The sequence below is a fragment of the Palaemon carinicauda genome, chromosome 21 (assembly GCF_036898095.1).
Source record: "Palaemon carinicauda isolate YSFRI2023 chromosome 21, ASM3689809v2, whole genome shotgun sequence".
Lineage (NCBI taxonomy): Eukaryota > Metazoa > Arthropoda > Malacostraca > Decapoda > Palaemonidae > Palaemon > Palaemon carinicauda.
In genome coordinates this window covers 697,502-841,680 of record NC_090745.1, presented here as the reverse complement: position 1 = coordinate 841,680, position 144,179 = coordinate 697,502, and the positions used below count along the sequence as shown (strand labels likewise).

The 144,179-nt window shown below is 43.5% G+C and overlaps 3 protein-coding genes across 4 annotated transcripts in view; 1 reads left to right on the top strand and 2 right to left on the bottom strand.

The window, feature by feature from the left end:
- The window catches only part of LOC137615139 (serine-rich adhesin for platelets-like), a 23,871-nt gene extending 9,628 nt beyond the window's left edge, over positions 1-14,243 (top strand). The window contains exons 2-4 of the mRNA XM_068344773.1: positions 8,951-9,078; positions 9,246-11,694; positions 12,905-14,243. Of these exons, the coding sequence (XP_068200874.1) occupies positions 8,951-9,078; positions 9,246-11,694; positions 12,905-13,197 (2,870 nt within the window). The 3' untranslated portion in view covers positions 13,198-14,243. The remainder of the gene's footprint in view (positions 1-8,950; positions 9,079-9,245; positions 11,695-12,904) is intronic.
- Positions 14,244-27,857: 13,614 nt separating this feature from the next.
- Positions 27,858-103,481, bottom strand: Hpr1 (THO complex 1-like protein Hpr1). Its single transcript, XM_068344772.1, has 14 exons — positions 103,310-103,481; positions 92,783-92,888; positions 92,251-92,443; positions 70,902-71,078; positions 70,335-70,468; positions 69,901-70,038; positions 64,578-64,714; positions 61,242-61,365; positions 61,036-61,125; positions 46,288-46,391; positions 44,364-44,513; positions 33,634-33,781; positions 30,266-30,511; positions 27,858-28,481 (listed from the first exon to the last, which is right to left on the bottom strand). Exons 1-14 carry the CDS (start codon positions 103,426-103,428, stop codon positions 28,311-28,313), a joined length of 2,037 nt encoding a protein of 678 aa, XP_068200873.1. The 5' UTR covers positions 103,429-103,481; the 3' UTR covers positions 27,858-28,310.
- A 13,467-nt stretch (positions 103,482-116,948) lies between these two features.
- LOC137615137 (uncharacterized) overlaps positions 116,949-144,179 on the bottom strand; it is a 42,810-nt gene continuing 15,579 nt past the window's right edge. Inside the window, exons 2-6 of one of the 2 annotated variants that reach the window (XM_068344770.1) lie at positions 142,865-143,051; positions 133,405-134,037; positions 123,100-123,747; positions 119,528-120,166; positions 116,949-118,813 (exon numbers count right to left, since the gene is read on the bottom strand). In XM_068344770.1, the coding sequence (XP_068200871.1) occupies positions 116,963-118,813; positions 119,528-120,166; positions 123,100-123,747; positions 133,405-134,037; positions 142,865-142,900 (3,807 nt within the window). In that variant the 5' untranslated portion in view covers positions 142,901-143,051 and the 3' untranslated portion in view covers positions 116,949-116,962. The remainder of the gene's footprint in view (positions 118,814-119,527; positions 120,167-123,099; positions 123,748-133,404; positions 134,038-142,864; positions 143,052-144,179) is intronic. The other variant, XM_068344771.1, reaches the window with a different exon arrangement.

Sequence of the window (144,179 nt, the reverse complement as noted above, 5' to 3'; positions counted from 1 at the left end):
TTATAGCTAATTCTTGTCATACATATGGAACTGTTATATGTGCGTTTCCTATTGAAGAACAATGTTCCATGTAATCTTAGTGTATATGTAGTTAAATTTCTCGAAATGTATTGTGCAGAAAATTTTAGAAGCTGTTTTAAAAAAAATTGCTGTTTCAAGCCAATTTTTCCACAAGCAAATTGTCGGACAGGCGAGAATCTATGATGCTAGAGAGACTTATCTTAGTGATGCTAGGAACTATCAACTAATCTTTGTTATACAAATTATTTTCCTTCTTGGACGGTTAACTAATGCGGCGAGATTTGATTAAAATCATTCAGGTGTGATTTTGAAATAAGCTACTTGAGGTAGTCTCGACTATTTTTCTCCATGTATTCCATTGAGGTTATATTAAAGATAACTTGTGGAATTATTTAGTTATAGCTTTTTTATCTTTAATTTTCATAATATGGTATAATAAATACTGTTTATGGCCGCAGTAATTGTTAGGGATTGTCTGAGAACCGGTTTTAAATCTTGGCTGAATTTTGCTGTCTTTCCTAACAGTAAGATAGTTATCAAGTTCCACTTAAGGTTAATGATCTGTCTTGTCTTGGACGAATAGTTTCACGAGAATTTCAGATTAGTATGGCCATGACGGTGGTAGTCTTAGCGGGACTGGAGCAAAGCAGGTGGCTTCCAGATAATCTCTCTCTCTCTCTCTCTCTCTCTCTCTCTCTCTCTCTCTCTCTCTCTCTCTCTCTCTCTCTCTCTCTCTCTCTCTCTCTCTCTCTCTTTTTCATGTTCATCCATGCTTGGATGTATTAAATGTAGTGCCTTTGTTTTTTCCATGTAATGTAATAGTTTTTTTTAAAGCTGTTACTTAAGTAATTAAATTAGACTGCCGGGTGTAAACTCCTTGGATTTGTTTGGAATATCAGTGTTGATCCTAGACGTAAAATATGTTTACACTTATATATGTATATATATATATATATATATATATATATATATATATATATATATATATATATATATATATATAATATATACAATAGATAGATAGATATATATATATATTTAGATATATATAGATTATATATATATATATATATAGATTATATATATATATATATAGATAGATATATATATATATAATAGATATATATATAATGATAGATAGATAGATAGTATAGATGTATATATATGTATAGATGTATATATATGTATAGATATGTAGATATATAGATAGAGATGTGTATAGAGAGAGATATATAGATGTATACATATAAATTATAATGCGAGCATGGGTCCTACGACATTGTTGATGCTTGTCGCTGATATAAATGCGACCTTGCCGGACTATGTGGGCTCCCGAGGGCGGTTGGTTTAGTGAGAGCAGCACGAGGAAGCAGTAGGAGTGACAAGGGCGAAATGGCGAGAATTGTACGACTAGGCAACAAAGAGTTACATAACGCAGACTAAAAACTTTTCCCGCCAGTCTTGGCTACTCCCGATCTATAAGGTTCCCTCATTGCTTGCATGCAGCGTTTGCTATGCAGGTTTTATTAAAATTTGAACTGTTATATCAAAACGAGAAATTAGTAATGGCTTTGTATTCTTTTTTTTTTCTTCTTCTTTACTGTCTCTGCCGTGGTATTACGTAAGCAAAGAAGATTGCCGAAGTCCGTATGGTAGAAGCGAGACAGCAGCGCGCATGTCCTATGTGGAGGCTGGCGGGGGTTGGGGACATGGGGGGGGGGGGAATTCTCTGGAGTTTGGAGAGCCCTTTGCTTGGTTTAGAGCAGCAGCAGGCAGCAAGCAAGCAGGCACAAGTGTTGCAAGAGGATCTTCCAATCGCGTTACTGGAGGTGATAAGTGGCTTTATACCTTAGCAATGTGTATGGCAAATCTTTGCAACATTGCATTGGCCATCTCAATTTGTGCAAATTAAAGAGTACAAATAAAGAGTTGGATTTTATTGAAATTTCGAGTATTGATATTCTGTAGGGACGCCGAACACATTTTGTTTGTTCGGTTGGATCGCAAAATATTTGTAAATTTCCAACAGGACTCAAGCGTTATAATGTGGTCTTAAAACTTAGTGGTGTCCTTTTATACATTAAAATATTTGCTTTTAAGTATGGCAGTGTGGTGCCGTGGTGACCAATGAACATAATTAGTTGAAGTGGGCCATGTGTGTTTTTTTTTCCAATATGCGTTCTGAAGTATCCATTTACTCTCATATATTCCCGTGAACAGTTTTATATTTTAAATTTGTGCTGCTCAGTCTAGTTTGCCTATATAGTGGTATCTCTGGCGTTATTTACCATATATTAGTCAGATTTAAATGATTACTGCTGTCCAATGAGTGTAAAAAAATTGAGAAAATGGTAAACAATTTGTATCTGCTCTTCAACATTGAGAAAGTGTTAAAAGCTATTAATATAAAAGTTAATAGAAGGCTTTTGGGTGGATGTTAATTTTAAACATGCTAATTACCTCTCTTTGCTGTTAATTTTTAAACCACCATAGATCACCTGTACGCCATTTAGTGCGAGTTGTTGTTGACCCAGACATTTTTGACTGGATTTCTCCTCATTGTCAGTGAAAGCTAGATAAGTGGTCCCCTTTTGTGCGTTCTTGTGTACGTTCTGTTGCCCAGGCTACCTTCGCTGGCTCTCTTCCGACCGGTTTTCGTCTGGGAGAGGTAGTTAGTTCTCTCTCGGATGTGTTTGCGATCAGCTGGGTTCTTGTCAGTGTGGGTCTTGGGGCTTTAACGTCCGGTCGGTGTTTGCTAATGTTAACAGACAAGCAGTTCGTGTTGAAGTTGCATTTGCGAATCCTGTCTGTTAACTACTTGGTCGTGTCTGGAGACTTGAAGGCAAGTAACTATTATTAATAGGATTCAAGATGGATGATACCTGGAAAGCCTGTGTGTTTTTTGAGAGAGTGAGAGAGAGAGAGAGAGAGCGTGCGCACTATGCTAGACTTGGAGAGTTCTCAGTGACCTGTGTAGTCTAGTTGTCAGAGGTAGACAGGCATTTCTTTTGAAATGAAATACCGGTTCATGCTTGGTATATTTTTTTTATTATGAATATAGTTGCAACACTTATTAGTAAACAGTCAAACGTACACTTAACAAGCATGTGGTTTAAGCCAATAATATCCCGCCAGGTTTACAGTTGGAATCGAAAACAGTAGTATTTTATTAATTTTCAGTTTGATATCCTTCTGTAGCCTATATTTTATATTTTTCTGAAAGTGAACATATAAATGTACGAGTGAATGTTTCAAATAACGGTCCCGTTCTGTCTTGTATAGCGGGGTTAGTTGGTTGTGGCATTGGAACTTTGCCCAAATAGTTCATTCCGTGGTTCCGGGCCCCTCCCCCGTCACTGGCTGCTTTATGGGGGCTCTTTAGCCAGTGCCATGAGGTCATGCCATCATCACCATAATTGCCATGAACTAGGGCTCGTTTCTTTCTTTTGCATATCCGGATATATCTCTTGGTGTCTTTTCAGTGTTTTCAGTTTTATTTTTTAGAAATTTTGCTAAGCATGATATGCAGAAGTCGTTAGACTAGTTATTTTATCAGAATTTTAATTATATTAATAAAAATATTCTATGTAGGACAAAGAACAACAAAAATGTCGTGATGATAATTGACTTAAATTTGCATTAATGTATATGCACTGCATGCTCGGTAAACCACCTCATTTTCAAGTGATCGTATTAATTTTGTCTTTGGTGTTATGCAACATTCGGAAGGGATGGGATATATAAAACTTTTATTCAGTATAGGTAGTGTTTGTCATTAAACCGGTCGAAAGTTAAGTTTATTTCAGCTTTATGTAATTATACCTCTTATGTAGATTATGCATTCACGTACGTGACCTAACCTAACCAAGAGAACTGGTTTGAAGATTATACACGAAAACATTGTGCTTCCCAAGGAATTTTTTTTTCTATGAGCTTTGGTCGTAAATTTTTTATGGTTATGCTGTAGGTGATGTAGCTTGAAGAGGAAATGTTACGATATCTCTATGCATAACGGTGTCTTGCATCTTAACATTCTCTCTCTCTCTCTCTCTCTCTCTCTCTCTCTCTCTCTCTCTCTCTCTCTCTCTCTCTCTCTCTCTCTCTCTCTCTCTCTCTCTCTTCTCAGCATCTTCATCCCATGACTCTCTCTCTCTCCCTCTCTCTCTCACAGCATCTTCATCCCATGACTCACCGGTCTCCCAACTCCCGTCCCCCCTATCTTATCCTGGATCATCAATGTCTCAACGGACACCTGACTTCTTTACTGTCTCGTACTTGCCATATGTAACCCGAATTCATTTTTCCTTTGGTTTTTAAGAATTGTTTAGTATAGAATTATATAGTTTATAGTCGTTGGATATCGAAAACTTATTTTTTGTCATTGTTTCAGCTCTAATAACTTTCTTCGGTCAGAAGTGTTAAGGTAGGATTAGTTTGATGTAATGTACAGTAAAATACATTATAGTTAGCGTGGACGAATTCAAAGCATTAACCTGAAAGATTGGCGTGTTGGTATGGCATCACCGCTATACTTACGAGGCAAGGCATGGTTGGTTAGTTAATCAAGTTTGCGACTCGAGATGAGAATAGTAAAGTGGTATTAAGCGGCAGTTATTTTTTTTTTTAAAGCAGATATTGCTGTCCAGTATACACAATACTTAGAATTTATGAGTGTATATTTTGACGGAAAACCATCTGTGCCAACAAATTTTGTTCTTGATTTATTTTTGTGCATTATACTTTCACTGAAAGAAAATTTATAAGTTAGTGTTAAACTGTAGCTGATATTGCAATTCATGCCTTCCTCCTGCCAGCCTTAGGTGAAAGTATTGATTTCAGTGTAGATTGACATTTTATTAAGATATTTTTATTAGGTTTGTGCATATAAAGGCTCCTAATGCATTCTAGAAGGCGTCGTCTTTGAAATATTACACCCTTTTTAATGTATGTAATTTTATTGAAATAATTTCCTTGCTGAGTAGGAAGAAATCATTAGAAATTATTCTTCCTAGTGGATTTTGATATTCTTAGCAATTTAGTCTTATGCCCTTGGGTAAGTTACAAGGTAGTTTAAAGAAATGATTTACTAATTCTAAGAGGAAAACTATTTTTGTATTTGCTCTTATGGTAATGGTTGTTAAAACCTTCTGAAGAAACTGGAGGAATACAGAAGTAACGTCAGAACATATAGAAGTAACGGTTGTTGTGGTGGTATCGCTTGACCGGCCGACCGGAGCCAGTCGGCTTAATTAAGGCTTGTTTGGGTAGTAGGCTCTTGGATAAGAGGGAGAGATCGTTGTTGTCTTTCTTACCTCAGGCTTACTTGTCGCAGATAGGTCTCCGATAGATAAGTTGCGGCCCGTGTCGCCTCTTATCTTGTAATTATGGAACGGTTAAGGTTTTATTTCGAATATCTGGGCCCATTAGTGGGGCCTAATACACAGCACACTAAAGTAAATGTACTCTTCGTACAATTTAGCACAATGTGGCCAATTGAAGTGTTGCCTATGTTTTTTTTATACCATTTCTTTGTTATTTTATCAGTGATGTAAGATGTCTAGGTACGAAAAGCTACACCATCCTGCCCTTTGGGTTTTTCTCTTAAGCCACATCCCTTAGTTTCCAGCCGGTATTTAAACCTAAGCTCCTGGCTAGAAAGTCTACTTTCTAACCATTAGATCGCTAGTAATTTTGTTTGCAGGCAAATGAACCTCACCTTGCTTTGGTAATATGTCAGTTACTGGGTGGGTTTTCTTAATGTGTTAGAGGTTTTACAAGCAAAAAGTGGGCAAGGGGCATTATGAAATTCGCCCACGCGACCTTCATGCCTTATATAGTGACCCTATGTTGTGACTCATCTTATACCCCCTCTCTCTTTCTGGTAGTTCACACAATCATTTTTGAGACTTGTTATTTAACGAACAATATAACAGATCAATCATTTGCTATTTGATTTTCTTTCATTGTAATGTAACTTGTTTACCATGTTTTCATATTTTTTTTTTATATCTGATGCGCGTAAGGACCCCGCTGACTTTATTGGAGGAGGAGTCACAGACTAGTGTAGGTGGTAAGCTGGAGGGTATGGGTGATAATAGTTCATTTTGGAGGAGCCTAGCAACAACTAGATGCGCTAGTCTTGCCTTGGATTGGAGTACCGCAACATCCTGTGTTTAGTCGTCTCACACAGTGCTTTCATGATAGCTGCTTTAGTCTGATTTCACAGTTGAATTTGCTTTCAAGAAGTGACATTGGTGCCACAAGGCCACGTTTGGAAAAAGAGGCAGTTAGTACTTACTCTAGTTTTTTCAACTGTTTTTATGAAATTATTGGACGATCACTTGAATTGACAACCTGCTTAAGACACGTGGAACTCTAAGACCAGTGATTATCATAAAGGTATTGTGTAATGAGTTGTGTAATGAATTAAACGGGAACATTGTGAAACTCAATCACAACGCATAAGGCACCGTTAAAGGTCTTGATATTTGTCACGATGGTCGGATTTCGAATTAAATTTAGTGGATAAATTGCAATATTTACTGCGTGGCTTTTAAGTGTTGAAACTTTATTTTTTCTCTCCAAGTTCAGTGATAAAGTAGTTGGTAGTTTATTTACAAAAGACATCGGTATTAACTTGACACTGCAAACCAGACATTATGGTTTAGGTGTTAGATGCAGACACTATTTGGCCACTTTCGTTCTCCTATACTTAGTTGTATATTAATTTGGAATTGCTAGAATTTAGTATAAATTAAACAGATCTTATGCAATAACAGCAGGGATTGAATAAATTCATAAATGTAGGAATTGATTAGCTTGTGAGAATTGTGTTCACCGTAAGCAAGCTGAAGTTGAATAGTGGTATACTCAATTCGTTGGAACACTTGGCGACGGTACCTCTGTAGATTACATGTAACGAAATAACTATAGGAAATGTACAGTATAAGGGCGTGGCATATTTTCTACTTCATGGCTGGGTATCACGCGGTACTATCGGTATTTAAAGCATCTGTACAACCGTGTACACTAGTAGAAATTAAGGATGTTTAATTTTTACATATGGCAACATACGTGACAGAATAGTTCTGTTGTACGTCATTGTCACGTGTGTTTTCGATCTAGAAAATCATTGTAGGAAATTGCACAGGCAGTCTACTCAGGCGGCTAGTTAAAGCCAGTGTGAAGCTAAATAGTTTAGCGAGACTTGGAAGTAATTTTGTTGCTGTTGATTTTAATTTTACACACTTAACCAATCAAAGACATCAGATTTCACTTTGTGTGTCGTATATAGCAGTGAAGGTAATTTACTGTCGGCTACTAGTGAGATTTGTCCTAAATGTTTAGGTTGTAAACTCAACGCAGGTGTTAAATTGTTGAAATTTATTTGAATTTTTTTTTTTTTTTTTATAGGAAAAGTGTTCAAATAATGGTGGTATATAGTTATTCGAATATTTGTATGTGAATTATCGAATAATGAATGTCCTGGTTACCGCTATACGAATTTTATTTTGTATTTGTAAAGGTATTGAAGTAATGTGTAAGTGTACTTATTTTGAAGTTTGCTCAATTTGCTGATTAAAAGCTGTTAACCATGAAAGTTTTTAAAGTGTACAGGAAGCCTACAAGACTAGACGAATATATATACATATGCATCAACTGTTGGTGCCTTCACCAGCAATTAGAGTATTTTGTTTAACCCAAGCCAAAGGACCATTATTTATCCATTTTTTTTTTTAAAACTTGATGGGAGTTAAAATTTCTAATTTCTGGCAGTGTTTGGAAGGTTAGGCGGTTTTGTCAGCTACAAAGGTAAAGTGTTTCGAGGGAATGATACATACAATATATGTTTAATGGAGATTTTTTTTTCCATCCTGGAAATATATAGGTCAGCTAGATACTTCTTTAAAATAGAGCATTATTTAAAATTTTGATAGAATCTAGTTTATTAAATGCATCAGACTTTACAACATTACATTGTGGAATTTTATGGCGTTTCTTTCATGTCGATAGTTTTTTTTTAAATTAATGATTTAAAGAAATAAAACTACAAAATAACCAAATCTCTGGGTACAATGGTAGCAAAGAAATAAAGAATTTTCTCAATGTTAGGGGTTAGTAGAATAACTTATAAAAAGTGCAAAACTTTATTTTGTCAGCAACGGGGGTGTTAAATATGCAATATGAAATGGTCAACAAAGTGGTTGCTTCTTTTTTATTTTAATTTAAGTTTACAACATTGCATTTTGTTGTGACAATGGTCTGTGTAATATACAGTATACATGTCTTGACATATAAAATTTACGGTATTTACACAATCTTAATCGCAAATATTTAGGACGTACCCTTTCATCCTTCGTAAAATAAAATGTTTGGCTCTTTCAATAAATTTTAGGTTTTTTAAAAAGGACGCTTGGTTAGCTACGTTGATTTGTAGAGGGATTCTATTCTATTTAGAAATATCCCTGCCTGGTGATTGCCAGAATGGGGTTAGTGCCACAAAGACAAGTTAGTTTTTATAGTGCCTGCAACCTTACTATCCTTGTTAGCTGTGGAAGGGGAGGTTGAGAGACCTATAGGTCCACCTGCCGAGTTATCAGCAGCCATTGCCTGGCTGCCAAGGACTACTCCCAGGTCCTAGCTTGGGTGTAGAGGAGGCTTGGGTGCTAATCATATGTAAATTGGGTCATTCTCGAGGCATTGTCCTGCTTGATAGGGCAGTCACTGACCCTTGCCTCTGCCATTCATGAGTGACCTTTAAAGTATAAAGGGGAAAATGACTTAACTTGAGCTACTGTCATTTGAAACCTGTTAAGTTATAATTATCCATTTTGCAGCATTGGTTAGTGTTCTAATTTATTTTGATTTGCATTTTCAGTTTATGCATAGTTGCAAGTGTTCTAATTTATATCTGCTTTGCTTTTTTCAGTTGATGCAGCGTTGGCAGAACTAGACAGCATCCCTGACGGTGTTTGCGAATCTGGCGAAGTAGAAGAGGAAGAGGAAGACGAAGAAGAGTGGTCGTACTATCGTATGGAACCACAGACACATCCACAGGTGATTACCATTTTTATTTATAAATATTTCACGGGTAAAAATTAATTTGATTACTGTCAATACTTGCAGTTTATCCACCAAATTAAGAATTTGTACCAGTAAGCTTCTAAGTACTCCTAATGTTCTGTACTGTAGCTTCTCGATATTTACTTTTTTTTTTTTTCCAGGGCGAGGACGTAATAACTAGTGGTGCCCCTGCAGCTGCCCCTACAAAACCAGCTGAGGATATTGAAATCATCCCTGAACCAGTTGATATGGTTCATGACCAAGACATAGTCCCAGCAGAAGAACCCAAGGTTAAGACAGAAGATATCTTGGTTGATCACTTGGAAGAAAGCACAGATTTGATTGAGAAGTCAGAAAACCATGATATTGTAGAAAACATTAATGAGCCAACAGTAATTGCAAGGAAAACTCCTGATATTCTTGAAAGCAATATGGATATGATTCCTAGCTTGGACGATCACCCAGAAAGGTTGATAAATTTCTCAGGACCTGGTCTTGAGAAAATGGATTTGATAGATACAGGTTTAGAACAAAATAGCCCTAATGGTTCTGGTAGTCCTAGAGCTCCAGGAAGTCCAAGGTCAGTTGAAGGCTTTGTTACTTCTGTGGAGTTGAACACAGCAGATGAAAGTTTTGCTACAAATTTTGCTGTGAACCAAGCACAGGATGGCTTTACTGGCCCAGTCATGGACCAAACATCTGGACCCTTCAGTGTTTACGTCAGTTCGTCTCCAGAACCAGCCAGTTTGGATCCACCTGCCCTGTCCTCGGTTGATTTACTCAACATGTCAGCTAGTATGACTAATGGCCAAATCGATGATGAGCATCCTGTGAATGCAACAGAAATTCGGGATGAGTCTCCTGTAGAGATTGTTCATGCCCAGTCAACAGTGGAAGTGGTTGCACCACCTTCACCTGTGGATAAAATTGGACTAGATACTCCATTTATGATGCCTGATCAGCAAGTTCCAGATTCTCCAGTCTCGGCTCACATGCCACCAACAGATATATCTTTTGTTCCTCAGCCAATTGTAGAGCCTTCTGCAGAAGTTCCAGTACCAGTTTATGTAGATGATACCCCTGTATCAGAGCCAGAGCTTATTCCTGATGTAATTGAAGAAGTAAATGCTGTGTCCAAAACCGAAATAGAAACTGAAAGCTTTACGGAAACTTTGGTTTCGAAAGTTGAATCATTTGTTGAGACTACTCAAGTTGAAGCTCATTCTTTCATGGAAACTGAAACTTCCTCCCAAATGGTTGCAGAATTTGAAACTAAAGATGAACTATTACAGTTGAACTCCTCGCCTGTACCTGCAGTATCCCCAGCTGAAGAAAAGGATGTACCTAGTAATCTTTCTCCAGAACCAATTGAAGCAAAGTCACCAGAACCGGTTGAGGCACCAGTGTTGGCCAAGTCACCTGAACCAGTGTTGGCCAAGTCACCTGAACCAGTGTTGGCCAAGTCACCTGAACCAGTGTTGGCCAAGTCACCTGAACCAGTGTTGGCCAAGTCACCTGAACCAGTGTTGGCCAAGTCACCTGAACCAGTGTTGGCAAAGTCACCTGAACCAGTTGAAGCCAAGTCGCCGGAGTTAGTTGAAGCAGCAAAGTCACCAGAGCCAGTTGAAGCAGTAAAGTCACCAGAGCCAGTTGAAGCACCAGTTGAAGAAGCAAAGTTGCCTGAACCAGTTGAAGTTAAGTCACCTGAACCAATCAAATCTCCAGAACCAGCAGTAGCTAAAACTCCAAAGGCAGCAAAAACTCCTGCAAAATCTACAGGAGAAAAAGCTGCAACCAAACCAACACCTGGAAAGGCTACTCCTGGCAGAAGCACACCTGCCAAGGCAACTCCCAAGTCAACACCATCATCTACGAGAACTCCATCCACAAGAACCCCAACCACTAAAACCCCTCTTACCAAACCCGCCGAAAAGAAGACCCCCACCAGTAAACCAGCTTCTCCTGCTGTGGCAAGTAGAACTACAGCACCAAGGCCTGCATCTGCCAGACCAGCCTCGGCAACGACCACTACAAAATCTACTGTTCCAAGAACTGCAGCTCCAAAACCATCAACAAAGCCGGCACCCGCAAAGCCTTCTACCACAAGAACATCTTTGACTGCTTCTAAACCTACTACAAAGCCAGCCGGAACCACTGTACCAAAAGCTGGAAGCACCACTAAACCTTCAACTACTCGTCCAACATCTGCCAGTACGACAGGAACCACCACTGCTGCAAGGAAACCACTAGGTGCAACCAGAAGTGCGGACAAAACAGACGGTAAACTAGTTAATGGCACTGCCCGGCCAAGCAGTAGACCTGGAACTGCTAGGCCTGCTGGTACAACAACTGCAACACGTAAACCTTTGACTTCAACTACTGCAACAAAGACTGCTTCCAAGCCAGGTGCTGAAAAGGAAACTAAGAATACTACAAATAAGATTTTATCAACACGTCCAACCAAACCCGCTACGACTACAAAATCAGCACCAACTAAAGCTTCTGCAACACATTCCACAACTAGAACCACATCCAAGGTCTCAGATAGTGCAAATGCTGCAAAAAGTAGAGTAGCCACCACAACAAAAACTATTGCATCAAAAACTACAGGTATAGTTTTATGTAATTTTGAGAGGGAAAAATCTTAAATATTGGAATTTGAAAATTTATTAGCTATCTAACATAGTAAAAGGGTCGAGCATTGAATAATAGCCAAATCTTGAGGTAGAAGTCTTGTTTTATTTTTGAATAGCTACCGTACAGTAATATCTTTGCATATCGTGAGTCACACTTGTAACACTTAAAGCTAATCTACCTGTTAATGTACACATCCTTATATATATAAATTTAAAAAAATTTAGTTGTAAACTCCGTAGTTATGATGGCCTGATGCTGACAGTTACCACACTTTTTGGTCTTGTTAAAGTAATACAGTATTTGCTGTTGTCATTACACTCGTTTGATCCTCCTTCATTTAGGATATGGTAGATTTGTTGATGGTAATGGCCAACCTACATCCGTTTAGCTTCTCTCTTCCGCTGTAGTTGTTCACTGCGAGAAACCTTAGAAGTTGCAGAATGCTTACCTGGCATTTTAGGGCCTGAAAGCAGTCTTGACTTAGCCTCATATGCAAAAAAAAATAAAACCTCGCAGCACACATGAGCAATGTACACTAGTAGATTTAAGCTGAATGGTTTGGCCTACAAAGTCATCCTGTGGTTAGACAGCCAATCTGCTTCCAAGATACTGATTAGCATGTAATGATAGTTTTTTGTTTTATAATCCCCATATACAGAAGAGAGATAGTTTCTCTCCTACAGTACACTGCGTGTTATCTTCCAAACTAAACTAAATTTGTCTTATTGCTGTAATTTTATTTTTTTATTTTTGGGCCAGAGTTTTATGACCAAATTAAAAAATGAAAAATATAAACTTACCTTCCCTTAGAACCCACAATACAATATAGTTTGTGATGCAGACATCCGGTGAACTGCAATATGGTGAGGGATTACTGAATTGGCAGTTTTGTACTATGGCGTTTACTTTTTTTTTTTAAGGTCTCGAGGTTTGATACATCGACATAATCTACTTAAAATTGCACAAACATTAATTCACATTCCAGGAAATAAACTTCCCATGAATGTTATGTATTCATATGGTGTTTGCATTAAAAGATTTTTTCATGTTGGTAACAGTTGGAGGAATATAAAATAATTTTGGGAATAAACATGACAAAGAAAATACATATACCAAGTTGATAAACTTGGATGACTTAGCATACTATGTAAGTATGGAATTAACTTTTGTATATCTGTTTTAGGTGCAGCAACCAAGAAGACATTGGTTTCAAAGTCAAAAACCTCTCAAGCTGGAACTAAGGAAACTTCCATTAAAACCAAGACTGAAGCTGAAGTAATAACTCAAGCAGAACCTCTTGTAAATGGAGAAAACAAAATTGCTGATGAAGAGACCAGTGTTGAAGTAATAGAAAAAAGTGTTGTGGAGGACATCATGCAGGCATCAAGTGAGAAGATCATAACGGAAACCATGTCATCAGAACAAATGGTGGTCACTACAGAAACGACCGAAGTTTTAGTGAACGGAGATCATTGAAGTGATAAGATAGAAAATGCAGTTGAAATTTTGTCCTGTTTTTCAGATTTGCATTTTCAGTCTTAGGGTCCAAGCGTGTCCAATAATTTACCCTTAAAAAGTTGTGCTAGTCTGATGGATTGCTCCAGTGACAGATACAATATAGTCAGGCTGTCTGAGAAAATACATGGATCCTAGCATGTGTATAGTCGCCTTATTGCTAATATTAGGAATTGATATTCTTGCTTAACTAATATGTACAGTACTTGGATCGTACAGTGATAAGGATCGTCTCACATTGGTAACCGGGCAATATAATCACATTTTAGTACTTTTCAAATTTCATAAAATATAAGTTAGGTTTTAAAAATTTAACTAATAAAGTGAATTTTTTTAAGTGATATATATTTTGCCTTGGTGCATAGTGGATGGTATTTAGACGAAATTGAGGAGGTGAATCCATTAACAGTTTATTAGATTCTTGATGAAAATAAGCTTTAAGTTGAAAATATTTGTAAATAGCTGGCAGATATTCCTGCGAGGTGCTAGTTCTCCTGTGTTGCATTCCGTATTTCCATGGCTTAAACTTTTGTACTTGCCCTCACCTTCCCTTCCGCCATTGACACCAACCCAGGCTTGTAGTAAGCAAGTCCTACATAAGCACCCCAATTTTTTATATATAATATATATTCTTAATTAAATAGTACCAGTGAGGTTTTGTAATTGTGGTTGGGAACATGGATGTGAACAGTGTGGATAAAAGGCATCAAAATAGTGCTGCAGATATTTGAAGTGCCTTGTTCCAAGACATTTTCATTCCATAAAATGCTGGACGGTAATTAAGAATGGATCATGACCCCAGGCATTATTTATTTAGTAAGTGTTAAACTTTGTACTGATTTTAAGAAATTTAATTTTCCTTCATGTCTATTAAATAAGTGTCTGCAGTACACATGAATGATTGTATATTTTGTTTAGTGTTTTGCTTCGTGTCATACTACTATGAATTCGCACAAGCCTGTGTAAAGTATTATTGTATTCAAGTAAAAATAAAGTTAAAACTATTACGGTTATGTCTTTGGAGGAGAAAACCTTTTCTTCCAGCAGTTTTGTGTTGTGTATTTTTCATGCTCCATGTCATGAAAAGTTACAGAAATTATGCATAGAAAAATTATGTACTGTAACTAGATTTGAGAGCTTGGTGACTAGTATGTCTTTTTCACGAAACCCAGAGGGGCAAACGATTTAAAAAAAAAAAAAAATCCCTTATGCATTCATCCTAAATTTGTTCCTACTCGATTACAGACCTTTGTCCTTTAGTATGGAAAAGATTCTGTGCCCAGTATCCTTTACTAGTGGTCCAGATCTGACAGCATCTAGAGCCTTTGCTCTGAATCTGACCGCCAAGTCCCAAAAACTTCATTCTCGGTGCATTCCAACCAGCCTAATTTTTTTCTATTTTTCAGAAAGTGTGAAAAAACTTGGCAGGATGCGGATGTCTCCAAGGCTGTCTGATTGACCACGTGCACTTTTATCATCTTGTCCTTTGTATTCAATGTGAAGAGGGTACCATTGAACTGGATTCACCTTTTGTGTGCAGGGTAGGGTGGTTGTCCCAAAGTGGGAGAGATTTTGGAGTAGCAGGGAGGAGAAATCCCAAAACACTTCACTTCCAGCCCTAATAAGGTAACTTTTTGAAAGGGTTAACCATCGAAGACAGACAACCTTTGGATTGAAGGGCAAGCTTCCAAGGTGCTAGATCCCCCTGCTTATCCTATAGTAACGGGGGGGGGGGGGGGGGATATCACGGCTGTTGAGCTTGTTCTGGCCGCAACGAGTTTCAGATGAGAAGTGCCCCATTATCCATCGTCCTTCAATGCTTGCGAGTATAGACTCCTGTGATAAATGCACTTGCTCAAGAGTTGGCACACTACTCCTCTGGAAGTGCCTCTGTATTTCTTTAGGTTTCGGTTCCAATACAACTTGCTACGAATCTCCCAGAAGCATGGAAGGTTAAGAAGCCACCATCATCAAAGGAGGCTCCTTGTGGTAGTGCGACAACACTGCACAAATCTCGAGCAGTGAGGCTCCATTTGCGAGTAAGAAGCATACAGGAGTGTGCAACCAAGCTGCGTGCCAGTCACGCACATTGCCTTTTGCCTCTCGCAAGAGCAGACAATCTCAAGAATTAGTATGAGCTAAGAAGAGGTGGCAGCATTTGGAGGACATGCCTCTTGAAATTCGAGAGCAAACTGCTCTGAGGGGGTATTGGCCAGTGACTAGTTTTTTTCCCCCCGAGGGTTGTGGTAGATAACAGGAGTGCACCATCCCAAGGCCTCCTCAGGGCAGCTTGTCTGTAATAGAAAGCACTAATCCAAGACCACCATAAGGTATGTCTTTCCTGTCAAGGATATAAAATAGATTTTCCAGGCCCTAACAATCTTTAACGTCCATCAGAGTTGCGCCCCTAAACGTCGAGATTGAGTGATTAGAGATTTTCTGACATCCTGACATCTAAGGTCATAAACGCCAAAACGTCGAGAAAGGGGATCCATGCCCTACAGATCTAAGACGGGCTCCCGAAGTTTACAGGTGTGTATAGCGAGCCTTCTCCTATAGATTGTTTATTGAAGAGGGTCTTGGTCAACCAGAGCCATCACCACAAGCATGGAAATTGATGAACCATCATCACAATCATGGAAATGCATGAGCTATCATCACAACAGATTCCCCCAATGAGAGAGTGCACTCCAAAAATAACGTGACCTCCCAACCCTTCTCCCTTTTCCTGCCATGAGTGTGTCAGAGGAGAAACATTGCTTCAGAAATACAAATAAACAGGCTCTACAAGACACTCGTCTTGTGAGCAAGCATCTCCAAACCTGTCAAGACTAACCATGTATAGACTGGGTCCTGTAGTGAGAACCTTGGAGTAAATATCTACTAAGTATGAAAAGGAGGCTTCTTTCCTATGGGCCATAGGAATCATCAGGAAAGTCGCTTAAAAGATGTTCCAAAAGGCTTTCAGAAGGGAAATTGTCAACTTGCTAAATGCTCCAAAGCTTACTTCTCTGGGAGGCATACCTCCGTTGACTCATTTAAAAAAAATTGTGCACCTCGAGCGAATTACATTGTTGCCATAGTAAGACAAATTGATCATCCAGAAACTAGAAGCGCAAATGATGGATAGTTCATCCTTTCCCCTCTAACCTAAAACCTTGAGGTAGCAATCCTAACTCCAGGGATGTTGGCAGAAAGGCTCTCACAACAATTATCACTTTACTCTGCCTGTGAGGCCATGAGGCAACAGCAATGTCACTTTTTACAGGCTCGCTCACTGGTTTAGTAAACTCTCAAATTTTGTGCAGTATCAAAGAATCTAATTAATTCTAAGATACGAAAGCAGTATGAGGAGAACCTTTTCTGGTACAAGGCAATGGAGTTTTAGTTCACTAGGCTGCTTACCAGAGGAGTAACTGGGTACTGAAATGTCAGACGTGGGTGTCCAACGACTTACAACGCGCCTCTGACACAGTGCCTCTCTTCCCCCAGATTAAGTAGGAGTCAAAGTGAAAAGTTTTTTTTAAGTTTTTAATGCCGTAGTTGAAAAATTTATTTATGGTTAGCATATATATGATTACCATCCTAGATGTACTTGAAAATTTGCAATAATGATGACGAAACTTGAAAATTTTTTTAAAGATATTAAATTAATCTTATTTCATAAATATGATTTAGTAGTGGAAAAAGTGGGTTGTCACATACTTGAAAATGGCTCTTGTAACTCTAAATTGATTTACATTGTAGAAAGTTTTCCCAGAAGCTTCTGGAACTGGACAAAATTATGAGTACAATAAAAATGAGCATGAAGTAAAATCCCATCTCTATGAGTAAAGGGAAAAAATGGCAGCAAAAACAGCAGAAATCTTTGTTTCTCTGCGACACCATAGTTAAGTGTTTTTATAGCTGGGAAAAATGCAATTAACTAATCCTCTAGAATAGCTCGGCTACCGCTTAACCACCTGAAAGATGGAAAAACTCGTCCCATTTAGTGGAGGGAGATACGAGATGCCACTGTTCTCTCAAACAGTACTCTTCATTCTTGTTCAAGGTGTAGTATTGATGGGACGGCCACTTCCCGTGCCCTGAGAGGGCTTGTTTGGGTTTCTTTCTTTTTTTTCCCCTTTGTGTTAGGGTGGTTTAGTTTTCATGAAGCAATCCTGGGCGACGCGGAAGTGCATTATGTGCATCTTATGCAAGGTTAATTCCCCCCAACTCGTGCATTATGCAGGGGACACCAGTGATCATGTGCACAGAATGTAAACATTGATGGGAGGATGATTGGCTCGGTACAACAGGAGGGAGACTAAGATCATTTGCCCTCCAACACCGTAATGTGTTCAGCTGACCATGTCCCATCTTCCCCTGGTAAAGTCCACGTAGCAGGTTTGTCTTGGTCTTCCTGCGTGCCCACGCTACGATCAAGGTGAGGTAACTAAAAGTATCCCGGCAGTGGCCGGTACCTCTGTCTCTCCCAAGGTCCTTCTTCACAGAGGCACCTTAGTATGTCTGGTACTCCTATGACCTCCAAGGTTTGTTGACATCCGAATCATTTCTTGACTTTATCAGGGTGGACACTACGGAGAGGATGCCATTGTCTGGAGTGGCCCACATCCAAGAAGGGGCAATTATTGGTCAAGTCTATTAGATGTTGCATGAGCTGCTTAGCCACTTAAAATTCAGGATCTCTGAATGTGCATACTACAGGTCATTAATCTCCCCAGCTAAACAAGGATTACTTTGACCGCAATTGTTTCGGTATTATCAAATGGTGCCAGCCCCCCTCCAGTCCCTCAAAGGATGTACAGGTCAAGAAGAAGAGATCCAGGGTTTTGCCTTCCTTGGATGACCAACGTGGTTGAATGCCTCCCTCCCCTCACACGTCTCGGGAAGAGAGAGTACTGCCGACCCCCCCCTCTCCCAAGAAGCTGGACTGAGAGCTGGGGGCTACAATAAGGATGCACCACCACTCCTTTGCCAGACTCCCGTGCACATCTGAGGAGTCTCACTCCAGCCTCGTTCACTCTTCATCCCCTTGCGTGTGGAAGGAATGATAATCAGATGGCCATAGGAGGGGCCATGGGGAAGGACGCTACGGACGCGAGCTGGAGCATGCCCGAACAGGAAGGAGAGGGACACCAAGGATGATTCCAGTCGTCCAACCTAAGCATCCCTCCAGGCTTGCCGGGGAGGGAGTTTGACGTATTCCAGAAGAGAGCGACCACTATTTGCAGGCAGAGGGAGGAAAGTTTCTCCCCCCTTGCCTTCAATGGAGGTTGTTGTCGTCGTCATAGTTGAGGTCAATCTGAGGAATTTCTCTCATCTGGTAGGCTCAGAAAAGGGAGTCTCCTGTAAATGCACTAAGGTTGCATCCCCAAAGAGGCATAGGTCACACTGTGAGCACCAGCTCAGGTGAACCTTCTCCAGATGTCTGCTAGTTCCTAGGCATAGGAGTCCATGGTGGAAAGTGACAGTCTTCTGACGACGTGAAGAGGATGGGCAGAAAGTCGGTCATCACTATCTGCCACCTTTGTTACTTCCTCCAAGGATATCTCAGAGTTGAAGCCCTTAGATTTGGCTCCTTCGTCTACTCAACCAAACTAATGAGAACAATAGTCAGCTTTCCAGAGGGTCATTTTCTCACCAGACCCCAGGTAAGCCAAACATTGTCAGTCTTCAAACAACCCTTTATTTTCTTCTAATTGTGAAGTTTCTCTCATATTGATATATCTATTTTTTTCCATCTTTTCCTTGGTTGCCCTACTGGTCTTCTTCCTTCAGATTCTACATACTTCCTGGGATATCTGTTCTCATCCATTCTCTTCACATGGCCATACAATCGAAACTTCAAAGTACCTAAAGAAGTTAATACCTCGTTAGATGGGCAAAGCTTACATCCAAAAGTTGCCTGGAGCCTCTGATGTAAAACGGTCTCACTAATGACAACTGACCAGTCTTTCTAGGAAGGGAGGGGAGGATTTGTGAGGCGAGGAAGGCCAACATCCTCCTCTCTCTAACAACATGACTTCACCCATGAATTTGGAGTTGATGGCTGGCCTGATTAACTCCTATAGAACGAACAGGTCATTCTAGCTGCTTAAACCCCTTTGAGACATGTCAGAGAAAGTTCTACCTCTCAAAAGGTTCAATGCCCTGGATTGGTTTGAAGAGAATCTCTCTGAGGAGACCACTGTATTTTCGACAGTGGCAACTGTCGTTACCTTGATTAGGGTGACGCCCTAGCTGGATCGTAGGTCTGGCACACTGCAGACCCTTCCATGCAGAACTTGTGTAGCCTCAGGGGGGAAAAGATCAGTCGGAATACCATCTTATTTAGCTATGAGAAACTACAGTATGCGTGGAATGAAATGACGCCTTAACCTAAGGTTCACACCTTTTTTCAAAGAGTCTTGGATCCTCATAAGTCCCCCCTAATAAGAGTGTAACGAGCCGACGTTCTCTCTGGACGTAGTGTCAACAATTAGGGAGACTTTAGCATATGCTTTGTTTACCTCAGTTGCACTTGGTTCTTTGTGGCGATCGAAATTGTTTTTTTTGTGTCCCGCTTTTTGTCCCCTTTTGGGTTTGTGTTGCCCTCCAGTTGTGCCTTATATATACCACTTACCATGCCTAAACAGACCATGGATAAGAACAAACGCATTAAAATAGTCACATTGTTCAAAACAAACCATAAATTATCGCCATGGTTGTTTAACTTGTATGTTGATGGAGTGGTGAGAGAGGTGAATGCTCGAGTGCTTGGACGAGGATTAAAACTGGTAGACGAGAATGACCATGAATGGGAGGTAAATCAGTTGTTGTTTGCGGATGATACTGTACTGGTTGCAGACACAGAAGAGAAGCTTGGATGATTAGTGACAGAATTTGGAAGTGTGTGTGAGAGAAGGAAGTTGAGAGTTAATGTGGGTAAGAGTAAGGTTATGAGATGTACGAGAAGGGAAGGTGGTGCAAGGTTGAATGTCATGTTGAATGGAGAGTTACTTGAGGAGGTGGATCAGTTTAAGTACTTGGGGTCTGTTGTTGCAGCAAATGGTGAAGTGGAAGCAGATGTACGTCAGAGAGTGAATGAAGGTTGCAAAGTGTTGGGGGCAGTTAAGGGAGTAGTAAAAAATAGAGGGCTGGGCATGAATATAAAGAGAGTTCTATATGAGAAATTGATTGTACCAACTGTGATGTATGGATCGGAGTTGTGGGGAATGAAAGTGATGGAGAGACAGAAATTGAATGTGTTTGAGATGAAGTGTCTAAGGAGTATGGTTGGTGTATCTCGAGTAGATAGGGTTAGGAACGAAGTGGTGAGGGTGAGAACGGGTGTAAGAAATGAGTTAGCAGCTAGAGTGGATATGAATGTGTTGAGGTGGTTTGGCCATGTTGAGAGAATGGAAAATGGCTGTCTGCTAAAGAAGGTGATGAATACAAGAGTTGATGGGAGAAGTACGAGAGGAAGGCCAAGGTTTGGGTGGATGGATGGAGTGAAGGAAGCTCTTGAGTGATAGGAGGATAGATGTGAGAGAGGCAAGAGAGCGTGTTAGCAATAGGAATGAATGGCGAGCGATTGTGACGCAGTTCCAGTAGGCCCTGCTGCTGCCTCCGATGCCTTAGATGACAGCGGAGGTAGCAGCAGTAGGGGATTCAGCATTATGAAGCTTCATCTGTGGTGGATAATGTGGGAGGGTGGGCTGTGGCACCCTAGCAGTACCAGCTGAACTCGGTTGAGTCCCTGTTTAAGCTGGGAGGAACGTAGAGAGTAGAGGTCCCCTTTTTGTTTTTGTTTCTTTGCTGATGTCGGCTAACCCCAAAAATTGGGGGAAGTGCCTTGGTATATGTATGTATGTACTGCCTCTCAAATGAAAAAAAAATTATCCTTAAATAAATTCACACAACAATTTCTATTGGATCCCATTAATACAGAACATAAAACCCAGCAATATTGATAAGCAAACCAAATTTTTCATCTGACACTGATCTAATTCCCTGCACCAAATATATTAATAAGGACATGGTATTTTTAGACAGGACGATTTGAAATCCTAAACCCACTAAACAAATTAACAACATAACCCCTAATATCTGCACTCTTGTCCTAATAATACTTCACAGCAAGGAACTCTTTCAGAAGAAAATGGACTAGCCTTACATTAACGCACCTATGGGCCAAGAAAAAATACACAACTTAAGATTCTAAATTGTGTCAGGCTCACAACCAATCAACGCATGAATTGTTATGAGATTTGGGCCATAGACTTTTGTTATATTTTAAATAAGCATTATGAAATATTTCTCCCCATAATAATGAAGTTCAAAGCAGACAACTAACAGCTGACAAGAGTAAGCTTTCAACTAACAGCTGAAAAAACTTCATAAGAGGAAATGCTAGAGAACAAGCTTTCTCCATACCCTACATATAAATCAAAACTGCTGTCGCCAGCCGGCTATGTTAATTTTACACAAGGCTGGGAAAAAATTGGAATCGTATTGTGATTGATTAGATCATTATGAACTACTGAAACTCGATTTGAATCAAGGGGCGAAAAAATATATATCTTATCTAAACAACAGTAGTCGAGAAACTGAAAAGGAGGGAATAATTTAAATCAACTAGTTGGTTTCCATTAATTGCCACATGGCAAGGTGGTTCCCAGAGGGGGGAGGCATTTTGCAAGAAGAGAATAGGAAATTTTTGTTTTGGGGTAGACATAAAAAAGCTCCGAGTAAAAGTAATATGAATATCGGGAGTTTCATGAAAGTGAATATTCTACATATTTTACAGTTCTATATAGGAGACCAAAGTTGTTACTGCATATTTATACCTAGCATATTTTACTTAGCAAAGAATCCTACAAAAACTATCTACCCATCTTGTGGTACCACAACCTAAAGGTTCGAGTCATGGCAGGGATTCAGAAAATGGGTTGTACAAGACATAAATCTGATAGTTACCAAAGTTACTATATCCGAGTTACCAAAATTTTGCAATTATTCATCAACAGAATCTTTTATCTAAATCTCTACATTATACCTTACTTTACTACCAAAGAAATTCATGAATTTTATAATTACAACTTCTTAGCTACCTTACCTCAACACTACTAATGTTTAACAAAAAATAAAAGAATTGAGGCAGGAGAGGTATAACTGGGGAAAAATGTCTGTTGCACCAAGGTCATTGCTCTCAAAGGAAGTACAGTACATGAAGGACTTGCTCTTATATGACATGAAAATTGAAGCAAAGTTAAATTGGTAAACTTACTTGGAAGATCTGATTGGATACAAAATAAAAAGTAAAACATGAAAGAGGCGCAAACTGAATGACGTGGGGAAAGAACTTTCTTTACATTATCATCATTACTAGCTAAGCTACACCACTAATTACGAGAGGAGGCGGCTACAAAGCCAAGGGCTCCAACAAGAAAGGCAGTCCAGTGTGAAAAGAAGCAAAGCAATAACAAATAAACAAGTCGTACCCTGCCTTGCGTCATTAATCAGTTCCAAGAGATGCAACATGTCTACTTTTTACTTAGATCAGTTTTTATCTCTTCAAAGTGACATACACTTTCTATACACGTAATATACATGAAAGAATATACAACCTGCTCTCATTCTACAAAAAGCACATACCTACTACAATAAACCTTCATAGGAAGTACATATATTGCATGTACTGTATATAATTTGAATGAAATGTGTAGTTTTGTGAGAGAGAGAGAAGAGAGAGAGAGAGAGAGAGAGATGAGAGAGAGAGAGAGAGAGAGAGACAGAGAGAGACGAGAAGAGAGAGAGAGAGAGAGAGAGAGAGAGAGAGAGAGAGAGAGAGAGAGAGAGACAGAGAGAGAGAGAGAGAGAGAGAGAGAGAGAGAGAGAGAGAGAGAGAGAGAGAGAGAGAGAATGATAGGATAAACAATGTTAAAACACAAAAAACTGTAATATCAACAATATTAGCATAATAATAAATGTCACTTTACCTTGAAGCTGGTATCTCCCCTGCTTATTGTACATGGAAAATGGTAGAGTTGGAAGTGTGGAGTTAGTCGGGGGAGGAGGAGGAGGATGACATAGCTGACGGTGAAGATGAAACTTTAAATGTGCTATTGTTGTTATGGGAGTTGATTAACCCGACATCGATGGCAGCAGTTCTTCGGCATCAAGATCTGGTGACGACTCGGCAGTTTTTGGTTTTTGATCCAGACTAAGAACAGATTCAGTTTGCCTAATGGTGGTCTCTCTTTAATCCTTAAAAATCAGCCTGTATGGCATTGTGTGTACTAAATCTTCAATACCATGTTATTTTTACAAAATGTTTGACTACAGGATCCTGGGACTCGAAGATCGACAAAAATATTGATAGATGGTAAAATCCATTACATTTCTTTGAACTTGAAATCTTTTGGTTCTGGGTGCAGGAATCTGTCCTTATTTTTGTTGCTCCTCTAACTCGATCAACTGTTCAGAATATTCCTCTTCCAACTCCATCTATAGTTCATTACTCAGTGCTACCAATTTCACAAAATGTCCTTAACTGGCTCTTCAAAGACTTTAAAACCATGCACGATTTGAGAGTAGTAGTTTCCACGCTTCGTTCATAGCCAATTGGGTCACTTCGGCCCCAGAAGTGTTTATGTTCAAGTACTTGATATATATTGTATCCCTTTCTAAAATTCCGAATATTTATCTCATCCTCTCCCGAAGTAGCATCAACTGACTGCCATAGGGTATGGCATAAATAGTAGAACTTAAATATTGGTATGATGACTTGGCCTATGAGTTTGCATTAGAGGTGGTGGAGGCAACTTTTACAGGCCGATCCATGTCATTCAGATGCGAAATGTCTGAGGGTATTGTTCAATATCATCATAGCATTGGAAGGGAGTTTCTCTGACCTTCAATATTCCTTGACTGATGTATAAAGGCTACTAAACCATTCTGTGACTGATGAATACCAGCTACTAAACCAAACTTTAAAAATGGCCAAAGACCTATGCCTTTGGATTATCCCTCCAAATCACGTCAAGCGTGTACTTCGGGAAGTTCTTGAGGGTTCGAGGATTAAGGATATGGTAGAGTAATAAAGGTTTCAGTTTAAAATCTCCAGTGATGCTTCCCTTAACATTAAAGTTAGCCTATCCTCAGGTAACTTATACCATGGCATGGTTTTCTCTTCCTAAGAAATATATGAGTAATCAGGCATTCCCTTCTAGAATAATCCCGTCTCGTTGACACTGAAGAAAAAGTTCTGGGGAAATTTGATCTTGATTTATCTAGGGATTCTGGAAATTCCTTGGCAGCCACGGTATTAGCAAAGCTTCTCCTTGGATTTTAATATTGTCTTGAGTGTTTCTTGAACCAATTAAACCATCCATGACTTCTGACAAATGGAGTTTTTTTTTTGCAAGCCCTAAAACAAAGACTTAACCTTTCCTAAATAAGCAAATGGCTTGTAGGAATTTGTTCAAGTATGTATCCGTCGTTTTATCAAAATGGTTAAGTGTTCCATTTCATCAAAGATTTTGCCTCTTTATATTAACATTAGAAGTTTTTGATGACGGAGTCTTTTCCTCCACATATTGGACAATGTGGTCTTCATCATAAATAATAGTGGACACAGTTGTCCAAAGCAGACTTAAAGCATGTGCAATGTTTATAACTTTTTCACCCTTGTTGTCAGAGATCTCCACGGCTATGGGAGAACTTGAAGTGCATGCTAGTGCGAGGCATTCACTGGGGGAATTCCACACTTCACCAAGCCTGAAAAAAATGCCAAATTCGGAGATAATTTGTATTTTTCCCTAGCTAATAAAAACCTGGAGTTATTTATGTGGATATTCTTTCAGCGGCAGCTGGAGGTAGCCACTAGAATATTAAGTGCAAGGTGGCAAACCTGCCTAACCACTTAGCAGGTACTGTAGGCAGTGGGTGGCTGGGGGGTACCTAGCTGCCTATATAATTTATATACTCTCACAGCAGTGAGAAAAGTAACTTTTTCTTTAGGCTCAGCAGTGATCGGACATGTCTGCTCTCCTCCTGACAGTCATTGGACTCCTTAATTCGTTTGCTTTCTCATTACAGGCGTACGTGTCCAGGGCGAGAGGGTGCCGCGTGCGGGACCTTTATGTTGTCGTTGGAAACCAACTGGCATTCTCTGTGCCCTGCGTGTCAAGGGCATCGTTGCGAGCATGGCTCGTCCTGCGCAGAGTGTAGGGAGTGGTCTGCCTCCCAATGGGAGAGGTTTGGAAGGGGCACGAAGAAGGCTAAGCGCGTTCGTTCTCGCTCAAGGGGAGCATTCTTCTTCTTCTGGCACCCCGAAATCGCTTTTTAAAGCTCCTTCTCGCGCACGCTCTCTCGAGGGATGCACGAGCAGGAATGCAGATCACTCACCTTCCAGGCAACCCCAGGGTACTGGGGGAGTTGTTGCTTCCCCTAGAGGAGCCCCTTTTCCTCTAGCCGCTGGCAAGCCTTTTTCCCTTGCAGATATATTACAGGTGTGTCATCCTTGGGATTTCCGGACCCCCTTCGGAGGAGCTGCAGCGTCTTCTTCAGCATGGTGCCACGAGGGAACCTTTTCCGGAGCCGTCGACATCGAGTTTGTTGAGGAGAGCAAGGGGCCATAAAGTCTGTTCAGCATAAGGCTAGGCAATCAATCGAGCAAGCATCATCTTGTGTGTTGCCAGAGAAAACTTGGCCTTCTTCTTCCTCAGAGAATAAGCCCTCCACTAAAGGGGGACATGATAATCTGCACTTGGCACATGTGGATGATTGCAACCAATCATACCCCCTACAAGAGGCATGTAGTGTGTGTGATTCTAAAGTTAGTCGTACCACGAGCCGGTTGTAGTATCCACCCTCTTACCTGAATTTACAAAATTAAATTCACTTCCATTATTGACATGACGCTAACAATCAACCATTCCTACCTTTAAAGAAAAAGTAACAATCAAAGCCTCTGGTTAGGTTGTAACAGAATGCCCATACTCATTGTACTGAAGACAAAAGTGATGTGTCTTTAACAGAATTGGGGTCTGGGCTACCATTCCGGGCTCATCACCTGTCGTTAACAAAGTCAATGACCATTCGAGCTCTGCTGAGGACATTACTTATTTTAAATGATGAAAAGTATTTTCTTATATGTGAGAACAAACAATATATTTTGTTCTTTTCTTTTGCACAAGTTTTTTTCACCATACTACTTTTATTAATCACCAAAAATATTCTACACATTAATGAATTGACTGCCAGGCCATATGCCGTTCATGTTAAGTATGGGGGCTTATCCTGACCTCCCCTGAATAAAGGGGCAAAGGCAACTGTATCACAAAGGGGTGCTGTTAAAAAAGTCCAAGAGGTGAGGATTGGAACTCTGGACATCGACAGCCCGACCGGCTGAAGCACAGTGGTTTGGTAGTTTGTTAAAGGTTTTTAAAGAAGGAGGTGGATGCAAGAAGAAGGCCAAAGTTTATATCGATAAAAAAATATAGCAATTGACATGCAGGAGAAAGAACCAAGAGAAAATTATACAGGGCAGAAAGTGGAGATCACTAAGAAACTGCAACTGAAAATAAAGGGACTTTTCCCAATTAAGGTTGAATCAGATGTTTCAACTTACCCATTTTAGGGATTTCAAACCATCACCTTTTACATGGAAAATCTGCCTTTCTATCCATTTCCAGCGAAGATTTCAACCGGAACCTCTTTAAGGAAGGCATTGAATCTATTCCTTTCCAAACGTTTGCAAATAACTTCCTAAAAAGATTTCAACGTAACCCCTTTTTAAAGGGACACCTGCATTTCTACCTTTTCCAAAGGAATTCTTCAACCTAATCTTACCTTCAACAGATACTTCCATGTCTACTTTCAAAGAAGATTCCAACCAACCCCTTTTTTTTATAAGGGGAAACAGTCACCACATGTCAAAAAGGTAAAATCTAAAGAAGAAGAGTGCTTACAGAAACACACAATATAGTAAAAGAAAAACCTTAGTTATTTGTTGGACCACTTCTTAAGAGACGTATTAACTTAGAAGTAATATCTAAGGGTACAACCTATTCCCCTGAAGTTCACAATGATTAAAGTAATCAAAACATAAATGACAATGATCATTATACCAGACATAAATGCTGAATTGATTAAAAGACATGAAAATCAGGCACTACATAAATATAAAGTACTGTATAATATAAACATGACAGCTACAAAGACATTTAAATACTGTAACTCTAAAAATACATATAAAAATGCCAAAGATGATCATTATGGTTACCTAAAAGAAAAAAAAAATTCTCATGCTATCACATTGACAAAAAAAAAAACCTACAAAATAGAGCTGTACCTTGCATAAATTTAAACATTATAACAAACATTATGTAAATTTCTTTAAATTGGTTAACACAGGCTCCTACGATGACACTTTTCAAAATCTGACTTCTTTGAAAACTAATTCCAGCTAAAGAAATGCAAATGTAGAGGACGACGACATAAGCCCTTTGTGGGTACTGTAAGGTGTGATGTGTATCAAAAAAATCGATCAGCCAGCCATCTCACTCACCTTTGTAGCAAATATAATAATACAGTAACCTTAAAATTACAATTCCCCAAACTGAAACAAAGGATTAACTTGGCTTTAAGGATTTATTGGAAAATTACCAATTTTCTCACAATTACATTTCAGTTACTGCATACATAAAACAATTACATCCACACATCTAAATAATGCATCTCTTCACTAACCAACCTACGAAAACGGCACTGAAATGGGTGTGAAGTGTAATTCAAAAACCTGAGAACATACATTTATATAACACCACAAAAAATCCATTTTTCAAGATTGGTAGCTATCACTTATTCAACTGTCAGAACTAGTCCATTCACTTGAATAAAATTTTTCATTTCATCCTCTATTTTCAAATACACAACTGAACACTGTCAGTTATATATTTACAGAAAACATTAAAATAACTAAAAAAAATAATTGTTAATTTGTATGGAAAGTAAATAATTTCCTACACTGACAAAAACTATGATAAATCTGGTTCTATCATTTCAAAGGAGAATTTAGAGAAACATCAGGTAAAGACTCCATCTGCTATTTCCGTCATCTTCAATCCACCGAGAGTGTACAGCAAGTTGTCCTTGTTTGCTTCCTCGCCTTCATTTTCCACCCAGAGATGGAACATGTACACAGCTGCACCCTCTGGAGTACCTTTCTTATTCTTCTCGGACTCCATGTACTCAATCTAGAGGAGTAAAATACTCGATAAATAGGACTTGCTTATAGTAATCAACCACACTACTGCACTCATTTCATTATTACAGACTTTTTGTAGCTAATTTTGAAGTTCTGAAGATTCCAGATTCCTGAACTATAAGGATATTCCAATGTAAAAACATACACCTCCAGTTAAAAATTACATAGCTTTTTTAACAAAATTAAGCAAAAAGAGAAGCCATGCCAAAAATAGAATTACACAGTATGATGATTAGTTCTTGCGATTAACATATCACTCATCAGAAACTACAAAAATAAGAACAGAGCAAAGTCACCAATATTGGTGTATATAGTAGGAATGGTTATCAGAAGAATGGCTATGGAAGTGACCATTGAGATTATAGACAGCAAAGATATGTGGAACCGAAGAGATTAAAAGTGAAAATGCTATGATACAATGGTGATACTTTGATTAAGGGGAAGGACAAGGTTTAAAGTCTGTAAAATATGTCTTGTATGAGGGAGAGGTTATCAACAAATAAAACTGATAGAGGGGAATAACAATGCTTAGTAAACAAGGAAGGTTGATTAAGAACTTAACCCTTTTACCCCCAATGGACGTACTGGTACGTTTCACAAAACTCATCCCTTTACCCCCATGGACGTACCAGTACGTCCTTGCAAAAAAATGCTATTTACATTTTTTGCATATTTTTGACAACTACATGGGAAACTTCAGGCATTTTCCAAAATAATGAGAACAACCTGACCTCTCTATGACAAAAATTAAGGCTGTTAGAGCAATTTAAAAAAAAATATATTGTAAAACGTGCTTGAAAAAGAAAACGGCTGGGGGTTAAGGGTTGGAAAGTTCCAAATGGCGGTGGGGGTAAAAGGGTTAATATGAAAGAGCAATGTGAGAGCTGTGCAAGTCAAGGAACAAAGCAGTTTGTAGCATAAATGGACCTCTAAAAAAACTGAGACAAAGTAGAGGAAACGGATATAGCCTATGGAACGGAATATGGTGCCAAAAGCAACTAAAAGCTATTTTGATGAAAGAAAACCCTCTGTTATGGGGACATTTGTAACAACAAGAGATCAACTAACTATGGTATACCTTCATTTATCTAGCAATAAAGTATTTGACATGAAGGAAATCAATTTGATTGACATGGGACTGCATAAATTTAGGTCTCCACACCAAGTGGAGTTCATCATATTCCTTGCTTTTACTTTTCTAAAACTGAGTCGTCATTATGAGTGCAAGAAGACAATAAACTGTTTGAGCAGGTGAAGTCAGGGATCTTTAATGTCTTTAGGCCAAAACCAAATTCCTTCTCTTACAATTTGTATCCCTTATCACTTTTGTACAATTTTGAGTTCCATAAATTCTTTCCTTTGCTTTGCTGATCTTTTCTCTTGTCTTTAAACATTGACAAATTTGTTTCTAGTTTACATTTCTTTAATTTTTTTGACCTCTTGCACCCTACTGGTATAAAATATTCTAATCTTATCTTTCTTCAAATCATGTGCCTTATTTTAGAGCACATACTGTATCTTTACTCTATGCGTCTGGAAATGTAACTCGGTAGTGTGGTTGTATTAATTACTTACAATTTTATCATAAATTTAAAAATAATTTTTAGTTTCAAAAGCAAAAACTTAAAAATGTCATGTATGAATTACTGACAAAAAACTTAAGTATATCAACATCTTGTGCTATAAAAGAGCAAAATACATACCTTCCCAGAAGAAAATAAACCACAATGCAGTACATAAATAATTTTTTATCCAAAAATACACATCAATTACCTCATCATCCTGAAATCCGAGTTTCTTAGCCAGAGCTTTCCATTTGTCACCACCTAATTTAACAAGGTTTTTGGCCAGTGCCTTCTGCTCTTCTTCATTGATGGCCCTCACATCCGGTCGATCTTCCCCACCATCGACTTCCATAGACTCCTCCTCATCCTTGACACCATCATTTTGTTCTAAAATTACCTTCTCATCTTCTTTGTCATCTTCTTCCTCTGCTTTCATGTCATCCGATAACTGGGACTGATAGAGACATTGAACAATGGGTAAATTTTGGGGAAAATATTTCATAAAAAGTAAACAATAATATTACAATTTTAAAAACAATACTTCTTAAACTGGATATCAGCCATTCATATTCACTCACCCCAATTGATATTGTAAGGATAATGAACCATCACTTGGAAATTCATTGACAATAGCCAATGAGCTAGACAGGATGAAGAAAAAGCCCAAGAGATAACCGTGAACCTCCAAACAGGAAAAATGCACTTACCAGAATGCTCTCCTTTCCAAATCTGGACAATATCGATTCAATAATTGGCAAACTTACTTGGCTAAGACAACTCATAGAGGAATGGGGAATAAAACACAGGGATTTATCTTGTTTAGCTGTATGGTAAAAAAAGTCAATTTAAGGTAAGGCCAACAAGATAGAAAGCCTTTCCACTCCCATGTAATGTAGGGACCATCCTAACCCTATAACCTGCCCCTGGCAACTGAGCAGATCTACAAGTTTAAAGGCCGCTCATGAATGGCAGAGGCAAGGGACAGTGACACTGCCCTAGCAAGCAGGACAATGCCCTAGAGACTGACCATATTACATATGATCAGCGTCCAAGCCACCTCTCCACCCAAGCTAGGACCAAGGAGGGGCAGGCAATGGCTGCTGATTACTCAAACTCACACTCCTTAGCTCACAGTGATAGTGAGGTTGCAGCGACCAAAGGAATTAACGAGTTTGAGCGAGACTCAAACCCCAGTCCTGCAACAACCAGGCAAGGACACTACCACCAGGCCACCACAACATTACTTTTACCTGTACAGTATGTGTCTGGCTAAAACGCCACGAATCGCCGCTCAGATGTGCATCTGCTATGTAAATATGCAAAGAGGCAGGATTCTTGTCCTCTTATGAGTGAAGTGGTGCAACCGACATATTCATGGTAATTAAATAGTGTTCAGCTTTAATATCAAGCGCTTCAAGGGTTGAGTACTACCTTGGATCTTGCAGAACTTCTTCAACCTTTGTCTACAAGAGAATAAATGCAGCACACCTTAAAATCTATAAAAAGAACAATAAAAATCCATCTTAATGTAAGCCTTTTCTGGCTGGAATTCTCCCAAAAATTCTCTTTAAACGATAAGAGAGCCTATGCATATTAGATGCAATTCAGAACCTTCACAAGATGACTAACTTATAATGCATTTCCCAGAACCTTCACAAGATGACTAACTTATAATGTATTTTCACCTAAGTCAAAAAGTAGTACTGGATCCTGCTACTAAATCTCCTGACCAGATGAAATAGATCAGGATAGATGGCCTGAAGAGAAGAGAGCTAACCAAGTTGTGGGAATGAGTAGCAAAGTCTGTTCCACAGCAGCTAGGAAGCTGGGGGTCCATGAGGCAGAGACCTTTATCATTTTCTATTTTCCCACTGATGAATCCTCGCTTGATAACTACATACAGCAGGGAAGAGAACAAATCTTTAGTCAATTTTGGTCTCTGGGGAGAGAGAGCCTTGTTCAACGAACTAGCAATATTCTACAGAAAGAGCCAGCGAGATAGCTCCATGCTCAATTGGCTAGCAGGAAAGGTCCCATTCCTAGTCTTCCGAAGTCCTTTGAATCATTATGGTACATACATACATACATATACCAAGGCACTTCCCCCAATTTTGGGGGGTAGCTGACATCAAACAAATGAAACAAAAAAGGGGACATCTCCTCTCTATGTTCCTCCCAGCCTGACAAGGGACTCAACCGAGTTCGGCTGCTACTGCTAGGGTGGCACAGCCCACCCTCCCACATTATCATTATGGTATATCAGACTAATTGGGCTTTTACTTTACTCAGCTGGAGATTGAATACTTTAGGCTTAATTGGTCTTCTAGGTATCTATTGAACACTATCCCTGTAACACAAATGGCCATAGGCCACCGAAGGTGGGATGCACCCGCATTACTGAAAACTTACTAGGTCAGGTTCTTTCCTAGTTTTGTTCAAGGTCTCCCTCGATGGTGAAGTTGACATCAGCTATGCCAGTGAAGGAGGAGGAATAGGAGGTAAAGCTCAAGCTGTACTAAACAGCCTCAGAACTAGGAACTAGAAGACAATGCTTATGGGACACAAAAACAATTCAGGAAGTGAAGCTAAGATGTTAACAATACAGAGTACTAAAGGAATGCACAGAGCATTGGGAAATCCTTTCATAGGTAAACAAATACTGGCTCTATAGGGAATAATGTTAAACTAATGTTGTGATTCCTGATTACTGTAACTGTAGAAATACAGTCTTACCTCAATATAGGAAAATGAATTTCTGTGACAGTCTTTTGAATAGATTTACAGAGATCTTAGTTGCACCCTTCAACTATGACTTGCACCATCCCTTAAAGAAAAGAGCTGTGAGCGATAAAGTACAGCTACCAAAAATCCATTACTAAAATTCATGGTATAAATAATCTGAAGCATCAGGATGATAACTAGCAGTTAGTGATATTGATCCATCATACGAGTGAACTAGGGCCCTCCTGGTAACTGCTAATCAACAACAAGTACATATCAAGAAATCTGACGGCAAAAGAGACAGAAGTTCTCCATCAAGAAACAGGTGACTGCAACTCATGTTGCTTTCAGACATTTTGATTGATATGGCTTTAAATCTATAAGCTTCTCTAAAGATAAGAGGGCTACATGTGCTTTTCACTAATACTTCAGCTCCCGGCTAAAACACTTTCTGTCTTTTTAAGTACGTGTATTCCATTTGGTCTCTACCTACATAGCTGTAAAACTTTACATTATCTTGACCCAATTTCAACTTCTTATCTAAAAAGAAATCCTTCTTCAGGAGAGTTATTTGACAGCATAGATAAACGATCCAAAAATCTTGTTAAACTCCTTCTTATGAACCATAAAAAAGTACGGGGAATACCGCTGGGATAACTATCGCCTGGTTAATCAACTGTACTGCACGTGTTTACACATATCACCTATTCTGGATAAACTCTTTCCTTGTTACTAATGGTATTCCTAAATAATAATAATAATAAAAAAAAAACTGGCAGAGAAAATACAACCTCAGGAATAATTTTAACATTAAGGCTAAAATAAACGCAGACACACTTATTTATGATAACATACCGGTAATTCCTTGGCTAATTTCTTGATCATAGTTGTTAGATATTCTGGTAATGTGGCAATAGGGCTGGCTGAATGAGTGAAAAAATGTGGAGATCTGTTTGCTAGTAGACGTAACCCTCGCCAACCAAAATTACTGTCGTTTACAAGCCTGTGAAAGACAGATATTAGTTGTTGCAGTAAATAGATGTTGCAAAAAAATTTTGCTAGGTAATATCAAATAAAGGAGAAGACCCAAAGGCTATTTAAAAAAAACAATCTATATAGTACATACTGTACATACATATACCATGGCACTTCCCCCAATTTTGGGGGGTAGCCGACATCAACAAATGAAACAAAAACAAAAAGGGGACCTCTACTCTCTACGTTCCTCCCAGCCTAACAAGGGACTCAACCTATATAGTGGCTAGATAAAAACAAAAAAGGATGCTTTAAAAAAATGTTTTATCATCCATTACTTGCATAAGTGACTACCATAAATCAATATAGGGAAAGCTTAGAATAAGCTTCAGTTGTATACAAACATTTAGCTACCCAATACAGTGGTTGTTAGATTTGTCTAGTACAGTACTGTAGTAGTAACATAAAAAGATAGGGGAAAAAAATTGTTTGCCTTAATCTCTTTACTGACTATACCATCCACAATGGTAAGATATATGTATTGAGTTAATTATTGCCATGTTTTTTAGCTTCAAGACCTCACTGTAATCGAGGAAGGAAGGAAGGAAGCTAATTAGAGGCTAATACAACAAATACTACTATCAATTTTAAAAACAATATGTAATTTTCCTAGCTATACAATCCTGAGTAATTTATGTGGGTTGCTACAAGTCAGTTTTCTATGACCAGACAATCAATGAAAATTGATTTCTTCATACTATACTTCATTGCTAAGCAACCATGGTTGTCTCCTTTAGAAATACAAGTGTTATTCTGCTCCATTGGATGTTAGGATTTCGTTCAGTCTAACGAATCAGACAAAGCAGTGTAATATTGTAAAAGTCCAAACTGTGTCAGGGATAGTAAAGAAGTATTGCCTATTACTGTAGCTTTTGGTTCAGGATTGATTAGCAATATACCAGGAGCTAGTAAACTGCCGGTGAGAGGTAATTACACCAAAAGATTTGGAATTTTACAAGGTTAAGTCTCATTGCTGCTAGAAGGCACAAAGGCCTTTCTACATAATTTTTGTCCCAGATTAATTTTGATAATTAGCAATGACCACTCTCCATTCGAGAATAACTTTACCGAGAGGGAGAATGTTTAGACTTGAGGTTACTTGTGTACCTCTTCTACCAGGTGGCATGGCAGGAATGAGGCTTATTTGGAAACCATAAGTTGTTACCAAGGATTTGTCTTTTCCTAGGTCTCACTGGAGTCGCATAAGACTTCCTCCACAGCTCCTTTGGCCAACAATTTGGATACTTACCCTAATAAGAGGAGGTCCTTTATTGGGCCTTTTGTATAAAACTGCTGGATGGTCAGAGTCCTGGTCAGAGGTGGCGGACAGGCTAAGAAAAAGGACTCGATATCCTGAACGGAGGACTCCAACCGTCCAAGGGTCAGCACCTTAGTGAAAAGCTTTGTCAGCATTTGCCCACTGGTCGTAAGCTTGGGGACTTGCCCTCCATAGCGTGAGCCCCTGTGACCGCACCTTTTTTGTCCGGAGAGATGATCTCTCCAACGAAAGGTAGATCTGGAGTTAGAAAGTACCACATCCAATGTGTGTCTGGGGCGTTGAGATTGTGGGAAGATCGAGTCAATAGCGCACCGTGTTAACAGTTTGCACGTGAGGGGACTCATCCAGTTCATCTAAACGACAAATGAGGCTCATAATATTAATAAAGTGTAAGGCTTCTGAGCCTGACATAGAGACCTTGAGAGGATTACATCAGCGGGGCTGGTGCTTGCATGCACAGCAAGGTTCTCCGGAGAGTCATTAATAGTATCAATGTCATTGTCAGGTTGTCTGTCATTCTCCACTTTTGGGCTGTACTATTTAAGTCATCTGGTTCTTCACTCCTCCTCGAACAGCCTTCCTTTCTCTTGTGTCATTCAGATTGTGATGGGAATATGAGGCAGAGAAGGAATGGGAGGAGTCTAGCTCACTATCGTTATATGTTGTTATAGTTTATATAGGAAATATTTATTTCAATGTTGTTACTGTTCTTAAAATCTTTTTTATTTTTTCTTGTTTCCTTTCCTCACTGGGCTATTTTCCTTGTTGGGGGCCCAGGCTTATAGCATCCTGTCTTACCAACTAGGGTTGTAGCTAAGCAAGTAATAATAATAATTCGCTTCTAGCAACAGAGTTCGAGGCAGAAGAATTGAAGTCTCTCTCAGAGCTCAATTTATGAGAGCGAATTCTCTGTAAGCTGCCAAATAGGGCGTCTACGGCGTGGGCCTCATCTAAGCATTTAACGAAAATCACCTCATCTGTGCCAGATGAAGGTGTGACCCCTGGGAAGAGGGGAAAAGCTTTTCGCCTTTAATCTGTCCTCTGGACCTGAAAAAAATGGTCCGAAACAGACTGTCGTTCCGTAGAACGAGTGACCTGGTATGACGCATTATTTACTGTACATTAGACTAGTGTGTGGCTGATCATGAAAATTAATGGGTTTGCTATTAGCATAAGACATAGGTTTACTATTAGCCTAAGTCAAGGCTTTGTCCTCGTGAGTCCTAGCGAGATATTCATAAAACTCTGAGGGAAACTTTGAAATAACAGAAGGTCAATCTACCGCGCCCTCAGGGGAGCGTTGATCGTAAACTAGCTTGTGAGGTTCTGGTAGGAACATGCTGTGTTAGCATTGTTATGTTGTGGAGGAATATTCTCAAGCATTGAAATGTTGCCATGTGATATGTGTCATTGCAGATGGACACTACTACTAGATTTGTATTGATGGCTTGCTCCATGCATGGAGAAGTTTCATCACGCGCAGAGATGGAGGTGCATGTCGTGACGTCATCACACGTAGGAATATCAGTGCAAACAGCTTCATCGGGCTGAACAACAAAAAGCAGTAGTCTGCCATTATCCTACATAACTTTCCAGCTCTCATAGGCTTGGAAGGAGATGACAGAACAAAAGAAATGGGTGGGTTTGGTAATGTTTGGGGTGTGGATGCAGCTGAAGCGGTCTGACCACCATTGTCATAAATTGTTAGAGTCCTTAAGACTATATAGAGGAGATCTGAGTTTAGGACCCCTTTAAGTATGAGGCAAGCCTAGTTGCCTAGTTTGTGAGAATAGGTTGGAGACTGAAAATAATCATCTCCTGACAAGGCAGCCTCAGGAGTGTGGGAAAAAGCCATCTCAACACTAGAGTTCCACAAACGGGAACATGAGTAGGATTCCAACTCTCGAATTAGAAAAGTTTCCGAGAGCAGAAAGGCTTTCTCTGAAAATTCATTCACATGTTCACCCTTCGTAAGCATGGTTACTAGGCTGTGACCAGGCTCATGGTACATGGATACTAAAGTCAGAGTGTTTTCTACAAGTGCCAGCTCAAGGCCCCGCCGTATATGATCAACAATATCAAGATTATTATGGGAGTCGTCTTGTGACTAAAGTCTAAGAGGACTCTCAAAGCAAAATAATAGTGGGAGGCTTTCATTGAAAGGAACCTCGGTCTCTTACTCCTCTTGGGAGAAGAGTAAGTAGGAGAGAAATCTCACTTGGTTTCCTGTGACGAGAATATCTCTCCCATTGGGAAAGTCCACTATCTACGTACTTTCGAAGCTTACCAGACATAAAGTACTCACTCCTAACTCACAGATAATGAATAGTAATGTAAGTGACTGCGAATAAAGAAAACACAATTCACAAACACTAAAAGGGTAAGCAAGCTGAATGCGAGAGTCTCGATCACCGAGAGAAAGTCAGGGTACGTCCTCTAAACTTCACAACCAGGAGTGGTGTGAAGGAAGCAACCAAACATTATGAGCAGGCTTCCTAAGCCTCACGCAATCAATTTTCTCTGATTGTCTGGTTGTAGAAAATGAGACTAGGAGTAACCCATATAAATGACTCGGAAGTTTGTATTTGCATAGGAATAAATTTATATAGGAATAAGGAAATAGGAAAATAAAAAATTTTACACAATTTTTATTTGTCCTAACATACTCACCGAGAACTACTTTTCTGTGGAGTCACTTGGTGACCTCTCAATCTCGACCAAGGTTTTCCCGCCGTTACCCCCCTACCCCGCTCTATATAGGTTTTACCCCCGCCGCCAGAGGATGCGCCCTGAGGGCAGGATTAGGGCAGGTCACTGCCTCTCTGGGTCAGCATCGCCATTAAGTTCGTCGTTTAGCCCAACTTGGCAATGGAAGGATGGCACTCGGGGACGGAAGGGAGGGCCATTACCCGAAAAGTAGTTCTCGGTGAGTATGTTAGGAAAAATAAAAATTGTTTAAAATTTTTGATTTGTTCCGACACAAATACTCACCGAGAACTACTTTTCTGTGGAGACTTATACTTTAGGAGGCGGGAGTGCCATTCTGCCACTTGGTTCGGCACATAGTGCCTAGAGGGCTAAGGAATGCGGGGCCTATCAGAGAGCGGAGAGAGGGTAACTGCGGAACCTTACGCTATTATCTAAGACTCGCCTCTTAAAATTTCTTCTGCTGAATTTCCTCCTGAAGAATTTATTCTCCGTTGGGGACATCTTCTAGCCTACCGCTACACAGATTGGAGGGCGGCGATGACTGTCCCAATGGAGAATCCATCCAAGGATTTTCTTGAATAATCCTTGAGATAGTGGGCAGTAAAGGTCACTGGTGCGACCAAGTGCCAGCTTGTAGGATCTGTCCCACCGCCATGTTTCTCTCAAAGGCCAAGGAAGTGCTCAGGCCCCTGATGTCATGGGGGCGGGGAGTGCCTGGCACTGCCATCTTATCCTCTTCATAAGTTCTAGCGATGACTTGTCTCAGCCAGAAGGAAATGGTGTTCTTGGAGACTTGCTTCTTATTAACACCTGTGGAGACGAAGAGGTTCTTGGCACCTGGTCGGAGATGAGCCGTCCTTTCCAGGTACTTCCTGAGCGTCCTTACTGGGCATAACTTCAAGTCTTCCGTATTGCCTGTCCTGGGAATGGCCGGAATTGAGAAACCTTCAAACTTCGGGTCCCAGACTGCTGGGTTGTGAGTCTTCGCCACAAAGGAGGGTATGAACCTGAAGGACACTTCCTTCCACCCTTTGAGGGTGAGGTCTTTGTCCCCGATATCTTTGAGGGGTTCAAAGGGAGGACGACTTAGCATTTTCAGGACCTTGGCCAGGTCCCATCTGGGCACTCTCCTAGCTTGAGGAGGGCAGGACTGCTCGAAACTCCTAATCAACATCGCTGTGTGTCTCGAGGTCCCCAGGTCGATGCCTTTTAGGAGGAAGACTTGGCCTAAGGCTGCCCGTACTCCTTTAATGGCTGGGATTGACATCCCTATTTCATCCCTAGGGTACACGAGAAACTCAGCTATGTCTGGGACTGAAGCTTTAAGAGGTCTTATGCGTTTCTCCGAGCACCACTTCGTAAAGGCGGCCCACTTCGCCTGGAATACCACGGTAGAGGATTTTCTTAGGTATAGGGACATCCTCTTAGCTGTGGAGGTGGAGTACCCCTCCTTCTTCAAGAGCCGCTCGATAGTCTCCAGGCATGAAGGCGAAGAGAGAGAGGGTTGTCGTGGAACTTGCGGAAGTGAGGTTGCCGCAGTAGATCTGACCTGGGGGGCAGAGGCCAAGGCGGTTGGCTTGCCAGGTCTTTTAGATCCGCGAACCACTCCCTCTCTGGCCACCAGGGCGCTACCAAAGTCATCCTTAGGTTTTGGGAGGCTCTACTCTGTTGAGTACCTGCCTTAACAGCGTGAAGGGGGGAAAAGCGTATACGTCCAAGTTGTCCCACTTGTGCTGGAAGGCGTCTTCTAGGGCTGCTCTTTGGTCTGGTACCGGGGAGCAATAGACCGGTAGCTTGAGCTTTGTTGCAAAGAGATCCATCACAGGGGAGCCCCAGCGTTGAATGATGAGTCTGGCTACTTCCGGGTGTAGGGACCACTCCGTCCCCACTATCTGACCCATTCTGCTGAGGCCGTCGGCTAGCACGTTTCTCTTCCCGGGGATGAACCTTGCTAGCAGTACCACCTGTTGCTCGTTCGCCCAATGCAGGATGTTTATGGTGAGGTCGCACAGTTCCTTCCATCTCATGCCCCCTTGCTTCTTTATGTAGGCTACCACCGTGGCGTTGTCGCACATTAAGGCCACGGTGTTTCCCCTCAACCGACTTGCAAAGTGCAGACATGCCTTCTGGACTGCTTTTAGCTCTAGGACGTTGATGTGGAGATGTCTTTCGGTCTCCGACCAGGTACCGCTTGCTGTCTCCTCCCGAAGGTGGGCTCCCCACCCTAGGCTGGAGGCGTCTGTGAACAGGAGGTACTCGGGGGGACTGGACCCGAGGGGCATCCCCTTGAGGGAGTTCGACTGGCAGTGCCACCATTCTAGGGCTGTTCTCGTGTCTGGAAGGACAGGAATCAACGCCTTCTGAGCGCCTGTCTGGGACCAGAGGCCCTTGAGGTTCCATTGCACGGGTCTGAGCCGCATCTTCCCTTGGGGAACCAGTTTCTCTAATGAGACCAGGTGACCTATTAGTCTCTGCCAGTCTTTCGCCCTCCTGGAATGTTCTGACAGGAACGGCTGAATGATGTGATTGAGGTTCCGTATCCTGTCTTCCGAGGGGAAGACCTTCCCCTGCACGGTGTCCAACGTCATACCCAAGTACCCCATTCTGTTGGATGGCGTTAAGTTCGATTTTTCCAGATTGATAATGATTCCCAGATTCCTGCAGAACTGGAGGAGGTTCCTCCCTTGCTCTTCCAAGAGGGCCTTTGAGTTGGAAAGGAGCAACCAGTCGTCTAGGTATCTGATGAGACGGATACCTCGTTCGTGAGCCCACACTGAGACCGTCGCGAAGACCCTCGTGAACACTTGAGGGGCCGTCGACAGGCCGAAGCAAAGAATCTTGAACTGCAGGATCTGGGAGCCCCATTTTACCCGGAGGAACTTCCGACTCGACGGGTGGACAGGGATCTGGAAATATGCGTCCTTGAGGTCGACTGTCATCATGTAATCTTTCTCCCTCAAGGACATCAGGACGGATTTCGGGGTGTCCATCTTGAAGTCCGTCTTCTTGACGAACTTGTTGAGGGCCGATAGGTCTATCACGGGTCTCCACCCCCCCCGTTGCTTTCTCTACCAGGAACAGGTGGCTGTAGAAGCCTGGGCCTGGGAGAAGGACTTCTTCCATGGCTCCCTTCTCTAACATGGAGGAAACCTCTCCTTGAAGGGTGGCCCTTTTCAACGGGTCCCTGGGAGCCAACCATTCTGTCTGGGTGGCTGGAATAAGAGGGGGTGGGTCCGCTATGAAGGGGAGCCTGTAGCCTTCTTTCAGGACAGACACCGTCCAAGTATCTGCCCCTTGTGTTTTCCATGCTTGCCAATGAGGTCCGAGGCATCCCCCAACCCGAGGCTTGGGCGGGAGTAGGGGGCCTCTCCCTCTACCTTCTCCTAGAGGGGCGGCCTGATCTGCCTCTCTTCGAGGCGGAGTAACCCGACCTGAAGGAGCTGGCAGAAGCTGGTGCTCCCCTGCGGGAGGGCTGCGGAGTTGTTGTCCAGGAGGAGGAAGGGGCGTCCCTCCTCGAAGAGCTGGGGGCGGAATGAGGAGTCACGGCGCTATCCGAGACTGATCTCCTGTATGGCGGCCTTCTGGAAGATGTTTGTCTGGGGACGTTGGTCTCTCTCCTCTTGGACACCTTCTCCATTAGAACTTCCAGTTCCTTCAAAGGGAACAGAGACTCACCCCCTAAGGGTAGGCTACGCACAACTCGGGCTTCCCTGTCCGGGATCCTCCTTGACAACTTAGAGAGCACTGTGTCACGTTTCCTAAGCACCCAGTTGGCCGTCAAGGCGAGTGCTTGGTAAGCCAGAAACTTGAGGGTTTTCCCCCCGGAGGTGAGAAGGTCTGTCAGGAGACTCTGTTGCTCTGGATCTTCGGGGTCTATGGAGGCTTGCACGTTCACCAACGTGGAGGCCCACCAGTCCAGCCATGAGGAGACGTTCACCAGGTCCCTTGACATCTCCTCCATCATGGCGGCTTCCGTGGGCGAGAAGGAAACAGGGGCTGAAGAGGCCCTTTCGTCCGAGCCGCCTTGTCCCAGGATGTCTAAGGCCGGGTCCACTTTACAGGGGCCTGGGCGCCGCCCTTCAGGAATATACACCTTCCCTTGCGTCTTGAGACCCTACAGTAGTTTGGAGACACTCTGGGACTTGGGGGCCTCCGCATTGCTGGCCACCAAGTTATCTATGTACTCTTGTTCCCAGTACTAGGTCTGGGGCAAGAGGAAGGGCCAGGGAGGACTTCGGAAGGGCGTCGTGGTGAGTGAATCTCCGGAGGCTTGACCTCCAGGAATTCACCTTAGGAGTCGAGGGTTCTGCGATCCCATGGAGCCTCCTGATGAGACCTACCACCCTTCTGTACGCGGAGTCCTCCGACGGGGGAGCCTCGCCTCTGTCGGCCGAGGCCTCGGCCTGGCGTGGGGGTGCAGGGTTGCTTGGACGGTAGACCGGGCGTCCTCCTCTTGGGTCCAGGGAGGTCGACCCGTAACCGTAGGGCGCTCCGTAAGAGGGTGGATCTCGCCGTAAGGCGGGTGCCACCGGCTCAGGGAGGGCCCTCGGCTGCCCCAAGGCTCTGGAAGCCGAGGACACGGTCCCGGTGGGCTGACCCGACAACGGGAACCGGTCCTTCTTGCTCGATGACCGCACCAGCTGGGCTGGTTCGGTCAGGCTGCCTTCAAGGAAGCGCGTTTCCCCCCGCTGGGCGGGGTGAACCGGAGGCCTCGAGGACTTATGCTTATGAGCGAGGTCCTTCCTGCGTGGCAGGTCGAGCGGTTCTAGGCTGTGCGTAGGGAGCGGCAGCCTAGAGGCTCGTTCACTGGACCGAGAGTCTGGAGAGTGGAGCCTCTGGACTCTCCTGAAGGGACGTAGACCCATTCGCCGCCGGGAGAGGCATCTCTCCTATACTTACGGGAGTGAGAGCGGGGGCGCTTCCTGCTGTCGCGACCTTGACCTGGAGCGGGAACGATCGCTTTCGGACCGCTCTCTCTTCCGGTGCCGTTTCTCCCTGACTTCTCCCCCGGAGGATGAATCCACCTCTGACGAGTCTGAGGGCGCCACGTTCCTCGCGTAACGGCTGCCCGCGTGATGCGTGGGGGAAGCTCTTCGCCGTCGGACGTCCGAGACTGGATGTTGGAGGAAGTCTTCGGGGACCGCTGTGGAGATCGTCGGCACTGAGTCTACTCTATCCATGCCAGGGGGCCAGGGGTCCAGGGTCACGGCCATTCTTAGCGGTGACCTCCCCGGTGTTTTCGGCAGCTTCCACCCGAAAGCATCGCTACTCGGGCGGCGAACTCTAGCGTGGCTGTCCTCTGGCGGGGGAGAGCTCGACGCACCGGCCCACGAGGGCGGTGGGGACTCTGAAATAACGACACTGCCCCATACGGGGTCTTCTGAGGACGCGTGGTCCCCTGCCACGTGGCCTGATTCACCCGAAGCACTACCGGACCCTCCGTTATCTCTAGAGGGGCCTGCCCTTGGTTCTTCCCTCACACTGGGTTCACCGGGAAGAACGCTATGGCTAATCACAACACTGGGGGCTGGCTGCCCTCTCCTCTGCGAAGGAGACGGAGAAGCCGAGGCTTCGTCGGACCGATCACTGACCGACGGTAAAGAAGAAACGCCACTCACTTTTCTGGGGGAACGCTTAGACAACTTCTTCTTTTTGGTACTGTACCGTACCCACTGTATATCGTCCCAGCTTACGCACTCCGGACACGTGTCCGCGGTGGAGCAAACTTTTCCCCTGCACGTGGAACAAAGGGAATGAGGGTCCACTTCTGGCTTAGAGAGGAAAGCCCCACACGACTTTCCGGCTCTGGGACCAGGGCAACGACGCACATGCTCCATCGTTCGCACACGAAGGGCCAACACTAGCGAGTTATAAGCACACAGGGATAACGCAGGGGGAACGCACTGAAACACTTGCGAATAACGCACTACGCAAGAAAAACACAAGTCCCCACACTGGTAACACGTGGAATCACAAACGCGCCAAAGGATCGAGAGAGCGAGAGAGTGAGATGTTTCACATCTCACGACCAAGAACTTAATGGCGATGCTGACCCAGAGAGGCAGTGACCTGCCCTAATCCTGCTCTCAGGGCGCATCCTCTGGCGGCGGGGGTAAAACCTATATAGAGCGGGGTAGGGGGGTAACGGCGGGAAAACCTTGGTCGAGATTGAGAGGTCACCAAGTGACTCCACAGAAAAGTAGTTCTCGGTGAGTATTTGTGTCGGAACAAACTAAAATTAACTGAGTTATTACTTCCACTGTAATTAGGACTTTACAAAGGTTCTATGTTCTATTTAAAGACACAAGGGGTCTTTCTTGTCCAACTTAGTTTTATAAAGTAAAAGTATCCTCGCTTTATAAAGAAACCAACAATCCACTGTTCAGAAACTAACGACAACACACAACTAGAGCATCAAGCAGGTGTGTAACTTTAATAAAATTACAAGCATATCTTAAATGTGAGCTCTTAATATTACTGTAATGAAGACTGTTACATATGAAGAGAACAAATAACTTTTCTTGAAAATCACAACAGCAATATACAAGTAAAAAATACATACTTATCTTGTTCCTTTGTATCCGATTTCCCTCCGAGTTGTTCGATAGCAGGATTGAAGTAGGTTTCCAGTGCTGGTACAAAGTCCCTCTCTGGTAATTTACATGCTTCCAAGTTATTTTGGTGCAAATTCCATAAACGAGTCATCTCTGCACTGTAATAACAATTGATATTTAGTTTACATTCTTTGTATTACAATATTTGCAGTAAATATAACAGAATTAGAGGTGGGTTTAAAACAAACACTGGGAAAGGGTATCATCATTAATACATACTAATGAAAAATTCTGAAATAATAACTAATTTGGTTAACTACACAACTCTTTCAAACGTTTTATTGCCTCCACATTTTTCAAAGAAAAGGGAAGCAAAGAACTGCTGAAGGTGATTACCTCATAAAACCTAAACTTATTATGACTAGTGTTCCAAAGGTAATAGTGTTCCTGGACCCTTGTTTGAAGTTTATTCTGGTGAAAAGATTGTTACCTTGAGGAAAACAGGAATGAGGAAGATCAAGTTTCTCATTGCTCATCTTACTGTCAGACACATTAGACGAAAGGGTTGCTTTTTTATTTGGACACTGATTGACCGAGATATCTGACTTAAGCAAAGAATGGACTGTTGATTTTACACCAAAAGGGGGAAGATTTAAGAGTAGACCACCATCTAAGTTATTGAATTGTACCATAACGTGTTTATTGTATTTCATGGTCAAATTGTATTCCTTTTCAGTTGAAGTATAAAGGGTTGCTGTGGCCTGATTGGTAACGTCTCTGCCTGGTGTTTGCCAGTCGGGGGTTCGAGTCCCGCTCAGACTCGTTAGTGCCATTAGTGTCTGCAACCTTACCATCCTTGCGAGCTAAGGTTGGGGAGTTTGGGGGAGCCTATAGGTCTATCTGCCGAGTCATCTGTAGCCACTGCCTGGCCTTCCCTGGTCCTAGCTTGGGTGGAGAGGAGGCTTGGGCACTGATCATATAATATATGGTCAGTCTCTAGGGCATTGTCCTGATTGGTAGGGCAATGTCACTGTCCCTTGCCTCTGCCATTCATGAGCAACCTTTAAACCTTTAAACAGATCTTAGCTGAGTATACAGTAGTTATTCAAGGTCAAATCTGATCTCTTCCTTTACAAAAGATGATAAGCCTACTGTTTCTACAATCATCACCAAAATATGATTTGTCATTGATTTGGTATTTTAACACACAAGGAATATGCCTATCACTTACATTGACCAGATCTTAATCTAAGAGAACATGGCCAACTACTAAATACAATTGTGATAATTCAAATACCAAAGACCACTCAAAATGCTATTGGAAACTGCTTGAAATTTTATATACTGTTTATCTTACAAGAGTATGACACATTAGGGACAGGCTGTTCAATTTTAATGATTAGCAAAACCAGGGCATGATCAGCCGTCGCAAGTGGAGTAAACAAGATTAAGATACCAAATTGGAAATTAATACTAAAAAATACTTGAAGAATGGGAAAACTGGAGAAAGACTTCAATCTAAGCTCATCCATCCACAGGCATTTCTAATCCCTCCACAGGTTAATGAAAATTGAAATTATTTTACAAAAAACTGTAGACTTTATAACAAGGGACTGTAGTGCAAGGAAACAAGCAAAAAAAAAAAAAACGGAAATAACTGAAGTAACTTCTTAAAATGCACAGCTGCAATTGTCACCAAAATGAAAATTACACAATCTATCATCACCATTATCTCCTCTTACGCCTAATGACATAAAGGGACTCCGTTAGATTTCGCCAGTCGTCTCTAACTTGAGCTTTTAAATCAATACTTCACCATTCACCAACTCCTACTTCATGCTTCATAGCCTTCATAACACACATAATCTATGCTATAGAATATTTCAAATACACTATAATTACAGAGGTACAAACATTAAAGTGCATACTCACTTTCCCATTGAAAATTTTTTCTTAGAATCTGCTTCTCTGACAATTTCGCCAAGCCTCTTCTTTCCTCTTTTTTTCATAGCTGACTTTGAATCCCAATCATCTTTCTGTGGAGACAAAAAAAAAAAAGATTATGAAGCATTCACCAAGAATAGAAAATTAAAAATTAGGATAATAATCACAATGACTATGGTGTAGGACATTAGATGACCAAAATTTGTTGATAAACATCACCAATTTTTAAAATAACATGTAATTTTTCAAAATATACAAACTTGAGTCCTTTCATAGGAGTATGACTTTAATGAAGCTGGAAACTCAGCTATCAAAAATTATGACGAGGTGTCAGTAGCTATAGTAGGGAAGGCCAGTGCCTCTGCTGTTCAACCAAGTAGCCACTTTGACCTTTGCCTAGGAATTGTAGGGTCGATGAGGTGGGACTTACACTAAAGGACTCAGGTTTGTATGCTAGGAAAAATACAAATTATTATACAAATGTAAACCTTTGTCCTTTTATAGGAGCCTTATCCTTTGGAGGGAGGAAATTCCTATGGCCAAACTGGCTGGCATAAAATCCAAGGATGTTGATGCACTAGGACCTAAAGATGGGCACGAGTGCTGACTCCAATCCACACCACATTTATTAACCTAAGAGTTCAGGTGATAAGTTTAATATTTTGCCGTAAGGCACAGTCAATGGAGGAGCCTGAATCCTTACTGGGATACCGCCGACAGAATGTAAGGCTAAAATAGTGTTGGTTTACATATATATCCATCCCCCCCTTTGTCAGGAGGATGGGAGAAACAACTGCTACATTAAATTAAATAGTATCTCAGCCACCCGTTGAAATACCCCTGGTAGTGTTATTTGCTCCTTTGACTGGCAAGACAATAATACATTGGATCCCTCTTTGGTTACAGCTCATTTTTCCTTTACCTACACATACATTGAATAGTCTGGCCTATTCTTTACACATTCCCCTATGTCCTCATACACCTGTCAACACTAAGATAACCAAAAATGCTTCGCTCAATTGTTCAGTAGCTACTTTTCTCTTGGTAATGGCAGAAGAGACTTTAGCTATGGTAAGCAGCTCTTCTAAAGAAGGACACTCCAAAATCAAACGTTTGTATTCTAGTCTTGGGTAGTTCCATAGCCTTTGTACCATGGTCTTCCACTGTCTTGGGTTAAAGTTCTCTTGCTTGAGGGTACACTCAGGGACACTATTCTCTCTTTGCTTATATATGATGGATCTATTTTAATGTTGTTACTGATCTCAAGATATTTTATATTATTCATTACTTCTTATAGCCTATACAGCTTATTTCCTTTCTCAATGGGCTATTTTTGTTGTTGAAGCCCTTGGGCTTATAGCATCCTGGTTTTCCAACTAGGGTTGTAGCTTAGAAAGTAATATTAATAATAATAATAATAATAGCGCTTGTGACAAAAAGAGATTTTCTCGCTAATGAAAGAGTGGCTTCCGTGCTGAAGACAGGGTCAGCCAGTTCAGTCGTTGAGGTATCAAAGCAGATGAATTCCTTTGGCATGAGGCCAAGCAAAAACTAGAATAAGCCCTTTAAGCCCAGCAGAGGATTTTAAAACTGATAGACCTCCTCCCATCTGAGGATGAAGTGGAGGAACTTCCTTCAAAACAGATAACTGGTACTGTATGCCTATATTAGATCTAACGAGAGCATGCAGTCATTCTTTCTGATGGCTTGGCAGATCATATGGTGCTTGCCATCTCCATGTTGAGCAGAGTTTCTAGTACTCATTCAAAGCTCAGAGGTCCATGGGCAGTCTCCAGCACCCAGGTGACTTTTAAAGAACAGGTGACTGCAGAGGCCTGGAGATCCATCCTGTACAAGTTGTAGCAAGACCCTGTCCTGCATCTTTTCCACTTCTGATAGTAAGATGAGGTGCTTCTCTACGATCCGACCGTATGAGGATGACATCATTGGTATCAAAGTGAGGGGAGGATGAAAGCAAATGAATGGGAGGAGATATCCATAGCAAAAGGACGCTTACAGTTCCAACCTCTCCCCAGTGGTACCTTTCACCTTGCGCATTGGCTCGGCAGCCATCCCCCACTTATGGCTAAAACAGGGTCGAATGAGGCTAAGAACCTTGGATTTTTTGTCTGAGGATGGTACTGGAGTAGAAGACTAAGACAGACTTAGGGGTCATTAGTCTTTTTCAGGGCTGATTCCAGTGGGGTCAAAACTGTTCTTATAAATCCAGCCTTGAAGTACTAGATTTCTTAAAAGAGATGGCTAGGTGGAAAAGGGACAACTGGCTTTTTTTTTCTCCATATATTTACTGTACCTTCAACTTTCTCCAGAGGAAAAAGACTCGACCCTTAACAGTTGGGACATTTCTTAGTGCCAAAGCTTCCCTTGCCCCTAATTGCCTGGCAAATTTGGCAGCTACAGCACCCTTCTTTTCAACACTCCATTGGTCCACTGGTTCACTCACTCACTGGTGGGCTAAGAAGGTGGCAGTCTTCACCTGACAATGCAAGGTCAGTAAATTTCTTCTTGATCTTAGGATGCAATAGATCCTGGAAAGAAACTAAGTAAGCCACTGTTCCAGACCAGTGGTCCAACCAAAGGTTGCTTGAAGGATAGCCATTACTGTAGCTTCCATGTTCGCTGACTTGGAGGCAGAAAGGGTTGTCGTCTGCACTCACATTCTTTCAATCAAAGAACATAGAGTCAATGTTGTGAGTGTTGGGTCAACTGGGAGAGGAGATGAGATAGCCTCTCCGTGATTATAAAATCTTTGATGTCACGAGAGAGCAGGCAGCAGGATCCTATTTGACCTGCTGGTATGGGGTGAATTATTTTGTCCAGAGACCTGGTTGTTAGCTCTGTCCAATACTTCCTTGGCCAGTTCTGACCATAGAAGTTTCAAGGAGGGTCTTGATCCATGTGGGATTTTGAAGACTGTCTATTAACGTCTTTCCTCCTTTAACAGGCATTCTAGTTGCCTCTCGCAAGCTATTAATTTGCTTCATTTAGGTTAGGCCCTTCAGGAAAATCGATTCCGTCATTGGGTTACGGTTTTACTCCTGGAGCGGGCCTTGAATCTGGTGCTGAAGGGTTGGTTGAATCTGACGATTCCTCACTCCCAGGGGGTAGGAAATCAAGTCTGTCGGTATGCTGTTCTGGGGTTCTTTCTGGGCAAAGAACCGAGTCTGGATGGCCTTCTCCTCTGCAGGTGATCCAGAAGACGTGGCATTAGAGGAAGCTCTAGGGTTAGAAGTTGCTAAGGCTAGCATGAGCTTATCCGCTGACAGGATGTCCTCCAACACTAAGGAACGAAAGTTATAAGGGCATTGTCCTTCGCTAGGTCACCATCTGAAAAGGGGGAAGCCCGTCAGAGCTTGTCCTAATGTTAATTCCCGGTTATGTCCTCCATACCTTAGCCAGAGAGGGTTCTGAAGCCTGATTACCAAAGACAGGAGATAGAGACCTTGCAGAACTCTACTACTTTGAGGAAGACCCTGAAGGAACATTATCCCGCTTGCCCTTCTTTTTCTTTCTCTTGCCATACCCAAGCGACTTTGAAGACGGTCACACTTTACATTCATTGCAGTCGTGGTCCTTGCAAGAAGGGCACAATGAATGGGGGCCCACTGAGCTCCTATTCATAAATGTTGCACATCAACAACAGGGAACGTCAGGGCAGAATTGTGTGCCTACACATGGTTTCTCCATTCTTTCAAAATATCAGCAAACTAAAAGGGAAAAGCAAAAAATTTAGAAAGCAAAGTTCTGCCACACTGAAAGTACGTCTGTAAAACTAGGCTGTTCAAGTTTAAGTGGCTACACCATAAGCCGGCATGAGGACAGGAGTTCCCTGCATCGCATCTGCCAGTAACTACCAACACCTCATTATAATTTTCAACAGCCAAGTTTCCAGCTTCTTGAACCATACTCTGATTAAAGGACGAAGTTTGTATTTGTGTAGAATTCAAGATATTTTTGCAGACATTCAGTTGCCTTGTTTTAAATGTAAGTTAAGGAAATGAAGCTATTACTGCGGAAACTCCTAAAGCTAAAGTAATATCATGCTGTCCAAGGATAGGAGAGGTCATGTGACGGAACACAAGGGTAAACTACACAAAACTCTGGTCATTTGAGAGGAGGTTCCAGGTAACTCCTAAGAAAGTGTTTCGAGGTAAGTCTGTGTTGGAACAATTTGTCATTTCAAAATCTTTTTTATTTCAGATAAAGGATATTCAACCTGTAGCAAAGACATGAATAATATGGTGAAAATGATGTGGGCCAAGTGTGTGTGCGTGGCCGTTGCAAAGCCACGACCACCCGAAACAATATACCTAGCTACTGGCATTCTGTCGTTTCCTCCACCCTTCTTCATCTCTTTCTCACCATCATCATCATCATCACCACCAGCAAGTCCTGAGGCGACAGCACCGTGGGTGAAGGGGGCAGGCCTGGATAGCTGGAAGCCCTTAGCCCACGACTGCACTCAGGCGGCGAGTCTAAGATTCAGTCGCTCTCTGGTGACGGTGCCGTGACACCAGAGTTCGGCAGCTGGACCCGTGACTGGGCTGGCCTATTGAGGACACCGCAGCCCACCCCACATGGGGAGGCCCCTGGAAAAGGTGGGGTAAACATCGGACACGGCAAACCCGTCTGGTCAGCTCACCGCGGCTGGCGGACATCCCACTAATGCGGTCGAAATAACAAGAAAAAAATATTAACCTTAGGTGCGTGGAACATCCGCACCCTCCAAGACGTGACGAACACCAACCACACGGAACGACGTACAGCCCTCGTCTGCAAGGAGCTAGCCCGCTTCAATGTTGATGTGGCGGCTCTTAGCGAGACCAGACTACCCGAAGAGGGCAACATCAGGGAAGCTGGAACAGGCTACACCATCTTCTGGAAAGGCAAGGCCCTAGAGGACCCTCGCATCCACGGTGTCGGCTTCGCCATCCGTTCCCAGCTGGTGCAGCAGCACAACCTCGCTCCCAAGACCATCAGTGAGCGCCTGATGACTGTCCGCATCCCCATCACGCGGGACAGACATCTCACCCTGATCTCTGTCTACGCCCCGACTATGACCTCAACCGATGATAACAAAGCTGCCTTCTACACCCAGCTCGACCGCACCATCCATGCAGTGCCCGCCAATGACAAGCTCGTTGTGCTTGGCGACTTTAATGCCCGAGTAGGCAAAGACCATCGCCTGTGGGAGGGAATCATCGGCCGCCATGGCATTGGAAATTGCAACGCAAATGGCCAACTCCTACTGGGTCTGTGTGCAGAACACCAACTTGTGGTAACCAACACCATCTTCCAGTTACCAAAGCGACAAAAGACCACATGGAGACACCCACGGTCTAAACACTGGCACACCCTGGACTACGTCCTGACCAGAGCCAGAGACCGAGGAGACGTCCGCATCACCCGATCCATGCCCGGAGCGGACGACTGCTGGACGGACCACAGACTCCTCATCTCCCGACTCTCCGTGACGACCCTACGACCACCCAGAAGGGCACCTGACAGCGTACCACACCAACGCTTTGATTGTAGTAAGCTCCGCAACCCACAGGTGGCACAGAACTACAAGGAGGCCTGCGAACAATACCTCGCAGACCCTGTGGGTCAGGCCACTGTCGAGCACCACTGGACCACCCTCAGAAACGCCATGGCCCGTGCCGCGGAGGAAACACTAGGCTACACCACCAAGAAACGGCGGGATTGGTTTGATGAGAATGATGCTACCATCTCTCTTCTCATTGAAACCAAACGACAAGCACGCCTGACTGTGGAAAATCAACCAACAGCAGCTAACAAATGTGCTCACAAGGTAGCTGAAGCTGGTTGCCAAAGAGGTATCCGTGAAGCCCAGAACACCTGGTGGCAAAGAAAAGCTGCAGAAATACAGTTTCGCTGACCAACGTGACCTGCGCAGCTTCTATGCAGCAACAAAAGAAATATTCGGTCCCACACGGTCATCAGTGGGCAGCCTGAAGGACGCGGATGGGGCCACGACCATCACCGACAGCGAGGGCATCCTGGCCAGATGGAGGTCTCACTTTGAGAACCTCCTCAATGACCAAGCAGACACCCCAGACGATCTCCTGCGAATGACCCCGCAGCATCCCGTCCGTCACTAGATGGCACTACCATCCTCCATCCATGACTTCAACAAGGCCCTGCAGCGCATGAAGCCCGGCAAAGCCCCAGGGCCAGACAACATCCCGTTGGAGCTCCTCACTCACGGTGGTCCCGGCTTGAGGAACCGTTTGATGCTCCTTATACTGAAAATATGGGAGACCAAGACCCCCCCCCAGTGACTTCCGCGATGCAAACATCATTACCATCTTCAAGAAGGGAGACAGGGAGAACTGTAACAACTACCAGGGAATATCACTACTAAGCATCGCGAGTAAGATTTTCGCTCGGATTCTCCTTGACCGCCTCCTTATTCTCGCAGAAGACGTAATGCCAGAGTCCCAGTGCGGCTTTCGACCTTCCCGCAGGACCATAGACATGATCTTCTGTGCACGACAACTACAAGAGAAGAGCCTCGAACAACAACAGCCCATAATGTTCATCTTCTGGGATTTGAAAAAGGCCTTCGACAAAGTACCTCGACCTGCCATGTGGGCTGTCCTCAAAAGATATGGCTGCCCACCCGATTTTGTCAAGCTGGTGCGTGCCCTCCATGACGGAATGGTTGGGAGAGTCTGCCACCAGAACTCTCTTTCAGACCCATTCCCCATCAACGGCGGCCTGAAGCAGGGCTGTGTTCTGGCCCCGACGTGTTTCTCGCTATACACCGCAGCAATGCTCAACGAGATTCCCCCAGACACACCCTCAGTCGACCTACGTTTCCGCATGGATGGAGGCGCTTTCAACCTCGCTAGACTCCGCGCCAGAACCAAGACCACCTTGTGTGCAGTGCGAGAACTGCAGTATGCTGACGACAATGCCACCCCAGGTCAGACGGCAGAGGACCTGCAGTCGTTAGCTGATGCATACAACTCTGCCTACGAACGTTTTGGGATGCAAGTCAACTCAGACAAAACCAAGACCCTCGTCCAACATCCACCAGGACTGATGCTCCCCAACTTCAATACCATAGTGAATGACCAACCGTTAGAACAGGTGGACCAGTTCTCCTACCTAGGGAGCATCCTAACATCAGCTCCCACAAGCAAAAAGGACGTGGAGAACAGGATCAGGGCAGCCCACTCCGCCTTTGGCCGACTCAACTGCCGCGTATTTAACAACCACGCACTGACAATGACTACCAAAATAATGGTGTTCAGGGCAGTAGTCCTCTCCACGCTCCTGTATGCATGTGAAACATGGACGCTATATAGCAACGATATTAAAATCCTAGAACGCTTCCAACAAATGAAACTGAGGCAGATCTTGAAAATCCCCTGGGAGAGCCACACCACCAACATTGAAGTCTTAGAACGTGACTCGCTGACCAGCGTGGAGGCCACCATCATCCACCACCGCCTCCGCTGGCTAGGACACGTGCATAGGATGGATCCATCTAGGCTCCCAAAGAAAATATTCTACGGAGAACTGACCCAGGGCACCAGACCACGAGGAGCCCCGAAAATGCGCTATAAAGATCAACTAAAGCGCACCCTGGCTCTGACTGACATCGATCCTTCCTCATGGGAAGAAACAGCCAGGGACAGGAAAACCTGGAGGAGTACAGTACACCATGGCACCGTGGACTTCGAGGAGAGGAGGAGACAAAATGAGGAGGCTAGGAGGAGAAGAAGGAGAGAACGATTAGAACAGCCCCGCCCACCACCTACCCTCCCTTGTGAACACTGTCCGCGACTCTTCCACCACAGACTAGGACTTAACAGCCACATCAGGCATAAGCACCCACCCCACAGACAGGAGGCTGATGGCTAACGACAGAACCCAATACTCGGACACGAATGGGCGCCGACGAATATGGATTTATCTACATACTGGATGGTTAATTGTAAAAGTAAATGATTTATTTATTCAACTAAGGAAAACTAAAAGATTGGTTACTAGATATCCCATACAACCTGAAGGTAGATTAAAGTAAGTGTGACACAAAGGTTATATTAAAAAAAAAAAAATATACCTGATCCTAAATTAACTCGAGAATTATACTTTGAAATGATGCTTAACTTTTGCAAATTTTAGGTACTCTATGAAATTTAAAAGTAAGTTGCTAAATATGATATTTTAATTATAAAATAAATTTTTGAATATACTTACCCGGTGAATATATAATAGCTGAGCCTCCGGCGGCTCGACAGAAAAAACACAAAAACTCGCGAGCGATCGCTATGAAGGTTGCGGGTGTGCCCACTAGCGCCAACTATCGGCCAGATACCGCATATACATGTAAACAGACCCAATTTTTCTCATCCCGCTGGGTCTCTATCGGGGAGGAAGGGGGGGCTTTTAATTTATATATTCACCGGGTAAGTATATTCAAAAATTTATTTTATAATTAAAATATCATTTTTAAATATTTAACTTAGCCGGTGAATATATAATAGCTGATTCACACCCATGGTGGTGGGTAGAGACCAGAGTTAATTAAGTTTACAGCGTATATGCTTAGAGTTTTTGACAGTTATATCATAACAAAACCCAAATATATAAAGGTACCTGGTAAGGAAGTTGACTTAGACGATTACTCTGCCTTATTAGTCTGTCTTCCTCACGAAGCCCAGCGATCCTCTTAGGATGCTGAAAGACTCCCAGGAGCTGAAGTATCAAGGGCTGCAACCCATACAACAGGACCTCATCAAACCCCTAATCTGGGCGCTCTCAAGAAATGACATTTGACCACCCGCCAAATCAAAAAAGGCTGCGAAAGGCTTCTTAGCCTTCCGTACAACCCAATTAAAAAACATTTCAAGAGCAGATTAAAAGGATATTGGAATTAAGGGAATGTAGTGGTAGAACCCTAACCCACTACTGCATTCGCTGTAACGAATGGACCCAGTGTGTAGCAGTCCTCGTAAAGAGTCTGGACATCTTTTAAGTAAAATGACGCGAATACCGACTTGCTTCTCCAAACGGTCGCGTCCATAATACTTTGCAGAGATTTATTTTGCTTAAAGGCCACGGAAGTTGCTATAGCTCTTATTTCGTGCGTCTTAACCTTAAGCAAGCATCGGTCTTTTTCATTCAAGTGAGAATGAGCCTCTCGTATTAAAAGTCTGATAAAATATGACAAAGCATTCTTTGACATAGGCAATGATGGTTTCTTAACTGAGCACCATAATGCCTCAGATCCACCTCGTAAGGACTTAGTACGAGCTAAGTAGAACTTAAGAGCTCTAACTGGACAACAGCACTCTTTCAAGTTCGTTGCCTACGATCTCTGACAGGCAAGGTATATCAAGAGACTTAGGCCAAGGACGAGAAGGCAGTTCATTTTTGGCCAGGAAACCAAGTTGAAGTGAACATTTGGCTTTTTCTGTAGAAAAGCCGATGTTCTTACTGAAGGCATGAATTTCACTGACCCTTTTAGCCGAAGCCAAGCACACTAGGAAAAGCGTCTTGAGGGTGAGATCCTTCAGGGAGGCTGAATGTAATGGCTCAAACCTGTCTGACATGAGGAACCTTAGGACCACGCCTAAGTTCCATCCAGGAGTTGCCAAACGACGTTCCTTAGAGGTCTCGAAAGACTTAAGGAGATCTTGGAGATCTTTATTGTTGGAAAGATCTAAGCCTCTATGACGAAAGACCGAAACCAACATGCTCCTGTAGCCCTTAATCGTGGGAGCTGAGAGGGAGCGAACATTTCTCAGATATAAAAGAAAATCTCCGATTGGGCTACAGAGGTACTGGAAGAGGACATAGATGCTGGCTTGCACCAATCTCGAAAGACTTCCCACTTCGACTGGTATACTCTGATGGTAGAAGCTCTCCTAGCTCTCGCAATCGCACTGGCTGCCTCCTTCGAAAAGCCTCGAGCTCTTGAGTCTCTCTCGATAGTCTGAAGGCAGTCAGACGAAGCGCGGGGAGGCTGTGATGAACATTCTTTACGTGGGGCTGACGTAAGAGATCTACCCTTAGAGGAAGACTTCTTGGAATGTCTACCAGCCATTGAAGTACCTCGGTGAACCACTCTCTCGCGGGCCAGAGGGTAGCAACCAACGTCAAGCCTGTCCCTTCGTGAGAGGCGAACTTCTACAGTACCTTGTTGACTATCCTGAATGGTGGGAATGCATATAAGTCCAGATGAGACCAATCCAGTAGAAACAAGTCTATGTGGATTGCTTCTGTATCTAGGACTGGTGAGCAATGGATTGGTAACCTTTTGGTCAACGAGGTGGCAAAGAGGTCTATGGAGGGTTGACCCCAAGTAGCCCAAAGACTCTTGCCCACGTCCATGTGGAGGGTTCATTCCGTGGGTATCACCTGACCCCTCCGACTAAGACAGTCTGCTAAGACGTTCAAGTCCCCCTGGATGAATCGTCAACAGGGAGATGCCTCGATTTCTTGACCATATGAGAAGGTCCCTTGCGATCTCGTACAGCGTGAGGGAGTGTGTGCCTCCTTGCTTGGAGATGTACGCCAAAGCTCTGGTGTTGTCTGAGTTGACCTCTACCACTTAGTTTCGAAGAAAGCTTTCAAATTTCATCAAGGCCAAGTGGACTGCTAATAGCTCCTTGCCGTTGATGTGCATGCTCTTCTGACTTGAGGTCCACAGACCCGAGCATTCCCGACCGTCCAGGGTCGCACCCCAACCCAAATCCGACGCGTCTGAGAACAACACGTGGTTTGGGTTCTTGACTGCTAGGGATAGTCCCTCTCTCAGACTGATATTGCTGTCCCACCATTTCAGGCATGCCTTTACTGGTTCGGAGACTGGGAATGAACCCGTCTCTAACGTCTTGTCCTTGTTCCAGTGAGAGGCTAGATGGAACTGGAGAGGCCGAAGGTGTAGTCTCCCTAGCGAGACAAACTGCTCCAGGGATGAGAGAGTCCCTACGAGACTGTTCCAACTCCTGACTGAACAAACGTTCTCTTTTCAGCATTAGTTGGACTTTGAGCAGGGCTTTTTCTATTCGGGTGGCAGACGGAAAAGCCCGAAAAAACTGGACTGCGAATATCCATCCCCAAATATAGAATACTGTACAGTAATCTGGGATGGGATCAGTTGGGACTTTTCTAGGTTGACTAAAAGTCCCAACTCCCTGGCCAGACTCAACGTCCAATGTAGATCCTGCAGACAGCGAAGACTGGACGATGCTCTGAGAAGCCAGTTGTCCAAGTACAGGGAGGCTCGGATTCCTGATAGATGGAGGGATTTTGCCACATTCCTCATGAGCCTCGTAAACACGAGAGGAGCAGGACTGAGGCCAAAGCACAGGGCTCGAAACTGGTACCCCACATTCCTGTAAACAAACCTCAGAAACAGTTAGGAATCCGGGTGTATAGGAATGTGGAAGTATGCCTCCTGAAGGTCGAGAGAGACCATCCAGTCGCCTTCCATTAACGCTGTCAAGACAGCCTGGTAGACTTCATCGTGAAGTTTGTCTTGACAATGAACACATTGAGCGCACATGCCTCTTACGTACTCCTGCAGTGAACATGGCTGCCAGATCATTGGAGCCATCCCTGATAGACTTGTTCCTGCAGAGAACGTGGCTGTCAGATTATTGGAGCCATCCCTGATAGCCTTGTTTATGCATGACATAATTGTACAGCAAAACTTCAAACGCTTGAAAAAACTCCTAACAGGAGATGGTCTAGCTCTGAAGCCGACCATAAAATCTTGGAGCGTCTCATGGCCAGGCGCCAGGGAGAGTCTATGAGGTTTGAGAAGTCTATCTGGGCAGAGGCAGGAACTCCCAAGCCGAGAACTTCTCCCGTGTCATATCAGACTCTCGCTCTATAAGCCAGCTTAAAAGTAGGGAAAGCAAAGGCTGTCTCCCCCAAACTCCTCCTGGTGATTAACCAGTCGCCTAGCAAACGTAAAGCTCTCTTAGAAGAGCGAGAGAGCACTAGCTTATAAAACAACGGCTTCGAAGTAGCTAGGCCTAGTGTAAACTCTGACGTTTAGGCGAACGAGGAGCAGCAGTTACAAAAAGATCCGGACAAAGATCCTTAAAAATCAGCATGATTTATTTAAAGTCCATAGAAGGCTGAGCAGCTTTAGGCTCCTCTCCGTCTGACAGAGTCCTCAAGGGAATATCAGTAGGAGGGGGATCAGCAACTTCCTCATCTGAAGGAACCTTGTCCGACAATTGCCGAGTCTCAAGCAAGGGAGAGACCTGCCGTGGTGGCAATGCTTGACAAGCAGAGTCCACACGCAAAGGAGCAACAGTAGCAGTCAAGGACGCTATGTCATGTAACTGCTTAAAGGACTGACCAGCAACAACAACAGGTGCGGGAAGACGCTCGATGTCAACTCAAGACTGCCTTGACTGCCTAGACTGAGCCGTCAAAACAACTCTTGACTGCGGTGCTTGACGCTCAACGTCAAAACAAGTCAACTATGCTGTTTGGCGAACGTCCTGAACGTCAACAAGAGCAAGCGGCAGCGGCTGAACGTCCACAAGCGGCTGAGAGTCAACACGGGACTGCATCGAGTGAGGCTCTACAAAACATGATTGACGTGACTTTGTAACGTCAATGTCAACAGGACGAGCAAAGGCTCGTTTGGGCGGCTGACGGCCAGGATCTCGATCAGCTAAGCGGCGAGGATCATCGTGAACCTGCTCAGCAGAATAGTCCTCCATAAGAGAGGCAAGCTTATTCTGCATGTCTTGCCGTACAACCCATTTAGGATCAACGGGAATGGTTGCGGTAAGAGACGAGGGTAACGTCTGTGACTGCAAAACCTTGCCCACAATAAGACTCTCGGAGCCTGTGTTACGCTTTTGTTTAGGCGGCGAGCAGTCTTTCGATGACTGCATAGGGTCAGAGCTGTCCCAATGGCTACAACCAGGACGCTGGACCTGTCCTGAAGGGACTGACTTTCGCTTTAAGGGCCTCGAAACCTTGCTCCACGGTTTCTTACGCGAAAAGCCTTCGGATGACGAGGAGAAAATCGTCTCGCTCGTCTTATGGTAGGGGCGGTCTTGATGACACGCCTGAAACCATAGAGGGAACGTCTGTTCGCTGATCAAGGCCTCTCGAACCCATAAGTCGTACGACATTACTTCTCCCCTGGGCTTGGGAGCTTGCAAGAGGTCTCGGACTAGACGAACGACAGGCACGAACAGACGAACCCTCGGTCGCAACACTGATAACACTTTGCGCAATTATCACTTTATCACTACGATTTTCTGTTTTGCACTTACTTCACTGAAATCGAATTTTTCAACAATTCACATTAGTCATGAATAAAACTGATTTCTACCTGAAGCACGCAATTCTACCCTCATCAAAAGGTTATAATTGCGAAATAAGTCGTATAATGTAAGCACATTAATACAAGCAAAAAACAGTAAACATATATTAAGATAAAAAGATCAGTGACTGGGAAGGAGACTAAACACTAGTTCATTCAAAACTACGTTTTCAATCTCTCACCGTACAGTGCCTTGGGACGAGAATAAAAACTAAAAACGTTTTATCCTTTCTCCCCGTACAGAGACTTGGGACGAGAGTAAAAAACTGACTCGAGAACAACGTTACTCGCTTGGGACGAGAATAAAGATCGAAACGTTCTCTCTTCCTCTCTCTCTCTCTCTTGATTTCACACCGAAGAGAAAAGCCCACTTACCTTTTGTCAATAAACAGGTTATTTGACTAAAGGAAAAAACTGAAAGGACTAAGAAATTGAAAATTAACAAGTTCCTTTAAATTTGTATTTAAAACATTTAAGTTTGAAAGAAGAATGAACAAAACGTCAGAATCGATTTACTCTTTCTGCAAAGTGAAACAGTGATTCTCTCTCTCTATCGTAACGATAGAGCGCAAACTGCGTAGCATAAACCAAACGTTAGTTCATCTTTGAAACAGTACGAAGACTATTCAAAGAAAATCTTTCATAAAATATCTACTAAAAAATATTCATTTAATAAGTTTTAAATCATTTGCTCTGTAAAAGTTATTTACGATTGAAAGGGCTCAACGTTGTTTAACTTCGGTTTCCAAGTTAGGACCGCCTACTCTCGGATTAGGGGAGGAATAGGTAAGGTCGCATATAAACAAATCATTAATTTATCTTGATGTTTATTATAAATGGAAAGCTAATCGAAGAGGCCTAATAAAGGCGGTTGAGATATAAAATATATAGAGGAAAATCTATAATTAACAACAACAATTTATAACGTGATAAGATAATTGCTAAAAGCCTAAAACACACTTCCGTACTAAGGGAAGGGTCGCCCATTTAAAAGTCAAAGAAAGTCCAAAAAAACAATCCAAAGTCATCAATAATTAAATCTATCCAAAAACGAGTTCAAGATTTAAGTTGAAGATAAAACACCTGCACTGCGAAAGCTCAAACCAAAAGGAAGTACTTCACCAAGACTGTTGAAAAACTCCAGGTTAACAGCGAGTAATGGTACGTCTTGTCGATCAGACCGACAGAGAAAAATTGAGTCTGTTTACATGTATATGCGGTATCTGGCCGATAGTTGGCGCTAGTCGGCACACCCGCAACCTTCATAGCGATCGCTCGCGAGTTTTTGTGTTTTTTCTGTCGAGCCGCCGGAGGCTCAGCTATTATATATTCACCGGCTAAGTTAAATATTTAAAAACCAATATTTTCCAAAAACATACCTTGCTATTCTGATTTTTATCTGTATCATCACTTGGACCTTTGATGTCTGGGCAGCCATTATTCTTCCAATCACTCCACATCAGTTCTCGCTGCGAATAAAACAAGCCGAAATGATTAAATATATATTACCATCGCTTCATTACTCATATTCAACACTAAATTAACCCAATAATACTAAACAGAATTACAATATTTTGTTTCTTACCTTAAGAATGTGTTTTACGGTTCCTACAAACGCAACTCCATCAGGAGGAGTTTCAGCTAATAAAGAGAAAACCAGTTCTTCAGTCTTCTTGACCCAAGTAAGTTGATCCTCTGAAAGTGTTTCCCTTAAAGAAAAGAATTAAGACGTTAATATAGAGTCCCATACTTTATGTTTGTGCCATGACACTAATTTGAACATATTCACCTAGATAACTGTTCAAACGACATGAATGTCATCTGATAACTCTTGTAATTCTATGAAATACACTTTTAATTTTTCTTGTGCAAATTACAATAATGTACAGTACCGTTGCACTAGCCAGAAAAATGTTGCACAGTAATACAGCACATTGGATGACAGTATGTCTAACATCATTTTCATCAATGGTATAAAATATATAAATAAATCTTGTAATACCTGCTTCTCAGAATTTAATCTGTTCTTAAAAAAAAGTGAAAATTAGAACACAAAGCTGACTAGACTGAACATCTGGGTAAGAAAACCAAGAAGTAAGAAATCAAAAGCTTAAGGCAATATGGAATGCAACTAGGGTCACGAGATGCTAGAAAGACACAGCTGGGCATCCGGCTGTTGTTATAAAACATTGAAGGTCAAAGTTTCACAGATGGTGACCATCGGAACCTGATAAAATTATCATGAGAGCTAATTTACTCATTTCTTTAAAGTGAAAGTGTTCATTCACAATATGGAATGGATGTTTATGATTTTGAGAAAGCTTTGGGTGGTTACCTTCCTGCCTTGATTTTCTGAATTGAAAAAATCTAAAGAATTCTTACTGGCATATGGCAATTCTTTGACACAAAGTAATAAATTTCAAGCAGAAATCTGAAATTCTTGTGATTAAATAAAATCATACAATCTTTGACTTCAGTGCAATGGCAATTTACAGTATTACTTTAGTAGGCCTTGAACATAGCAATTATCCCTTTATTCATGGGATGGATGATAGACATGATGCTGGAAGGCAATAAACAGCACTCCATCATAGCGAGGAAAAATTTTTTGAGGACCACTCAAAAGGTGGTGACTTTTAGGTTATTGAACACACAATTGTTATAGTTTATTTCCTACACTACCTATGGATTCTTTGAATGGAAAAACAAGAGGGGTGCCAACTTCAAAATTCATTCAACATAGGAAAGCAGCACAATAGTGTCAAGTCTTTGGGAACCTTGACTCCTGTTGCGATCTTCTATTCACAAGTGATGAGTCCTGACTAACATCTCCAGGAGAACTGTCTTAAAACTTTTCAAGATTAACTTGGCTGTGTAGCCACTATCATAAGTTCATTACTTCAAGATATCAAAGAAAGTCTTGGCAACTTGTATGTCAGTACTTGCAGCTTATTTGGATGTATTATACCTAGCCTCTTTTAAAAGTTGTTGTGCCAAATGTAAGTGTTTTTTTACACTTGGGCCCCCAAATTTCCCATTCCTTCATCCTCTAACTAGACATGAGACATATGGCCTGTGACATACATCATCACAGAACTCTTTTTAGCCAATGGAAACATTCTCTATGAGAAGCATTACAATGTCCCCTCCAATACCCAACAGCTCAGAGATATAGCCATGCCTACTTCTCACTACACCCCACCGAGACACTTGGGATTCTAGTCTTTATTCATAATTACGAAAAAGCTATTTTATTGTGTTTTTGTTATCATACACCATAACAATACCCTCTTTAGCCAGTGAAATTATTCTTTATGTATAGGTAGCTATGTATTTGGCTCTTTCCCCAGCTATCCCTCTCCCTCTCCACCCACAATGCAACCCTTCTATAAATGCCCATTACCAAGAGCTTTAGTTTTGGTCAAATTCCATCTACATTTATATCTAAAATCACCTAAATTATCTCCATACTAGCAATAATTACCTGAAAAAGTCTCAAGTCAATATAAAACTGGCTCTTACTTTGCTATTAACCCTTTTACCCCCAGGTTATTTGGAACTTTCAAACCCTTAACCCTCAGGGGTTATTTTTTTTTCAAGCATATTTTGCAGTATATTTTTTTGAAATTGCTCCAACAGCCTTAATTTTTGTCATAGAGAAGTCAGGTTGGTCTCATTCTCTTGGAAAATGCCAGAAGTTTCTCAAAAAATTATCAAAAATATGCAAAAAAAAAAAATGTAAATAGCAGTTTTTTGCAAGGACGTACCGGTACGTCCATGGGGTAAAGGGATGAGTTTTGTGAAACGTACCAGTACGTCCTTTGGGAGTAAAACGGTTAAGTTCTGATTTCTATAATCAAAAAAATTAATTTCACAGAAACTGGGAAATTCCCTCAGTACAGGTAACACTGTCCATATAAGTAACCCTAACAGCTGTACCTGTACTGTATATGCGATGACGATAAAAGACTCACTTTCTCTCTTAGTTCAAGTAAATAAATTAACAATGAGAAAGCTCATGATTTTATTTATCGTACTGTATGAAAATTTAGCTTTAAAAGGTGGATAGTGAGTACCAGTTTGGAATCTAACGGGAGCTCGAGCGATAAAGAGTTTAATTGGGGTTAAGATTGGTTACCTTTTAAACAAGTCTGTTGGTTGATAATTCACAAATATAGATTGGTACTTTCCTGTCTCTTTCCTTCACTATTCCACCTCCATCAGTGTGTGAATAGGAAATATGAACATCAGTGGAGTTTCATAACAAATATTAAAAACTTTAACATAATTTATTACCTTCGCCAACAAAGTTGGAAAGAGGTTATGTTTTTTCCCCTTTTTGTTTGTTGGTGAACAATTCCCTGGCCACAAGTTTACTCACATAGTGAAACTTTCAGGGATTAATTATTATGTTGAAACATGGAATCGATTCTACTGTATTTTGAAAGTCCTAGGTCAAAGGTCAAAGTTGAGCAAAAGGTCGAGCGAATTAACTCTAAACTTAACCCCAATTTTGCTCATGGTTGTCACATTGACTTCAAATGTGTCTACGCTCTAAATTAATTTTGGAAAATGCAAGCTGGTTTCGAGAAATAAGCTGCTGTGATGGAGGCCTGTACTCTCAGAGGGTTTTTTCTAGTTATTTTTATATTGACATAATGTTCATATACTTGAACTCTTCTATCCACTGATCAGTGATGTCATGAGACTAATGACAGAGTTCTCGACTTTGAGACTGAAGAGATTATATAGGTCTTATCCATTTTGCAATGAGTGAAAAGGGGAAAATTTCTATTTTCAGATAGATATCAACACAGATTTGAGTAAAAGCAATTTGAACATCAAGTGAATAAAAATATAATAAATTTCATTATCTAAGGTCTGATTACAAAATTCATCGAGTCCTTCTAAAATTACTTACGTTTTGAATCGTATGTCAGAAGTAAGATACTGTGTAAGTGTGAGAATTTGCAGTAAAACATAACGACGGAAGTTTGCGTCGGAGAACTGAAGATCCAGGAGTTTTTGATTGGTCAAGTATTTTGCAAAATACTGATCCTAGAAAAAAAAAATACACATTAGAATATACAACACCTGACATGATACAAACAATAGTGAGCTACCATACATATGCATTATGAATTCCTTAGTATTTCTGCAGAATCAAATATCTTTTAAACAAGATAAATTATTTATTGCACACATTCTCATCCTATACCTGTGCACTATTAAAAAAGAACCTGTCACACCTATAGATCAGAGCCCATGAGGTCCTTAAATTCTCTCCTGCCACGGCATTTGAATATAAAATGGGATAATTACTATCTTCAAAATAGGCATACAGAGATTTTTTCATTTTCACACAATTCTATTTTCACACATTACTCAATAGTACCTTGATATTTTCTGTTATTATTATAACTTGCTAAGCTATAACCCTAGATGGAAAAAGCAGGATGCTATAAGCCTGAGGGCTCCAATAGAGAAAATATCCCAATGAGGAAAGGAAATAAGGTAGAAATAAGGAAATGAAAAAACTCTGTAGGCTATAAGAAATAATAAATAACCATATGAAATATCTTAAGATCAGTAACATTACAATTATGTCATACATAAACAATGAAGAGAGAAGAGTGTGCCTGAGTGAACCCTCAAGTAAGAGAACTCTACCCCAAGATAGTGGAAGAAAATGGTGCAGAGGCTATGAAACTACCCAAGACTGAAGAGCAATGGTTTATTTTTGGAGTGACCTAGAAAGTTGCCGACTATAGCTAAAGAGTCTTGTACCCTTAAAAAGAGGAAAATAGTCACTGAACAATTACAGTGCAGTAGTAAACCCATAGATCAAAGAATTGTTTGGTAATCTCAGTGTTGTCAGCTGTATAAGGACAGAGGAGAATGTGGAAAGAATAGGCCCAACTATTCAGTGTAAGTATGGGCAGAGGAAAAATGCCCCGTAACCAGAGAGAGGATTTTTCCCGTAACCAGGGAGAGGGACAGAATGTAGAACTGTCTGGTCAGTCAAAGGACCCAATAACTCTCTAGCAGTAATATCCCAACAGGTGGCTAGTACCCTAGGCAACCTACTAATACTTGTAATGGGAAAATTCACTTCAAAAATAAGTGAAGGCGGGTCTGCTAATCATCTATTTTTTAAACCCTGTGGCCGCGGGGACATAAAAACAATTAGAATAGCGAAAACGTATCCCTGCGCGTCGTAAGAGGCGACTAAAAGGGACGGGAGGAGGGGCTGGGAACCCCCTCTCCTGTATTATATACTCCTGTGAGACGTCAAAGAGGGGGAGCTGGGGGGAGAGTGACTGCTCCCCGCACTCTAGTTTTGGGGTGCCTGAATGTGCGTGGATGTAGTATAATAGAAAATAGATGTGAGATTGGAAGTATCTTTAGGAATAAAAGGATGGCTATATTGGCTTTGTGTGAGACAAAGATGAAAGGGAAGGGTGACGTGATATTTGGTGAAATGACTGGTAGAGTGTCAGGTATTGAAAGGGAAAGAGCAAGAGAGGGTGTGGCTTTATTGCAGAGTGAATAGATGACAGGTAAAGTAGTGGAATGGAAGGAGATATCATCTAGGTTAATGTGGGTAAGAGATAGGCTGGGTAGGGAATGTTGGGCTTTTGTTAGTGCATATGGGCCAGGTTGTGAGAAAGGGGAAGAAGAGCAGAATGAGTTCTGGAATGAATTAACTAGGTGTGTATAAGGAATTATGTAGTTGTCATGGGTGACTTAAATGCTAGAGTGGGCGCTGAAGAGGTAGAAGGTGTCATTAGGAAGTATGGCGTACCAGGTGAAAATGAGTGGTGACAGACTGGTAGATGTGTGTCCTAAGCAAGAGATGGTGATAGGTTTTAGCTTTTTCAAAAAGAAAGATAAAAACAAGTATACATGGGTAAGAGTGGCAAATGGAATTGTGGTAGAAAGGGCATTAATGGTTTATGTGTTGATAACTAAAAGTATGTTTGGAAGATTGAAAGACGTGCATGTGTTTAGGGGTATGGCTAACGGTATGTCTGAACATTTTTTGGTTGAAGGAAAATTAGTTGTAGCAAAAGAGTGAGGGAATAGAGTGGGGGGGATTAAAATGGAGCTAGTGAAGGTTAAAGAGCTAATAAAACCGGGGGTAAAAAGTGAATATCACAAAATGTTGAAAATGGCATATGACAGAGAGAAACTGGTAATTTAGAGGAGGAGTGGAAGTTAGTAAAAGAAAATTTCGTTGGGATTGCAAGTGATATGTGTGGCAAGAAGTTTATTGGAGGCAGCATGAGGAAGGGCAGTGAATGGCGGAATGAAGGAGAGAAGGTAAAAGTGGAAGAGAAAAAGAGGGCATTTGAAGAATGGCTGCAGAGTAATAGCGTAGAGAAGTATGAAAGATATAGAGAGAAAAAGGTGGAAGTAAAGTGCAAGGTAGCTGAGGCAAAGAGGGCGGCTGACCTGAGGTGGGGCCAGGAATTGGGTCGTTCATATGAAGAGAATAAGGAGAAGTTTTGGAAAGAAGTGAAGAGAGTAAGGAAGGATGGTTAGAGAATTGAAGAGACAGTGAAAGATGGAAATGGAAGGTTGTTAAAAGGAAAGGAGGCAAGGAAAAGGTGGGCAGAATATTTTGAAAGTTTACTGAATGTTGAGGATAATAGGGAGGCAGATATAATTGCTGTTGCAGGTGTTGAGGTGCCAGTGATGGGAGATGAGAGAGATATTACAAGAGAGGAAGTGTGGGGAGCACTAGATGAAACGAGAGTAGGAGAAGCATCTGGTATGGATGGTGTGAGAGCTGAGATGCTGAAGGAAGGGGGTGTGACTGTACTTGAATGGTTGGTGAGATTCCTTAATATGTGTTTTGTGTTGTCAATGGTACCAGTAGATTGGGTTTGCGCATGTATTGTACCACTATATAAGGGTAAGGGAGATGTGCATGAGTGTTGTAATTTAAGGGGTATTGGGTGTAGTTGGAAAAGTGTATGGTAGTGTACTGATTAATAGGATTAAGAATAAAACAGAGAATGCAATCTTAGAAGTACAGGGTGGTTTTAGAAGAGGTAGGGGTTGTATGAATCAGATTTTTACAGTTAGGTAGGTATGTGAGAAATATTTAGCAAAAGGTAAGGTGTATGTTGCATTTATGGATCTGGAGAAAGCATATGATAAGAGTTGATAGGAAAGCAATGTGGAATGTGATGAGGTTATATGGAATTGGTGGAAGGCTGTTGCAAGCAGTGAAAAGTTTCTACAAAGGTAGTAAAGCATGTGTTAGGATAGGAAATGAAGTGAGCGACTGGTTTCCGGTGAGAGTGGGGCTGAGACAGGGATGTGTAATGTTGCCATGGTTGTTTAACTTGTATGTTGATGGAGTGGTGAGAGAGGTGAATGCTTGAGTACTTGGACGAGGATTAAAACTGGTAGACGAGAATGATCATGAATGGGAGGTAAATCAGTTGTTGTTTGCGGATGATACCGTACTGGTTGCAGACGCGGAAGAGAAGCTTGGCCAATTAGTGACAGAATTTGGAAGGGTGTGTGAGAGAAGGAAGTTGAGAGTTAATGAGGGTAAGAGTAAGGTTATGAGATATACGGGAAGGGAAGGTAGTCCGAGGTTGAATGTCATGTTGAATGGAGAGTTACTTGAGGAGGTGGATCAGTTTAAGAGCTTGGGGTCTGTTGTTGCTGCAAATGGTAGAGTGGAAGCAGATGTACATCAGAGAGTGAATGAAGGATGCAAAGTGTTGGGGGCAGTGAAGAGAGCAGTAAAGAATAGAGGGTTGGGCAAGAATGTAAAGAGAGTTCTATATGAGAAAGTGATTGTACCAACTGTGATGTATGGATCGAAGTTGTGGGGAATGACAGTGACGGAGAGACAGAAATTGAATGTCTTTGAGATGAAGTGTCTAAGTAGTATGGCTGGTGTATCTCGAGTAGGTAGGGTTAGGAACGAAGTAGTGAGGGTGAGAACGGGTGTAAGAAATGAGTTAGCAGCTAGGGTGGATATGAATGTGTTGAGGTGGTTTGGCCATATTGGGAGAATGGAAAATGGCTGTCTGCTAAAGAAGGTGATGAATGCAAGAGTTGATGGGAGAAGTACAAGAGGAAGGCCAAGGTTTGGGTGGATGGATAGAGTGACGAAAGCTCTGGGTGATAGGAGGATAGATGTGAGAGAGGCAAGAGAGCATGCTAGAAATAGGAATGAATGGCGAGCGATTGTGACACAGTTCCGGTAAGCCCTGCTGCTTCCTTCGGTCGCCTTGGATGACCGCAGAGGTAGCAGCAGTAGGGGATTCAGCGTTATAAAGCTTCATCTGTGGTGGATAATGGGGGAGGGTGGGCTGTGGCAACCTAGCAGTACCAGCCAAACTCGGTTGAGTCCCTTGTCAGGCTGGGAGGAACGTAGAGAGGAAAGGTCCCCTTTTTTCATTTGTTTGATGTCGGCTACCCCCTAAAATTAGGGGAAGTGCCTTGGTATATGTATGTACTGTATGTACCTCTTAGCACCCGGCCTAAGCATTACTTCTCTAAAAACTCCCAAGAATGTATGTTCTTACAATACTTTTATATTCTTCTGGGGTACATAAACCTTGTCTTTCCATCCTCAACAGGTACTCGGTCATCCTCTGATTATAAGGTCGCATTAAACAAGCACTGATTTTATTTAAGACCAGATATTTTTATAAGACAAACTCATTAATCAGATATTACCTTTATCTGTCACAATGATTAATGTGGGTTTTTATGAAGTATGTGGAATTATTTCATAGACGATTTAACAGCTCAAGATAGAGACGATTGGCAAAATCTAACCGAGGTCCTTTGCGTCAATAGGCATGGGAGGCGATGATGATGACGACGATGAAATGGTATCTACGTACATATCATTTCGGACAGATAGTACGAGCGTGCATATGTAACTTAAAAATAATTCAAGGAGAAAGTGTAGTATCTCAAGACATGTTATGATTATTATTAATTCAATTATTTAACATTATGTTGATTAAAACTGGGAATGGTGGTGAATGACTTTTAGGTGTTTCTTTGATTGAAAATCTTCATGATTGGCAAGGCACTACAGTAAATTTACTAAATTAAGGTGAAGAGAAGTGGATTGCCATTAATAATAACAGTATCAATTATATTACAAATAACTTTACTATTATTGAAAATATGACTAGCAACGCTAACTACAGCACTTACGATACACAATCATATAACTGATGAAAATAAATACTCCAACTAACCTGAGGCTCCGATTTGGGATTTTCTTGAGCTGTAGGATCTGTTGATAGCGTTCGAGATATCTGTGCTGCTGTGGTACTGCGACTTTGTACGTTATCCAATTTGAAGCTCTTGAAAGCTTCTAGAACATCTCCACAATACTGAAAGAAAAGAAATAAGTATAGAGTCCTTCTCAATAAAGGATAAAGCCACACAAGTCCTTCTCAATAAAGGATAAAGCCACACAAGTTCTTCTCAATAAAGGATAAAGCCACACAAGTCCTTCTCAATAAAGGATAAAGCCACACAAGTCCTTCTCAATAAAGGATAAAGCCACACAAGTCCTTCTCAATAAAGGATAAAGCCACACAAGTCCTTCTCAATAAAGGATAAAGCCACACCGGACTTACAGCAAACAACCAAAATCTTACAAGATTAAAATAAAATTGAAACTTACCACGGTAAACATTTTCCAAGGTGCCTTTTGGAAACACTGAGGAGGGTTTCGGAAAAAGTCCTGCAGTGACCAAAACTTTGTGTATAGAGTATAATCTAGACTGATTCCACCACCTTCCTTCTCTTTGGTTTCCTCTGAAATAAGGAGATAAAATGTGACTACCAAATAACATAAAAATGGTCAAATACAGTAACAGTTTTAATATTGAAATCTAGTCCCATGAGGTCCTATTTTAACCAGGCTTATAAACTGCCACATGCAATGTAATGAATAAGTTATCAACCACAGCTATCATGATGTATTTTAACAAAACTAACGTGTCACATATCTAGACTCATTCTGGTGTACTATATTTGATGATGAATAATATAGTTCTACATTTAGATAGATTCAATTTGTTTCAGATCCAGCTTAATAGTGAAAAAATAATTTGTACAATCAGGGGAAAAGTGATTATTTTTTTTTGACTTCCCAGTGAGTTCCTAGGAGGCAATTAATGTTTGAAAGAGCAATGTATTAAGAAACAATAAAAACTTAACAGAAATGAATCACTCTTAGTCGATTCACCTTCCATTTCCTCCGGGTCTTGCTCCACGTTGGTAAATGTAGTGACATTTTCGAGGTTGAACTCAGATATTAAATTTAGACCAGATCGCTCAGAGAATGGGAAAAATCTTGCTAAAAACAGCAATATTCTACCACAGAACACAGTGTTCTGAGAACGTGATAATCTCCGCAACAAATCTGGAAAAAAAATAAATTAAACACTTCAGTGCAATAATCCTATAGCCTATTTTTATTCAAATGTGTTCATGGTAATACATTTCATAGAGGGAATATTTTATATAACTTTTGCTATAAACGGAAAATACCCTGTACTTTTTACCTTCATAAGAGGTTGTGTTACAAATAATGACAAAGTCGTGGATAATTTGTATTTTTCCTAACTATACAAACCTTAGCTATTTATTAGGGGTATTACTTTCGGCGGAGCTGAAATGACGAGCCATTAAAATTCAGCGAGGGTTAACTACCCACACCGCTAGTTAGCAGGGGGGGGGGGTTACCTTGCTACCACTCCCACACCTGTGATTTAGCTCCGTTTGCTTGGAGGTAAGACTTCAAGGGGGGATAGGGCTGGCAGGCAAGTTTGTATAAATAGCTAAGGTTTGTATAGTTACGAAAAATACAAATGATCTATGAATTTGTCATTTGTTCCGTAACTGGAATACAAACCACACTATTTTCTGGGCTCGAACCTGTGCCGCCCAGTGAATAAGCTCCATTTAGCACTTATTCTTAGGTAATTTACTGCTAAATATACCAGAGAAAAAATGTAAAGGAGTGCTAGGTTAACTAGCTCGCTCACCTATTGGTGTCGGTATAAAATTGGGCGTATAATCCAGAGGTCCCGCACTATTTAGATTCATCCACGACAGAAACCCCAATAGAGGAGAGCCGTTCAACCTCACTCGGTACTACTAACACTGCATCCGCTCAGAACCCAACTCCTTTTAGCACGTCTTGTGTTGTAACCCGCTTTTTTGTTGTGCTCTCGTTTTTCCACTTATTTTCATTGGATTATGGCTTCTTCGTCGGTTTCCCAGGAGACACCGTCTAAGTTAAGTACCAAGCTTGGTTTTGCTGTGTTTTGAGCAACCTAGATCGTTTAATATTTGAATTATAGGAGTTTATTCTCTTCGTTCATATCGATCTTGCTTGATTCCACTTACAGTTGGTACTCCTGTTTTGAGAGCTTTTAGTTTCACTCGCGGTGTTACTATATGTATTATTTTTATTATTTTTATTATTAAATTTTATTTGTTATTGTGGATATTCATTATTTAGCGTTTAGAACCCTCGTGGTTCACTTTTTGGGCCGATATCATTTACGTATCGTTATGGCTGCCGACCTTCGTTGCTAGGCGGCAATGTTATTTTTTAAGCCATCAGGTGTGTCTTTTGTGATTTAATTATTATGTTGCATGCCTTGCCCAAAAAATTTTTATGTGTTTATTTTATATTATCAACGTTATCACTATTATAATGAATATTGTGCTATTACTCCGTTTGATCTGTCTGGTTGGGGATCGTCAGTTGGTAGCCCTGCTGCTCCGTATCACGTGATCCTCCCCCATGCTCCCCCTCTCGCTAGGTGGGCGGCTAGGCTTCTCTCCCCCCCTCCCCTAGGGGACCGTTGCCTTCCCTCCTTTTAGAGGGGGTAGTTCAGTGTTTATGGACTTTGTCCTCCCGGTGTCCCGGCGGGTTCGTCTCTGTCTAGTCTGGTTGGCCACCGGTCAACAGAGTTGGATCCCGGTGCACCCTATTTTATATTCACTTATCACACTGGTTTATGTTATATGAAACCCTCTGGGTTCGGTTGGCGGTTCTTATCTACAGTTCCGCCCCCCTATTAATTTATAACAGTTCCTATGATTATATATAATGATTATATGACAGATCACTATCCCGGAGTTCCTATACAAATTGGTTTTGGATACTTTTATTTCCCGGCCCGGGGCTTAGCCTCGCCCCGGGAAATCAGACACCATGTGTCTTAATTTCTTGTTGTTGCATCCTTTTTTATGCTCCCGGCTCGACCGGAATGGATGGCTATACTTTAGTCTTAAGCTAGACTTATGTTTAGGCCCGGGTCCTCCGGACCCGCCCCTACTTAAGAATATTACAGTTAAGCTCTAATCATGTGATAGGCTTATGTTAGGCCCGGGTCCTCCGGACCCGCCCCTACTTAAGAGAATTACAGTTTCTCATATACTATTCTTTTTATAGATGGTGCATTGTCAGACGACGGCCTGTGCAGCTGTTCTACATCAACCCTGCGGCCATACCGTCTGTCGGTCTCACGCCCTATGCGGAGTGCAGCTGGAGGATGTCGTGGTATGGCACCCGGATAACTGTGTGGTCTGTTTTGACCTCGTTACCACCCTTGGATCTGACTCGGTGAGTCCCGTTGGCTATGTTGCCTTCTTATTTATCTTACCTTTTTTTGGCATACATACACTATTTAGTAAGATATCTATGGTCTTGAAGGACCACTGGGAGTCTTCCCTTTTTAATTCCCACTATTATTTCAGGCATCCCCGGAGCAAAAGTCTGCGGCTCGGGCCACACTGAAAGTGTGGGTTGGTGGTTTTGCCCGGAACGTGAAGTCCAAGCGGCCGTACGTCCTCTCCGAGGACTAATGTTCCTTGATTTACCCCAACGCCAAGTCTTCAGCCGCTGTGGCTAGGCATGTTGCAGCTCCCATCATTGCCCACATTGATGCCACCATAGCGGGGTTCATTGATCCAGAGCAGGATCAGTCGGACGCCCCCGGAGATCTAGAAGACAATGTTGCCTCCATGAACCTTGACGTGGAACCCATGTTATTGGATGATCCAGATACAGGTAGGGTGGTAAGTGAGGCAGGTGTTTCCGGCGCTGAGATTCCTATCCTCAGCCCCTCTCTTTCTTCTTCATCTGATCGCTCTTCCTTTCATGGTTTTTCTGGGGACCGTGATTCGTCCCAACGATCACACTCGGTTCCCCCCAAGAATAAGTCTAGAACCTTACCTAAAGCTCGTAAGCCTCATAAGGCTTCTCATGGTTCTAAGCAGAATACAAACCTGTCATCTAAGGCTTCTGGCTCCTCCTCTAAGTCTCGCGACCCGGGAGTTCATTCCGCCACTCCTGCTGCTAGCCCGGGCCTTTCCGAATCAGCCATGCTTCGCATCGTGTCGGAGATGCAGGCTAAGTTAGTATCAGAGATGCAGTCTAAGATGGACACGATGTTCTCTAACATCGGTCAGAGACTTGGGGCATTAGAGCAAGGTGCTCCGGAGCGAGTCCAAAGCTCTCTCATCCCGGATGCCTCTAAGCTCCCGCCGTTTGCCAAGAATAACCCTTGGCGTATGGCTCTTCATTCCCCGTTCTCAGACGGAATGTTAACTTTGGAGGGTCTTGGCACTCGTCCCCTAGAGGACTTTGAATTCTTTCCTCCTGGTCTGGCATTTCCATTTCATGGTTATGCCAGGCTTACCGAGGAAGCTTTGGTTCGGTTAGACAAGGTCCCCAAAGAGACAGTCATCTTCCCTAAAGAGCAAGCCCAATCTGTGTGGGCCAGATTCCTGAATGACATCGGCTGCACCAACACCATGTTGACGCCTTATAAGAGCTCCTTCACAATGTTCTTAATGGACAAAAACACCGTGACTCCATGTGTCAATAAGGTAGCAGAGCTTGCCTTCCAATATGCTCTGGAGGAGAAGCCCTTGCCTCCCATCCGAAAGGTGGATCCAATCTCCCTCCTTCTTCCTTCAGGCATTGAGTGTTGGGACAACGTCCATACCACTTTTACCTCTGGCAAGCTAGCAGCAGACTGTGCTTCAGTAATGTTTAGTGAGCGGCTTCCCCGTCTCCCGGAATCCCTCATTAAACAGGAGTATGATTCCCGCCTACGCGTTGGCCGTACTCTGAACTTGGCCACTTCCACGGAGTCGATAGCCTTGACTTACGATACTGAGAGTATTTTTAAGTCTCTCAACAAGGCTACGTTGCAGTCATTATATTATGACCTGTATGACTTCGCTACTGCTAAACGCAGGTGTCGCAAACATGTCCTGGCAGAGGCGACTATTAGGCATGAACCTAATAAGCTTATCCGGTCCTCCTGTTGGGGTTCAAATCTCTTCCCTGAGGATCTTGTAGAGGAAGTCTTGGCGGAGGCCACTAGAGTCAACCAGAGCCTTAAAGCCCGTTGGGGTTTGACTCCTAAACGTAAATATGACCCTGCAAATTACCAAGCCCGGGGTAGGAAGAAGCTCCGTCCATATACCTCCACCCAGTTCAGGCAACAGCAGAGTGGTTCGTCCATTTTCCGGCTGCCTCTTCCCCCATCTCCTGTTGCCCCTGCACAGCCTTCCACCTCTCAGGCTCCTTCGGACGACTATGTCACCGTTCTGCTCCCTAAGAGCCAGCTTTCCGGTGCCTCCGCCACTTCTCCTGCCTTTAACCAGTCTTATGAGGCTCATAGCTCTTCCCAGAGTTATGGTAGAGGTAGAGGCTACCACCGTGGTTCTAACCAGAACAAAGGCAGGGGAAGAGCCTTTCGCAGGGGAAAGAACTTCCGAGGCGGACGTGGAGGCAACTCCTCAAACCAATACTGAGGTGCAGCAGGTAGGGGGGAGGCTCTATGCCTTCCGCAACAAATGGAGGTTCAGTCCCTGGGCTTTCAGTATCATCTCCAAGGGACTGGGGTGGAGTTGGATTCAAGGACCTCCTCCTCCGAACAAATTTCATCAACATTCCACTCCGGACCTGGTCGAATTTGTCCAGGATCTTTTACAAAAGAACGCCATACAAGAAACGAAACACCTGAAGTTTCAAGGTCGGCTGTTCAGTGTCCCGAAGAAGGATTCAGACAAGAGAAGAGTGATTCTAGACCTATCCCTTCTCAACTTGTCCAATCAATGCGACAAGTTTCGAATGCTTACCGTCTCGCAGGTGCGGACCTTACTTCCCCGTGGGGCCGTCACCACCTCTATCGATCTTACAGACGCCTATTATCACGTCCCGATAGCGAGACACTTCCGTCCGTATCTAGGCTTTCGCTTAGGGGACAAAAGTTACTCCTTCAAGGTGATGCCTTTCGGGCTCAACATCGCCCCAAGGATCTTCACAAAGTTAGCAGAAGTCGCTGTTCAGGAACTCAGAAATCAAGGGATTCAAGTAGTAGCCTATCTGGACGACTGGCTCATTTGGTCAGACACCTCCCAAAATTGCCTAAAAGCCACTCACAAAGTCATCCATTATCTTCAATCTCTAGGCTTCCAGATCAACTTCAAGAAGTCCCGTCTTCTTCCAAAATCGAAGTTCCAATGGCTCGGCCTGCAATGGGATCTTATATCTCATACTCTGTGTCTTCCCAAACCCAAGAGGTTAGAGATTGCAAGGAACACCAAACGCTTTCTCAAAGACAAAGTAAGTTCCAGACGACTCCAAGAGAGGATTCTGGGGTCCCTTCAGTTTGCCTCAGTGACGGATCTTCTTCTGAAGGCAAAATTGAAAGATATCAATCGTGTCTGGCGTTCGGGGGCGAACCGGAAGCTCCGGGACAGGAAAGTCCGCCTTCCTCCCATTCTACGGGAAAGACTTCTTCCTTGGACAAGAGCAAACAGTCTGTCAAAGTCAGTTCCCCTTCGATTTCCGCCTCCGAAGTTAATCATTCACACGGACGCATCCTTATCAGGTTGGGGCGGCTATTCTCAGCTCAGGAAAGTTCAAGGTCTTTGGTCCCCCTTGTTCCGCCAATTTCACATCAATGTGCTGGAGGCCATGGCAGTTCTTCTAACCCTGAAACGTCTCGCTCTTCCCAAGAGACAACACCTTCGTCTGGTCCTCGACAGCGAAGTGGTGGTCCGCTGCCTCAACAGAGGCGGGTCAAAGTCAGGGCCTCTGAACCATGTTCTAGTAGCCATATTCTCCCTAGCAGCCTTGAACCGTTGGCATCTTTCAGCTGTCCACCTGGCGGGAGTCCGGAATGTAGTGGCAGACGCCCTGTCCCGGACCTCCCCTCTAGAATCGGAATGGTCACTCGATCTAAAGTCATTTCGGTGGATTCTCTCTCAGGTTCCCGGTCTCCAAGTGGACCTCTTCGCCACGGAGTCCAACCACAAATTGAGAGTATATGTGGCTCCCAATCTAGACCCTCAGGCTTACGCCACAGACGCCATGTCACAGGATTGGGACATCTGGGAAAAGATTTATCTCTTTCCCCCGGTGAATCTTTTGCTGAAAGTTCTAGACAAGCCGAGATCCTTCAAGGGACAAGTAGCCTTGGTCGCACCCAACTGGCCCAAGAGCAACTGGTATCCTCTCCTGCGAGAGTTGAGACTATACCCTCACCCGATACCCAATCCGGTTCTGTCTCAGATAGTACAAACACGCGTTGTGTACGCTTTCTCAAACATTCAGAGCGCCCTAACTTTATGGACTTTATGAAGTTTGCGGCCATGCATGGTGCCAATATTGATCCTCAAAACACCCTGTTCCTAGAATCGGATAAACGGGATTCCACCATCCGCCAGTATGACTCTGCAGTTAAAAAGTTGGCAAAATTTTTGATAGACTCAGACGTGAACTGTATGAACTTGAACCTTACAGTCACTTTCTTTAGATCTTTATTAGAATCAGGTCTGGCAGCCAATACTATCACCACTATTAAATCTGCTTTGAAAAAGATCTTCCTAGTGGGTTTTAACATAGACTTAACCGATTCTTTGTTAGCTTCAATTCCGAAAGCCTGTGCCAGACTGAAACCGGTTACTCGTCCTACCCCGGTGACCTGGTTCCTTAATGATGTACTCAAATTGGCTTCTGATACCATTAACAGTTCTTGTGATTACATTCCCCTTCTCAGGAAAACACTTTTCCTGGTGAGCTTGGCTTCCGGGGCAAGAATTTCTGAACTGGCAGCCTTGTCGAGAGACCCGGGTCATATTGAGTTCCTGCCTTCGGGAGAGGTCCTTCTTTCACCTAACAAATTCTTTTTGGCTAAGAACGAAGACCCTCAGAACAGATGGTCCTCCTGGAAAATTGTTCCCCTCACGCAAGATCCGTCTCTGTGCCCTGTTACTACTCTTAGGTCTTATTTATCCCGGACCTCCTCTAACTCCTCGGGGCCTCTATTCGTTAGAGAACAAGGCGGTACCATTACTATTAAAGGGATCAGGCAACAAATTTTGTATTTTATTAAACAAGCTAGCCCTGACTCTTTTCCTCTTGCACATGATATCAGAGCGGTTGCTACTTCGGTGAACTTTTTTCACCACATGAATTTTACGGACCTTTCCAGGTATACAGGGTGGAAATCACCGTCAGTGTTCAAGAAACACTACCTTACATTTGGAAGCCCTAAAATTTTCTACAGTAGCTGCAGGGAGCGTAGTTACTCCCAGGTAACTCACAGGTTAATGCCTTGTCTCTTTATCTCTCCCTCTTACCTGCCTCATTTATACCCTATTGTATTCGTTGGTCTCGCACCTGAATACTGTTATTATATTTGTAAATTTTTAAACTCCTGAGTATCTGTATATATTTCACTCACGGCATTATTATACCTACCTTATTTGTCAATTGTCTACCAAGTGGATTTATGTTCATATTTAAGATACCCTTATAATTGTTTTTTGATACTCATCTCTGATTAAAGCATCCTGTATTTCCCTTACGCTTATGTTTTTTCCTTTATTTTGCAAGTTTGGTGACATTTCTCTTGTATAGATTCACTGGGCGGCACAGGTTCGAGCCCAGAAAAGGGATTTTGACGTAGGAAAAATCTATTTCTGGGCGAGGGACCTGTGCCGCCCAGTGAACCCTCCCAGCTCCTCTCCCTTGGAGTCCCCAAACTTTGGGTGCTAAGGAGTTGGGTTCTGAGCGGATGCAGTGTTAGTAGTACCGAGTGAGGTTGAACGGCTCTCCTCTATTGGGGTTTCTGTCGTGGATGAATCTAAATAGTGCGGGACCTCTGGATTATACGCCCAATTTTATACCGACACCAATAGGTGAGCGAGCTAGTTAACCTAGCACTCCTTTACATTTTTTCTCTGGTATATTTAGCAGTAAATTACCTAAGAATAAGTGCTAAATGGAGCTTATTCACTGGGCGGCACAGGTCCCTCGCCCAGAAATAGATTTTTCCTACGTCAAAATCCCTTTATTAGGGGTGACTTACCCATTACGAAGGGTGGACTCCCTGCCATTCTGGCTTTTGGCTTTACCCGGGGGCTCCTCATGCGAGTATGTTAGTATTAAAAAATAAGGAGTCCCTGCGCCTCGCTAAAACCTTGCTACACCAGGTCCGCGGCCTACTCAAGCTGTGTGTTGAGATATGCAGAAGTGTGGCTGTCTAGGTAAAGTTATTCAGAGTCTATTGTAAGAAAAACTGTAGTAACTAAGACTTTCCCAATACCACCTCGCAAGGGTATGGGGATGCAACAGTATTAGCTTTGAATAACTGCCAGTCAAATCTTTTCATTAACGCAGACTAAAACCGGGTAACAGTGCCCTCAACCTTCTGCTACTTGTCCAATAAGGAACTTGAGGTATAAAACCAGCTGTTGTGCAGCCACCACAGGACTGATAGAGATCGTATCGAGTTCCTGTGGGTCACGTCTTGCAGGAGAAAGGTTGTGAAAGTCACCTGGAATAGGAATGATGTTTTGGTGATCCTCCTTTAGTTTCTCCCAGAGCTGATGACAAGAGAAGGGACCCGGGAGGGCTATTGCTGTTCTCTTAAGGTAGAGTCTCATACCTTACCCTGGGTACAGTAACGGATGATCTGGATCGTCCGTTACCGAGTGGAGACTTGTGTAGGATCCGTCACCTCTGGAGACTGTGTCCGGGGACATACTCGGGGACGAAACTGAACATTGCCTTTCGCCCTTTTCGTTAATGGGCGATGTCGAAAGAGAGACCATGAACTTCCTTGACTCGTATGGCTGCTGTCAGAGTGTGTAGGAACATTGTCTTCTTAAACCAGGTGAAAATTTGTTGCCTGGTGAAGTGGAACATAAGGAGGTGTCTTCAGAGACCGGAGAATTTGAATCATGTTCCGAGAGGAAGGTCTCAATTCCGACTGGGGAAAGGCAAGTTGTAAGTCCGTATGAGTTAGGAAAGGTCTAGCAATGAGAGGATGTCCCTTCCTTTCAGTTTGCAAGCGAAGTCTCAAGGTTGAGTGATCGTCTTTACCTGTTGAAACTGAAAAGGGGGTCTTTTCCTCTTGCATATACTAGAGGATTCCGCTATTGCTGGAATAGTGTTATCGAGTGGAGAGAGAAACTTTCCCAGGACACCAACCACACAAGACGTTATACTGCCTGGTAGACTGATGCTGAGGAATTCCTCAGATATCTAGATATCTAGACAAAGCCTCTGTGAGAGAGGAGGTACTGGGTAGTCTCCAGGCGTACAATCATAGCAAAGCTATACTTGTGGTAGGTGTCGAAGTGTGGTTGTCTGTGATGTGGAAAGGGTTCTCTTGGAGACTCTATCAGGAGCTGCAGAAGGTTTGGAAACCATTCTGCATAATGCCATAGCAGAGCTATGAGAGTCCTTGAGAAGCTGACCAATGTTCTAGTCTTCTTGAGAGCCCTTCTCCACACAAAACAGGGACGAGATGTAAACGTCGTTGTTGTACCCACCGTTGTTGGCCTGTTTCATGCCAGAGCCTTAGGGGTCTAGGGCTAGGGAGCAATGGTAGCCTAAGGTTCAAGGGGGTTACGAACAGATCCCTAGTTGGAGGACCCCGTAAAGTCGGGACTTTGTCGGCTACAAGGTGATCCTAAGACCATTCAGTATACCTTATCTGAGATGCTGTGCACAGATTGTCGGCGAGCACATTTCTCTAGTCTGGAATGAAGCGGGCTGATAGTGGCACCGAACGGACTTTGGCCCATCTTAGTGTTTATACTGTTAGATGGTAAGAGGCTGCAAGCAAGTTCCTTCTTGCTTGTCGATGTGAGCCTCTATGTGATGTGTGGTGTTGTAGCCCATCACATCACTGAGTGGTCCGTCAGGAACTGATAAGGTTGCTGAAGGACCGGAAAGTTGCCCTTCATCTCTTAAGAGATTCAAGTGAAGGTACTTTCGGACTCTGTCCAGAGGGCTGAGGTCGTGTGGTGCAGCACTATGGTCCCTCCTCTCTTCTTTTGATGTGTTCTAAGCACAGCATCAAGTCCGAGGGGTGAGGAAGGATGAGAAGGTTATACCACTCCGTAGATTCTCGACTGACACCCATCGCTTGAGGTTCGTCCAAACTTCTAGTCCCATGGGGGTCAGAATGTCTGGGGGATCGAGGGCCTGATTCCAATTAGATTCAAGTCACTCTGGGCTGGGAGTTCTTCTTGTTTTGAGAAAGTTTTGTGGAGATTGGTGTCTAGAATAATTCCCAGATACACCAGTCTTCTGAGAGGGAAGTAGGGAAGACTTCCACAGGTTTACCTTGGTCACTGGATCTTGGTAAGAAAGACTTCAGAAGTTCCGATGCTAATGCAAGGTTGCCACTGAGTCTGCTAAGGTCAGTCCGTCGTCCCGAAACGGAGGAGACAGAAGCCAATCCTGTGAGACCAGGATGGGTGTAGTAGAAAGACCGAAGCACAGTGCCCTGAACTGGTGTTTCTTGTTTGTCTAGACTGAATCTTCCAACTTCCCTAGAGGGATGGTTTGGGCCTGGAAGTATGTGTCCTTTAGGTCCAGTATGCAAATGAAGACCTGAGGTCTTAGCCCTTGTCTCAACTCCAACATAGTGTGGACATCGACCCAAAGGGACAGCTCCTTGCGGATCCTTTTGCATGAGAGATTGTTGACGGTGGGGTCTTGACTCGTGGCGTAAAGGATCGGAAGCATACCATGTAAGGATTCTTTCCTGAGAGAGAATTCCTTTAACTGATAGAAGGAAGGCAACGCTTAACCCTACCATGCACCCTAAAGGGATTGATGCTATTCCTTAGTGTAGAATCAGTCTGGCGAATGTTAATCAATGGTTAACGGTTGGGTATCGTGATTACTGTGCAGTTGGAGAATGCTCCCAAATAGTCCCCTGTCGACAAGCCGCTGATGAGGGTTGTCGATCGTTTGCCGATCACTTTAGTGGATTGGTGTGATGGCGAACTGCCAGTAGCGAGAAGTGTGTTGTATACCTTCTGATCTAGGGAACTACGGGCAGAGGTTGACCAGTAAGTCCGAGTCACAAACTGCTAGCGAATTGTTGATGATAGGCGGTTTGTGAGCCGAAGATGGTAACTGACAGGCAGATCAAGGCTGTCTGGTCAGTCAGCCAAGGTAGATTGGCGATAAACGAGTTGGTAATCTGCTTTGAGAGCCCTGAGAAACAGCAGAATGTTTAATGATAGTCAGTTGGTGATGGTAAGCCATTGATGATCAGCGATCGATTGCAGACCGGTGATCGGTGAGCTAGAGATCAGCAAGCTGACTATGGTTCCTCCTGGTTGGTCAGAGATCAGCAAGCTGACAATGGGCTGGTCAAAGATCAGCGAGCTGAGTTCGATGATCGAAGAAAGATGAGCTGCCCATCGGTGATCTAGTGATCAGCAAGCTGATGACTGGTTATTGACTAGCAATCGGTGATCGGCACGCTAGCAATCGGAGATCGTTAGTCATTGGAGGGACTAGAGGTCAATGATCAGAGCTGAGCTAGCAATTGGCGACCGGCGAGCTAGCGATCAGCAAACAGTGAACTAGCCATCAGCAAACAGTGATCTAGCGATAAATCTGTTGATGCTTTCTTGTTTGCTGACGGTGGTACTGTCAAGAAAAAAATTCAGAAGAGACAGGGACCAAGGATTCCCCATTTTGATTCTCCCCTGGAAGATGGAATCTTCGAAATCTTGAATACTTCTGTGAAGCCTCATTCCTCTTTTCCCGGCGGCCATGTTATGCGTTTGCGAGGAGAGGAATGGGGCAATGGTGACCTGTCCAAAAGGTTTTATTCTTTTTGCCTATTGCGCGAGTGTGCAGGAGAGTACTGGAGCGATGGCACACAGGATGATGCTGGGGCTCAGTTTCTGCTGAAGCGCAGTTTTCGGAGAATGCGCAGAAGAGCGCTGGTGCGCAGGTGAGCACTGGCTCTTTGGCAAGAGCTGGCATATTGGCGAGCATTGGATCTGCGAGCACTGGCTCTTTGGCAGGAGCTGGCGCATTGGATCTGAGACCGCAAATGCGCAGGAGGGCGCTGGTCTGAGAGCGGAGAAGAGCGCTGACAAACAGGCAAGCGCTGGCTTTTTGTGAAGAGTTGGCGCATTGGCGAGCGCTGGATCTGAGAGCGCAAGTGAGCAAGAGGGTGCTGGATCTAAGAGCGCAGATAAGCGCTGGCGCGCAGTAAGGAACTGTGTAGGGTTTTGTGAAGTCTCCCTAGAATGTGCAGAAGAGCGTGACTGGTTGCACAAGGGCGCGGATGACTTCTGGGACGCGTGCACGGAAGACTGCGGCGCGCGTGAGGAAGACTGTTGGTGCTGGTGCGCGCGCGGGGAAGACTGCGGGGGCGCGCGAAAGCAATGGCATGCATGAGAATGCTGGCACATAGGAAAGCACTGGCGCACAGGTGCAGAAGATCGTTGGTGAGCAGGAACGATCCACAGAAGAGTCCAGGACTAACTGCAGGGTAAGTTTGCGCTGGTAGGTTGGTAGGTCAGCTGGCAGGACGACCAGGAACTGGGATGTGCCCTTTAGAAGGGCAAACATCCATTGATGGCGACCGTGATAGGTCCACAGAAGAGTCCAGGACTGTAGTCCAAGGACTAATTGCAGCATAAGGTTGCGCTGGTAGGTTGGCAGGTAAGCTGGCAGGACGACCAGGAACTGGGATGTGCCCCCTTTGGAAGGGCGAACATCCACCGATGGCGTGCGTGAAAGGTCCACAGAAGAGTCCAGGGACTAAGCTGCAGCGCAAGGTTGCGCTGGTAGGTCGGCAGGTCAGCTGGCAGGACGAGGCAGGAACTGGGATGTGCCCTTTGGAAGGGCGAACATCCACCAATAGTGATCGTGAACAATCCACAGAAGAGTCCAGGACCAAAGTCCAAGGACTAGCTGTAGCATAAGTTTGCGCTGGTAGGACGATCAGGAACTGATAATGCCCATGAGGGCCGGTGGACCAGCAAGCTGACCTTAAGCAGTAGAGCTCCTCCGAAGAGGAGTCTCTATGAGTGGCCCCTCTCGTGATCGAGAGAGGTGATCACTTCGCAAGAGAGACTTGCTTAAGACATTGCTAAGCCACCGAAGGAAGAGACTCTCAGCAAGGGAGGAGAGTAGTCTAGGCGAAGGCAGCAACAGCAGTCGGAGTCGATGAAGTGATTAAGATGCGGGAAGTTCTCCTTCGGAAGGGAGAAACAACCTCACACCTGGGGAGGAAACTTTCCCTCGGAAGGGAAAGTTGTCCAAACCCTGGAGGCGAACCTCCTGTTAGTGTTCTAAGATGATCTGAAGTGCTGATCATGTTGTTACGGGCATACTTCTAAGAGAAGGGATGACGTCCTCTGAGGGACGGCAGTGACAGCAGATTCCCCAGGCAAGAACAGAACCGCTCTGCTTCGTCGGTACTCTTAGTGGAACAAAGAAAACTGCATAGCTAACTGAGGAAAACTAAAATAAATTATGTAACAGAAAATTCCCTAGGGAGGAACTCCAAAGAGGACCACCGAGGGAACAACATAAATTAAGTGTTGGGCCCTCCCAACACTGTAATAAAAACAAGAATTACAATTATTTAAATCAGCTAAGAATATTCACTAATAGTGAGAACCACTGATAATCCGAAGGGAAATGTTCCCCACGGAGAAAAGCTGTAAAGTTAAAATGACAATCATAATTTCACTAAAAATAATTGAGACAAACAATCGGAAGAGCAACCTAACCCACGAACGGGAAAGGTGCTCTTCCCAATAGTACACTGTTGTTGAAAGGTGAACGACCTTGAGAAGAGAAAGACCGTAGTCAATCTCTGAGAGGCCACGCTACCTTCGCTCAGTAATCCATGTTCCCCGTATGAAAAGGGAAAAGGCGAGGACAACAGTTGAATGAGGAGGGTCCAGACAATGACGATTCCGCTGCTGCGGCCGAGTCAACGGTTATGTGCAGACCAGAGGGATTAGAGGTCGTTCCCCACGAAGGGAAGTGTCCTGGCCTTGTGCAAGTGTCATAAGAACCTGTCGTATATGTATCACACGCACAGCACAAACGCTGAAAAAGAAGCTTACATATATATATATATATATATATATATATATATATATATCACAAATTTTTAAGTAATTTGTATTTTTCCTAACATACTTACCTAGAACTACCCTCTTAGGAGTTACTGGTTAACTCTACCTACCCGACCAGCTTTTTGTATAGTTTACCCTCTTCCCGTTTTCTACGGGGTCAACCTCTGGCAGTGTGGTACGTGCCCTGAGGCGACCCGGGGTCGGGCAGCGTGCTAGCTCAGGTCGAATCGCCAGTAAGTTTCGTTGGAATAGGTATTACTCGATCCTGCAGGTTCTCGGGGAAGGATGGGTGGGCCATAATCCGAAGGTAGTTCTAGGTAAGTATGTTAGGAAAAATACAAATTACTTAAAAATTTGTGATTAGTTCCAACACGGTTACTTACCTAGAACTACCTTCTTAGGAGACTTACACTTTAGGAGGTGGGAGTGTCCTGCAGGGATCAGGATTCGACGGGGAGGCACGCGAGAGAAGGAACCTCTAAGGAGGTCTTGGTACCACGACCACTAGAAAACTGCACGAAAAGTAGGGGAAACTATCCAAAAAACTCACTTAGTGTCTAAATGGCTTACCTTTTTCAAAACCCACTCCGATACATATCCTCTTGAAGGGTGTTCCTTTAAGTGACTAAGGTCTTTTCAACATCTTGGCCCGGACGGTCCGGGGAAGGTAGGAAAGGGGGGGTTAGGTTAAGGAAGGAACTAGTGTTTCTTGGCATTAACGCCCCCGGTTACCTTGGGGCTATGACCTTAGATCTCTTCAAGGGCCAAAATGATTGGGCCAATGGAAAACCTGTCCAAGGATTTCCTCGTACAATCTTTGAGATAGTGTTCCGTGAAGGTGGACTGTCTGGACCAGGTCCCAGCCTTCAGGATCTTACCCACAGCCATGTTTTTCTCGAAAGCCAGGGATGTGTTCAGACCCCTAATATCATGAGGTCTTGGCTTTCCTGGGAGAGGGGTTCCAGAAGCCTCGTAGGCCCTCCTTATCACCTGTCGCAGCCAGAAAGAGATAGTATTCTTCAAGACCGGTTTCTTCACCCGGCCTGTTGAGATGAATAAATTTTTGATCTGAGGGCGGAATTTTGCAGTCCTCTCCAGGTATTTTCTTACTGTTCTCACGGGACATAAGAGTAGATCCTTAGGGTTGTCGGAGCGAGGGATGGCTGGCACCGAAAAACCCTCAAACCGAGGATCCCAACACGCTGGGTTCTGCGCCTTCGCCACAAAACTAGGGATGAACCTTAGGTCAACTTCCCTCCACCCTTTGGAGTGTGAGACCTCGTAAGAGAGGCCGTGTAACTCGCTAACTCTCTTCGCCAAGGCCAGGGCTAAAAGAAAAGCTGTTTTAAGGGTGAGTTCTCTGTCTAGTACGTCCCTGAGAGGTTCGAAGGGCGGCTCTGATAGAACTTTGAGAACTCTGGCTAGGTCCCACTGCGGAACCCGTACCTCCTGGGGGGGACATGATTGCTCAAAACTGCGGATGAGCATAGAGATGTACCTTGAGGCTCCCAAGTCAATGCCCCTAAGGAGGAAGACTTGAACTAGGGCTGCTCGAACTCCTTTGATGGCCGGAATGGACGAACCCACGTCGTCTCTCAGGTACACCAGAAAGTCTGCAATATCCTGGATCGACACCCTTAAGGGCCTGATGTTTTTGGACGCACACCACTTCAGGAAGACTGCCCACTTTGCCTGGTAGACTACCGCCGAGGAACGCCGTAGATAACCCGACATCCTTGCCGCGGTTCTCGATGAGTATCCTTCTTTCTTCAGGAGCTTCTCGATAACCTCCATGTGTGAAGGGTTTTCGTGCCACCTGTGAAAGTGAGGCTGACGCAGAAGGTCTGGCCTGTCCGGAAGCGGCCAAGGAGGACGAAGAGCTAATTCCTTTAGGTCTGCAAACCAGTCTCTCTCCGGCCAGGTTGGACTACACTCTCACTCTGTTCAACACTTGCCTGATCAAACTGAAGGGAGGGAAGGCGTACACATCGAGACCGTCCCAGGGGTGTTGGAAGGCGTCCTCGAACGCTGCTGACGGGTCTGGGATTGGAGAACAGAACACGGGGAGTTGGGCATTCAGACGTGTGGTGAATAAGTCTATCACTGGGGAGCCCCACAGTAGGATGACTGCTCGAGCTACCTCCGGGTGTAGGGTCCACTCTGAACCTATCACTTGACCCGCCCTGCTGAGGCCGTCGGCCATCACGTTCCTCTTTCCTGGAATGAACCTTGCCATCAGTTCTATCCTTTCTTCTGTAGCCCACTCTAACAGTTCCGTGGCTAGGGCGCATAGGACCTTTGACTTCATGCCTCCCTGTTTCTTTACATACGCCACTACTGTGGCGTTGTCGCACATTAACGCCACAGTGTTCCCTCGCAGGAAGTGTACGAACTGTCGACACGCCCTCAGAACCGCTATCATCTCCAGGATGTTTATATGGAGAGACGCCTCCTCGCTGGACCACTGCCCTTTTGTCGATTTTCCTAGCAGGTGTGCTCCCCAACCCTCCTTCGATGCGTCCGTGAACAACAGCATCTCCGGGGGGTCGGGGGCGAAGGGCATTCCCTTCTCTGTGTTCGACCTGATGTTCCACCAAAGAAGGGTCTCTCTCGTCTTCGGGAGGACTGGGACTATTTTGTGGGGCTCCTTGCCTTGGGTCCACGACTCCTTCAGATTCCACTGTACCGGGCGGAACTTGAGTCTACCTTACGGTACTAATTTTTCCAGGGAAACCAGATGACCCAGTAACTTCTGCCAGTCCTTGGCCCTCCTGGGTTGTCCCGTCAGGAAGGGTTGAAGGATACGTTCTAGGTTGGTTAACCTCTCCTCAGAGGGGAAGGCCCTTACTAACTGGGTGTCCAGGACCATCCCCAAGTAAGTCATCCTGGTGCTGGGGACTAGTTGGGACTTCCCTAGGTTAACCGTGATCCCCAACACCCTGCAGAGGTCGAGCAACAAAACGCCTTGCTCCTTCAGTTGTTCCCTTGAGGCAGAAAGAAGCAACCAGTCGTCCAGGTACCTGAGTAGACGTATGCCTTTCTCGTGTGCCCATGCCGAGATCTCGGCGAACACTCTCGTGAACACTTGCGGGGCCGTCGAGAGGCCGAAGCACAGGGTTTTGAACTGCAGGACACTGGACTCCCACTTGATTCTGAGGAACTTCCTGCTGGAGGGGTGCACGGGGATTTGAAAATAGGCATCCTTGAGGTCGAGAGACATGAGGAAATCCCCCTCCCTCAAGGCTGCAAGCACTGCCTTGGGGGTATCCATCTTGAAGTCCGTCTTTGAGACGAACTTGTTGAGGGCTGAGAGATCTATGACTGGCCTCCACCCTCCTGTCGATTTCTCCACAAGGAAGAGCCTGCTGAGGAAACCCGGGCCGGGGTTCTCCACTGTCTCCAAAGCTCCCTTGTCGATCATGGACGCTACTTCCTCTTGTAGCGCTGACCTCTTCAAGAGGTCCTTTGGAACCAGCACTCGGCCCGATGGGCTGGGATGAGAGGAGGAGGTTCTTCTAGGAAAGGGGAGTCTGTAGCCCTCCCTTCAGGACCGTCACCGTCCAGGGATCCGCACCGAGATCCCGCCATGCTTGCCAAAAATGTCTGAGGCATCCCCCTACTAGGGGCTCCTGAGGGAGTAGGGGGCCTCTCTTCCTACCTTCTTCTGGAGGAGCGGCCAGATCTACCTCTCCTAGCGTTACCGTAGGAGGGTCTGTAGGCTGACTGAGGGCCTGCGGTGGCCCTACGGGTGGGCTGCTGCGAGGCTTGAAGCCAAGGGGGCTGTAGGTGGTTCTCTTCGGGGCAGCAAGGGTTTGGCCTGTGAGGAGTGAGGGACGTCCGTTGATGCTCTCCTAAACGTGGCCTTCCTCATAGGGGGGGGCCTAGGATCCGTTTCTCTCACTTTCCTCACCTTCTCCATTGTATTTTCCACCAAATTGATGGGGAAAATGTCATTCCCCCACACGGAGGAATTCCCTCAGCCTCCTTGCTTCTCTATCCGGCAACTTCCCGCACCAGTTTGCTCAGTACCGTATCCCTTTTTCTCAGGACCCAGTTCGAAGCCACCGACAAGAGACTGGGATGATAAAAATTTAAAGGCCTTGCCTCCAGGGCTAACAAGATCCCTCAGCATGGCCTGATTTTCTGGGAGGGAGAGGTCATGGGATGCCTGAAACCCCACCAAAGCGCAAGACCACCGATCTAACCAGGAGGACACGTAGACCAGGTCCTGTGCCATGTCCTCCATCATAGAGGCTTCTGACGGGGAAAAGCACACGGGGGCAGTGGAGGCCCTGTCTTCCGAGGCTCCCTGATTCAGCGCGGTCACCGCTGCTTCTACCGCACGGGGACCACTGGGATGCCCTTCGGGAATGTAAAAACGCTTGTGGGATTTCAGGCCCGGAAGAAGCTTGGAGGAACTCTGGCTTCTGGGGGCCTCTGCTAGTCCTGCTAAGTATTCATCTATCTGCTCCATCCCCAACTTCACGTCTTGAGCGAGATGGAGAGACAAAGATGGCTTTTGCTGTACCAGACTGTCGATCATCCTGGACAGTCCGGATAGTACGGCCTTTGCAGCTGAGGACTTGGGTTCATCCAAACGGTGATGCCTCCGAATTAGGGCCAGAACCTTACGGTAGGAGGAGATGTCGTCAGTCGAGCACTCCCCTCCTTCAACCAGGTCTTCTGTCACCAGTTCCTCCGTACAGGGTACGCCGTGACGGTGGGAAAAGCAACGCCCGACGAGCCTGCCAGTGGTATGGGCTGCCCCGTGGGGACGAAGGCATCCATCATGGGAGTACCAGCGCCCGACCAGCCTGCCAGTGGTATGGGCTGCCCCGTGGGGACGAAGGCATCCGTCATGGGAGTACATTGTTCCATGGGGGGCTCCGTGGATGGGGGATCCATGCGGACCGATGGGCGCCCTTGGTGCTTAACGAGGGCCTCCAAGGTGCCCGTGGTCGACGCTAAGCCTTCCTTCATACTCCTTATATCCTTATTAAGGGAAGAAGGGGCGGAGGCTACCGTTGGGTTACACACTACACGGGGGTCCCGGTTCGAGCCCTCTTGCCGGGCGGCTGGTCCGAAGGAGGAGATAGGAGGGTTACACACAGAAGGCGAGGCTCTAGGGAGCCACCCGGAAGCGGCCGCGGCTGTGGAAAACCTAAACAGCTCACTCTGGGGCGCTGTGAAATTAACCCAGTCCTTGGACCTACTCCTCTTCGCTTTCTTTTTAGAGGACTTCGACATTTTCTTACCATGCCTCGAGCGGGAACGAGACTTCTTCTTGCTGGATTTCTCCCTCTTCCTCTTGCTAAGGGTCCTGTCCTCGTCCTCTGATGACGAAGAAGAAGAAGAGTCCGATGACGACGACGATGACGAGGATGAGGACGGAGCTCTCCGACCGGCCGACACGTCCAAGACTGCGAGGGGAAATTCTCGTCGTTTCTCAGGTGTGGGAGGTTACAGAAACACGGGGGGTAACGTAGCCGAGGGAGCCGGAGGGGACCGCGTGAGCTCTTTACAGAGCCATTGCTCCACATCCTATTCTCCTCTAACGGGAGACCTGAAGGGAGTCCTAGGGGCCACCCACGTGGTGGGGTCCGAAGACAACGAACTACATTTTTCCGTGTCTCCCCCGGCTGTTGACGCACCTGAAACACGCCACGAGGCAGGGGAAGTATCGGCACTCGGCCTACCCCACATAGGATCTTCCGAGGAGACGGGACCTGCGGGCACCAGGCCCTCGCCTCCTACCCACACTTCCGCACTACACTCAGGCCCCACACATGCCTGCCCCACACTGGACACTTCCCCCACAGGAATATCAGACTCTTGGGAAGGGCAATGGGCCTCTTCCCCGCAACGGACTTACCTCGTCCCCTACGCTGGGTAGGGGAAGAAGGACGGGCGCTACGGTCTGCCGAGGCGTCTGGCGAACCCACAGGCGAAGATATGCTGGAGTCCTTAGGCGACTTCTTAGCTGCCTTCTTCTTCTTCGTCCCGAAGAGCACCCACTGGATCTCAGTCCAATTAGCACACTCCGGGAACGTAGAGGTAGGGGAACACGCTTTCCCCCTACACGTGGAGCACAAGGAGTGGGGATCAACCTCAGACTTGGAAAGGAAAGCCCAGCAAGACTTCCCAGCCACAGGCCCATGGCAACGACGAGGATGCTCCCTAACGCAAGCTAACACACCAGGAGACACAAGGATGTAAAGGGAAAGTGAAATGGAAACACGTGGGTAACACGCGGTAAGCACAAAGGATCGGGGGACACAAAGGGTCGCACAAGGTAAGAGAGAGCGCGGCGAGATGTTAACATCGCGACCAGAAACTTACTGGCGATTCGACCTGAGCTAGCATGCGCTGCCTGACCCCGGGTCGCCTCAGGGCACGTACCACACTGCCAGAGGTTGACCCCGTAGAAAACGGGAAGAGGGTAAACTATACAAAAAGCTGGTCGGGTAGGTAGAGTTAACCAGTAACTCCTAAGAAGGTAGTTCTAGGTAAGTAACCGTGTTGGAACAAATATATATATATATATATATATATATATATATATATATATATATATATATATATATATATATATATATATATATATATAAATATATAATATATATATATATATATATATATATATATATATATATATATATATATATATATACATAAATATATACATACATAAGAAAAAGTAAGTTAAAAGAAAAAAATTAATGGCAGCCCAGAATAGGCGAGAAGGAAGAGCGGAAACAACAGTTCTCCATCCGAGCCAAAAGTAAAGTGAGCTAAATCACAGGTGTGTGAGTGGGAGTGATAGCAAGCTATCTCCCCTAACGCCCCCGCTAACTAGCGGTGTGGGTAGTTAACCCTTGCTAAATTTTAATGGCTCGTCATTTCAGCTCCGCCAAAAGTAATACCCCTAATAAATAAGGTTTCTGAATTGTTACTATCTGAACACAATATAATAAAGTTTTAAAGGCAATACATGTATATCACATACCAGTAGTTATAATTGCCGCATTAAAATTTAATAATCGTTCCAGCCTCACTGAAGTTCCCCTCTTAGAGGAACATGGCTTGAAAAACACACCAACCTTTGTAAAAATAATAAGTTAGTAAAATGAACATACCATTGCACATTCTAAGAACACTTGTCTTGCATGGTGAGAAAAATGTATCTTCCTTCCAAATGCTGACATTAGACTCTACAAAAGTGAATAGTTCTTCACACTGATCGATGGTGAGAGCATCAAAGGAGTCCCCCAGAACCTGGACTGGTAGTGTGGGTAAGCTCAACTCATTTCGAACTAATTCTATGCATATCTGAAAATATAGAGAGAGAAAATTCTGGGTATTAAATGGTTATTAATTCATAAGATATATCACTAATGTACCACTAGACTGAGTTTGTTTTCATGTTCATGGATTTACAACAACTTATATATGAGCACTAATCAACAAAGGAAGTTTGCACCTTGGTGCAAACCCTATCTTTAATATAGTGTACAGTAATGTAATTTCTATAGCCACACAGGCACATTCAATGTGTTTTCTAAGAGCATATATATTCTGTCTACAATTCACTAAGCACTTGTACTAAAGGGGTTAATTTACTGTACAATTCTTTACCAGAGGTAAATATGTATAAAGTAATAATCTCACCAGCGTAACAGCTCTGATAGCATCCAGTTTGGTTTTTTCCCCATTAATGATTTTTTTGGTGACATAATTCCGGACTGCTACTTCAACGCAGTGCTTTGTTGTTTCTCTGTAAAAATAAATTCATAATTAGTAAGATACTTACATAAAAAAATCATCTAAACTCAGAACTATTTCTTGATTAGAAAAACCATTTCTTGTTAGGTCCTCTTGAAATGGGACGCAGGCATCAACATCAGAAATGAGGATGGAATAGTTCAGGATAAAGCTAGTAATATACAAAGCTTTCAGAAGGACATTAGAGGACCTTATGGCAGCTAAAACAAGATAACTTAGAGGGGCACTCAGTAGAGCGCAGACCTCCGGCGTGGCAGCTATTTCTCAACATTTTGCTCGACCGTGACTTAGAAATTCCAAAATTTAATCATTTCGAGCTTTTAAAATAACAGTTAATCCCTGCAAGTTTTACTAATCTACGATTAAAATTGTGGCTAGGAGGCTGACCACAAACACACACAAACAGGGGGCAAAACATAACCTCCTTCCAACTTTGTTGGCAGAGATAATAAATCTTTGACAAAGATTCAGCAAACCTTATCAGACATTAGGTCCACAAGTGTAAATTGATATGAACATAAAAAATGGTGGAGATAGCTGCTTGGTTTCATCATCATTAAACCTGACTTAAGTGAAAATAAAAAGGAATCTGAATTTGGATAGATATTCAAAGTACAGTAAAAATCATTGACTTTAATTAATGGCGCAAACATAAACAGAACATACTACGACAGAGAACAAAATACAGTAAAGAAGGAAACAAGTGCTTCTCTGTTAACTTCTAAATAGCTAAATAAAAAGTAAATTCTAATTTTATACAGGAAAAGTAAGTTATTGAGTTAAAAAACAACTAGTACAGTACTGTATTGAAATGGGACTGGGCCTTAAGTTGTTTGATCATTTTATTATATAAGTTACTTTCAAGTTGGCTAAATAGCTTAAGCCTATACTACAAAGTTTTCAAATAAAATTAATCATTTCAATACTTACATAATTGATCTGCCAATCATTAAAACTATAAAACAACTACAGATGATTATGAAACACCCTAGACAAAAATATGACAAAATCTGCAAGCTGGTGCATTTATAACCAACAAAAGAATAATAAACAACATATGGTACCATCTTACACCAGGGATACATCATAAGTCAACTACTGTAGCAGTAACCCAACCTTGCATAGGGCACTGCATCCTTACCTCGCTAAGATGTCTTCGCCCACAATAAGAGCCCTAATCTGCTCCCACAAACCAAACTCACTCCATGGGGCAAAGGTTAACCCTTGTCCCAAGATTAGCATATATATAATGTGATAATTCATCTTGACACAAGCAGATAAGGGTAACATTAAATTAACATGAGGGGAATGTCAGTCATAAACTACCTCTATAAGTACATTTTTGCCTTTGGAAAAAAAAAAAGGTAGGCTAAATGTCAAATAAATTTTTACCTCAGTTGTATAACAAAAGATCACTCATTACCATGCAATGAAACAACTCAACATTTTAGTTAAGAGTGCTGCAGGGGTGTCATCAAAATTTTATGAATGGTTGACCTTTCCATGTAGCCCTTAACATCCAGCTCTGAGTAAGTTGTCCAATAACCACTATTATTTTTGTTCAAGGAATTTCTGCTGAAATGTATGCAGTGTATTCTTACTAACCCATAACACAAAGATTACTCAAGATTTTGGCATCAGTAATGTAATTACACTGACTTTTTCAGTGTATGGATAATGAAAGAGAGGGGGTATAGATGGGGATGTAGTGGGGTTTACCCAATACTGTATGTAGAGGGCCACCTTATTCTTGGGCTGGGAGAGCACCTTACGTAAGGCTACGGGGCCAACTTACGTAAGGCTAGGGGGCCAACTTATGTTAGGATTGGGGGTAACTTAGGTTTTTATTTTATGATTTATGAGTGCCAGCAGCAAGGGACAGGACAGTATCTTAAGAGACTAACCATATACAGTAGGTACTACAATCAACTCCCGCATTTATGAGTTTATTCTTTGTGATTTCGCTTGATTATGACACAGAAAACTTTATAACCTAGCTTTGCTCCACTTCCTTCTCCTCTCGTCTCTCACTCTGACTCGTCACTAGAGTTGCCATTTCAGCGCCTTCTGTGCTAGATCTGGTGCATTTCTGGATAATTTAACGAGTTTCTACTATCTGGCATGGTTTCACTATTTTACGCCATCACAATATATAGTGCTTTTCCCGCAAACAGTATGTAACATGATTAACTAGTTGCCTTCCAATTTCAGTTTTATCATTGCTATATCTTAAAAAAAAGATTTAAGGCTTCTTGGACCCCCTTACATAAAGACAATTATGGGGAAGCCCAGTGAGAAACCAGGTTTTTTCTGGGAAGGGAAATGCCAAAAAAGAGTGATTTGCTGCAATAATAGTGGTCAGAAATGCAAAATAAACACAAGATAATCAATTGGAAAAATATATGGTTCATGCAAGTGGATGAGAATTGAAGTTATCACAATTCTCTTCACTTCAGGTCCTTCTACAGGTTTTTACTTAGTCGTGGCTTTCTTCGCTTGCAAATTAGCAATCTCACTGCTCCTATGTTCTGGAAAGCGGTACATGGATGTGTTGCACACAACAGCCCCGTGGGTTACTAATTTGGGGATATCTTATACTTTTATGTGAACAAAAATAGCTATACAGTGCACTGAAAGGAGAGTGTTTTCATCAAAATTAATTGCCGTAATAGATTAAATTACAGTACACTAAATTTGAAATAGGTTGTACTTCCCTCTTGGAGAGATCTTTTTGTGATGGTAGTGAAGTTGAAGCTGAGGGGGAGGGTGGAAAAAAATGGCTGGTAAGGAATAACATCCTGGAACTTGTGCATTAATATTTGGAAGCTCATAATTAGTTAAAACAAAGCAGGTAATGATTACGTCATACAAAAAATAAAAAAAACAGCTTGCACTAGCGAAAATGGAATTCGTTATAAGAAATGAACGAGTGCAGGATAGCTTGGCATTTTTCTCTATATGTTTAATAGGGGCTGGGGCATAATAACTTACACATCGGTTGGAAACTTTGTAGTTCATTGAGACACTGAAAAATGTTATTTTCATTAGTAAAATAAATTTTTGAATATACTTACCCGATAATCATGTAGCTGTCAACTCTGTTGCCGACAGAAATCTACGGTCGGGATACGCCAGCGATCGCTATACAGGTGGGGGTGAACACCACAGCGCCATCTGTGGTCAGGTACTCCAGTACTTCTTGTCAACACCACCTCAATTTTTTCCTCGGTCCACTGGTTCTCTATGGGGAGGAAGGGTGGGTCAATTAAATCATGATTATCGGGTAAGTATATTCAAAAATTTATTTTACTAATGAAAATAACATTTTTCAATATTAATCTTACCCGATAATCATGTAGCTGATTCACACCCAGGGTGGTGGGTGGAGACCAGCATACATGTTAACAAAGAAGCTAAGTATCCCGTATTTTATTTTATTAGTTATTCAAAAATAACATAAAATAAATAAGTACCTGGTAAGGAAGACGACTTGAACCATTACTCTGCCTTTATTAAGTACGTCTTTCTTACTGAGCGTAGCGGTCCTCTTAGGATGCTGAACGACTCTTAGGTGCTGAAGTATAAAGGGCTTCAACCCATACTAAAGGACCTCATCACAACCTTTAACCTCGGCGCTTCTCAAGAAAGAATTGACCACCCGCCAAATCAACAAGGATGTGGAAGGCTTCTTAGCCGACCGTACAACCCATAAAAAGTATTCAAGAGAAAGGTTAAAAAGGTTATGGGATTATGGGAATGTAGTGGCTGAGCCCCCGCCTACTACTGCATTCGTTGCTACGAATGGTCCCAGGGTGTAGCAGTTCTCGTAAAGAGACTGGACATCTTTGAGATAGAATGATGCGAACACTGACTTGCTTCTCCAATAGGTTGCATCCATAACACTATGCAGAGAACGGTTCTGTTTGAGGGCCACTGAAGTAGCCACAGCTCTCACTTCATGTGTCCTTACCTTCAGCAAAGCAAGGTCTTCTTCCTTCAGATGAGAATGTGCTTCCCTAATCAGGAGCCTGAATAGGTAAGAAACTGAGTTCTTAGACCTTGGAAGAGAAGGCTTCTTGATAGCACACCATAAGGCTTCTGATTGTCCTCGTAAAGGTTATGACCTTTTTAGATAGTACCTAAGAGCTCTAACTGGGCAAAGTACTCTCTCCAGTTCGTCCCCCACCAAGTTGGACAGGCTTGGGATCTCGAACGACTTAGGCCAAGGACGTGAAGGAAGCTCGTTTTAGCAAAAAACCGAGCTGCAAGGAACATGTAGCCGTTTCAGATGTGAAAACTATGTTCCTGCTGAAGGCGTGGATCTCACTTACTCTTTTAGCTGTTGTCAAGCACACGAGGAAAAGAGTTTTTAATGTGAGGTCCTTAAAAGAGGCTGATTGGAGAGGTTCAAATCTTGATGACATAAGGAACCTTAGGACCACGTCTAGATTCCAGCCTGGAGTGGACAACCGACGTTCCTTTGAGGTCTTAAAAGACCTAAGGAGGTCCTGTAGATCTTTGTTGGTGGAAAGATCCAAGCCTCTGTGGCGGAAAACCGCTGCCAACATACTTCTGTAACCCTTAATCGTAGGAGCTGAAAGGGATCTTACGTTCCTTAGATGTAACAGGAAGTCAGCAATCTGGGTTACAGTGGTACTGGATGAGGAAACTGCATTGGCCTTGTACCAGCTTCGGAAGACTTCCCCTTTAGACTGATAGACTCTGAGAGTGGAAGTCCTCCTTGCTCTGGCAATCGCTCTGGCTGCCTCCTTCGAAAAGCCCCTAGCTCTTGAGAGTCTTTCGAAAGTCTGAAGGCAGTCAGACGAAGAGCGTGGAGGTTTGGATGTACCTTCTTTACGTGAGGTAGACGTAGAAGGTCCACTCCTAGAGGAAGAGTCCTGGGAATGTCGACCAGCCATTGCAGTACCTCTATGAACCATTCTCTCGCGGGCCAGAGCGGAGCCAACCAACGTCAGCCGTGTCCCTTTGCGAGAGGCGAACTTCTGAAGTACCCTGTTGACAATCTTGAACGGCGGGAATGCATACAGGTCGAGATGGGACCAATCCAGCATAAAAGCATCCACGTGAACTGCTGCTGGGTCTGGAATCGGAGAACAATACAACGGGAGCCTCTAGGTTATCGAGGTAGCGAACAGATCTATGGTTGGCTGACCCCACAGGGCCCAAAGTCTGCTGCAAACATTCTTGTGAAGGGTCCACTCTGTGGGGATGACCTGACCCTTCCGGCTAAGGCGATCTGCCATGACATTCATATCGCCCTGAATGAACCTCGTTACCAGCGTGAGCTTTCGATCTTTTAACCAGATGAGGAGGTCCCTTGCGATCTAGAACAACTTCCACGAATGAGTCCCTCCCTGCTTGGAGATGTAAGCCAAGGCTGTGGTGTTGTCAGAGTCCACCTCCACCACCTTGTTAAGCTGGAGGGACTTGAAGTTTATCAAGACCAGATGAACCGCCAACAGCTCCTTGCAATAGATGTGAAGTGTCCTTAGCTCCTGATTCCATGTTCCCGAGCATTCCTGTCCGTCCAAAGTCGCACCCCAGCCCGTGTCTGATGCGTCAGAGAAGAGACGGCGGTCGGGTTTCTGAACAGCCAAAGGTAGACTTCCTTGAGAAGAAAGCTGTTCTTTCACCACGTGAGAGTAGACCTCCTCTCTTCGGAAACAGGAACTGAGATCGTCTCTAGCGTCATGTCCTTTATCCAGTGAGCCGCTAGATGATACTGAAGGGGGGGAGGTGGGGTCTCCCTAACTCGATGAACAGGGCCAGCGATGAAAGTGTCCCTGTTAGACTCATCCACTACCTGACTGAGCATCGGTTCCTTCTCAGCATGCTCTGGATGCAATCTAGGGCTTAGTATATCTTTGGGGCCGACGGAAAAGCCCGAAAAGCTCGACTCTGAAGATCCATACCCAGGTAGACAATGGTCTGGGATGGGACGAGCTGGGACTCCTCAAAATTGACCAGGAGGCCCAGTTCCTTGGTCAGATCCATAGTCCATCTGAGAATCTCCAGACAGCGACGACTTGTGGGAGCTCTTAAAAGCTAGTCGTCTGACGGAGCCGGACACAAGATCACGGTACTGCTGCACAGTCTGTGAACTGTCAACCATGGGGAAGCGAGGAAGTACAGTGACAACCCGAAGCTGTCTAGACTGTCTGGGTCGTACAGACAACTCCTTATCGGGTTGCTGAGGTTGCCGCACTGCGTCACAACAAGTCACTTCTGCTGGTTGTTGAACGTCTTCCCAGTGACACACTGACTCCGTAAACAAAAAATCCTCTAACAAGGACTAAGCTTGGACTGCATGTCTTGCAACACAGCTCAAGGTCTATGGGAGCAGGTGTGGTAACAGACGGGGTTAGCGACTGAAGTGGAACCATTACCCTCCCTGGAAGCATGCTATGCTTAAATAAAAGTCCATAGGAGGCTAAGCAGCTAAAGGCTCCTCTCCAAATGACAGAGTCCTCAAGGGAAAATCAGAAGGAGGGAGAATAGCACTTTCTCATCTACAGGAACCATATCCGAGAAAAGCTAAGTTCTCTCAGTGAGGGTTTCACTGGTGCAAAAGCAGCAGACTAGAAGGCAACGTTATGAAACTGCTTGACAGTCTAGTGAGTTGGCAACAACCAAAGATGTGTGACTGAGAAGCATGCGGTAAGGTATGCAGAGCATGCTGTATGTAGAGCATGCTGTAAGGTAAGCAGAGCATGTTGCATGGCGTGCGGCTTATGCTGCATGGGATGAGGCTCATGCTGCATGGGATGAGGCTCATGCTGCATGGTATGAGACTCATGCTGCATGGGATGAGGCTCAAGCTGCAAGGGATGAGGCTTATGCCGCATGCGTTGAGGAGGATGCCGCATAGTATGAGGCTCCTGCCTCATGGGTTGAGGCGGTTGCCGCATAGCATGAGGCTCCTGCCTCATGGTTTGAGGAGGATGCCGCATAGCATGAGGCTCCTCATAGCATGAGACTCCTGCCTCATGGGTTGAGGAGGATGTCGCATAGCATGAGGCTCCTGCCTCATGGGTTGAGGAGGATGCCGCATAGCATGAGGCTCCTGCCTCATGGTTTGAGGAGGATGCCGCATAGCATGAGGCTCCTGTGAGGTTCCTGCCTCAAGAGTTGCGTCTGCCTCAAGGGTTGAGGAGGTAGCTGCGCAGAGAGAGGCTCATGCTGTGAAGAATGCGGTTGCTGCATGCGTTGAGGCGGCTGCCTCATAGCATGAGGTTCCTCAAGAGTTGAGGCTCTTGCCTCAAGAGTTGAGGTTCTTGCCTCAAGAGTGGAGGTGGCTGCCGCAAGAGTTGAGGTTGCTGCCTCAAGGATGGTGGAGGTTGCCGCAACGCAAGAGGTTGCTGCCTCGAGGTGAGGAGGTTGTCGCAACACATGAAGCTCCTGCCTCAAGGGTAGAGGAGGTTGCTGCAAAGCATAAGGCTCCTGCCTCAAGTGTTGAGGAGGTTGCCGCATAGCAAGAGGCTCCTGCCTCAAGGAAAGTGGAGGTTGCTGCACAGCGCTGGTATCTGGCAACTCCCAATGCGGCAGCTCACGCGTGGAGGTAGGTTGAGGAACCTCAACATCATACGTCTGGCAGGGTGGACTGCGCAGAGGTGGAGTTGAGGCGGCTGCCTCATGAGCGCTCGCAGGAGGAGGTGTGCTAACCTTCTCTGCCTGAAACTCCTGCATCAACACCGCAAGTTGAGACTGCATTGTCAGCAGCATAGACCACTAGAGTTTAAGAAAGACAACAACAAACGGAGCTACTGTCCGTTGAAACTGAGGGTCTAAAACAGCTGGTGCGGCAACAGACGGAGTTACTGTCTGTTGCGATACCACCTTGCCTCTCTGGGAGGTGTGCAGTTGTCGTACTGCAGCAAGTCCGAACTGACCCAGTGCTAATGGCACCACCTAGGAGTTGGACTTGCGCGGAAGGGACCGACTTGCACTTAAAAGCTGCAAGATTTGGTCCATGGTTTCTGCGAGAAACCTCTTCCGCAGACGAGGAATAAAAGGGCTCTCTCGTCTTTGTGTGGGTGGGGTGATCACGTCGGCTACGTGAGTTGGTAACACCCGAAACCACGGAGGGAAACGTCTGTTCGGCGATCAAGGCCTGCTGAACCCATAAGTCCTTCGACATTACTTCTCCCCTGGGCTTGGGAGCTTGTAAGAGGTCCCAGACTAGGCGAACAACTGGCACTAACAGACGAACCCTCGAACGCAACACTGTAACACTTTGCGCTTATCACTTTATCACTTTTGATTTTCTGTTTGCACTTATTTCACTGAACTCGAAACTTTAAGTGGTTTGTACCTGAAACACGCAATTCTATCCTTCATTAAAAGTTAGTAATTGCGAAAACAGTATTACAATGTAACAGAAAAACATAATGAAAGATAAATAATTCAGTGGCTGGAAAAGAGACTAAACACTAGATCAAATAAACTACGTTTAAAATCTCTCACCGCATAAAGCCTGAGAACAAGAATAAAACTCTAGAAACGTTTACCTTCTTCCCCTAAAGAGACTAGGGAGAAGAGCAAAAACGATAACAACGTTACCCGCTTGAACGAAACGTTTATCTTCCTCTCTCTCCCTCCGTCTCTATCTCTCTCTCTCTCTCTCTTGACTTAGCACCTGAGAGAAGAGCCCAATTATATATATCGTTAAAACATATTATTGTTGAAGGAAAAAAACTGAAAGATTTCCCAAATAAAAAGTTCCTTTATTAGAATTAAAACCATTTAAGCTAAGAAAGAATGAACAAAACGCTAGAATCGGTTTACTCTTACTGCAACGTGACACCGTGATAGACTCTCTCTCTATCGTAACGATAGAGCGCAAGTTGAACGTTCTGAACGTCAACAACTGCAGAGACAAAACAAAACGTTAGTTCAACTTTGAAAACAGTACAAGACTATCAAAGAAATTCTTTCAAAAACATTAAAATAGCATAATATGTTAACAGGTAAAAACGAAATGACGGGCTCAATGTTAATTAACTTCGGTTCCAAGAAAAGACCGCCTACTATTAGGAAAGGTCGAAAATAAACAAATATAAAAATTAATTTTAATAAGTTTATAATAAAAGGAAGTTAATCAAAGAGGCCTATAAAAGGCGGAGAGATATAAAATAAATCTATAACTTTGTTAAGCAAAATTAAGAGAGTCTATACTCTCTTCGACACCAACACTTCCGTCTAAGGGAAGGGTCGGCCATTTAAAAGTGAAAGAGAGTTCATACTCTCTTCGTACCAAAATTAAATCAAAAATTAAATCAAATTAATTCCAAAAACTTGCTAAGCTAATGATATAGCTTCCTGAATAGCGAAGGCTAAACTCTAGAGCAAATACATCACCAAATCGTGAGCAATAACTCCAGAATCAACAGCGTATCCATGTAGGTCTAGCCGGAGGCACGACAGAGGAAAAATTGAGGTGGTGTTGACAAGAAGTACTGGAGTACCTGACCACAGATGGCGCTGTGGTGTTCACCCCCACCTGTATAGCGATCGCTAGCGTATCCCGACCGTAGATTTCTGTCGGCAACAGAGTTGACAGCTACATGATTATCGGGTAAGATTAATATTGAAAAACACATTTTAAATGTGAAACAGACATAAGAACAGCACCTGACCTGATGTTCCCCGCCTAACCTAACCTAGGAGCCATATCCTTACTTACTAACAGGACCCTGGAATCCCCCCCTAGACTACTATATTCTTATATTAACCTGTACCAACAAACTTTATTCATCCCAATGTTGCTTAGGTTAGAATAATTTCTAAAGAATATGAAAACAAATATCATTTTATATTTGTGGGTGGTGTTATATGTCAATATTTTCCTATAACGTTTATTGGGGGAATTATAGATCAGGTCATGTCTCTGATAAAAGTAAATTAGAATTAAGCTTTTAATTCTAGATACTTTAACCAACAATTAAACTTAATTAACTCGTAACATTTATTCAGTAACTAGACTAGCCTCATAACACGTAAAACTTGACTGCGATTAACACTATCTCAACAAAATAACGCTCTTTTTTAATTTCGGCTGTTAATAGGGAATTCTTTTTTTTAAATATCCTAAACCTAGTTTAACCTGGTTTTACTAGTAATAACATACGAATCCGGCGTTCTATATGGCCTGCAAGGTGGGCTACCCGGCATGCTCCTACCAGTGGTTATTACGCCCCGGTGATCATCAATTAAATTTCCTTGGCGTAGCTTGGGCTCATATACGATGCGTAGTTAAACGCAGCTCTTATTTTTCATAAAAAAATAAAACCATTATCACATCACAGTTAACATTGATCATGGTAGATCCGTCGATTCGAATTGCAGCGAACCAATTTTGGTTAGTATTAAACAGACAGAATAAAGATAACTTACGGAATTTTACTGTTAAAAATATCCGTTATTGGCGAAGCATTTTCACTTTTTATACATCCGGGCAAAGTTGATTGTACTTTGGAGAATATATGATTAAATGACAAAGTGGTGTCAGCCATTGTTTACAAGCTAAGCGGCGACACGGGTCCTCAGTTGAGTAGAGAAGAGATACCAAGTGTTTTTGAGGAACTTCAAATTTTCGATTCGATAATGGACATACCAGAAACTAAAATGAAGATTAAAAGCTATAATATCATTTATCAAAGTGTAAATATAAATACATTTAAAATAAATATTAGGAACTAAGGTTTATCTGTATTCTTAAAATGGCAGGTTAACTCTCCCTTATTTCTCTAGTACTGATGGCGTACATCATAAAGATATCGCACTTAAATGTTTTATTATGAAACTAAAATCAAGATAAAAAAGATATAATATTTATAAGTGTAAATATCAATACATTTAAAATAAATATTTGAAACTAAGGCTTATCTATATTCTTAAGATGGCAGGGTTAATTCCCCCTCTGATGGCGTACATCATAGAGATATAGTAATTAAATGTGTTGTTTTTTACATCATTCACATTGCATTCACTTTTCAGTCTGTGATAATGACTGAAAATACAATACTATCTCTGTTATGTATAAGACAGAATATGCTTACAATGTATGTCTTCTTACAGTATGAGACCCAAGGACAATAAAGAATGGACTTTTGGTGTAGTGCCATAGCCTCTGTACCATGGCCTTCCACTGTCTTGGGTTAGAGTTCTCTTGCTTGAGGGTACACTCGAGCACACTCTCCTATCTTATTTCTCTTCCTCTTGTTTTGTTAAAGTTTTTATAGTTTATATAGGAGATATTTATTGTTGTTACTCTTCTTAGAATATTTTATTTTCCTTTTTTCCTTTCCGCACTGAGCTATTTTCCCTGTTGGAGCCCCTGGGCTTATAGCATACTGCTTTTCTAACTAGGGTTGTAGCTTAGTAAGTAATAATAATAATAATAATAACCATATTCTATTAATGAATTCCAGACATAATCGACAGGAGTCGCCGTCTCGATCTATGCATATTTTACCATTCTTTTTTGGGGGGTATAGGTACCCCAATATGGGATATTAATTTCATGAAAATTATACCATTCCCTTTAAGAGTTGCGCCTAGATGATGCCATGATCATCACTGCTCCTCATGCGGTGCAATGTAGGCATTCCTTTTTAAATGTTTTTAAGTAAACTTTGCATAGCTTTCAAACATAACACCAAGAGTATAATCTATATATCTTCTTGGGTCATTGAATAAATCCTTGGCTTTGACAAATTCTTGCTTTTTACCTCCACTATACTTCCTCTTCTTTTCTCCATGCTTATAACTTTTAACCACTTCCTGCCTCCAATGTCAACCCATATGGCCTAAATTCCATAAATTCAACCAAACATGGGTTGGCTTAAGCTAATGAATAGAGGATGAATCCCCTATGTGGTGTAGATGTTTAAAATGAATTTTTTAAAAAAAATGAAGCAGGTGATATGAAGTGTCTGTGTAGTAGGCTATACTTGAAGTAAGAATTGATAGGGCATGAAAAGTGAAGACATCTATTAATGCTATAAAAAATTAACATAAGTGAATGAATACCTCATAGCATTTTTATTGGATTCGCTCATTTGAAAAAAATACACAATAATAGATAAGTGAAACATATTTTTCAGTAGTTCCATAGGAGAAGTAATGAACAATTAAAATATATTAAGAACAGTAACAACCTTGAAACAAATCTTTCTTATATAAAATACACAAATAAAAAATAAAAACAAGAGGAAGAGAAATAAGATATAATAGTTTGCCTGAGTGTACCCTCAAACAAGAGAACTCTACCCCAAGCCAGTGGATGAACCACAAGACTTATTGCGAAGGGTTTTGATATTCAGTAAGTGCTAGAGTATTCACAAGATGGGGTGAATATTGCAGTGCATTGAGTGTACGGAGGTCCACCTTTAAAAAAAGGAGGGGGGAGGAGCCTTCTGCAAAGGTGTGTGAAGCAATTAATATTGTGGAAGTTCTACGCTCTCTCTCTCTCTCTCTCTCTCTCTCTCTCTCTCTCTCTCTCTCTCTCTCTCTCTCTCTCTCTCTCTCTCTCTCTCTCTCGATGAAACTCCAGGCTTGGAAAGATAAAAAGACCAATTATTATACTTTTTACCATCCAGCCTACAACCTTAACAGGAGAAACATGATGCTATAAGTCAACAGGCTCTAGCATGGAAAGCAGCTAAGAGTAGAAAGGAAATATAGAAAGAACGAATAACCTATAGTTAATAAATACAAAATATTTCAAGATCAGCAACACAGTTAAAATAGATCAATCATACAACACGAGACATATGTAAAATTCTTCGACAAAGAAGCACTTGCAACAAGTTTGAATTTCTTAAGTTTCACCGATTCAAATACCTGATTAGGAAGACCACTCCACAATCTGATCAAAACTCAAATAAAAATTCTTGAAGACTGTGTAACATTGGGCGTTAAAGTGGGGATGGCTAGACTATTAGAATTAACTGCATACCTAATATTACAGACAGGATAGTACAATCTGGGAAGATCCGAGCGCAATAGATGGTCAGAACTATGCAACATCCACAAAGAGCTAACTGAACGATGGTAGGCTACATACATACATACACCAAGGCACTTCCCCCAATTTTGGGGGATAGCCGACATCAACAAATGAACAAAACAAAACGGGGACCTCTACTCTCTACGTTCCTCCCGGCCTGACAAGGGACTCGACCGAGTTCAGCTGGTACTGCTAGGGTGCCACAGCCCACTAAAGATTAATATCCTGTAGGAATAAAGAATTTAACAGACAGAGTTTTTATCCAGTAAATATGTTATTTTTATTAGTAAAATAAATTTTTGAATATACTTACCCGATAATCATGTAGCTGTCAACTCCGTTGCCCGACAGAATTCTATGGAGGGATACGCCAGCTATCACAATACTAGAAGGGGGTGTACTTACCAGTGCCACCTGTGGCCAGGTACTATAGTACTTCTTGTTGACACCTCCTCAATTTTTCCTCGGTCCACTGGTTCTCTATGGGGAGGAAGGGAGGGTCAATTAAATCATGATTATCGGGTAAGTATATTCAAAAATTTATTTTACTAATAAAAATAACATTTTTCAATATTAAACTTACCCGATAATCATGTAGCTGATTCACACCCAGGGGGGTGGGTGAAAACCAGTGTACAAGATTAAAGGATAGCTAAGTATCCCATATTTCATATAACAGTTATCTCAAATAACAATGAAATAATAAGTACCTGGTAAGGAAGTCGAATTGAACCGTTACTCTGCCTCTTTTTTAAGTTCGTCTTCCTTACTGAGCGCAGCGTTCCTCTTGGAGGCTGAATCAACTCAAAGGTGCTAAAGTATATAGGGCTGCAACCCCTACTAAAGGACCTCTACACAACCTCTAACCCAGGCGCTTCTCAAGAATGAATTGACCACCCGCCAAATCAAAAGGATGCGGAAGGCTTCTTAGCCTACCGTAACAACCATAAAAACAACAATAAAAGCATTCAAGAGAAAGGTTAAAAAAGGTTATGGGATTAAGGGAATGTAGTGGCTGAGCCCTCACCTACTACTGCACTCGCTGCTACGAATGGTCCCAGGGTGTAGCAGTTCTCGTAAAGAGACTGGACATCTTTAAGATAAAATGATGCAAACACTGACTTGCTCCTCCAATAGGTTGCATCCATTATGCTCTGCAGAGAACGGTTTTTATTAAAGGCCATCGAAGTAGCTACGGCTCTTACTTCGTGGGTCCTTACCTTCAGCAATGCAAGGTCTTCCTCCTTTAAGTGAGAATGGGCTTCTCTAATCAGAAGCCTTATATAATACGAAACCCCGTTCTTGGACATGGGCCTCGAAGGTTTCTTGATGGCACACCATAAGGCTTCTGACTGTCCTCGAATAGGTTTAGACCTATTAAGATAATACTTGAGAGCTCTGACAGGGCAAAGAACTCTCTCTAGTTCGTTACCTACCATGTTGGAGAGGCTAGGTATTTCAAACGATCTAGGCCAAGGACGTGAAGGAAGTTCGTTCTTTGCTAGGAATCCGAGCTGAAAAGAACATGTTGCAGATTCGGTCGTGAAACCAATGTTCTTGCTGAAGGCATGAACCTCACTGACTCTCTTAGCTGTTGCAAGGCAGACGAGAAAAAGAGTCTTGAGGGTAAGGTCCTTGAAGGAAGCTGACTGGAGAGGTTCGAACCTAGGTGACATAAGGAACCTTAAGACTACGTCTAGGTTCCAGCCTGGAGTGGATAGACGACGCTCTTTAGAAGTCTCAAAAGACTTAAGGATGTCTTGAAGGTCCTTGTTGGAAGAAAGGTCCAAACCTCTGTGGCGGAGAACTGAAGCCAACATACTCCTGTACCCTTTAATCGTAGGGGCTGAAAGGGATCTCTCATTCCTAAGATGTAATAGGAAGTCAGCTATTTGGGTCACAGAGGTATTGGTAGAGGATACTGAATTGGCTCTACACCAGCTCCGGAAGACTTCCCACTTAGATTGGTAGACTCTACGAGTGGAAACCCTTCTTGCTCTGGCAATCGCACTGGCTGCCTCCTTCGAAAAGCCTCTAGCTCTAGCGAATCTTTCGACAGTCTGAAGGCAGTCAGCCGAAGAGCGTGGAGGTTTGGGTGCAACCTGTCTACGTGAGGTTGACGTAGAAGGTCCACTCTTAGAGGTAGAGTCCTGGGGATGTCGACTAGCCATTGAAGTACCTCTGTGAACCATTCTCTTGCAGGCCAAAGGGGAGCAACCAGCGTCAGCCGTGTCCCTTCGTGCGAGATGAATTTCTGCAGGACTTTGTTGATTATCTTGAACGGTGGGAATGCGTAAAGGTCGAGATGGGACCAGTTCAGCAGAAAAGCATCCACATGAACTGCTGCAGGGTCTGGAACTGGGGAACAGTACAGCGGAAGTCTCTTGGTCATGGAGGTGGCAAACAGATCTATGGTAGGTTGACCCCACAAGGTCCAAAGTCTGTTGCACACCCTCTTGTGGAGGGTCCATTCCGTGGGAATGACCTGATTCCTTCTGCTTAGGCGATCTGCTGAGACGTTCATGTTGCCCTGAATGAACCTCGTGACCAAAGTGAGGTTTTGACTTCTTGACCAAATGAGGAGGTCCCTTGCGATCTCGTATAGGCTCCTCGAATGGGTCCCTCCTTGCTTGGAGATGTACGCCAAGGCTGTGGTGTTGTCTGAGTTTACCTCCACCACCTTGCCCAGCAGGAGGGACTTGAAGTTCAGCAGGGCTAAATGAACTGCTAGTAGCTCCTTGCAGTTGATGTGGAGCGTTCCCTGTTCCTCGTTCCATGTTCCCGAGCATTCCCGTCCGTTCAAGGTCGCACCCCAGCCCGAGTCCGATGCATCTGAGAAGAGATGAAGATTGGGGGTCTGAAAAGCCAACGATAGGCCCTCCCTGAGCAGGAGATTGGTCTTCCACCACAAAAGAGTGGTCTTCATCTCTTTGGTGACTGGGATAGAGACTGCTTCGAGAGTCAAACCCTTGTCCCAATGAGCTGCAAGATGGAATTGAAGAGGGCGGAGGTGGAGTCTCCCTAGCTCGACGAACAGGGCCAGTGATGAAAGGGTCCCTGTGAGACTCATCCACTGTCTCACTGAGCAACTGCTCCTCTTCAGCATGCTCATGATGCAATCTAGGGCTTGGCTTATCCTTGGGGCCGAATGAAAAGCCCGAAAATCCTGACTCCGAATCTCCATTCCCAGGTACACAATGGATTGGGAGGGAATGAGCTGAGACTTTTCTATGTTGACTAACAGACCCAGTTCTCTGATTAAGTCCAAAGTCCAGTTGAGACTCTCCAGACAGCGACGACTCGTGGAGGCTCTCAACAGCCAGTCGTCTAAGTAGAGGGAGGCTCTGATGTCCGATAAGTGGAGGAATTTTGCTATATTCCTCATCAGATGCGTGAACACCATAGGAGCTGTGCTTAGGCCAAAACACAGGGCTTGGAATTGGTAGACAACCTTTCCAAAAACGAATCTCAGGAAAGGTTGGGAGTCTGGATGAATAGGAACGTGAAAGTAGGCATCTTTCAAGTCCAATGAGACCATCCAGTCCTCCTGCCTGACCGCTGCTAGGACCGACTTCGTCGTCTCCATCGTGAACGTCTGCTTGGTGACATACGCATTGAGCGCGCTGACGTCCAGCACCGGTCTCCAACCTCCTGTCTTCTTGGCCACCAGAAAGAGACGGTTGTAGAAGCCCGGGGATTGATGGTCCCGGACTATAACCACTGCCTTCTTCTGCACAAGTAGCGACACCTCCTGGTGCAACGCTAGCCTCTTGTCCTCTTCTTTGTAGTTGGGAGAGAGGTTAATGGGAGATGTGGTCAGAGGGGGTTTGAGGCAGAATGGAATCCTGTAACCCTCCCTCAGCCAACTGACAGACTGGGCGTCTGCACCTCTCTTTTCCCAGGCTTGCCAGAAGCTCTTGAGTCTGGCTCCTACTGCTGTCTGGAGATGCGGAGAGTCAGTTTTTTCCTTTAGAAGCCTTGGAACCTTTCCTAGACTTGCTCCTGGAAGAGTCTGGACGGGAGCTTCCTCGGCTGGGGGCTCTACCACGAAAGGGCGGTATGAACCTCGTAGCAGGAGTATCAGCCACTGGGGTGCGATAAGTCCTGGGGACTGAGGTAGCAACCTTAGTCTTACGAGCCGATGAGGCTACAAGATCATGTGTGTCCTTTTGTATCAGGGCAGCAGACAAGTCCTTAACCAGCTCTTCGGGGAAGAGGAACTTCGAGAGCGGAGCGAAAAGGAGTTGAGACCTTTGACAAGGTGTAATGCTGGAGGAAAGGAAGGTACATAGCTGTTCCCTTTTCTTAAGAACCCCTGACACAAACATCGACGCAAGCTCGCCAGATCCATCTCTAATGGCCTTATCCATGCAGGACATTAAAAGCATGGCAGAATCTTTGTCCGCAGGGGAGGTCTTCTTGCTGAGGGCCCCCAGGCACCAGTCTAAGAAGTTGAACATCTCAAATGCTCTAAAAACACCCTTCAGGAAGTGATCAAGGTCTGAGAAGGTCCAGCAAACCTTAGAGCGCCTCATTGCTGTTCTACGAGGCGAGTCTACCAGACTTGAGAAGTCAGCCTGGGCAGAGGCAGGTACTCCCAAGCCTGGTTCCTCTCCTGTGGCATACCAAACGCCCGCTTTAGAGGTGAGCTTAGTCGGAGGAAACATGAATGAAGTCTTTCCAAGGTGTTGCTTAGTCTGCAACCACTCCCCTAAGATCCTTAACGCTCTCTTAGAGGACCTTGCTAGGACTAGCTTAGTATAGGTAGACTTAGCTGGCTGCATGCCCAGCGAAAACTCAGATGGCGGAGAGCGTGGAATGGCAGAGACAAAGTGGTCTGGGTATACCTCCCTAAACAGAGCCAAGACCTTACGAAAGTCAATAGAAGGCGGAGAAGACTTGGATTCATCCACGTCTGATGAGGGATCCAGGTGTGCCGCCTCATCATCAGACGCCTCATCACCAGAGTGTAGCGAAGAGATCGGAAAGGTATGCTGAACGGCAGAGTCAGCACGAGCTGGAACAACAATATTAGTGGTTTCCTCTTCAAGACTCTGTTGAGGGAACACCTGAGGCTCAGACTGCAAGGGCTGATCACAAAAAGTAGCAGAAGGTAGGCGCATGGGTGGAGGAGGCTGACTCCTAGCATGAGTGACTGAACTCAGGGGTTGCGCTTGCTGAGTGGTTGGTGGAGTAGCAAGTTCCTGAGGAACGAGTAGAGGTTCCTGCGGTGTGAGCGGAGAGCGATGAGGTAGAGGCTGCGCAGAACGTAGTAAATGTCTCGCGAGTTGAGGCTCCTGAGGCGCAAGGCTAAGGTGTTGTGGTGCTTGCCTTGAGAAGGGTTGAGCTCGCTGCAGCGAGAGCTGAGGAGACTGACTCATGGATGGGAGAGGTTGTTGTACCTCAACCGAGTGTTGCATCAATGGTGGAGCAGCAAGTGGAAGCGGAGGAAGAGAGGTATAAGCCTCCTGATCCCATTGCTGAGGTTGCCTTAAGGAAGGCGGAGGGAGCTGTACACCACTGGGAACAGTAAACTCAGAACGTGGCTCAACATCGTACGCCTGGCAGGCGGTACTGCGATCAGGCGGAGCGAGCGCAGGCGGAGCGAGTGCAGGCGGAGGCGGAGGCGCAACCTTCTCAGCCCGACACTCACGCATCAAGACTGAAAGTTGTGACTGCATGGACTGCAGTAGAGCCAACTTGGGGTCGGCAGACACTAAGGTCTGCTGAGGCAAAGCCTTAACAGCAGAGATCTGTTGCGGCAGAACCTTACTCCTCTTGGGCGGAGTGCAGTCGACAGATGACTGCGGCGAGTCAGAGCTGAGCCAATGACTGCAGCCCGGTTGAGCACTTGCGGACTGGACTCTGCGTTTGAGTGGTCTAGAGACCTGAGTCCAACGTTTCTTCCCTGACAATTGATCAGCGGACGAGTAAAAGACGGGCTCAATCGTCTGCAGGTGGGAGTGACGGTCTCTGGAAGACACGCCCGCAACCACCGAGGATACTTCTGTGCGCCGATCAAGGCCTGCCGAACCCTTTTGCCCTTCGACATTGCTTCTCCCCTGGGCTTGGGAGCTTGCAAGAGGTCCCGGACTGGGAGGACGACTGGCACGCACAGAAGTATCCTCACGCACCACACTGACACTGACACTAGCACTTGGCACTGCACTGACACTAGCACTCGTCACAGCACTGGCACTAATACCACCCACTGCACTCTTGACCCTAAGTTCCTTGACTTCGGCCATAAGAGACTTATGATCGCTAACCACTGACTCTACTTTATCGCCTAAGGCCTGAATAGCACGCAAAACAACAGACATATCAGGCTGAGGGCAAATAGTAGGCTCGGGGGTAGCCACTACAGGGGTAGGAAAAGGTAGGGGATCATGGGGTGAGGAAAAAAGTGAAGAGTGAGAAGAACTCCTCCTAACTCTGCCTCTCTCTAACTTGGTTGAATACTTCAGAAGACGGACAAAATCAAGTTCCGAAAGTCCGGCGCATTCCTCACATCGATTTTCTAACTGACAGGGTCTATCCCTACAGTCAGAACAAGCGGTGTGAGGATCTACCGAGGCCTTCGGAATACGCCTATTACAAGACCTACATCGCCTATGGGTGGGGGCTTGTGAAATGTCAGACATCTTGAATCCAAAGAGTTAGCCAAGTGGGGTTTCAAAATCAAGCAAAAGATCGTTAACCGTTAATCAGGATTAAATAAAAGCTATCTAAGCTAATATAAGAAGGTTTCCAGTAAAGCGACAGCCGAAATCAAAGAGAAATACTTCACCAAAAGCCGTGAAAATACTCCAAGATCAAAAGCGTATCCCAGAACGTCTTGCCGGAAGCACGACAGAGGAAAAATTGAGGAGGTGTCAACAAGAAGTACTATAGTACCTGGCCACAGGTGGCGCTGGTAAGTACACCCCCTTCTAGTATTGTGATAGCTGGCGTATCCCTCCATAGAATTCTGTCGGGCAACGGAGTTGACAGCTACATGATTATCGGGTAAGTTTAATATTGAAAATGAGACAATAGTCTGCAACTGGAGACCAGCCAGAACAAAACTCAAAACAGTAAAGTACTGTACAGTTGAATGAAAAAGTTAAAACATATCCTCAGAAGAGATTTATAACTGAAAATATTAAAACTCTCAAAATAACATTGGGGGAACTGAATTATTAAAAAAGAAAAAAAGACTTTATGTTTTTTAAAAGTAGATTCGCAATTAACAAGCACACCTATAATTTTAAGTATTATATAGTTAAAGAAAAACTGTTAATGCACAGATCTATGTTGAGGAGCCACTGTCCTTCACCTGCTTACAATTATACTTAGAGTTTTATTACAATACAACTTTATCTCCAGAATTTTCACCTTGTACTAATTTTAGCTAGAGCTCTATTAAAGGGTTCAACAACCTCAGGTCTACATTATAAGATAGAATTGGTGCAAAGAGAGTGGCCTACAGGTAGCATCATCTGCATTTACAACAAACTTGTTTTAGGCCATATCACTTACCATGTACTGTATATACAGTATAGTATGAAAAGTAATGGACTAAGAACACGACCTTGAAAAGCCACATGGTATATTCCTGTAATCAGTATGGACCTTATCAACTTGCCTACTCTTTGCAATCTTTTACTTGGAAATTTAATAGTAATGCTAAGAAAAGACCCACATACTGCCCTCTGTTAAGTTTGAAAGCAAAAGCCTCATGATTAACATAGTCAAAAATAGCACAAAATCAATGCCAATGGTATCTACAGTTAAATGCAGGAGTCCATGGCACACCTCCCTCAGAAGTGCACCATGTCACGCCCTTACTTTGTGGTGAGTAACTAAATAGATAATGTAGGTCGAGAGGGTAGAGGGAGTGGGTGTTGCTTAACACAATAACTAAGCACAGAGAAATGATGGTCAGGTGCACTTCCTCAGAGCAAGGTGTACCTGGAATTCATGTCTCCAACTGTACTTGCTGGCCACAATCAAGGGATATCTGTACAGCATCAGATATTATAAGATGGGTATCACATCCTCCAATGCCTTTATAAAAGCCAAACTGAAAACTAGGGAACAGATGATTAATTTCAGCATACATACAGTATCTAGATATTTTGCAAAATTATGTTAAAAATTTAGAAAATATGGGAATTATGGAAACTGGGGCAGAAATCACCAGGGCTAGAGCTAGCCCAAACATATTTAACCATGGGATTAACATTACCAATTCTTCAAGTAGAAAAAAACTATTCTTACTAACTTACAAGCTAAGAAATCAGCTGGTTTTAAAATACAAAGGAAAAGTGCCATTTTGCTCTACACCTCTATAGGCACCAAGGTCCAGTAAAAAGTGACTGAATTTCATCAAACCAAACATGCTAAACTAGTTTGTTTAGCTTCAGGAAAACAAGCACAAAAGAGGCATTTCTATCATCTTATATCATAACAATAGTGGCAAGAGGACAATCAAAGATAGAAGTGGCCAATAGATGAAACACAAATAGTTATAAGATTCCCACAAATTTTTATGACATATCATAGCAAGACTTGTGAGAAGCAAGGTTCACAGAACCATCATACACGTATCCACCCCGCCATAGAAATTGCATCCCGTTTCAAAATTATTGGTTTCTTAAAACCTGAAATATGCTGCTCAGATGTACAAATCTTTTGAGAAACCAAAGTTTCTCAATATAATAGAATATCAAATTTCTATGCAGTCCACAATCATTTCAGTACACTCGACTACACTGATGCAGTGTGGGATGCACTGGTCCTGAATTTTCCTCAATAGATCCATGATGTACTGAGGGAACAATAGGTGAACTGCAAAATGGCAAGAGATTACTCTTTATGTATGTATATATATATATATATATATATATATATATATATATATATATATATATATATATATATATATTCTACTCTGTTCATTTTTTACTCCACATATCCACCTGACTGGCTATGTTGCCTGCTAAATGTCCCTTTTCTTGCTAGAAGGAAATACAGATAGTAATAATTTACAGCTGGGGGAACTTTTTGGCAATAGCCTGGGATCAATCATGCTTGCAAAAATTCATAACTTTAGTACTAAACCATTCAGCCATCATGCATATTATTCTAACCCTTGTTCAAAGGGATGGTAAGGCTGTACTTCAATGATTTTCATCAAACATGAATATGGTTCGAACACGAGTCCAAGAAGGGAAGACATACATCTTCCATGCAATCTTTCCAGCCTATTCTGGTCTTCACCTCATCCCTCCCAACAATTTAGAATTGAATACTTTGTACCAGCTTATTGACATTCATGATTTCTGAATAGCCAAATTATTTCAAAACTCTTATTTATCCTTTCATCCACTCTCATGTTTTTGCCATTTCTACACTCCAGTCTTCATCCCTTCAATCATTCTCATGCCACATACTGTACACAAAACTTTCCCTTCAAAGGCTTCAACTTTCTTTCTTTTATTTACATACATCAACACTTCACTTCTAAACAGCAGAGATGGTTCAACAACACTTTCATACATCCTGCTATAGCTTCCATAGATAATACAAGTATCTTTACAATCATTTGCACTTTCCACCCTACGATCATTACTTCACTCAACTATCATGTTATATTTACTCACAAATAACTAAAAAAAAAAATACAATTTCTCATTTCACAAAATTAATTTTTTTTACAGCTTCTCAATATTCCATATCAGTACTGTCATGTTTGCAAACATCTACCATTTTACACTTATTCCAAGTTAAATTTCTTGTGCTGGAACTTTGCACCTACATTTACTGTTCTTTTTCAAGCTTCTCATTTCACTTAAGTGCATCCATAAAATTAATGAATAACATATGGCCTTACATACACGTCTCACTTTTTTTTTTTTTTTTACTAAACCAGCGACATTTCTGTCTCTATCCAAGCAAATACTTTTCTCTAAGCATAAATACTATAAATGGCTCAACATCCTTCTCATGCTTCCCTTTACATGTAACCTTCACACATAATGTTTCATGAAAATCATTTGATCCACAAATGCTATTTCATCTAAAGTTACAATGTTTTTCCTCGATATTCTTCCATACCCTGGTTCAGTTTTAAACATACATTACACCAAACATATTCTATAGCATACTAAGCACTGGTACCCCTTGAAATCATTATAGTCTCCATTATGACCTTTACTCTCACACACAGGAAGTTATATTTTTTTTACCTATTCCTTTGAAACCTTTCCCTTATCCAGACATATCTTAACGATTCTGACCAACCACTCATATTTCCAAACTGCCATGATGATTAAAAAATCATCATATTCATTATGGGCAGCTCAAAAGAGCACAAAATTAGAGAGAATATACAAAGGGCTTGCTTTCAAGAACAAAGGCTGAAAATGAAGAGCAAGAAAATAAAAGTTTTCTCAGTCCACACATACCTATCTAGACTACATTACACAAAACAATGAGAAACATTTACACTGCCAAAGATAACAAATGGAAATCTTAATAACTTACATAAAAAGTCTTCCAAATATGACTTATTTTTGTACTTTATTCCTGAACATACTAGAATTCCTGAGCTATGTGGCCATACACAATAGATGTGAAAAGGGAAAAATACCATATAATTCATAAATTACACAGTAAAACAAAAATAGAAAACGTTAAATAATCATGCAAAAAATAAAGAGAAAAAAATCATGTTAGCTTGTCTGGAATATAAAAGACAGTTGTAAAAAAGCCCAACTGAGATACTTTCAAAGTACGGTGGAAAGTACCACAAAAACAAATTAAGACTAAGACACACTAGATCAAAAGGAGACAATTCAATATGAAACAAAACAGTACAGTTTGTAAAATATAAAAATCTTAGAGCGCACAAATTAAAGAGATCATAAAAGGTTTACACAACAACATACTTACAAAAATCATGCTTTAGACAATTCAAATCCACAGAGGAGTATGCTAACAAAATAGAATTGGATAAGACGAATAAAACAATTCATGATTGAAAAAATATTTTAATATTCATCCATACATTCTATTAGCATGTTCTTAACTATACTTTTTCCTCTTTTTTGCTTAGGTGTCCCCATAAAATCCTGAAAATGCTTCACTCTTGTATCCTCGTCCATTTGATACCAAACATCAGCAGTTCTAAAGAATTTCCGATAATCTTGGCATAAACTAAATTCCCCATGGCCATAGAGAGAGCGGTCTAAATCACCATAAAGTACACTCACAATCTCGTAAAGCTCTTGTATTATTAGTTTGACATGTTTTTCTTCTGTGCATATGGTATGTATTTTAAAAGTGTTTTTAAAAGTATTGCAGCTTAAGCCTGACCATTTCACCGTTGCTAATGGAATATTAAACTTCTGCATGATCTTAAAATTGTTCTTTAGATAGGGAACTATGTGTTCCTTGTAATAAATGCCAACATTTGTTGATATTTCATCACAGATATTTTGCGTCCTCTCCATACGATCTGAAAATACGTTAGTATCCTTTGCACTGATAATTCCTTCTTCTCCAAACACTGCTGCCCTGATGAGGTTTCTTTTCTCTGGCTGCATTATTTTTTGTTCCTTGAGAAACTGACAAAATTCCTTTTGTAAATATTGAATTGAAGATAAACTTATACCATTAGGAAAGGCTTGAAGAAAAGCATTCTGCATTTCCTTCCCCTCTGAGATAATAATCAACTGAGAAGTATCTTTACCAAGCTGCGATGCTAACTGCACAAAAAGAGTTGTGTACGACGTGAAATCTGACTTTTCGTGAAGAAATAATGGTCCTGGGAATAAGGGATTTTGCTTAGAATTTTTTCGGAATACGGAAAGATTTTTAAAAACACTGTAAGTGAGAGTTAATCCACAACAATCATGAATATTAGAGAAACTTAATATAGTTGTTTCATTCATTCCCGAGTAACAACAAAATCTCTTCAAATCTAGTAACTGATCATCTACATACATAACAACTGACATCCGTTTACCCTTAGATGATGTCACCACTTGGACAAAAGGATGACTATGAACCATGTCTAGAATCTCTTTACACTCCTTTACCCCATTCCTTATACCATTTCTTGAATCTTCAGACTGATATTTTTTGACATTCTGTACCTGTTTAAACTTCTTAAAGGAACCAGTATCATGATTAGCACTAGCAACATCTTCATCTGTTTCCTCATACAGACCACCTGAAGTTAGACACAAATCAGAATCTCTCTCCTCACCTGTGAAACTCCTTTTTGTCCTTATATAATTCTTGATATTCTTTTTACAACTTCTATGAGGATGGTAACCAAGAAATTTACCCAAATATTCATAACAAGCCACTTCAGGAAAGTCTTTTTCACAGTTTTCTAGCCAAGTCACCTTTCTTTGATAAGTCTTAGACAAAGAATGTTTTGAAATATTTCTGTGTATCACAATCATAGTACTACGTCGTGGCTGTGGACATAGCGGTATGTACATGCGATTTCCTTCTCTAGTTCGCTCTATGCACATTTCTCCCTGCACATCTAAAATACGTGTGAGCTTTTGATTAGGTCCACATAAATATCGTTCAGTACTTGTTTTAGTGCAATTTGTATTCCATGCTCCACAGTCATCCCAAAAAACATTTTTCTTCTCCAATTTTTGTCTTTCAAGATTTTCTTTGTTACACACAATGAAAAACTGGTTCTCTTTCAAACCGCAAGGAACTGCATGAAGAGGTTCGTCTTCCATGCCAATCATCTGTAAAGCACTGATAACTTCGTACAAATCCAAGAATTTTCCACCTGGATGAGTCAACATGTATCCACCATTTACAGACTTAATCCAACAATGAGCGTCCATAATCTTTTCTCTCATATAATTGTTCTGGAAATATGAACACAGAAAATTAATTTATATATAAATTTTGAAAGTGTGATTACACATACCGATACTACTATGTCATAAGGGGTGGTTTCTCAAATCGTGGCGCATAGTCAGGTTGCATTACTATTACAATTATGTCCTCGGAGAAAAATTTCTACCAAATGATGTTTAATATTGCCAATAAAAATCCTTGCATTGCCATTAATTCATGATGAGCTGAACAACTTTTATTCTCTTCAACACGGCAATACATTACATTTCCAACAAATGCCTTCAATACCCTGGAATACAGTCAGTCAAATACAGAACATTATTTCTGGGCAACAAACCAATCATCCAAATTAGTGCCTTTGAGACAAAAGATAAAAAGATTATTTCATCTAAATACAGCTTCACTAATTCCAAACACAACAATATACTTGGCATCTCTACTTAAATGAGCAAACAAGCATTATTAAAAAGGGACAGGTTGGTAATTTGTAAAATAAATATTACGCAGAGAAAGTGGATCTTCATAGAATATTCAATTAAAACTTGTTTACAAAAAAAAAATCAAGAAATGAAAATACTTGGCAAACAAGTGAATCCCCCATAGGAGGAGATCTCAGCTACCAGTACATTTCGAACTGTACTGTATAAGAAAATTTCCAAGAATTGTTACCGGCATAATAATATCTATGTTAAATAAACTTCTAACAAAAACAATTTCCTTACCTGCAAACTTCCATTGACCTTGTCGGCAAAATAAAACCTTAAAGTATCTGGAGCAGTTCCATAGTATTCATAAAAGGCCAAGCAAGGAAGATCATCACTTCCATCCTCAAGCCATGTTATTCTTCTTTTGTAACTGTTCGAGTTTTTATGTCTTGAAGAATTCCTGTGCCACACAATTATATTATTTGGATGTGGTTGCGGTACAAGAGGGATGTATATCTTCTTGCCATCTACTTTATGCTCGGAGCAATACATTTCATTATGTTCAACAATTTTCTTCATTGTTGTACCATCTTCGGTAACGTACAAACTTTTTGTTGTGACTTGCGAAACCCACGGTCCACTATCATCCCAAAAGGTACATTTCCTACCTTTACGATGTCTTTGAACATTTAAACTGTTTTTCACAATAAACTGCTTGTTCTCTTTTAAACCTGCTGGGACTTGTGGATATGAATTTATCATAGCTGATGAATCTTTCAACTTGGTGAGTATTAAATGTAAAGGCAAAAATCTGCTGTTTGTTTCTGTTTCTATCCATTCATTTTCAAGACACCCTTCAGATGGCACAACCACAGCAGATAAAGTGCACTGAGCTTTTACACTTGTAGGGGTTTCCAAAGTATACACTGCACAACTCTGTAAAGAAAAAAAATGAAAACAGCTACTTTGTTAAATTAATGTTTACTGTTACTTCTTAAGAGGAATTCCCTTCTTTCCTTCTTCTTATTCACAAAACATATTCATTGTAATATGACAGATTTTAGAGAGATAACAATTAAAAAAAATGTACACTCAATGGATTTAAAAAACACTAATTTCATAGGACACTATCATATGATACAATTCTTTTGATACAAAAATACTAATGTGAAAGACAATCGAATGCTCTTACCTTAGCAAGACATACAAGAAAAGAAAGATAAAAAATGGGGAAGGGAAACAAGGAAGGCTGACAAAAAACACTTTGAAAAAACAGAAGTTGTAAAACTTGGGGGAATGAAAAGGTGATAGAGAATTCTATAACTTTACAATGGAAGAAACTATTAAAGGTTTAAAGGACGCTCATAAATAGCAGGGGCAAGGGACAGTGGTATTGCCCTATCAAGCAGGACAATGCCCTAGAGACTGACTATATTACATATGATCAGAGCCCAAGCCACCTCTCCACCCAAGCTAGGACCAAGAAGAGCCAGGCAATGGCTGCTGATGGCTCAGCATATAGACTTACAGGCTCCCCCAAAACCCCCCATCTTTAGCTCACAAGGATAGCGAGGTTGCAGCGACCAAAGAAACTAACGAGTTTGAGCGGGACTCAAACCCCAGTGTGGCATTCACCAGACAGGGACATTACCACATCGGCCACATATTGTGGGTTAAGAATTCGAGACCAGTTTTCATTAATGTTCCCAACCTTACCATTCACATAAGCTAAGGATGAGCGGGGGGGGGGGGGGGGGCTAATAGGTCTAACTGCTGAGTCATCGACAGCCATTGCTTGGCCTTCTTTGGTCCTGGCTTGAATGGAGAGAGGTGTCGGTCTCCAGGACATTATACAACAAGCGAACACATACATAACATTTCAACCTTTAAATATAGTATCTTCAAATTTTTATGACAAACAATTATTTCATTACAAAATACTAAAATCAAGCAGTGTCCAAAATATTACATGAAACACTAGACGTAAATTTAGGATAACATGAGAAAAGTCACCGACTTCTGCCAGTAACATAAAACCTGTGATGTAGCTCGATTATACAGAGAATTGTGCACTTAAGACACAAAGCTTATGAATAAGGTGGCTAGAACTGGATTATGGATTGTTTTAGGTTTAAGAATTTGAGCTATATACAGCAGCACTGGGGTCCTTGAGGCCATTCAGTGCCTAAGTGCAACTTTTGGGAAACCCACCAGTTATTATTATTATTATTATTACTAGCCAAGCTACAACCCTAGTTGGAAAAGCAAGATGCTATAAGCTCAAGGGCTCCAATAGGGAAAAATAGCCCAGTGAGGAAAGGAAATAAATAAATGATGAAAATAAATTAACAATAAATCATTCTAAAAACAGTAACGTCAAAACAGATATGTCCTATATAAACTATTAACAAAGTCAAAAACAGATACAGTATGTCATATATAAACTATAAAAAGACTCATGTCAGCCTGGTCAACATAAAAACATTTGCTCCAACTTTGAACTTTTGAAGTTCTACCGATTCAACTACCCGATTAGGAAGATCATTCCAGTTATAAAGTAAAAATTAAAAGAAATTGGACAGCAAAATTGAAAAAAAAAAGAAGTACAAACAGAGGTAAAGTAGGAGGTTATATATTAAGTGAAACTAGGGGCCGAAGAAATACTGCAAAGACCAATAACTATTGTGGACAAATGATGGCACTATCCTTCTGTGGGGGAATTGGATTATGATATCTAGCCAGAGGAGTCACTAGGACCAGTGAGGTTATTCAGCACTGATATCAATATTCAAATAACGTTCATACAGACCCGAGTAGTTTTTTTTATATAATTCCAGATGTCTCAGTCTTGGCTAAGTAATCCAAGATTTTTTAACTAATTAAGACCATGTCTGAACTGAATTTAGGTATTAGTAGGTAGCACCTATTTGTCTGTCTTTGTGCTAAATGGTTTCTTAACAACGGTGACATGATAGATAGTACTTGTGAGTCTAACTCCTATGTAACTGAGACAGGCACTGCAACCAAGTTCAAGTTGTTTGGAATAGTTTGACCATATTTTGAATGGCCAGATCTTCACGGACCTGTTGACTTGTATATGACCAAATTCAATCTTTCCAGGCAGAGTTCTTTAGTGGCTGGGGTCTGTGGGTTCTGCTAACAATTAGTTCAATCAAAACAGGTGAAACAGCTCCCTGAATGGCTTCTTTGATTGAACTAGACTGGATTTATGGAGATTGAAGCTTAGTGCAGGGACCAAGGAGGACACTTAGTGCTGCAGCGCAATAAGGGTAAAACCCAAAAGCTATTTGACTAAGTTAAAGGTAAGAGAGGTTTAACAGTAAGATCGAAGAAGGCTAAAATGCATATGTGCACCTAGTGGCCAAAGGTATACTGCAAAGACCCTTTGGTAGTGCCGATAATACAGCACATGGGCTGTACTGATGGTAATAACCCCTTTTGTGTTCAGTAACTTTCCAGACTAGTTAAAGCCTCTTGACCCCTCAGGCATGTCATTCACTTGAAATCCTCATTTACAATACAGTACTGTATTAACCAAATACATTTTAAATTACCCATAAATAAAATTGTTAACACCTATTATTACCAAAGGTAAGTGAAGATGAGAAATTGTCAAATCCAAGAGTAAATGATGAGCTCTACTGGGATACATACGAAAGAGGATGTAAGTGAATGTTGATATACTGTACTGATAAGTAGGATGGTAGTTATCCATCCTCAAACTATTGCTTTGTTCATTATAAGCAGTTCAACTACAGTACTAGTCATCTTTGACCAGGTATACTGGCAATAGTCAAGTAATAGGATTGTGATTTGTATGAACACACACCAACACTAAAATATCTTACCTTGTCACGGACACTACTTGCATATGACTTGTTATTCAATTCATGTTTCAATTTTTCTGGAGCAGCTCCATGATATTCAACAAATGCAGTGCTGGGTCCTCCTTCTTCCATACTTTTAAATATAGTAATCCTTCTCTTGTACCTTTCTGAATACTTGTGACATATATCATACTTCTGAACGCTGAGAATATTCTCTAAGTTCGGCTGTGGAATAAGAGGTAACTGTGCATCTTTACTCTGCGCAGTACAGTACAAACCCTCTTTAATATCTACTCCTCTGAAAGATTCATTAAGGTCACACAAGAAGAGACAGTTTTCGCACGAGCTCTTCTCATAATCCCAAGGACCACTGTCATCACTCCATATATTACAAGTTCCTATACTCTGGTTATGCAAAAACATCTCTGCATCTACAATAAAAAACATATTCTCTTTTAATCCCTCAGGAACTTCTTTCAACATATTTTTGGTTTTCATTATATTCTTTACACTCTTCAACATCACATCCATATCCAGCTGTTTTTCAGGTACATCAGGTAGTTTGTGACCTCCGACAGCTTCTAAAAGGTGAGGATACTCATGAATAACTAAAGATAAACAGTCAACGCGAGCATCACCTACATCTTCCTCACTGCTACAGCAATATATCTGTGGAAAAAAACAAACTTTTAAGAATCTACATTCTAATATATACGGGTGTATTACATGCACTTCATTATTTTCTGGAAAAGTATACCACTCATTTTAATAAAAACTACATGTGAAGTAACAGCAGTAATGTAGTTACAGAGTAAAGTAAACTATTGCCTATAGGAGGGAACTATGTTCTTACTGTTATAGGTAGTTTACCCAGACTACTAAGCTAGAATATCAGACTCACAGGGCTCACCTGAAGAGTTTAAGGTTAGTTGGATACAGTATGTTGCTGATTCTGATAAAATTTCCTTAACTGATTTATTTCTAAAGTTTGACATCTGCTGTTGGAAAAAAGTTGGGAAATTTACGTAGATTGTGTTCAACAACTTGACCTATATTCTCTGCATACAAGGATTGGGTCATGCGGGTTATCCATCAAATAGCAATGGATCAAACGAATGTAACCAAACCAAGGACGCGATAGAATTACAGTACTTCGACATATCCTTTATCTTATGATGAATACTTGTGTTGATTATTTTTTATCAGATTCTTGTTAATCAATATCTTTATTTCCCTTTATATCCACATGGGCAGTAATCTATTTCATCATTTACATTATTTCCATACAATTTATTTCAATATTTACATTAGTTTCATGTAATTTATTCCAGAGAACTACATGGATAATGGAATTGAATGGCTTCAATAGTATTCCTAAAGGTACTAGAGATTTATAAATGTTTGCGTTGATATTTTTCAATTATATTGACAGCAAAAACAATGCCACATAAGTCTACTGTAAAAACACAACCAATGTTTGAAATAGAGAATTGATTAATTCTATCCGTTACCATGGTGGCAAATCTTAAACCTCATGAAGATTCAAAACTGGTCATTACCTACTTGAATACTGTAGATATAAAAATTCAGGCTCCAATTATTGTTGGGGGAAAGGCTTACCCTTATTTCATAAGCAAATTCAGCCTTAGGAAGGGAGGAAGCCATCTATGTCCAGATCATATTAGTGCATAAAATAGACTAATGAATACATGTGGGATATCCACTTATCAATTATATCATTCCTTCAGACTACGGTACTTCATCTAAATACCCCATTGCCGTGTGTCAATTATAGGTTCAAGGCACAAAAAATGCATGGAAGTAAGGTTAGGCCTACCCCAGGCCAAAAATTTAACAAAATTTGACTTACAAACAGCTTCTTGGAACCTATTAAGTTTGTAAATTGGGGAACTTATGTTTACAATTCTAGGGTACGCTAGTCGAAAACCAAGAAGCGTGACTTAGACTCAGTAAGCAATGTGAAAATCAAGTTAATACTAAAAAAAGTAAAGGGAAGACAACCTTTTAAAGCTAAACCTTTCCCATGCTGTCGTGAAAAAATGTTATTTTCCTTAGTAAAATAAATTTTTGAATATACTTACCCGATGATCATGTAGCTGTCAACTCTGTTGCCCGACAGAAAAATCTAAGGTCGGGATACGCCAGCGGTCGCTATACAGGTGGGGGTGTACACAACAGCGCCATCTGTCGAGTAGGTACTCAGGTACTTCTTGTCAACAAGAACTCAATTTTCTCCTCGGTCCACTGGTTCTCTATGGGGAGGAAGGGAGGGTCCTTAAATTCAGGATCATCGGGTAAGTATATTCAAAAATTTATTTTACTAAGGAAAATAACATTTTCCAATATTAATCTTACCCGATGATCATGTAGCTGATTCACACCCAGGGGGGTGGGTGGAGACCAGCATACATGTTAACATTAGAAGCTAAGTATCCTGTATTTCATTTTAGCAGTTATTCAAAATAACAAACATAAAATAAATAAGTACCTGGTAAGGAGGTCGACTTGAACCATTACTCTGCCTTTTTAAGTACGTCTTCCTTACTGAGCCTAGCGATCCTCTTAGGATGCTGAGCGACTCCTAGGTGCTGAAGTATGAAGGGCTGCAACCCATACTAAAGGACCTCATCACAACCTCTAATCTAGGCGCTTCTCAAGAAAGAATTTGACCACCCGCCAAATCAACCAGGATGCGGAAGGCTTCTTAGCCTTCCGTACAACCCAAAAAACAACAATAAAAAGCATTTCAAGAGAAAGATCAAAAAAAGGTTATGGGATTATGGGAATGTAGTGGTTGAGCCCTCACCTACTACTGCACTCGCTGCTACGAATGGTCCCAGGGTGTAGCAGTTCTCGTAAAGAGACTGGACATCTTTGAGGTAAAATGATGCGAACACTGACTTGCTTCTCCAATAGGTTGCATCCATAACACTCTGCAGAGAACGGTTCTGTTTGAAGGCCACTGAAGTAGCGACAGCTCTAACTTCATGTGTCCTTACCTTCAGCAAAGCAAGGTCTTCTTCCTTCAGATGAGAATGGGCCTCTCTAATCAAAAGCCTGATGTAATAAGAAACTGCGTTCTTAGACATTGGTAAAGCAGGTTTCTTGATAGAACACCATAAAGCTTCTGATTGTCCTCGTAATGGCTTTGTACGTCTTAAATAGTACTTAAGAGCTCTTACTGGGTAAAGTACTCTCTCTTGTTCGTTCCCAACCAAGTTGGACAGGCTTGGGATCTCGAACGACTTGGGCCAAGGACGAGAAGGAAGCTCGTTTTTAGCTAAAAAACCAAGCTGCAAGGAACATGTAGCCGTTTCAGATGTAAAACCTATGTTCCTGCTGAATTCGTGAATCTCACTGACTCTTTTAGCTGTTGCTAAGCAAACGAGGAAAAGAGTCTTCAATGTGAGATCCTTAAAAGAGGCTGATTGAAGCGGTTCGAACCTTGCTGACATCAGGAACCTTAAAACCACGTCTAGGTTCCAGCCTGGTGTGGCCAACCGACGCTCCTTTGAGGTCTCAAAAGACTTAAGAAGGTCCTGTAGATCTTTGTTGGTGGACAGATCTAAGCCTCTGTGGCGGAAGACCGCTGCCAACATGCTTCTGTAACCTTTGATCGTAGGAGCTGATAGGGATCTTACATTCCTTAGATGTAAAAGGAAGTCAGCTATCTGCGTTACAGAGGTACTGGTTGAGGAAACTGCATTCGCCTTGCACCAGCTTCGGAAGACTTCCCATTTTGACTGGTAGACTTTGAGAGTGGATGTCCTCCTTGCTCTGGCAATCGCTCTGGCTGCCTCCTTCGAAAAGCCTCCAGCTCTTGAGAGTCTTTCGATAGTCTGAAGGCAGTCAGACGAAGAGCGTGGAGGCTTGGGTGTACCTTCTTTACGTGCGGCTGACGCAGAAGGTCCACTCTTAGAGGAAGAGTCCTGGGAACGTCCACTAGCCATTGCAGTACCTCGGTGAACCATTCTCTCGCGGGCCAGAGGGGAGCAACCAACGTCAACTGTGTCCCTTCGTGAGAGGCGAACTTCTGTAGTACCTTGTTGACAATCTTGAACGGAGGGAACGCATACAGGTCTAGATGGGACCAATCCAGAAGAAAGGCATCCACGTGAACTGCTGCTGGGTCTGGAATCGGTGAACAATACATCGGGAGCCTCTTGGTCATCGAGGTAGCGAATAGATCTATGGTGGGCTGACCCCACAGGGCCCATAGTCTGCTGCAAACATTCTTGTGAAGGGTCCACTCTGTGGGGATGACCTGACCCTTCCGGCTGAGGCGATCTGCCATGACATTCATGTCGCCCTGAATGAACCTCGTTACCAGCGAAATCTTTCGATCTTTTGACCAAGTGAGGAGGTCCCTTGCGATCTCGAACAACTTCCTCGAATGAGTCCCTCCTTGCTTGGAGATGTACGCCAAGGCTGTGGTGTTGTCGGAGTTCACCTCCACCACCTTGCTTAGATGGAGAGACTTGAAGTTTATCAAGGCCAGATGAACTGCCAATAGCTCCTTGCAGTTGATGTGAAGTGTTCTTTGCTCCTGATTCCACGTGCCCGAGCATTCCTGTCCGTCCAGTGTCGCACCCCAGCCCGTGTCCGATGCGTCCGAGAAGAGACGGTGGTCGGGGGTCTGAACAGCCAATGGTAGACCTTCCTTGAGAAGAATGCTGTTCTTCCACCACGTCAGTGTAGACCTCATCTCTTCGGATATAGGCACTGAGACCGCTTCTAGCGTCATGTCCTTTCTCCAGTGAGCAGCTAGATGATACTGAAGGGGGCGGAGGTGGAGTCCCCCTAACTCGATGAACTGGGCCAGCGATGAAAGTGTCCCTGTTAGACTCATCCACTGCCTGACTGAACATCGGTTCCTTCTCAGCATGCTCTGGATGCATTCTAGGGCTTGACTGATCCTGGGGGCCGACGGAAAAGCCCGAAAAGCTCGACTCTGAATCTCCATACCTAGATAGACAATGGTTTGGGATGGGACGAGTTGGGACTTCTCTATATTGACCAGGAGACCCAATTCCTTGGTCAGATCCATAGTCCATCTGAGATTCTCCAGACAGCGACGACTTGATGAAGCTCTTAAAAGCCAGTCGTCCAAATAGAGGGAGGCTCTGATGTCTGCCAAGTGAAGGAATTTGGCAATATTCCTCATCAGTTTGGTAAACACAAGAGGTGCCGTGCTTAGGCCAAAGCACAGGGCTTGGAACTGGTACACGACCTTTCCAAAGACGAACCTTAGGAAAGGTTGGGAGTCTGGATGGACGGGGACATGAAAGTACGCGTCTTTCAGGTCCAACGAGACCATCCAGTCTTCCTTCCTGACCGCTGCTAGGACCGACTTCGTCGTCTCCATTGTGAACGTCTGCTTGGTGACAAAAGCATTGAGAGCACTGACGTCCAGCACCGGTCTCCAACCTCCTGTCTTCTTCGCTACCAGGAAGAGACGGTTGTAGAAGCCCGGGGATTGATGGTCCCGGACTATGACTACCGCTCCCTTTTGTAGCAAGAGCGACACCTCTTGTTGCAACGCTAGCCTCTTGTCCTTCTCCTTGTAGTTGGGAGAGAGGTTGATGGGAGAAGTTGCTAGAGGGGGACTGCGGCAGAACGGAATCCTGTACCCCTCCCTTAGCAACTTCACAGACTGAGCGTCTGCACCTCTGTTCTCCCAAGCCTGCCATAAGTTCTTGAGCCTGGCTCCCACTGCTGTCTGGAGAGGTAGGCAGTCAGATTCTGCCTTTTGAGGACTTGGAACCCTTCTTCGATTTGCCACGATGACTGTCGGCACGGGTACCTCCTCTGCTGGAGGTTCTGCCACGAAAGGGCGGGATGAACCTAGACGCTGGTGTGTCCATCCTAGGTCTAGGCACGGAAGGTAAAGCTTTGGCCTTACGTGCGGAGGACGCCACCAGGTCATGGGTATCCTTCTGGATCAACGAGGCAGCCATCCCCTTGATCAGCTCTTCCGGAAAGAGACACTTGGAAAGCGGAGCAAACAACAACTCCGACTTCTGGCAAGGAGTGATCCCAGCAGACAAGAAGGAGCAAAGATGGTCTCTCTTCTTAAGCACTCCCGACACGTACGAAGCCGCAAGCTCACCAGACCCATCCCGAATGGCTTTGTCCATGCTAGACATGATAAGCATGGCAGAGTCCTTATCCGAAGGGGAAGTCTTTCTGCTTAACGCTCCCAAACACCAATCGAGGAAGTTGAAGATCTCAAAAGCACGAAAAACTCCCTTCAACAGATGATCCATGTCAGAAAAGGACCAGCAAATCTTAGATCGTCTCATAGCCAGCCTGCGGGGAGAGTCAACCAGACTTGAGAAGTCGCCCTGGGCAGAGGCAGGAACTCCCAAGCCGGGTTCCTCTCCCGTGGCATACCAGACGCTAGATTTGGAAGCAAGCTTGGTAGACGGAAAGATGAAAGCAGTCTTTCCCAGCTGCTTCTTGGACTGCAACCACTCTCCCATAACCCTCAAAGCTCTCTTGGATGAGCGTGCGAGTACGAGTTTGGTGAAGGCAGGAGCTGCTGACTGCATGCCTAAAGCAAACTCGGAGGGAGGAGAGCGAGGGGTTGCAGACACAAACTGTTCCGGATACAACTCCCTGAACAGGGCAAGGACTTTCCTAAAGTCTAGGGAGGGAGGCTTAGACTTGGGTTCTTCTAAATCGGAGTGCGGATCGTCCAAATGCGCAGCTTCGTCGTCATCAGATACTCCATCATCCGAAAGCTGAGGAGGAAGTGGCAAAGGTGGAACAGAAAGCTGAACGGCTGAATCCGGCAGCACGGGTGCATGCGTAGCTGCTGCGGATCCCACATCATGCCGCTGCTGGTCAGTCTGCGAGCTGGCAACAACAAAAGCGGAGTGCTGGTGCGTGGGAGGGACTGCCGTGGGTTGCGGAGCATGCCGCATTGCGTCAAAACACGGCAGCTTGACAGCACCTTCCCACTGCTGATGCGGTAGCTCACGCATGTCAACGGAGGGTGCAGCATGAACATGCGTCTGGCAGGGTCGACTGCGCATCGGTGGTGGAGCTCTCACAGGTGGAGTGTGGGAGCAGGCAGCCGCAGTATCTGCTGAGCGCACAACCGTGGCAGGTTGTAGGTTAACAGGTGCAGTGTCAACCTTCTCAGCACGAGACTCCTGCATGAAGGAAGCAAGCTGAGACTGCATAGTCTGCAGCATGGACCACTTAGGGTCTACCGTGGTTGGTGCGGCAACAGACGGAGTAGTTGCCTGCTGCGGAACCACTCTACCTCTCTTGGGAGGTGTGCAGTCTTCGGAAGACTGCGGCGAGTCCGAACTGACCCAGTGGCTACACCTGGGCCGTTGGACTCGCTCGGAAGGGACCTTACGCTTGAGAGGTCGTGAGACCTTGGTCCAACGTTTCTTCCTCGAAACTTCTTCCACAGACGAGGAATGATAGGGCTCATTCGTCTGTTTGTGGATGGGACGATCTCTGACAGATACGTCCGCAACCACTGAGGGTACATCCGTACGCTGATCAAGGCCTGTCGAACCCTTTGGTCCTTCGACATTGCTTCTTCCCTGGGCTTGGGAGCTTGCAAGAGGTCCCGGACTGGGAGGACGACTGGCACGAACAGATGTACCCTCATGCGCAACACTGACACTGACACTTTTCACTTCACTTGCACTCACTACACTTCCTACTGCACTTTGCGCTTTCAACTCTTTGACATCGGCCAAAAGTTGATTCCGGTCATTAGCTAATGACTCCACTCTGTCACCAAGAGCCTGAATGGCACGCATCATGTCCGCCATGGAGGGTTGAGCACTAGTAGCAGGGTCGGGAGTCACCACTACAGGGGAAGGAGTAGGTTGAGGGGCATGGGGAGAGGAAAAATCAAAAGAGCGAGAAGAACTCCTCCTGATCCTATCCTTCTCTAGCCTACGTGCATTCTTTAGGAATTCGTTAAAATCGAATTCCGAAAGCCCAGCGCATTCCTCACATTGATCTTCCAATTGACAGGATTTACCCCTACAATTGGAACAAACGGTGTGAGGATCTATGGAGGCCTTCGGAAGATGCCTAGAACAAGCCCTAACGCTACACTGCCTGTACTTAGGGACTTGAGAATGGTCAGACATCTTGAATTCTTGAAATAGTCAAGGGGGAAATCCAAAATCTAGCAAAGTTCATTAACAATTAATCCAAATCTAATCAAAAAGCTTGAGAAGCTAATGATAAAGGTTCCTGAATAGCGAAGGCTAAAATCTAGAGCGAATACATCACCAAAATCGTGAAAAACAACTCCAGAAACAACAGCGTATCCAAGTAGGTCTTGCCGGTGGCACGACAGAGGAAAAATTGAGTTCTTGTTGACAAGAAGTACCTGAGTACCTACTCGACAGATGGCGCTGTTGTGTACACCCCCACCTGTATAGCGATCGCTGGCGTATCCCGACCTTAGATTTTTCTGTCGGGCAACAGAGTTGACAGCTACATGATCATCGGGTAAGATTAATATTGGAAAACCAAAACTATATGACGTCCAAAACTATATGACGTTCAGGAGAGTAGTAAAACTCAAAGCATACAGCACCTGAAGATCAATAATTGCTCTTTCACCCAAAAATAGATTTTTCGCTTCGCTCAAAATCCGTTAAGTTAACTCCATCGCTAAGAATAAAAACGAACAAAATTGGAGGTTAATCAATTGTACTTGACTTAAAAGTTGAGGAGAATGCAAATGTTCTGGCACTAAGAACATGCAGAAAAGCATGTCCATTTGCCTGTCCAATAATAAAAAAAACCAAGATTGTAGTCAAGCGTATGCAAGCGCCCAGATAACTTTGTGTTCAGTACTAGTATTGGTTATCGGATATGATGTGTCATCTATTGTCAAACGTATTTCAGCATTACAGGTTCTGTGACAGTTTCAATAGAACCTGACTGAGTGCATACTATGCATATTGATACACTAGTTATGGAGCAGGGAAGGCAATACTTCTTTGGTATTTTCTTGTCGTATTGAATTCCCTGTTATAACCTTCCACATGAAAGTTCTTAGAGATCACACTGCACATTATCATTATTATTACTAGCTAAGCTGCAACCCTAGTTGGAAAAGCAGGATGCTATAAAACCCAGGGGCTCCAAAAACAAAGAAAAATAGCCCCATGAGGAAAGGAAATAAATAAGCTATATGAAAAGTAATAAACAATTAAAATAAAATATTTTAAGAACAGTAACAACATCAAAACAGATCTTTCATATATAAACTATAAAAAGAGACTAATGTCTACCTGTTCAACATAAAAACATTTGCAGCAAGTTTGAACTTTTGAAGTTCTACTGATTCAACAACCTGATTAGGAAGATCAATCCACAACTTGGTTATAGCTGGAATAAAACTTCTAGAATACTGTGTAGTATTGAACCTCATGATGGAGAAAGTCTGACTATTAGAATTAATTGCATACCTAGTATTACGAACAGGGTGGTACTGTCCGGGAAGATCTAAATGTAAAGGATGGTTAGAATTTTACTCAACAAAATCATGTGATTCAATTATCAAGCAAGGGTAGAAAACTCCAATATCAGATTCAACTGTTTACATTCTAGGTAGCCAAAGAACTTACACATTGGCTAGGCAATTGTATGCCAAAAAATATTATGGAGGACACAACAAAAGTTGATATCAGGTATGGGTGCAAAACATAACTTAATAATACAAGAATAATCACAGTACTAAATACTTAAAATGGCAAACAAAATACTGTACCCTATACTATTCAATTAACACATTATAAGGAATAGTCCACAGAACATTGCAAAAACCATTGTGTTCCTCTGGTAATGAAAGCGTTGTGAGGACCAAGAGGAGGAGGGGGATTGCCGGGCATAGAAACCATTCTAGCTCCTTCCCTACTTTTGAAGGTCTTACACTGTTGATCCTCGGAGGAGAGGGTAGTTTTTCTTTTATCAAAAGATGGAAGCCTGCGCTTCATAGATATAGGCAATGTGACATAAAGGTAAGATTCATCAAATAATTTAAATCATAATTAATGAAAAATATTTGGTTGGGGAAGAACTCCCAGAGCTGGTTTACTGTACTGACTAGAATAACAATGCCATAATGACATGCAGTACAGTATGCAGTAAGTGAAATAAGGAGCCCTTATTGTGATAAATGCTATAACTATCAATGAATAGCCCTGTTGCTCATTATAAATTGGGATTCAGAGCTTCATCTTTCCCCCATTCAGTGATAAAAATACTAGTAATTAAAGTGTACACTAATTGAATATAAAATATCTCTATACTTACTTTTTCATAAACCTCAGTTGAGCATGGAGGAAGTGATTCCTTCAATTCCTTTGGAGCTTGGCCAGAATATTCATAAAGGATGACAGGTGGTACAAACTTGGGTAGGGACCCAAGCCAAGTAACCTTCTTTCTATAGGATTTGGAGAATGCATGTTTAACGTAATAACTTTGGACAGACAAGATTGACTCTGGAGTTGGCTGAGGATCTAGAGGTAGGTAAACTCTCTTCTTGTCTCTTCTGGTTTCTTTGCAATAAATCCCATCCTTCAATTCAATACTTTTTAAAGAGTCATACAAAAAATAACGAGTTACAGAGTGACTGTCACTACAGTTCCATGGACCCGAGTCATCTTCATAAGTTCCTTTTAAACCTAATTCCTGTCTTCTTGAATTTATACGGTTATCAACAATGAAGCTTACATTCTCTTTTAAGCCATTAGGAACACATGGCAAAAGTTTACTAAAGTTATCAACAGATAGTAATGTTTTGATTATGGATTTTGTGTTCAAGAACATAGGTGCAGGAACCGAGCAATGGTTTCCGGTTACTTTAATACCTGAACCTTCATTGCTATTTGAGATTCTTGTTAACACCGAGTAGTCTTCCTGAATCGTCATCTCGTCATCAACAGACTGAAAAAAATGAAAATCCAAGTTACATATATTACTGTACAACTATTTCTGAAAAATTAAAGAAAAGATATTCAAGTAAAGTATCTTGAGCCAATATGAATTGGACTTACTACTTTAATGCTTATAATTTTCTTAAATCCTACACAATAATTTCTTTCACATATTACTTAGAACAACAAAAAAGGGTCAAAACAGCTTTCATGACCTTATATTTTATGTACTATGCATTATTTTTCATACTCTGGAACATCATAAAGCATAGTTTTGTCTATCTTTTAGCACATGAGCTCCAATTTACTGTCTCACAGTTACAAGTTTTAAGATCTTGTTAAAAGTTTATAATAAAATTACAGTATGACTATATGGACTATTAATTATACAGCATGAAGAAGTCACTAATTTCAGGAATACATGTTAAAAAGATGGAAGTTTGTTACAGTCATTATGGTACAGTACCTTATTTACCTAAATTACAGGTCCAGGAAATTAGATGGAAGAAGGGCATTTGTCTACTATTTAATAAATAGATTGCACGTTATTAACTACTAAAGCAAAATATCTTACTGGAAGTAAGATATCTTCTCAAATTTCCACACTGACTTATCAGAATAGCTAAGATTGGACAGTAGTTGTACAAAATTAAATATCTTTCTGTTCTTTTCTATCTCTGTCATTAAATCAAAGTTCTCTATTATCTTTGTCATAAATCATTTTTAGAGAGGTGAGCAAATGCTTTATCCATTTCCTTAGTTTTACTGATAAAAAGTTGTCAGGTTGTATGAGAGACCCCATAAGGATTTTCCTTAGTTTCTTGGTGTTATGAAGAAGTTTTGAACAGATTCTCAATAATTTACAATGTTTGAAGAAGTGACTGTAGCGTTAAATAAGTAGGCTTTTATTCACAGGTGTGCTGTGTGGGGGTTATACCGGCCAACCCCCAGTATCCGTGCAATAAACCCACTGTCAACATCTTCAAACCTTGGTATTGAGAATAACCAGCAGAGATTAGGGTAGAATCATATTAACTACACTAAGAATCTAAGCAGAAAGCCTGATGTTTTGTCAATAAAAATACAAAAATAAAATGACAAATTCGTAGATAATTTGTATTTTTCCTAACTATACAGACCTTAGCTATTTAATATGGGTTATTACTTCGGCGTAGCTGAAATGACGAGGCATTAGAATTTTAACGAGGGTTTACTACCCCACCGCTAGTTAGCGGGGGGGGGTAGGGAGGGGTAGCTTGCTACACCCCCCCCCTCACACACACCTGTGAATACTTCACTTTGCTTAGAGGTAGGACTTCAAGGGGGACAGGGCTGGCGGGCAAGTTTGATTAAATAGCTAAGGTTTGTATAGTTAGGAAAAATACAAATTATCTACAAATTTTTCATTTGTTCCGTAACTGAAATACAAACCACGCTATTTACATGGGGTGACTCACCCCTTAGGAAGGGTGGTAAGTCCCTGCCATACTGGCTTTGGCTTTGCCCGGGGACTCAATATTTGAGTGTGTAAGTACTCAAGAAATAACGAGTCACTGTGCCTCGCTAACATTGCTGTGTAACTGCTGCAGCCTACATAAGCTGTGTGTGAAAGTGAGAAGTGTGACTCGTCCTAGGAAGTTGACGTGGAGTTCTTCAGATGGAATTCTAGGCTAGGACTCTCTCAATACCCCATCGTCAAGGTATGGGGACGTGACAGTATTAACCTTAATACTAGGAACACAAGGAAGCATGGTTTACCTGCAGTGGTTTGAGGTCAGCTGTGCAGAGAACCCAGGATGCTGCTTTCTCCAAAGGAGGAAACGATGAAGAAAAGAATAAGGGCCAGACAAACCTTTTTATTCATGCAGACTAAAACCGGGTAACAATGCCCTCAACCTTCTGCTACCTGTCCAAAAAGGAGCCTGAGGTTAGACCAGCTGTTGTGCAGCCACCACAAGGCCGATAGAGATCATATCGAGTCTCCTGTGTGTCACGTCTTGCAGGTAGTGGCCTGTGAAGGTCGTCTGACGCTTCCACACCCAAGCTTGCAGGACCTGCATCACTGAATAGTTTTTCTTGAAGGCCAGGGACGTAGCTATGCCCCTGACATCATGTGCTCTAAGGCGACGTGACGGAGGAGGGTCAGGATTCAAGGCTAGGTGTATTACCTTGCGAATCCAGGCCGAGATGGTATTCCTAGTGACCCTCCTCTTCGTATTCCCAGTGCTCACAAACAAGGCTTGTACGTGGGGACGAACTGCAGCTGTTCTTTTAAGATACAACCTCAGACTCCTTATTGGGCACAGTAGGAGATGGTCTGGGTCATGTTACAGAACGAAGACTCGAAACCTTGAAAGAGTTGAACCAAGGGTCCGGCACTCCCGGATTCTGAGTCTTGGCAATAAACTCAGGGACGAACCTGAACGTTACCTCCCCCATCCCCTTGAATGGGCGATGTCGTATGAGAGACCATGAAGTTCGCTGACTCGTTTGGCCGAGGCCAAAGCTAGCAGGAACACCGTCTTCCAAGTAAGGTGGCGATCTGAAGCCTGGCGTAATGGTTCATAGGGAGGTCTCTTCAGAGACCTGAGAACTCGAACCAAGTTCCATGGAGGAGGTCTCACTTCCGACTGAGGGCAGGTAAGTTCATAACTCTGTATGAGTAGAGAAAGTTCCAGCGAGGAAGAAATGTCCACTCCTTTGAGCCTGAAGGCTAGACTTAAGGCTGAGCGATAGCCTTTCACTGCCGAGATTGAAAGGCGCATTTCTTCCCGCAAATACACGAAGACCTACGCTATTGCTGGAATAGTGGCATCGAGTGGAGAGATACCTCTTCCACGACACCAACCACAGAAAACTCGCCACTTCGCCTGGTAGACCCCTGCGGATGACCTGCGCAGGTGTCCAGACATCCTATTCGCAACTTGCTGCGAAAATCCTCTCTCAGTGAGGAGGTGCTGGATAGTCTCCAGGCGTGAAGTCGAAGCGAAGCTACTACTTTGTGGAAGATGTTGGCGTGTGGTTTTTTGAGTAGCTCGTGACGTGGAGGGAGTTCTCTCGGGAGCTCCGTAAGGGGTTGCAAAAGGTCCAGAAACCACTCTGCGTGATGCCATAGCGGAGCTATCAGGGTCATCAATAGACTGACCGATATTCTGGTCTTGTTGAGCACCCTTCTCATCAGACAGAACGGGGGAAAGGCGTATACATCGATGTTGTCCCACCGTTGTTGGAAGGCATCCTGCCAGAGAGCCTTGGGGTCCGGGACTGGGGAGCAGTACAGCGGGAGATTGAAGTTCAGCGCTGTAGTGAACAGATCCACAGTCGGGAAACCCCACAAAGTCAGGACTTTGTTGGCTACTTGACGATCCAAAGACCATTCGGTACTCACTATCTGCGTCACTCTGCTCAAACTGTCGGCGAGCACATTCCTCTTGCCTAGAATGAAGCGAGCCGATAGTGTGACCGAGTGGACTTCGGACCATCTCAGTATCTCTACTGCAAGATGGGATACCTGTTCTGAAAAGGAACCTCCCTGCTTGTTGATATAAGCCACTACTGTGGTGTTGTCGCTCAACACCACCACAAAGTGGCCCGCCAGGACCTGATGGAACTTCTGAAGTGCCAGGAATACGGCCTTCATTTCTAGCAGGTTTATGTGAAGGTACTTTTCTGATTCTGATCACAGGCCTGAGGTCCTGTGGTTCAGAATGTGGGCCCCCCCACCCTTTCTTTGATGCGTCCGAAAACAACATCAAATCCGGGGGAAGGACGAGAAGATCCACTCCCTTTCGTAGGTTCTCGTCTGCCACCCACCACTGAAGGTCCGTCTGTTCCGTAGGACCCATAGGGATCAGTGTCAGGGGAATCGTGTCCTTGATTCCACCGAGACTTGAGTCGCCACTGGAGAGATCTCATTCTGAGGCCACCATTGGGAACCAGACGGGCCAGGGAAGAGAGATGGCTGAGGAGACGTAACCACGATTGGGCTGGAAGTCCTTCTCGTTTGAGGATAGGCCTTGCGACCTTCCTCAGCCTTGCTATCCTGTCGTCTGATGGGAAGGCTTTGTGGAGATTGGTGTCTATGACCATGCCTAGGTATACCAGTTTCTGAGAGGGCTGCAGAGAGGACTTCTCGAGATTTACCATGATCCCTAGATCCTGGCAAAGTTCGAGAAGCTTGTCTCGGTGGCGAAGAAGGGTTGCCTCTGAGTCCGCTAGGATCAGCCAATCGTCCAGGTAACGGAGGAGACGGATACCGATCCTGTGAGCCCAAGATGATATCAGGGTGAACACTCTGGTGAACACTTGAGGAGCTGTGGAGAGACCGAAGCACAGCACCTTGAACTGGTAGATCTTGTTGTCTAGGCAAAATCTTAAGTACTTTCTTGAAGACGGGTGGACTTGCATCTGGAAGTACGCGTCCTTCAGGTCCAGTGTACACATGAAGTCTTGTGGTCTCACTGCAAGTCTGACAGTGTCTGCCGTCTCCATGCTGAACGGTGTCTGTTTGACAAACCCATTCAGGGTAGAGAGTTCGATGACTGGTCTCCCACCTCCAGACGCCTTCTTTACAAGAAAGAGTCGACTGTAGAAGCCTGGGGACCCGTCTGTCACCTCTTGGAGAGCGTCCTTCTTCAACATGGTCTCGACTTCTGCCCGGAGGGCTTGCCCCCTTACCAATCCCATGGTAAGGGAGCTCAAGGACACTGGCTTCACTGTCAGGGGAGGTAGAGATGTTATGAACGGGACCCGATATCCCTGACCGATCACGGAAATCGTCCAGGTATCTGCCCCGAGTTGCTGCCACCTTGTCGCGCAACTTTGTAGGCATCCTCCCACTGGTGGACATGCAGTGGGACTGCCAATCCTAGCGTTTACGGCCTCGGCCGCTTCCTCTAGGATTTTTAGCTCCCCTGGAGGACTTTCTGCCCTTCCTGTCCTTGACAGGAAAGGGCTTAGACACCTTCGGCTTTGCTGCTGTGGTCTTCTTCGCATTCTTAGCTGGACGGGGCTGTTGGGGTGCTGGAGGCTGTAGGGCCTCGATGTCAGGGCCCTATGGAGGAGGGAATCCTGGTTGGACTTCCTCCACCTCTCAGCAGCTAGCTCCATGTCCTTAGGCTCAAACAAACTCTTACCGAGTACGGAAGAATGTCTGAGCCTGCTAACGTCGGAACTGGGGACCTTCTGGTGAAATCTTTCGGCCACTGCGTCCCGTCGTTTCAGGATCGTATTGGCCCACAAGCTTGAGACTTGGTGGGCCAGAAACTCGATGGTCCGCATGCCAGAGTGTAAGAATGTCTCCATTGCCTTCCTGGTGCTTTCCTTGGACAGATCCTCAGACCGCACCCGGATGCCCAGAGACCCCAGCCAGATGTCAAGCAACGAGGTTGCCTGCATGGCACACTTCGCCACCTTCTCCTGGCTTAGGATCTCAGTAGCAGAATACAAAACATGCCAGTTGGAGAGTCTCTCTAGAGGGACTCCCCCAGTGAGTTCTTCCACAGAATGGTGAACAGGAAGACCCAAACAAGTCTCCTCTAAGATCTCGAAATACCTCCTCTGGTGGACTCGAGGAGGAGGGAGGAGCTTGTTACCGGCGCTGGATCGGTTGGAGGAGGCAAGCTCTGAGAGCTGGTCTTCGACTTTGTCTCTGGCACTCTTCATCCCTTGTGACCAGGGCAAAGCTGCACTGGCCCTAGAGGGTTTCTGGATGCCATTGACTCGGTCCAAAACCATGTCCTTACCCTCACGAGGAGGAATCTCTGGGTCCGGATACCCATTGAGATTTCTCATCAGGGTCAGAACTTGCCAGAACGCATGTTCTGACTCTTGAAGCTCTCCTCCCGAAGGGCTAGCAGCAAAGTCTCCCGTTCCCAGTGGCTCTTCCTGGGGGACTCGTGGACATTCTCCGAAGGTCTAGCTGGCTCCTGTCTGATCCTTGCCGAAGACTTAGGTAAAGTCTTTGAGTCCTTCGGCTCCCTCCTGGGAGGGATACAGGACTCTAGTAACGATGGATTCAGGCTCTTCTCTACCACTGTGCGAGAAGACTTCTCAGGGAGAGGCGGCGTTTCCCCCATTGGTGTGATGGGGGAACGGACCGGCTCTTCCGACTCCCCTGAGGATGGGAAATCCTCATCCGCAGGGGAGGGAGAGAAAGTCTGGGGGGGAGAGAAAGCCTTGCGCAAGGATTTCCGAGGAGACAGCTTAGCCCTCGGAGAAGTCACCACGGAGGGGACTCCTCTCTTTCTCTTCAGGGGAGAAGAAGCTGCCACTGTTTTGTGACCCAGTTCAGAGAACACAGGCTTAATAGCCTGCATGAGAGCTCTGACTATGGTCCAAACCAGGGCTGCTGGCTGACAGTCGCGCTGTCAGGCACTCCCTCTGGAGGGAAGAGGATCGATCAATCCCTAGGAGGAGTCAACAAATGAGGTTTTGCCTGAAACGAAGCGGAAGAAAAAGAGTCCTTCGACCTGTCCGGAAACCTCCCCTCCTCTGGCGAGCGCGCTGTTCTGCGCTTGTGAGGAGGGGAACGAGACGATGACCTGTCCGCCTGAAGCCCCGTGAAATCGCGTGCGGGATCGCGCTGGCGATAGTGGCGCAAATCGCGCTGGTGGTCGCGCGATGAGCCCTGCCCTGGATCGCGCGCGAGGATGATAGCGAGGGCGCGCATAGGTGATGGTGAGGGCGTGCGGCGCGCAGGAGCTGGAACGTTTGGCGGGGTTAAAGGCTGGATGGGCGCTTGCGCGTGAGCAATCATTTGATTGCGCGTGCACGGGTGCGCAGGAACCTGCTGAAGAGCCCGTGCGGGCGAGACTGTTGGGCGCGCGCGTGCGCCGGAGAAATGTCTCTAGCGCGTGGGCATGGAGCGCGCGTATCTGGAAGCACAGGGCGAGGGTGCGATTGCGCAGCCTCGTGATAGCGCAGAGGTGAATTTGCGCGCAGGTGGTGCAGGAACTGTCCCGTGAGGAGATCGTGGGCACGCTGGGCGCGCATCAGGATGCAGGCGCACAGGAGTGTGCTGCTGCGATTTGCGCGCAATAGGATTCGGGCGCGCAGGTGTGTGCTGCTGAGTTGGGCACGCATTGCGCGCAACAGGATTCGGGCGCACAGGAGTGCGCAGTTTGGATGGAGAGTGCAGGGGTACCTGTGAGCGCCCGTGCGCTAACTTAGGTACCTCCTGGACTGCGCGCTGGAACGTAGGGGTGCGCTGGCGCGCCAGAGAGCGCTTGCGCGCTGTATCAGGAACAACTGCGACAGCGCGCTCAACTCCAGAAGTGCGCTGAGGCACTGGAGAGCGCTTGAGCGCTGTAGCAGGAACAGACGAGCGCTTGCACGCAGGTGAGCGCTGGTGCACTATAGCAGGAACTGCAAGTGGGGGCTGGCGCGCAGGAGATCGTGGGTGCGCAGGGGAGCCCTGGTGCGTAGGAACATTAACAGGTGCGCGCACGAGCGCAAGTGCGCGCTGGGGCGCTAAGTCAGGAACAGCAGCAGCGTGATGGCGCGCAGGGGATACCTGGCGCTTAAGGGACTGAGGCGCAGTTTTGCGCTCAAGTCCCTTGTGCCCCGAGGGACCGGTGCCTGTGCAATGATAGGGTTAGAAGGCGCATATAGTGCATCAGCAGCCTTGAAGGGTGACGGCAGGTCAGCAGGTCTGGAGGGTGACAGGTCAGGGGGTCCCATAGGACGACCTTCCACAGAAGGAGATCGCGAATGATCTCCGGAGAGGTCTAAGGTGGTAGCTGGCAGGATCGGTGAACGGCGAGTCTCCTCCGCAGAGGACTGCGGGGATGACGAGCCGAAGAGGCGCCTCCTAACTCCCTTGTGAGGAGAAGGAAGTCCTCTACGGCGAAGGGGAGGACGAGCCTTCCGCCTTATACGCCCTCTAGGGGCCGTGGGATCAGCAAGCTGACCATCATAAGGCCTCCGCAGAGGAGTCTCTGTAAGTGAACTCCCCCGAGGGGGAGAATCACTAACAGGAGGGACCGTAGGACTAAGTTCCACCCTCGAAGGAAGAGACCGATGGAGTGGGAGCTTCAGAGGAGGTTTGGGCTACGGAAGAAGAGGCCTTGGGATATTCTCTCTTCAAAAAAGCCTTTGAAGGAGAAATATCCCTTTTGGACTTCTTCTTCCGGCGCCGGGCAAACCTCTCCCACTCGGAGGTAGACCACTCCCTACACTCACCGCATACATTACCACTATCACACCGTTGGCCCCTACAATGAGGACACAAGGTGTGAGGATCTGTGTCGACCGCCGACATAAAAGTCCCACAAGGGCGGTCAGGTAATCCAGGACACGTACGCATTATTATTAATAGAGGCCAACTTCACACACTCTGTAGAAAAGGAGAAAGCAAAAACAGATTAATGGCAGTCAAGTGAGGGTGAGAGCAGACACGTCTGTTCATCACCCGAGCCTAAAGCAAAGTGAAGTATTCACAGGTGTGTGAGGGGAGGGGGGTAGCAAGCTACCCCTCCCTACCCCCCGCTAACTAGCGGTGGGCTAGTAAACCGTCGTTAAAATTCTAATGGCTCGTCATTTTAGCTACGCCGAAGTAATAACCCATATTAAATAGCGTGGTTTGTATTTCAGTTACGGAGCAATTAAGCATTTGCTCACCTACCTTAATAGAAAGAATTTAGGACAGAGATAAGAAAAGAAATTAAACTAATGACAAAGACAATAAAGAACTCTGAGAAAATAGAATTTGGTTAACTAATGTCAAATCTTAGTAATTCAGAGAAGCAGTTCGTTCAGAAAATTAATAAGATTCAATACAAAATAAATTCTGCTCAAGTAGCCATCCTATTATATATACAGTATCTTAAACATCTTACCTTACTTGCGGATTCACTTTCTTTCCAGCTTGCCATCTGGTCATCACAGCAAGTTAGCCTCCATACAAAAGGTGATCAGAGCTTCCCCCTTCTGTGATAGACACATTGCCAAAACTGATTACCATATCAACATCTGTCCACCCATGGCATGGTGCTATTCCTGTGAAGTTTCTGTAAAACAACTAACCTGCAATGTTCCCAAAATAAATACAGTACTAACAAAAAATGCAGCATAATTACAGTACTGTGCAATGCACAATCATGAAAATTAAGAGAGAAACCATACTCTTTAGCTTGTGTGAGTCAAGCTTTTCTGATGGAAATGAAAAAAATCCCTCAAAATAAAACAATTTTCAAAATGACAAATTCGGAGATAATTTGTATTTTTCCAAACCATATAAACCTTAGCTATTTACATAGGGTTTACTTTCGGCGTAGCTGAAATGACGAGCTATTAGATTTTAACGAGGGTTAAACTAACCCAGCGCTAGTTAGCACGGGGGTAGGGGAGGGGTAGCTAGCTACCCCCCCCCCCCCACACACACCGGTGAGCTGCCTCACTTCACTTAGAGGTAGGACTTGTCTTGGGGGACAGGGCTGGCACGCAAATATGTGTAAATAGCTAAGGTTTGTATGGTTAGGAAAAATACAAATTATCTCCGAATTTGTCATTTGTTCCGTAACCGAAATACAAACCACACTATTTACATAGTGTGACTTACCCTTAGGCAGGGTGGAAAGTCCCCAGCCTTACTGTCTTTGGCTTACCCGGGGACTCAGAATCCGAGTGAGCAGCACTCGAGAAAAAAAGTCCCAGCACCTCGCAAGTTTCTTGCTACGCATGAAACGTGCGGCCTACATAAGTTGTGTGTGGAGAAATGAAGTGTGACTCGTCCTAGGAAGTTGACCTGAAGTCCTTTATATGGAATTCTAGGCTAGGACATCCCAATACCACATCGTCAGGATATGGGGGACGTGACAGTATTATTCTTAATACTAGGAACACAAGGAAGCATGGTTTACCTGCAGAGGTTTGAGGTCAGCTATGCAGAGACCCAGGATGCTGCATTCCCCAAGAGAGGGGAGGATGAAGAAGGAAGTAAGGGCCAGATATACTCTTTCATTCATGCAGACTAAAACCGGGTAACAGTGCCCTCAACCTTCTGCTACTTGTCCATTAAGGAGCCTGAGGTTAGACCAGCTGTTGTGCAGCCACCACAGGGCAGATAGAAAAAGTATCGAGGCTCCTCTGGGTCACGCCCTGCAGGTAGTGGGCTGTGAAGGTCGTTTGACGCTTCCAGACCCCAGCTTGTAG

What these genes read in the sequence shown, in the direction of transcription:
- Hpr1 (XM_068344772.1), bottom strand. Translation starts at nt 103,428, where the DNA reads ATGGCTGACACCACTTTGTCATTTAATCATATATTCTCCAAAGTACAA. An exon ending in CTTGGAAAATGTTTACCGTG is followed by an intron (nt 70,039 to 70,334) that starts GTAAGTTTCAAT and finishes CTTTTCTTTCAG; the next exon opens with TATTGTGGAGATGTTCTAGA. An exon ending in AAAAAATTTTCAATGGGAAA is followed by an intron (nt 44,514 to 46,287) that starts GTGAGTATGCAC and finishes TTGTTATTACAG; the next exon opens with TGCAGAGATGACTCGTTTAT.